Source organism: Schistocerca serialis, chromosome 4, assembly GCF_023864345.2.
Source record: "Schistocerca serialis cubense isolate TAMUIC-IGC-003099 chromosome 4, iqSchSeri2.2, whole genome shotgun sequence".
Taxonomy (NCBI): domain Eukaryota; kingdom Metazoa; phylum Arthropoda; class Insecta; order Orthoptera; family Acrididae; genus Schistocerca; species Schistocerca serialis.
The window spans coordinates 108,606,761-108,750,939 of record NC_064641.1 but is presented as its reverse complement, the minus strand read 5'-3'; positions in this window follow the sequence as shown (position 1 = coordinate 108,750,939).

Below are 144,179 nucleotides of genomic sequence, written 5' to 3'. Positions count from 1 at the left end.
CAAATGATGGACCATTACTTCAGTCTCTGTGGCAACTAGCCTTCCTCAGGAGATGAATTACACTTATTTTAATTCTAATGTTGCCAGTTTCCAAAAGATTCATGCAATATCAAAAGACTTTATCTTCTACTTGACTGAAGATATGAACTTGGGATTAATTTTAATTTATGCAGGAGACTGGTTCAAATGGCTCTGAGCACGATGGGACTTAACATCTATGATCATCAGTCCCCTAGAACTTAAAACTACTTAAACCTAACTAACCTAAGGACATCACACAACACCCAGTCATCACGAGGCAGAGAAAATCCCTGACCCCGCCGGAAATCGAACCCAGGAACCCGTGCGTGGGAAGCGAGAACGCTACCGCACGACGACGAGCTGCGGACTGCAGGAGACTACGACGTTTCTATTTTCAGATGACCATCCCATTTTCCGAGATGATATCTTGTACATACGAAGAGCGGAACTAAGAAACGTTCTAAGTGTCATTTCTCAATAAAAAGCGTTTGCAGTGTTATTGTGTTCACAGTACTCTGTAGCATGTTCCTAGACTTGATCCATGCATGTGCCAAACGATGAAGAAAGTCTTTCAAACACGCGTCAGTAGCTGTCGCATGGTCTTCGTGACAAGCTGTGCCTCCCTCTAGTGTCCCAAAGTTTAAAACATATTTCGCAATATAACAAGTGGTTCTGTTGACTACAGCTGCAGCAGTTAAAACCTAACGCCGTGTTTCTGTATTTGTATCATCACAATAATACGTAGTGCCTCAGTATTAACTGCGTGCAGGCCTGAGTGGCCGAGCGATTCTAGGCGCTACAGTCTGGAACCGCGCGACCGCTACGGTCGCAGGTTCGAATCCTGCCTCGGGCATGGATGCGTGTGATGTCCTTAGGTTAGTTAGGTTTAAGTAGTTCTAAGTTCTAGGGGACTGATGACCTCAGAAGTTAAGTCCCATAGTGCTCAGAGCCATTTGAACCATTTGAACCATTAACTGCGCTTGGAACAAAATATTTCTTCCTGCTATTTTGTCGAAATCTAACATTTTCGATATTGAGGCTGTCTATAGAATACCAGCTAATTCTTGCAAAGAAGAAAGCTGCAACTAGCCACTGTCAATAATGCTATTTGTTTACTCAAACAGCGCCGTTACTTGTTTCGAACGGACAGGTTCATCTTCAGGAGAGTGTTCACTTTCATATTACATTTTTTGTTGCTTACGTTAGCCGTTCGGAAAAATCCAACAATTAAAGTAAAGAATAAGAAATGTAATATTAAAGGGAACAGTAGTCTGAAGATGAATCCGACCGTTCGAAATTATTAACGGCGCTATTTGGGTAAATAAATAGCATTATTGAGGAAAATATGATTTTTTTTTTTTATTTTGCCCGTCTCAGTTGCAGGAATATACAATTTATTGCTGCAGTGATTAGCGGTGTTGGGTTGATACGCCCATTCTCAAACAACAAATCATGTTCTTAACTGAAAGGCTTATTTCAATAGTGATACAAGTCCATTACCTTCACTTTTCTATCTCTAATGCTTCTGACATGAGGGGTCCAAACAAACAGAAAGAAAGGTTCGTCTCTAGTAAGAAGCCATATGCTTGAATACTTTTGGTATCTCAGCTGCAGATTTTTCAGCGCTCATTTAACTTTAGGACCCTGTATCTCAGAATGAACAAAAATGCACATGTACCACTATTGAAATAAGCTCTTCAACTGTAACTACTTGTACAACATGGTCGTTCAGGTGTAACAGTAGACTGTCTTATCAGTGAGAGGATGTGTTGCTTATAGCTTGACTTTCTTGTAGAAAGTCCACAGCTCGTGGTCGTGCGGTAGCGTTCTCGCTTCCCACGCCCGGGTTCCCGGGTTCGATTCCCGGCGGGGTCGGGCATTTTCTCTGCCTCGTGATGACTGGGTGTTGTGTGATGTCCTTAGGTTAGTTAGGTTTAAGTAGTTCTAAGTTCTAAGGGACTGATGAACATAGATGTTAAGTCCCATAGTGCTCAGAGCCATTTGAACCATTTTTCTTGTAGAAAACTATTCGTACCTTTTGGCACAACGCTGTATACCTAGTTTCGATAATTAATAATGTGCGTAGTTTGAGAACGGACGAGTCAGTCAGAAACCGATAACCATTACAGCAATAAATTGTATGAACTGAGAGGGACAAAACATGTTTTTTTTTTCAACTTTTCCTGAACACTATACGATTGTGGGCCTACCAACCCGAAGCAGCGCGCCTCGAACCAGCGAACAGCATTATTAACAGTGCTTGGTCCCTATTCTTATTTGCAAGGATCACTTTCTAAAAACTTTCTTATTGATACTTGCAATTAGTCAGTTTCCTGATGTGGGGTTAAGAACGTTCTCAAGAAGAATTTATTTTCTAATTCGTGTCACAGTTCTGTAGTATCAGAATACCTTCTCAATTTCTTTCGATATACATGTCTTCCTTCAGTTCGACATGGTGGGCTTCCCAAACACTCGAGCTACCAATAAATTGAAGTTCATTTTTCACCTTCGTTTGTAAAGCCCTCGTCGCAACTGTTGTAGAGGCTGAGAGGCCACTGTTGCTACGGTAGGCCGAGTTAGTGAGATCGTGAAAAGGCTTCTAGCACAGCACACCGCTAAGACAATTTCTCCCTCCCACCCCTGCCACTATTACACAACTATACCCCAGGGTCAGGTAACAGGATAGGAGAACGAAGGTTTTACAACACTCCAACAAATTAGTAACAAAGTCACACAAATGAGTTACAAAGGTCTACTTATCTTTGTGACTTGTCGAATAATGAAGTCTGCAACACTGCATATAATATAACTCACAAAGGCCCTCAATGGCTAAGTGCAAAAAATCACAGGTAAACTTCACAGTACATAGCAAATGCAATAACAACAACTGTCTGTTCCCAGAATGAAATTTTGACTCTGCAGCGGAGTGTGCGCTGATTTGAAACTTGCTGACAGATTAAAACAGTGTGCCGGACCGAGACTCGAACTCGGGACCTTCGCCTTTCGTCGGCAAGTGCTCCTTTCTTCGAGGAATGCTAGTTGTGCAAGGTCTACAGGGGAGTTTCTGTTTGGAAGTCAGGATACGAGATACTGGCGGAATTAAAGCTGTGAGGACGGGTCGTGAGTCGTGCTTGGGTACCTCACATGGTAGACTAATTGCCCGCGAAAGGCAAAGGTCTCGAATTCGAGTCTCGGTCCTGCACATTTTTAATCTGCTAGGAAATTTCAACTGCCTGTTCACTTCTAAGACTTCAGTAAACGACGTTTCCTGTCTAAGTCAGCCCTGGACGATGATCTACAGGGTGATAAAAAAGTCAGTATAAATTTGAAAACTTAATAAACCACGGGATAATGTAAATAGAGAGGTAAAAATTGACACACATGCTTGGAATGACATGGAGTTTTATTAGAACCACCCCATATTGCTGGACGCGTGAAAGAGCTCTTGCGCGCGTCGTTTGGTTATGATCGTGTGCTCAGCCGCCACTTTCGTCATGCTTGGCCTCCCAGGTGCTCAGACCTCAAAAAAATGGTTCAAATGGCTCTGAGCACTAGGGACTTAACATCTGTGGTCATCAGTCCCCTAGAACTTAGAACTACTTAAACCTAACTAACCTAAGGACATCACACACATCCATGCCCGAGGCAGGATTCGAACCTGCGACCGTAGCAGTCGCGCGGTTCCGGACTGAGCGCCTAGAACCGCTAGACCACCGCGGCCGGCTCCCAGACCTCAGTCCGTGCGATTATTTGCTTTGTGGTTACCTGAAGTCGCAAGTGAATCGTGATCGACCAACATCTCTAGAGATGCTGAAAGACAACATACGACGCCAATGCCTCCGGACATGCTTTACAGTGCTATTCACAACATTATTCCTCGACTACAGCTACTGTTGAGGAATGATGGTGGATATATTGAACATTTCCTGTAAAGAACATCATCTTTGCTTTGTCTTACTTTGTTATGCTAATTATTGCTATTCTGATCAGATGAAGCGCCATCTGTCGGAAATTTTTTGAACTTTTGTATTTTTTTGGTTCTAATAAAACCCCATGTCATTCCATGCATGTGTGTCAATTTGTACCTCTCTACCTACATTATACCGTGATTTATTCAGTTTTCAAATTTTCACTGACTTTTTGATCACCCGGTATAACCAAGTGGGCGAGAGCTGCTCCTCTGCCTCCCGAGTAGGCTTCTGTCCGTTGTCGTCCGGTCGTTGGTGTATTGTATTCGGCCGGAAACTGGCCGAGGCGAAGTCGATATCTTCATCCTCAGCGCCTCCCGTGGCGCTGGTAGAACTCGGACAAGTGGCGAGTCCCTGTGGCACTGGCACCAGCTCGCATCTTTGCGCCTGTGGAGTTTTTTCCCTGCCTGTGTCTTGTTCCGACGACACGGCATCTTTCCTAAAACTGCACTTACCACCTCGTTACATTTCAGTTCGCTCAACAACGTTACTCCTAGATATTTAAACGACGTGACTGAGATTATTGCATTCACTGTTGTTGCTATGCGGCGCGCAAAATTATTTGAAGGGTAGGCGCATACACGGAGTCTTTTACTAACGGCCACCGAAAAAATAAGTCACACGTTGTTAGATGGCCGGGGACGCCAATAGAGCAATACGAGATCGGATCGGTACGCCCTTTGTGCCCGATGCATCGTTAAGGCCGTACTCTGGCTCAAATTCACGTAGCACAGTTGTAGCAGACGTAATATTTTGCAACGGAGAACTCAAAACGACTTTTCTGCTGCGTTGTTTTCATGCAACTCGACGCACACTGACTAAGGGCAACACACAATAGGCGCCAAGGTAAAATTTTGCTTCCGATGCGTTAGCTGAAACTCACCGCTAATTTCTACCGTATTTCGTGTGGAAGGTACAGTGAAACCAAATCAATCTCTTCCGTACACCATGCACGCCGTCTTACATTCCGGGCTCCATTAATTACTTAAAAAGACTGTAACGAAAATTAATCGCATGATCTGACGCCGTGGGTGGAGAGGAATGAACTTGATGTTCTTTATTGATTGTAATTTATGACTGACGGAGCTGACTTTGTAACGTTGCGCTGTTCCCGCAGTATACACGAGATTAACTCGCCAACACATAATCTGGTGAAACATGTAAGAAAGCAGCGGTGACAGCTGGTGTGGAGTATTTCGTCATAAGTAGAGAATTCAGCCCATTTCATTGCACTTTTAGAGCGTAAATTCGTCTCGCTAGCAGATCTCACCGTTAGTGCCACGACTTCATTTATCAGAAATGAAGAGGAAGACTGCACTGTAGTTCCTTCTCTAGGTTGTCGCACAGATGGCAAAATGGTAGATATCGAAATAGATGACAGAGGGATAGAAAAACAATTAAAATCGCTCATAAGAGGAAAGGCCGCTGGACCTGATGGGATACCAGTTCGATTTTACAGAGTACGCGAAGGAACTTGCCCCACTTCTTGCAGCGGTGTACCGTAGGTCTCTAGAAGAGCGTAGCGTTCCAAAGGATTGGAAAAGGGCACAGGTCATCCCCGTTTTCAAGAAGGGACGTCGAACAGATGTGCAGAACTATAGACCTATATCTCTAACGTCGATCAGTTGTAGAATTTTGGAACACGTATTATGTTCGAGTATAATGACTTTTCTGGAGTCGAGAAATCTACTCTGTAGGAATCAGCATGGGTTTCGAAAAAGACGATCGTGTGAAATCCAGCTCACGCTATTCGTCCACGAGACTTAGAGGGTCATAGACACGGATTCCCAGGTAGATGCCGTGTTTCTTGACTTCCATAAGGCGTTCGATACAGTTCCCCACAGTCGTTCAATGAACAAAGTAAGAACATATGGACTATCAGATCAATTGTGTGATTGGATTGAAGAGTTCCTAGATAACAGAACGCAGCATGTCATTCTCAATGGAGAGAAGTCTTACGAAGTAAGAGTGATTTCAGGTGTGCCGCAGGGGAGTGTCGTAGGACCGCTGCTATTCACAATATACATAACATCGTAAGTTCAGTGATGCTTTTTGCGGTTGATGCTGTAGTATATCGAGAGGTTGTAACAATGGAAAATTGTACTGAAATGAAGTAGGATCTGCAACGAATTGACGCATGGTGCAGGGAATCGCAATTGAATCTCAATGTAGACAAGTGTAATGTGCTGCGAATACATAGAATGAAAGATCCCTTATCATTTAGCTACAATATAGCAGGTCAGCAACTGGAAGCAGTTAATTCCATAAATTATCTGGGAGTATGCATTAGGAGTGATTTAAAATGGAATGATCATATAAAGTAGATCGTCGGTAAATCAGATGCCAGACTGAGATTCATTAGATGAATCCTAAGGAAATGCAATCCGAAAACAAAGGAAGTAGGTTACAGTACACTCGTTCGCCCACTGCTTGAATATTGCTCACCAGTGTGGGATCCGTACCAGATATGGTTGATAGAAGAGTTGGAGGAGATCCAACGGAGAGCAGCGCGCTTCGTTACAGGATCATTTAGTAATCGTGAAAACGTTACGGAGATGATAGATAAACTCCAGTGAAAGACTCTGCAAGAGAGACGCTCAGTAACTCGGTACGGGCTTTTGTTGAAGTTTCGAGAACATACCATCACCGAGGAGTCAAGCAGTATATTGCTCCCTCCCATATATATCTCGCGAAGAGACCATGAGGATAAAATCAGAGAGATTAGAGCCCACGCGGAGGCATACCGACAATCTTTCTTTCCACTAACAATACGAGACTGGAAAAGAAGGGAGAACCGATAGAGGTACTCAAAGTACCCTCCGCCATACACCGTTAGGTGGCTTGCGGAGTGTGGATGTAGATGTAGAATGTGCCGGTAGAAGAGACAGTGAACTTCTATCAAGATTGAGTTGCCCTTGATATATGCGATTTTGAGGCACCCTGCTTGACTATGTCTTTTTCCAAAGTGAAAAAGGAAATTTTACGTGCAGACGGATAGCGTATCAGGCCGTTAAGATACAAATGGTTCAAATGGCTCTGAGCACTATGGGACTTAACATCGGAGGTCATCTGTCCCCTAGAACTTAGCACTACTTAAACCTAACTAACCTAAGGACATCACACACATCCATGCCCGAGGCAGGATTCGAACCTGCGACCGTAGCGGCCGTTAAGAGAGACCTCTTCAAGAAGGTGTTTGGAAATTCGGCATCCAAAATAATAGTTATGCTATATCGACGGCCGAATAACACTACCTTCAGACATAAGCATACAGCGTGTCAACTAACACAGATACAGATACATAATACACTTAGGAATAATATGAGGTGCATTCAGTAAGTAATGAAACACTTCTTTATAGGTCAACTTCGGCTGAAAAAATGTGGGATTTGTTGTTGGAAATCGTGGAATATCCCCACTTCAGCCTGTTTAGGTTCAAATGGCTCTGAGCACTATGGGACTCAACTGCTGTGGTCATCAGTCCCCTAGAACTTAGAACTACTTAAACCTAACTAACCTAAGGACATCACACACATCCATGCCCGAGGCAGGATTCGAACCTGCGACCGTAGCGGTCGCGCGGTTCCAGACTGGCGCGCCTAGAACCGCTCGGCCACACTGGCCGGCCAGCCTGTTTAGCTTCGTGAAGTTCCGATAGGGGGCGCCTCTCCACGTAGCCTTCAAGGTGGCGTCTGTAACGGAGGCGCGTTTCAAGGAGAGAGCTATTACTGAGCTTCTTTTAAAGGAGATATTCATCGGCGTTTGCAGAATGTCTACGGAGACCTGGCAGTGAACAAAATCACGGTGAGTCGTTGGGCGAGGCGCAATGAGGTCGCACAAACCTGTCCGATCCCCCGACTGCCGGCCGGCGGCACACAGCTGTGACTCCTGCGATGTTAGAACATGCTGCGAGGTTACGAGCAAGACGTGGCGCCCTGAAAATATTCTAAGATCCGAGTTGGCGTGGCTGAGCTGGGGCCTCTTGGTGGGTTGCGGGCCGGCAGCAGCCACGGGGTGCCGAACGTTAGCTTAGCAACCGCGTGATGCCGCACAATGGCTGTCTCAGCCGCGTGGCTGGAAATTCCATTGTGACGCTGTGTCAATGAAGGAGACGCGCTGGGAGTGCCAAAGATGGCGGACTTTGTGAAACCCTAATGGCAGACATTTCACAGTTCGTATAGAAATTAATAGTAGCCAGATGAATCATGATACCTCAAAAAGAAACATGTACAGTGTGTAAACTTTTAGATGGCAGACCTCTCCCTAGTCCTGAATCGGTAGAAGTCGGTAAACGTCGGGAGGCTTCGGTAGGCACGCAGTTTCGACTGCTGCCAATATTACGTAGCTGACTGTGTTTTACAAGGTAGCCATTGTCGTCTGCTTCGTTATTGTTTAGCGCTGTACTGTTCTGCGTGTTTTTATTGTGCAGTTGTGCTAAACATTATCAAAATGAGTGAAGGGGCAGCTGCTGGCCCATCTCGGGAGTCGCCAACAACCCCTACCGGTAGGCCTATGGTTAGAAGGAAACCAGTATTACGTAGCGATGCTCGCAATATTATCGGATGAATGGTTTGTGAGCGCATAGTACACAAACATACATACATTCATTTATAGATTTTAATGTACATGATGATTTCAGTTTCGTTTACGAACAACATTTAAAGCGAGTTTTACTTCCAAGCCTTTCGTCTGCTTTCGTGTAAGCATGACGCGCAATTTGTAGTGCCAGCACTGCAACTGGTAGGCGTGCCTTGTCCCCCCCCCCCCCCCCCCCTCCCACCAACGGCTCCTCACGCCTCGCCAGCCAATGCTTGCTTCCTCCTCTCCTCGCACTCCCCTCACAACTCTGCCGCCTTACAGTTAACACACGGTACATTGCCATTATTTGCCCGATGATTCTGATGGTGTAATCAGATTTTCAATACAGTTATTAGTTTAAAGTTTAGTATCTGACGATAAATTATACAAGTAACGCCCAGCAACGAATTTCCAAAATCTAAACGGTGCACCCGGTTTCGTTGATCTATGTGTCTTTAGAAAGCTATTAGTGTTAACCTAAACTGGTATGAATTACAGGCATGTAACTTAAATAGTACATGAGTTATTGAAGGTCAAAGTCGCCGAGTACTATCGATCGCGTCAGGCCATAAGTACTCCACAGTTACACGAATAAATGGTAGCAGCATGCTTATAAATATATTGATTCATCTATGTCTTTGTTTATATCGATATATACTATTCATGAACAGATTGGTTAAATATTTACTGTGTTTTAGAAAGCACAGATACATTAGGCTACTGGCCTCCCTTCTGTTACTATTCCTTTAATATATGTTTATTTAATTTGTTTATGTATTTAATAATGTGTGTTAGAGCGTGTTTATGGTCCAACCGTAGGAATATTTATTTAATTTCAAGTTATTTAAATGTAAATCGAGTATTTGGTATGTGGTTTCAATATGTTTGTGAGTGCACATTGGCTTGGAGACATGGAGGGAGCGCTCTAGCCAATCACACATCTCATTACTAAGAGAGACGTACGGAGGTTGGGGAGGAGCATAGTTTCCGGAGAGGACACGGGAGAGTTCTGCTGGGTACGGCACAGGACACGGGAAGTGCTGGAAGCGACGGAGCGACGGACGCGCAGCCGGCGGAATGACTTGGACAGTGGATCAGTTTGCGCGTGGTCGCGGAGGATGGAAATATTTCGGAGTGCCGACCTGTGCTCTTGTGTGACTTCAGTGGCTTCTGCAGTGAAGACGTAGTATGCGTTCAGAAGTGAATATCTCGCGAGGTATGTCCTTGTTCATAACTAACTGCGTGAAATAGAAATCTGTTGTTTCCCTGTTATTCGACTTATATTTTATTTAATTGCTGGACCATCGACACCAATAAGTGTTTGCAGAAATATGCCGCATTCTCAAAAGCACTTCTACTATTGTACTCATCATTTAAAGTCGTTAAGATAGAACCTGCAGATTTTAATTAATTTCGATCTTTCATTTAAAAATGCCTATATTACGTTCAAAATTCGCAATTGCCGAGTGATAGGAACCTTCGACCATTCGATTCATGTGTCTTTTCATATTGTATACTGTAGACTCAGCAGTATTTGGCTTGTAATGCGGCATCTACGTATCCCAGCCCCTAGACAACGAAACCAGCCAAAAGGTTTAATATTTCAACAAGTCTGAGGGTACATAGATGAGGGCCACCACACCACTTCATCACACCACACACCATCATTTAATGTGAAAGCCCACAGTGCGGAGATTCTCTTTCGAGGTGATCGACAGATCACTATCGAGTACCTAGCTACACGATTGGACGTCTGTTGGTATTGCTGACACACTCGTCCACCAGTTCCTCGCCGCCTAGCAGAAGAGCATAAAGACCAACGAAGGACCATCTATGCGGAACTGCAATCGCGTTACGCTGCTGATCGTCACAAGTTTTCATAGAATATCGTCACAGGCGATGAAATGTGCTCATCACTTAGAACCTGGAGCAAAACGAATATCCATGGAGTGGCGCTACACCACCCCTTCTCCGAAGAAAAACTTCACAGCCGCATCCTTTGCCGGTAAAGTCATGGCGCCGACCTTCTGGGACTCTGAAGGGGTTATTCTGTTTGAGTTTCTCTCTCATGGTGCAACCATAAATTCGGAAATGTATTGTGCTATCCTCAGGTGACTGAAGAAACGACTTCAGCGTATTAGTCGCCCCAAATTCCAAACGAACTCATCCATCTATATGGCAACACTAGGACTCACACAAGTGTGCACACCCGTGAGCAGGTCACAAAACTTCATTGGACTGTTCTTCCTCGTCCACCCTACAGTCCGGATATCATTCCCAACATCCATGTTATTGGCCCAGTGATGAGTGCACTCCGATGGAAGCAGTATGTGTATGATGAGGAGATTTTTCACGCAGCAAGACCCTGACTCCGACGTCGACCAGTACAGGGGTACTATATGGGAATACAGGCCCTACCACAAGGTAGCATAAGGACATCGCACTGAACCGAGATTGTGTTGAAAAATAGGGTTTTGCAGCCAAAACAATAAGTAATAATAAGGTGTGTTGGAACCCTGAATAACACCAACCTTCCCTTCAGGAAAAGAATGTTGCATCATTTATTGAACGCTCCTCGAATACATATTTCATTATTTTACCAATACTTATTATTATTATTATTGCTATTACTGTTATCATGACTATGCAGAAACACAAATCTGGACTCAATCTAAACATGTAAGAACTTCAAAAATGTTAAAACACGACGTGTTACATAGAGCAAGGATAAGAAATGATAAAGTAAATAAATACTCTAGAAACTAGATATCCTTGTATCGATGCGTCATTACAAACGACACATTGAGTTCTGCTGTTAGCTACAACAGTTCTTTTAGTAAGTTCCCAATGCAAATGTTGTTCTTCCGCATGAAATGTCGTGCCAAAAGCTTTCTGGTAGTCAAAAATGACAGCATCAACCCGACTCCGCTTTTGATCGCATTCTAGATATCATGAAGAGACAGGCGAATCTGGATTTCACACAATCAGAAACTACGATTGCTACATAGGAATTGCTCTGCCCCAGGAAGATGACCCCACGCAGTCATAACATATCTTCCATAATTGTACAAGAAGTCATCAGTGAAATAGGTTCGTAGCTCTGAGTATCTTTAGTGCCTTTCTCCAGTCACGTGGTCGCTCCGCCGGTCCAGCGAACTCTGGTAGACTGGAGCTGGAAGAGGGGCCAGTTGCTCTGCGTACTCATTAAAGAATATAGCGGAAGCCCAACAAACCTAATGTGGCTGTTTTCCTTACAGCAAAAGTAAGCGTTGACACCAAGAAAACGTTTCAGGTTGCCACAAAGGTCACTCATAGACACAAGACACAATTATGTACGCGGCTAAATGTTGTATTTCTGTGTGACTGATGCCCGTCTTTTATCTTCCAGAGTCACCTGGAGAAAATCCTGGAGCGGCCAAACAGGGCGATGCCGGAGAGGAAGCCACTCTGCAGGAGGGAGGTAAGTAAGTCTCCAGCGGCTGGAGAAAGCTCCCATACGGGGTAAAACAAGGGGCCTGTTAGTCTCAAAACGACACTAACGAAGCAAAAATATCTGTTATTCTGCACCAGAACAGGAGACAATGCACCTAGCACAATTAATGTAATGGAACTAAAACCGAGCTATCCTGAAAAGATCTGTATTCAGGTTGTTCCAACAATTCCTATTATACACTTCTGTAAATTGTTGGTGCGACGTAGTAAGCGAACTTTCATACAAGAATAACGACCAGACAGATTAATTTCGACGTTACAAGTAAAACAAACTTGAGTTACGTTTTATCTGTCATAATGAAATCGATTTCCTCCCTCAGTTACTTACGCTACATGAAAACACGTATGCAGTGTACAAGAACCAAAAGGGAACATTATAGCAGAAAATGAAAAGTTTTTGGATAAAAACTCTGTAGGGCAGGGATGCACTCATCGACCTATATTGTTCAATCTGTATATCGAAGGAGTAAGGAAGAAAATAGAAGCCTGAAAATCATAGCGAAAGAGCATTAATGACAAGATTTCCTTGTAGCATTGTTGTCTTCTGTGAAAGGGCGCACGAATTGTAGGACATTTTCAGTTGAAAGGACAGTTCATTGAGCTCAGGATTTGGGTTGAGACTTCAGCAGGGAAAGACGAAGGAATTGAACAACAGTAAAATGTGTCTAGGGGTCACGTGGATGTGAAGTAATTCTGCTTGGGGCGAAGAAAGGAAGATACAGGAACCAAACCAACAGAGACAAAGAGGGAATTCCTTGTGGAAACGAGTCTGATACTCTCAAAGCCAGCGATTAATTTGAGGAAGGAAGTTACGGCAATGTACACCTGGAGCACAGCGTTGTAAGGAAATGAATAATTGACTGGACAAAACGTAAAAAAAGAGACTCGAAGCATTTGAGATGTTGTGCTACAGAAGATTATCGAAAATTAAATGGAACTGATAAGAAATGAGATGGCTCACCACAGAAACGGCGACGAGAGGAATAGATGGAAAACACGGACAAGAAGAAGGGACGGTTTGATAGGAGGCGTGTAGGGCATCAGGAAATTCCTCCCATGATTTTTTCACACTTGCCAAGATGTTCACATAGAAGAGCACTGACCAAATTAATTTTGACTGCCGGAGATAACAGTGAATGCTTACTTATAATGTATATTGGCTACACTTGTTTCGAAACTTATGTCACAGTCGAATATAGCAATATGTAAATATAGAAATATGTAAAACCACGCTTTACTACGACATAGATATTAAAAGCGATACCGTAATGCAGATTAGCCGATGACAGCGCCATTAACTATTCAGGTCTCCAACTGGGGTACTGGTTGTGAGCTGTCCAGCGAAAGTGATTGTGCAATCCGTACAACATAATACGCTCGGATTCGTATGCATGACTAAATTTAAGATAATTTACAAGAATGGTTGAAACTTCCTGACAGATTAAAACTGTGTGCCGGACCGAGACTCGAACTCGGGACCTTTGCCTTTCACGGCCAAGTGCTCTACCACTTCTACTAGAGTGATTGCCTATCGGAGTTGGAGGGCTCCAAACGATACATATCGAACGTGCGATGGTAAATCGATTATGGAAGTGTCGTGGCGCGCGTTACGAGTATGTTTCAAGTTATCACTACAGCAACGACAAAAGAAAAGCGTTGGAGAAGCACTTCTAAATTCAAAGGAGACGACTTACCTTAGTCGTCGTCGGTGTTATCGTCTTGTGACAGTCTGCGTGATGTGTAACTTACAGAGGCAAATCCTTCTTTCCCGTACCCAGGGTAAACTCTGCCAATATCGGGCAGGAATATCGGCAGCGTGTCGCATGCGTCGACTTTCCCCTGAAAACGCAAGTTGTGAAAGTATAGGTATTGTAATAAGTACAGTTCGTCCCTCTGTCCTGGACGCCCTTTTCTTTTTATGGTAGACTTGACAGACTTCCACAGCCGTTCTATATTCTGGGTATGGACAATGGCGTCATCTGAAGAAACGAATTCCACAGAGTGGGACTGAATTCGTGGTCGAATTTGAGAGTCTGGTACGACTGAAACCCGTCTGTGATGACTTTTGTTCCAGGCAGTATGAAATGTTTTATGAGACCCACTAAAGTTACCTCGTTTCACAACGAAACACTTGCGCGACTCCCTTTCTATCCCACCGAGAACCCAAGTATGACCCACTTCACTTTTAGAAGGTCGTCCTCTCTGATTCTTTCGTCTGGCAATATGAGATTCGTCTACTACTGTTTTATTCGGTCCACCAATTGGCACACTGTCATTTCTCACTATCACGTAGCACACTTATTGGCAAAACCCGAAGTAGTCACACCCGGTATTTGCCGATAACTCAGTTTCTGATGCTGTGGCTTGCAACGTGTAATCTCGAATCCAGCACGACACAAGAATTACGCTCGTGTGAATCGATAATTCGGAGGACTCGAACCACGTGTTTCTCCAGATGCTGGTTCGCTTTCCGCGAAGTCAGCAGTGAAATTGCTACGGAATCTCAGCGTCCACACTCCTCTTACGAAGTTTCACAGACTTCGCAACACACAGTCCCTCCTTTCCTCGTCCGGCATAAGTCCATAATTACGGCAAAAATTCGAACATTTGTCTATGCTGGATATGCATGGAATTAGAGTGTTCCATGTGAGGCATTCAGCAGAAGAAACGTGAGAAACAGCAGACATTACACTCGCTATCAAGAGAAACCGTGTCGATTTCCCAATGGAATCACAAACAATTACTGCGGGAATGTAATGTACACGAAGTGAAGAAACAACGCAAAACTGATAAAAATGACGATTACAAATAATTGATCATAACGCTCCCCACGACACTTGCGTAATCGATTTACTATCGCAAGTTCGATATGTATCGTTTGGAGCCCTCCAACTTCGATAGGCAATCAAAATTACCAAAATTAAGGTGACGTAAAATAATACGTAAGACTGCTTTACAATATTAAAGAACTGACAAGAATTATTAAAAATTAAAATTATTAAATAATGAAAACTTGTCACCATATGTATGGTAGTCGGCAGCCAATGACACGTAATCAGATGACATGATTTCGGGCACTTATGCAGTTTAGCAGGCACGGAAAAAATTTTTCATTCCAAATGTATCTGGCTTGGAGAGCTTTGTGGGTGAATATGTAAAGTTTGTTGGTGATTGTACTTTGTATTTTCATAAATAAAGTGATCTGTAGCGTAGCCCACTTGAGGTTAGGTTGGGAGTCTTTTTTTTGGAATGCGGCCGCGGCAGCGGCCGCCTATGATTTGAAAATACTGATTAGTTAGTGTATTACGCAATGTTGCGTCATCGGCAGCGCCGCGCTTATCGGGCAGAAGATATCGCCGACGGTCAAGGGAAAATGAAAATGGATGTTATATTCGAAATCAGCGCATCAGAATTCACTATATCGACAAAATATTGAAAAATAAAAAAATTTTAAAAAAATTTAAAACAATTTTTTTGATGTAAATAATTGACTGGGGCGAAAATAAATATCGTATTCGTAATCAGCGTATCAAATTTGACTATAATCGATCAAATTTTGAAAAAAATTGATAAATTTTTTCCGTACCTGCTAAACTGCATAAGTGCCTGATTTCGAAGACGGTAAGGCTGCTGGAGAAGTCAGCGATGTCTCCGGCGCACGCATCTGACCGCGGCAGACGCCCCATCTCATCCGTGCTGGCCGCGAGGGGGAGGGAGGGGGGGGGGGGGTAGAGCGTTACTAAGCGACGGCACCGCCTGCCATGTGTCTTGTTACTGTAGACAGGCCAGCCGAGTCCTCGCGGACGACAATAGCGTCGGTTGCTAGGTGACGGACACTGCGTGTGGCTGCATGGCAATGCTGGCCAGTGGCGGAATGTGCCGTGTCGAGGTGGAGGGAAGATAATATGCATTAATGCTGGAAAACGTACCATCTCTACGAGAATTGTGCAATATACACTGAAGAGCCGAAGAAACTGGTACACCTGCTTGATATCGCCCCCACAAGAATGCAGAAGTGTAACAACACGATGTGGCATGGACTCGACTAATGTCTGAAGCAGTGCTGCAGGAAACTGACATCATGAATCATTCAGGGGTGTCCGTAAATCCGTAAGAGTACGATGGGGTGCAGATCTCTTCTGAACAGTAGGCTGCAGTTTGGTGGCCAGCGGAAATGTTTAAACACAGAAGAGTGTTCCTGGAGCCACTCTTTAGCAGTTCTGGACGTGTGGGGTGTCACATTTTCCTGCTGGAATTGCCGAAGTCCGTAGTAATGCACAACGGACAGGAATGGATGCAGTTGATCAGACAGAATGCTTACGTGTGTTTCACCTGTCAGAGTCGTATCTAGACGTATCAGGGGTCCCACATCACGCCAGCTGCACATGCCCCACACCATTACAGAGCCTCCACCAGCTTGAACAGTCCCCTGCTGACATGCAGGGTCCATGGATACATGAGGTTGTCTCCACACCCGTATACGTCCACCCACTCCATGCAAATTGACACGAGACTCATCCGACCAGACAACATGTTTCCAGTCATCAACAGTCCAGTGTCGCTGTTGACGGACACAGGCGATGCGTAAAGCTTTGTGTTGTGCAGACATCAAGGGTACACGAGTAGGCCTTCGGCTGCCACAGCCCACATCGATGTTGTTTCGCTGAATGGTTAGCACGCTGACACTTGTTGATGGTCATGCATTGAAATCTGCAGAAATTTGCGGAAGGTTTGCATTTCTGTCATGCTGAATGATTCTCTACAGACGTCATTGGTCTCGTTCTTGCAGGGTCTTTTTCCGGCCGCAGCGATGTCGAAGATCTGATGCCTTACCGGACTCCGGATATTCACGGTACACTCGTGAAATGGCCGTACGGGAAAACCCCCACTTCATCCTTACCTCTGTGATCCTGTGTCCCATCAGTCGTGCGCCGAATACAACACGACGTTCAGAGTCACTTAAATCTTGATAAACTGCGATAGTAGCAGCAGTAACAGATCTTACAACTGCGCCAGATACTTGTCTTATACAAGGGTTGCCGACCGCAGCGCCGTATTCTGCCTGTTTAAGTATCTCTGTATTTGAATACGCACGCGTATACCAGTTTCTGAAGTGATAAGAGAAGGTAAGGAGTCAACGGAAGGTCTTACCAGAAGGTGGAGCAAGTTAGTCGGACATTTACTGCGGCTTCCGGTAATAACAGTTGACTGGCACTGAGAAGTGCAGTAGAGGGGAATACCTATAAGTGGAGACAGAGACTGTCGTACGCAAGACAGATTACGGACGCTGTTGGACGTAGATGGAAAGACTGGCACAAGGGAGAAGAAGATAACGAACAACATCCACCGCAGGGAAGCGGCTAAAAAGATTGCTCATTGTTTTAACGAAGGTCAGTCAGTGTAACAAAGTGACAACATGGTCGCTTATAAATGAAGCACCCACTAGTTTCCGCTGCCAACGGCTGAAAGCAGAATACGTTATCTAAGTCGTCTAATGCCGTACCACGTTTTACTTCGTTGATGACACAGATTTTGCGAGGATCCTTCTCGTGTACCGTCGGAGCTTCCGTCGTGTTGCGGCCGGGGTTGAAACCGACGTACCAGCGCACGAGGCGAATTGTGCGACCGAGCGAGGAAGCGCAGTGGTCAGCACACTGAATCCGCATTCGGGAGGACGAAGGTTCAAACCCACGTCTAGCCATCCTGATTCAGGTTTTCCGCGATTTTGCCAAATCGCTTCAGGCAAATGTCGGAATGGTTCCTCTGAAAGGGCACGGCCGACTTCCTTCCCCATCCTTTCCTAATGCGAGCTTGCGCTCCGTCTCTAATGACCTCGTTATCGATGGTACGTTAAGCAATAACCTCTTCCTGCTCCTCCTCCTCCTCTGAATTACGCGAAGTATTGCTCCGCATACTTGACTTTCTCGGACCCGCGTACTGGCGGATCCCTATTACTTCACAGCCCTGTCACACGCATCTATACTATCGGTCTAAGTAAGGGTCGTGAGTCTCGCTTTGGTCCGCTAGACGAGGCGAAAATTGTCACCACTCGTATGCAGACAATCAGGGCCCTGTAGCAATCCAGCTAATTTCAAGGAACTCTCAGAACCGATCACTGTATTGGAAAACTAGCACTACAAACAATCGCAACACCGTAACGAAGCGGTTTCTACTATCTGTCTGCTCTAAAAACAACACAGAATAACATTCTAAAGGCAGAAAAAGAAGAACACACACAAGATCACCACACTTCAAGTGGAATTTGTTTTCTCGTAAGATACGTCGCCAAGTCCACCTCGTTGTCATCAACATTACCTCCAGCAAACTGGTATCTCCACTTTGTGACACAAGACCCCTGATCTAGCAAGTGCTCCTTCACACAGTCACTGTCTTTCTTAGAACAAAAAAAAAAAAGAGAGAGAGAGAAGAACAGGAAACCGCTGAGCTCTTCCACGCATCGATGAGAGACGTACTTACCAACTCTTTCAATGCCCCGTAGCAGGAGGACAGGTTTATTGATCATTGGAAAACCCTCAGTCCCGTCTTCATACGCGCTGCACTTTTGTAACCTACTCTCGTCCCAACGACGTGAACGCTGCCGCCTGACTCCTCATTTCGCGAACTGCAGAACTGCTGCACGAAATTCCTTTAGCATGTTAAGACTCCTCGGCCAACGAGCCTTCAGAGCAGAATACAGGCACATCAGTTGGCCATTTCCTGCCAACGCTCGCACTACTTTCTGCACAGTGCTGCTTCGTCTCAAGACTTTACCAAAGCGTGTTAGGAAACGCCAGGAATAATTTTATGCCTCGTGACCTCATCCTACTGTGGAAGACGTTGTGAGATGCTTTTAAAACAAGTATTTCACTTCTCTGAAGTCGACGTTTTCATGAAGTCAGTTTTTGGCAACACAGTCTTACACTGCAGTAAACTTCATCGGAATGGTTACCTTGTACTTAAATATCTGTATATATTCGATATAAACTAAGCAGTTCTAGATGAAGGTCCTCAGATTTAAATAATATTTTAGAAAATTGTCCGTCTGCGACTATCCAGGACAAGCCATCCAGGGAACGATAGTTTAACGGAAGAGAATGAAACAAACAGGCTAATTTTCTGCTGGGTCACGATTTACCGTCAAGTGTCTTATTGGATACGTTTAGAAAATTTCCATGTTCCAAGTGGCTTCTTAAATTACTTTATGTTGCTAAACACAAATAACTAATCACTACCAGATAACATGAAATTCAGTTATTAATAAGGCTTTTTCTTTTCCTTTTTCAGAGCAATAACGTGAACATAGAAGATATCTTCCACCATAAGGTAAGGACACTCACTGAGTCTTCACAAGATACAACACAATTATTTTTTGCTAGCGTTGTTGGAACAGGGAAAATTTTTCACTTAGAGGACAAGAATTTCCTTTGATTCAACGCTTCTGGAAAGATTATGAACCATTTTCAATATGCCCTGTATAAGCTGATCAGAGCTAATAGTAGGATCGTAAAGTTTGAGAAACCTTACACTGTTCTTGTAGAAGTAAATTCAGTGACTGTCTTTGGCGGAGGTAAATTAGTGCCGAGATAGAGAAATTGGACTTACAGTGAAGATGTAAGAACTTTTGTCTGGTATGGTATTACTGTAGGAGATCTCGTCGTATCGTTTTCTTCGTAATCCATTTAAACACAGGTAGGACTGGAGAGGAAGTGATAAGAGATGGGGCTATCGTTGGAAAAGATCTAGAGAAGGGATGTAGTTCGTAGGAGATGGGTAGGAAAATGAGTTCATACCTTCGTTTGGAATACAAGAGCAGGGGTAGTTTACAATTGATACGACGGGTACATGCCCAAAACGTTTTCTTGCTCCAGGAGGAGAACGTCATTGAAATTATACTGGGTAACGACAAGGAATCTGTAGAGATGTAAGGAAGGCGAGACGAGGTGCCAGGGGCCTAGCGACGGGCCGGTGTTTCTCAGGATGTAGGGTGTTGTGGTTGGACTCTGTGGCAAATTTGCGCCCGCAAAAGGTGTTGCAGGCGCTTGAGGAGATAAGTCAGCTGCTGTAGGGTAGGGTTCGGGGAAAGAAGTGAGGGAAGTGGTGGACGCGGTAGGAATCTTGCAGTCGTTGCCTAGGTGAGTAGGAACAGCCGAGGTTCTCAGAGCCAGACAGGAAGTCGTAATATTGGTACCAAGACCTTCCGCCAAGAACTTTATTGTGATTAGCGGTGTGTATATCGAGTGTTTCAGGAACAATAGTAAATATCACAGAAGGTGTTCAGATAGACTAACTCGGAATAAAGCATTCCATATAACATGTATCCAGTTTTTATAGGTTGCAGAGATAGAGCTATTAGTGTGTAACCAAACAGGATACTCACAGAAGGTGGTAAGCAAATGCAAACTATTATGTTAAAAGTTTAATTTCATAAATTCAGCCTTCGACTTCAGACAATTTTCGAATTCACTTGACGGCACCAGGTGTAGATCTCGTGAAATCATCTTGCTGTTCTTTTATGTAGACAGCACTGATCATCGTCCAACCATTCAACTCGCCTCATATGTTTACTTTTTCTTATGGGACTTCATCTTCCAGCCGTCCCTTAAAACAAAAATCAAAAGGGCTAAGGTCGTGGAGCTTCGGTGGCCTAGAAGAATGATCATTTCTGCGAATCCCTATTCTGGAGGATGTCAGAATTAGATGATGTCTCTGTTACTTGATGACCAGAATATGCAGGGGCCCCTTCGTGCTTTAAAGAGCATAGACATCCTAGTAGCCAAAGGAATATATCTGATTAAAGCTGGAAGCTTGTTCTCAGGAACATCTAGATAAGGAACACCTGTAAACGTTGTGGTAATAGAAAAGGCCTGTTTGTCTATCAGCCACATCGCACATTTACAGAGAAGCGTTTTTGAAAATCTGTCTCTACAAAGGCATGTGGATTTTCGCTGGAACGACCATGTGAGTTGCGAGTGTCGCTGACACCGTCAGAAGTGAAAGTGGGTTCATCATTAAACAGTATTAATGGGATTACTAGGCAATTTGCAGTTAACCTAAAACAAAAATTTATTCATTTACTTCCATCTCCTTCTGGAAAGTGTTTAATCCACTGTAAATACGAGGGTAGGGGCTCTATGTACTTAATATCCGCCTTATTCTTGTATGTGGATCACTGATACTTGTAGAAATGCTTGTAGAATATGCCTGTAGATGGGCTACGATCTACTAACTAAACAATGGCTTCTACTTCATCTATAAATCTGCACAGTCAGCTGAAGTGTGAGTGCTGGCCACTGGTCCAGTTTCATGCAGTTTAACGAAAAGACGAGTAACACATTCTGGAATGTGGAATCAGTAAGGAGATATTTTTCCATTTTCTCTACAAGCAGCATCAGCTTTTCCATTTGAAAACCAGTACGCAAGCAACATCAGAGTGTTCAGCATTTTTGTGGCATGCTTAAATAACATGGAAGAAATGGGCAACAAATAAGTATCATAGTTGAAAAATTCAGTTATGTTAGCTCAAGCACAACAATACAAGTTCAACTTGAAAAGAGAAATGACAGTCGATAATAACACCATAGCAATTCGAGTACCAACAAACCCGCCAGGTTAGGCTAGAGGGCTAATGCCCTGCATACTGGACTCGGGTAGGCGCACTGGCCCCGGTTCGAATCCGCCCGGCGGATTACCGACGTCGGTCGGTGTGCCGGCCAGCCTGAATGTGGTTTTTGGGTGGTTTTCCACATCCCGCTAGGTGAATACCGGGCTGGTCCCCACGTTCCGCCTCAGTTGCACGACTTGCAGACATCTGAACACGTTCGCACTATTCCACGAATTAGACTAGTCGCAAACAGCAGTGGTACACTAATTCCGTCCTGGGGGGGGGGGGGGGGGGGGGAGGGGTTACGGGGTGGCGGCAGGAAGGGCATCTGGCCACCCCTTTCCACTCACCTTGCCAAATCCGTTCCTAACAATGCCGACCCTGCGTCAGTGCGGGACATGGCACCAGTGAAAGAAATGAAAAGAAAATTCGAGTACCAACAAGTGAAATGAAAATTATCTCAGTAAGCAGATGCAGCTGTGTAACCAGTAACATTTGGACACGTGTAGTATGGAATGTTTTATTTGAGTTATTCAATACTATCACGTCCTAAAGTATTTAGTATTCCTCGTGAAACATCCCTTACATAGATGTACCTTACTCAGTTGGGCCGCTAACGGGTCGCACATTGTGGTGTGTTGTTGTATTCTGGCAGCAGCAGAGTGCCACCTTCACGACGGTGTTCGAGCTGAGGCTGGCGGACGAGGAGGCGAGAGTGCTACGGCCTGACCAGAGCCAGCTGGACCGCTGGCCGCTGGCGCAGATCGCCAGATACGTCGCCGGCACCGGCCAGGTGAGTGGAGCTGTGCTATGCGTAGCGTTTCTGTCTGGCTGAAACTCAGTACCGTCAGCACAGGGCAGGTGAGTGGAAACGAGGCGCACTCTGTCTGACTGGCATGTAGCAAGTGATTCATCATTTCTCTCTGGGTGCACTTCAGTGTGGCTGGCAAGGGGGAGGTGAACGGAGCTGCACCAACCCTTTGTGTCTGACTGTACCACAGAGTTGCAAGCACTGGTCAGGTATGTGGAGCCATGACTAGCCTTTCTGTCTGACTGTACCTCAATGTCACTGGCACGGGGTATGTGATCAGAGCCGTGTCCACCGTTTCTGTCTGACTGCCTCTAAGTGTATGAGGCATGGGGCAGGTGAGTAAAGCTGTGCCGTGCCTAGCAATTTTGTTTAGCTGCACCTGAGTGTGCTACTTTTTTATTCACGGGAGTGTCACGCAGCAGTTTGCCACAGCAGTTACATATCTCATATCCAAAGAAGAATTCTCACGCCTCCTGAGACATCTGATTCACATTCATAAGTCCTGCTGTGAGAAAGTGAAACTGTATTCCCAGCCATGTGGCTTAGAAATGAGCACCGTCGACCTTAAGCCCTGTCCTTACCATGGCTGTGGCATCGAATGCATCTCCTACTACCGTGGCAACTCGACCCTGTCTTCATATTCAGCATTGAGAATACCTGTCATCAAGATAGATTATGAATGGAAGGTTGTACCACAACGCAATTTACATAACAGTAGACTACAGACTCCGTACGGATATACATATCTGTCTAAGACCAACAAATACTCATATGGTAATAATGCTAACACGATTGAAAAATGATTAAAAGGCACTGAAATTTATGGCAGAAGTTCCTGGATATGAGATAGTTATTACTGTACCAAGAGACAATGCTCAGTAAATCACTTGATACCACTGATATGAGTAGAGTAAAGGCACAAAATGGAGAAGTAAAACATATAATTGAGGGAAGCGACAGAGATGCTGCCAATGACGCCACATGGCATTAGATCGTCGCAGAGTACCTCAGCAGCGGCATGGAAGTATTGGTGACACATATGGAATTGTGACTATGAGCTACCATCGTAGCTGTGGGTAATCTGATTGTCACAACTATCTAGCAACAAGATCGTTAACTCTTTCTCCGACTGACAGGCAATCTGTTATCAACCCTTCTGGTGCCTGTAGCACTCAGTTGAACTGTCTCAGCATTACCACCAAAACAGCAGGACGACTGAGTGTTGAGACTGTCTCTACTGACCACAGAAACATGTGTTGATGACAGAAGAAGTTGGGTTCCAGAGAGAGACAGACGTCTTACTGTGAGAGCTATTAAACACACTGGGTGTCGAAGAAACTGCTCTACTTTCAGCAGCCCACCTAACTGTACTCATTCACACAGTTTCGGGCAGATTGCTAGGTTACGTTAAGTTGACAGACATGGGCTTCTTCTAGGGCTCAGAACAGCTGGCGCCTCAGGGGGGTTCTTAAGCGAAGGACCATTCAAACACAGCACAAAAGCTCCCTGACGACGGAAAATGCCCTCTTGACCAAAACTGCCACCTTCTGAATTAATTGTGAATACGACCAACAAAAATTATAGACAATACCTTTATGCCCTGTCTATTTGGTATCTTTCATTCGCCCTCCAAACACACATACAATCACGAATCAAATTAAAGTCAAAATTAATTATTTCACTTAGGACTGCCACTGTTAGTCTCAAAGACTTGTTATTTTGTTTTTAACCTAATTATGATGTGGCCATAATAGTTTTTCACCCACTCTGTTTCCCCCATGAAGTCAAGTCCTGACAATCCATGGTATGCCTCCCCCCCCCCTCCACCCTGTCACTGATATCACAGCCTTGCTCCTGCAACTATGTCACCACATCCCGCTTTCTTTGCATCTCCACACACTCCATATTCTCTCACAGTGTAACTTCAACTTCCTTCTCCTCTCAGACTATGAGATCATTCCTGAGATCTATTCCCCATACTGTCTGTAACCTACCCTACCTCTTCCGTTGGAAATGAAGAGCCATGTGTAATAATATTCGTATCGGCCTGCTATGACAAGCATTCCCTCCCTTGACCCTACCCAAGATTCAAACCACATCCCTTCTCATATCGTGTACTCTCCAATTCCATCTGCTTCCAAATTCCGTAACTATAAAATGCTACCAACAGACCACTGCACTAGAATCAAAACAAGATTCAACATTACATGCATTCATTAATCTTTATATCATGGTTCATATTTTTATCTATGTCTTCTTAATTGCGCCATTCGAAGGTAGAAGAGGAACAATATGGCTACAGTTAGCCTACCCCTTCTGATGGAATATATATACCAGATAGTTAAAAATTAGTCCATCAGTAGTTATGTCTCCATAAACATGCCAACAGCTCCATACGGTGCTCCAGAATCTACCGCTGAAATCCACTCTTCCAAAAGTAACTCCATTAATCATCAGACATTTCTGATAAAACTACCTGCCCACGGGAAGCCAACTCTCCATCTCTCTGTCTCTGTCTCTCTCTCTCTCTCTCTCTCTCTCTCTCTCTCTCTCTCTCTCTCTCATGAGCCAAAGCATAATGACCATCTACTTAATAGCTTGTTGGTCCACCTCTGGAGAGCTATACAGCAACAGCTCTGCGTGGCATAGATTCGATAGGTTTGCGAAGGTATGTGGCACAAGATGTCTACACTTTCAATTCTCGCAAATTAACAGCTGGTAGTTCGAGGATGTGGAAGTGCTAGCCCATGTGTTCCATTAGGTTCAAATCAGGTGAATTTTTTGGCCAAGACATCAACATGAGGGCACTATCGTCCAACAACCATTGTAGCATGATTTTGACCTTGTGACATGAACAGTTATCATGCTGAAAGATGCCATTACCATGGGGAAAGACATCAAGCATGAAGGGATGCAGGTCGTCTATTGTGCAAGTGGTCCACAGCTGTCATGGTGCCTTCAGTTACTGCCACACGTCCTGTGGGAGTGCAGGTGGATGGTCCCCTATTGTATAGTGCTGCTCCAACCAGCATGCATCCCTGACATAATGTTTGTTTCGAGGAGCCAGTCACCTGAATGACGGCATAACCAGATACGAATATAGAGCTGGTGTAGTAAGAAATGTGAATCATATGTTCAGGCGACGTATTTCCATACATATCAGTTCAGTACCGATGATAAAACGCCTACTACATTCGTAACTGACGTTGTCTTCAGGTTAGCATGGGAAAACTTATTTTACACCCAAGTGGTACTTTTCCAGATACGGGTTCCATCTCCTTATCCAAACATTGTCTACTACACCCCATCCACAGCCCCTAGTAGCCTGTAACAGTGATTGGGAAACATCTCGTATATATAGTTGCATAATTATATGCTAATCCACTGTGGGAAATACACTCATGCTCATGAATTAAGGATAACTGCAGAATATGGTGCCACACTACGTGGCACTACACAGAACTGGCGCTAATAGCATAGGCACATAGGGAACACACACGACACAGATCGGTAAGTCCACGGTATTGGTGATAAGTTGAGAAAACTGTCCCGAAACACATGTGCTACAAAACGCCACTGTTTCCAGCGACACCAATATGGGATATGATCACCATGCACACGTGCACAGGCCGCAGAACGGGTTGGCATACTTTGGATCAGGTGGTCGAGCAGGTGCTGGGGTATAGCCTCCTCCCATTCTTGCTCCAGTGCCTGTCGGAGCTCCTGAAGTGTCCTAGGGGTTTGAAGACGTGCAGCGATACGTCGACAGAGAGTATCCCAGACGTGCTCGATGAGGTTTAAGTCTGGAGAACAGGCAGGCCACTCCATTCGCCAGATATCTTCTGTTTAAAGGTACACCTCCACGATGGCAGCTCGATGGGGCCGTGCCTTATCTGCCATCATGAGGAAGGTGGGACCCACTGCACCGCTGAAAAGGCAGACATACTGGTGCAAAATGATGTCCCGATACACCTGACCTGTTACAGTTCCTCTGTCAGAGACATGCAGGGGTGTACGTGCACCAATCATAATCCCGCCCCACACCACCAAACCAACCTCCATACAGGTCCCTTTCAAGGACATCAAGGGACTGGTATCTGGTTCCTAGTTCACGCCAGATGAAAACCCGGCGAGAATCACTGTTCAGATTATACCTGGACTCGTCCGTGAACATAACATGGGACCACTGTTTCAATGCCCTTGTACTGTGTTCTTGACACCAGGCTTTACGGCCGGCCGCGGTGGTCTAGCGGTTCTAGGCGCTCAGTCCGGAACCGCGCGACTGCTACGGTCGCAGGTTCCAATCCTGCCTCGGGCATGGATGTGTGTGATGTCCTTAGGTTGGTTAGGTTTAAGTAGTTCTAAGTTCTAGGGGACTGATGACCACAGATGTTAAGTCCCATAGTGCTCAGAACCATTTGAACCATTTTTTGAACCAGGCTTTACGGGCTCTCCTGTGACCAGGGGTCAGTGGAACGCACCTTGCAGGTCTCCAGGCGAATAAACCATGTCTGTTCAGTCGTCTGTAGACTGTGGAGACAACCGTTCCAGTGGCTGCGGTAAGGTCCCGAGCAAGGGTACCTGCAGTACTCCCTGGCAATCTGCGGGCACTGATGGTGAGATAGCGGTCTTCTGTGGACGTCCCGTACTGTAGCGCCTGGATACGTTTCATCTGCTCGAATCGTTGCCATAATCTTGAGATCACACTTTGTGCCACACGGGGGGCCCGTGCTACGACCTGCTGTGTTTGACCAGCCTCCAGTCGCCCTAGTATTCTACCCCTCATAACGTCATCAATGTGTGTTCTTTGAGCCATTTTCAATACACAGTCTGAAAAGGTCTGCACACTTACTTGCTGCACCGTACTTTGACATGCACCAACACACCTCTTCGTATGTGGACTGCTGCCAGCGCCACAGTGCGACGACCGCAGGCCAGATGCACCGCAGGGTCACACTCCGAGGTGATTTAAACCCGCAAACCGCCCACCAGAGCGTTGTATCACCATGTATCAGCATTATCCTTAATGTAAGAGCATGAGTGTAAATAACGTAAGTTCCAAAGTGACTTTTGAGGAAGCTAGGTACCCATGAAAGATCTAACTTGCATTGTGTTAGTTAAAATGAGAATCAGCTTTCCGCAAAGCAAGTGTGTCCTTAAACGATGTCACTCATCTGTCACAGTTTGAAAAGTCGTGTCCGTAGAGTAGCGGCTCTGGCAGCGTCGCTACATGAGGGCGCCGTAACTCCTGTGCTGTCACGATTTGGCGCGCAGGGCCAGCTGAACACATCGGCCAGAACTGGGAGTACGACCGAGCGAGTCACGGGAGAGGGAACCCGGCAGCTGGACAGGATGTCAGGATAGCCGTTGTCTGGTCGCTGGCAGACGAGGAGAGGGTGCTGTCCAAACAGGGGAACATTACGTCACGCTCGGCGCTGTCTGCTGGAGAGCAGTCTGTTCCTCGTGGTCCCTGGAAAGCATGAATTGGGACAGCGTATTGTGAGTGTGTTGTCACATAGGGCTTCCATCAGTTATGATGCAACATGTTAGCTCTCTCCCTTATACGACTGGTTACGTGCTTATACGAAAGAGCAGACAATGTTGCTGGTGTGCACAAAGGTTTTTAGTCTGTGCAAGGGTGACTATTTATCATTGATCATTTTGGTAACAGAGTACCTCTAATTCTGAGCAGCTGTGTTCATTACGGCCAGTGGTGCAGCAGTACGAGGAGTGAACTACCAGGTTACGTTACTGTACCTTTTGCCATGTAACTTAAGCGCGTCTAAGTAAAGTAAACCCATGGCCTATTTTGGTGCCTTCGATACATTGGGGCTGAATTACCACTCTGGTTCCTTTCGCAATGAGTGAATTGTGAACCTTGCATATTTTTCTTTATGTGGTTGCTCATAACGCCAGTTTTGAGTACACGGCCTAAAACTATTTTGGAAAATTATTTGGAGCCATTTACTCTTTTTTTTTTTTTGTAATTCTGAATTGTATGAAATTTCAACACCTTGTTGTATTTATGGTTTGTTTTCACTGTGTTATTTGGCAGAAAATGTAGGAACTACGAGTTATTCAGAACAAACTTCCATACATGCACAAGGTGAAAATTATTGAACTGTACGAAAAAAAACGTAAATTAGTTACAAACTACGGTGTGCACACACTTTATTCAACATCTAAACGTCACTACAAATATTCGGATTATGTGATGACATACTCGATATGCCTGCCATCATTGGCGATGACGTGGTGCAGACGAATAGCGAAATTCTGCACGACCCGCTGAAGTGTCGGAACATCGATGCTGTCGATGACCTCCTGAATGGCTGTTTTCAGCTCAGCAATGGTTTTAGGGTTATTGCTGTACATCTTGTCTTTAATATGGCCCCACAAAAGGAGTTGCACGCGTTCAGATCCAGAGAATATGGCGAACAATCGAGGCCCAAGCCAGTGGCGTTTGTGTACCCCAGAGCCAGAATGCGGTCCCCAATGTGCCCCTCCAGGACATCAAACACTTTCCTGCTTCGTTGGGTCAAGATCCGTCTTGCATGAACGACATCTCGCCAAAATCAGGGTCACTTTGGGTAAGAGGGATGAAATCCTCTTCCAAAACATTCACGTACCATTCGGTAGTCACCGTGCCATCAACGAATATCGCATAAATTATTCCGTGACTAAAAATTGCACACCACTGAATCCCCACTGATGTTGAAGAGACTTCTCGATCACGAATTACGTATTCTGAGTCCCCCAAATGCACCAATTTTGCTGATTGACGAACCCCTCCAAATGAAAGAGGACTTCGTGGCTAAGCCAAACCATGTATGAGCATACTAATTCCCATCATGCCATGCGGCCAATCGGGCAGTTTGAACGTTCTGACGCAAGCCGTTAAGAAGTTTTAACGATTTTATTTCATATAGTTCAATAACTGCCACCCTGCGTGTTCTCACTGTTATAGTAGGACTGTATTTGGTTCTCTAACCCATGTGGAGTCAATTTATCTATGAATTTGGTATGTGTTTTTAAACTGCTGTCATTCCATGGATTGCCCCAGTGTGATTTTATTGTGTTATTTTCTTCTGATACTATCTTTGAGGCCTGTTACCTGGGTTTAGATTTTCTTCTCGCGTATAAATGATCTGCTACCATGTATCCAAGAAGTAAAAAGTCCCTTCTCTTCAACGACAAATCAAGTATGATAATCCTGCCTTATGTAGAAGATGCAACGCCTGAAAAGCTGAATAAAATGTTCTTGAAAATCAAAAGTGGTTCTCTGTAAATGGAGTGTCCCTCAGTTTTGATAAAACGCATTGTCTGCAATTCTGTTCTGCATAATTCCCGACCCCAGAAAGGATACGTGACGATTAGATCAATAAATGCAACAGAGTATTCTAAATTCTTACACCCTTATATTGACAACAACCTGAACTGAAAATCACATGTTACACATCTTCTCAAACGTCGATGTTCTGCAACTTTCGCGTTGCCGATAATATCAGATATCCTAGATTAAAATATCGAAGATAAGTAACGTCTCTCATTTTGGTTCATTGATATCTGACAACATCGTATTCTGGAGTAATTCGTCTTTGAGTAATATATTCGTTGTAGCACTGGAAGGAGTGACGTACTTTGGTCATAAAAGACTTCCTCTATCTGCCCAGTGGTGGAAAGAATTTAACAGGCTTTGTTAGTTAGTTTTATGTTCCTTGGATCATTCGTGCGGTTTATTGTAATGATGTGCAACGAGTCATTTTACATTCATATAAACCATTCATATATAAATATGGATTCATGCTGACATTTACTTTTTATTTAACTGATAATTTTATCATCTTCAAACGTGAATGGAATTGTACCCAGAATGAATTTTCACTCTAACAGGAAGCTTCAAATCAGCACATAAACGCTGCAGGGCAAAAATTCATTCTGTATTTCTTCCTGTAGGCTGCAGCTAACAAACCAGTTCTCTGCAGTATCCTCGCTTCCAAGAGTAAGCAGGAGAACTTTCGCGAAGTTGGAAGTTGGGAGGGAAGGATCTGCCGGAAGTGAAGCTGTGAGGACTGGTTGTGAGTCGTGCTCAGGTAGTTCAGTTGGAAGGGCACTGGCTTGCGAAAGGCGAAGGACCCTGGTACGAGTCCCAGTATGGGACACAGTATTAATCTGCGAGGAAGTTTGAGATTATATATACCTGACAATTCCTCCTACTGCACAAAAGATTTTCTGGACGTGCAATAATATGATAATTTGTGCATGTGTGTGAGGGCGTGCGCGCGCTTGAGATAGAGATAGAGAAAGAGAGAGAGAGAGAGAGAGAGAGAGAGAGAGACTGATGATAATTAAGTGTAATTCATTGTAGATCAGTAAGGAATGAAAAAGTAAGAGCTGTGTTTCTCCCAGCGTATACAATGTTCAAATAATTTACAGAAACGCAACCGGGTGGCGTCTTCGACAACCACCGATATTTCGATAGGAGCACACCCAGCCTGACAGCATCACCCGGCTGCGTTCCCGAAGTTATGTGAACAAAGAAAAAGCAGTCTGAGACAATCGTGTAAATAAGCAGGGTGATTTTTTTTTCTCAGAAAGCATATTACACAACTGTTAACTGGGTGATCCCACACCATAGCGGGGATTCGCAATTACGATGCACGAGACGTGCAGGTAAGTAAACCAGTCTAAACTACCTCAGGGTCTCCGGTATGAGGAGACAAGTGCAGACAGAGACGTACAAGGCAGAACATCACGTGTAGAAGCAGTAGCAGTTCATTACACGCCCCGTTCAGCTTTCCTTCTGACAGCCGACCTCAGAGATTCCGCCTCATCTAGAGAGAGGGTCGTCCCCTGGTATTTTCCGGCGGGAGTGGAAAAGCGCTTTCCTCGGCGCCGGAGGTCGATACATCGATGTCGGAGAGGCGTGTTTGCTTTCCTCCCCGGGGAGTTTGCACAGGCATCCGGCAGTGGGGTGCGGGGTGTCTTCTTGGCTTTGTCCGTTAAGCGGCACACACAGGGCCCGGGGCACAGTCCTTCCTGAAGCCGAGGGGTGGTTAGCGCCCCACTGACAGCACCAAGCGACGCCCTCACGCGTTTCTCTTTGTCTTGCACGTTCGGTTCACAAAGCAGTCAACAGCGAGGTGACGCAAAAGTAACAGCCGTTAATCTCCCTCTGAAATCTTTCGGCACTCCCCTTGAAATGTTCCAGTCCGCAACTGTTGTTAATGTGCCTCGATCTACATCTACATATATACTCCGCTAGCCACCAAGCGATGTGTGGCGGAGGGTACAATTAGCGCCAAAGTTATATTCCCCCACCCCCCACCCCCCTCTTTTCCACTCGCGGATCGTACGAGGGAGAAATGACTGTCTGAACGCCTCAGTGCGATCTCTAATTGCCCTTATCTTTGAATGGTGACTATTGTGCGATATGAAAGTTGGTGGTAATAATATATACTCTACATCGAAGATCGGATTTCGGAATTTAGTGAGCAGCCCCTTCCGTTTAGCACGTCGTCTATCTGCAAGTGTATCCCACTTCAAACTTTCTATGAGATTTGTAACGCTCTCGCGATGGCTAAATGTACCAGTTACGAATCTTGCTGCTCTTCTTTGGACCTTCTAAATCTCTTGAATGAGACTTAACTGGTAAGGGTCCCATACAGACGAACAATACTCTAAGACTGGACGAACTAACGTATTGTAAGCAACTTCCTTTGTGGAAGGACTGCATCGCTTCAGTATTCTACCAATAAACCTCAATTTAGAGTTCGCCTTGCCCGTTACTTGTGTAATCGGATCACTTCATTTGAGATCATTTCGAATAGTCACACCCAGATACTTAACGGATGTTACTGCTTCCAAAGACTGGGCATTTGTTTTGTACTCGTACATTAATGGGGATTTTCGCCTTGTTAAACGCATTAGGTTACACTTACTAATATTGAGAGATAACTGCCAGTCATTACAACGCGCGTTTATTTTCTGCAAATCCTCATTGATTTGTTCGCAACGTTCGTGTGGTACTAGTTTCCTATAGACTACAGCATCATCGGTAAACAATCTAATGTCGCTGTCAGTACAATCAACCAGATCGTTTATATAAATCGTAAAAAGCAGCGGACCTATTACGCTGCCCTGGGGCACACCTGAAGTTACGCTTGTTTTTGTTGAAGTCACCCCATTCAAGACGACATACTGCTCTCTGTCTGTTAGAAAACTTTCTATCCAACAGCATATGTCATCGGACAGACCGTAAGCGCGTACTTTTTGGAGCAAGTGACAGTGAGCATATAAGTCGAACGCCTTTCGAAAGTCGAGAAATTTGGCATCAACCTGGGAGCCGGTATCTAGAGCCTGTTGTATATCATGCACAAAAAGGGCCAGCTGTATCTCGCATGATCGCTGTTTCCTAAAACCGTGCTGGTTTCTGCAGATGAGCTTCTCAGAGTCCAGAAAGGTAATTATGTCTGAACACAAAATATGTTCCATGATTATACAACAAACCGATGTCAGTGAAATTGGCGGGTAATTATGTGCATCCGATTTTCTACCGTTTTTATACATTGCTATGACCTGGGCCTTCTTCCAGTCTCGTGGAACTTACCGCTGCTCCAATGATCTTTGATAGATGATGGATAAGAATGGTGCTATATTTGTAGCATATACATATAATCTTACAGGGATACCATCTTGGCCAGATGCCTTCCTAGTGTCTAAAGATCTTACCTGTTTTACAATCCCAGATACACTAGACACTATGTCGTCGTAAAGGGTTTACAGATAAAGAAGTTGAAGTTCAATAAACTTTGCATTTTACTTGCATTTATCCATGACGATAAGGACGTCTACTGCCGGCTGCTTAGAAAGAATACACGGAAGAGAAATAAGGCTGAGATCGTGACGTAACCACCAGCAGAACAGTATTAGCCGTTCTAAAACTATCGTTAACGTAATTGTGTCAACATTATGTGAGTCACCTATTTACGTACACGTGACGCAAATATATTAAGTCTTAATACCATTTCAGCTCACTGATAGTTTCGGAATAATAACAGCAAGTTCATCATTTGTATGGCCACTGTACTGGTAACTGCTACTCGTCTGGGTTTGGGTTGCCGGTCGATTCCTTCAGTCGCTGTCACTCCAGTTTCATGGTCGAGCCAGATCAGAAACTGAAGGGTCATTGCCGGCATCACTATCGTCATCGTCATCTTTAGAATCCATCTCAGCAAAGTTTATGACAGTTTCGTCAATGGTGTCATCTACTGACTCGTCCTTTTCCGCATATGTATTCTTTGTTTAGATATCGTGTTCATCGCAATCCGCCCAGCCAGCTGTAGATAGACAAGCTGTCGCGTTCTTTGTTGCCTCTTGAACTTTCTCTGGTGAAATGTTCACTTTTGTGTTCTGTTTCCGCACAGTTCTTATAATTTTCGCCCAGGTCATCCCTGTGGCATTCACTTCACGGATATAAGGTAGGAACTGGAGAACTCTATGCCCTCGACTTCTCACTAATTCATCAAAGCGTTACCTCTGTTCGAGGCTTTTAAACTTTTGAATCAGCTCAGACAATTCGAACTTCGTGGTTTCGTTGTGAGGGGAATTATTATATCGCAGCCAGTTAATCATTTTGATTTTAACAGCGTGTTATAAGACTAGTTTATTTTCTGCACACCACGATAAGGAGCAGTATAAACTTTTTTTACTATCTTTGGGTACATTGGAGACCAATTTTTCCTCCATTCACCTTTCGAAATTTGTCTGTGATAATCTCCGTTGGCTTTATGGATGTGGTTTTTAGGTGGTTTCGCACATCCGAGTAGGTGAATACGGGATGGTACCCCCGTCCCACCTGAGTTCCACGATTCTCAAACATTTCAAAAACGTTGTCACCCTTTCCTCATGTGTAACGCTAAGAGCAAACAGAAATGCTACATAAATTCCGTCGGGTGGGGGGGGGGGGGGTAGAATAGGGATGGAGAGCGGGGAGGTAGAAAGAGGCGAAGAGTAGGGATCGGGCATCCGACCACCCTTTACCTCTAACACTGCCGTATCCAGATAAGTATGCCGACCCCGTGAAGATAACAGATAACGTTAGGAGGAGAAACAAGAATCTCCCCTGGCTCTTCCACCTCTAAAAATCTGTTCTGCTTAACTGAAAAATCCGCTTTGGACCTGCATGAGCAAATACGTCTATTTGTTTAGCTCGCATCTGTAATGAGACTCGTAATATTTTCACTCTACCATCAATTACTAAACATAAGATTAATGTCTACACAACATCGATCTAAACCATTTTTCTGTCCTGATATCGGAAAGTACTGAGATTGCTCAAGTACTTCCCTCGTCAAAGCGCACCATTCGAAAGCACAGTCAAAGTTTTCCTGTTGTCAGTACATGTTTTTCATTAGAGTCTCATTTCATGCAGCAGTTTCCTTAATGTGCAATGCAGGCCGACTATGGAAATTCTACTCTTTCTTTGATTCACACAGTAGGGTAGTGTCCGTGTAGCTCGATGCAATGATACTTCGCACATGCGTGTATGTCTGAAGGAACAGACACTGCAGACGATAGACAGCCGTATTAAATTATGAGATGCATTCACAAATTGCGAATACGAGTGTACGACAGCCATACGTAGTAACTTATGAAAATTTGTGCCGGACCAGGACTCGAACCCGGATTTCCCCCTTTACGCGAGCAGTCACCTTAGCCGCTTTGGCTGCCCGTTCACGTCTCACGGCCAGACCCAAACTTTCATATTTCCTAGCGTCTACATCTACATCTACATCCATACTCCGCAAGCCACCTGCCGGTGTGTGGCGGAGGGTACCCTGAGTACCTCTATCGGTTCTCCCTTCTATTCCAGTCTCATATTGTTCGTGGAAAGGAGGATTGTCGGTATGCTTCTGTGTGGGCTCTAATCTCTCTGATTTTATCCTCACGGTCTCTTCGCGAGATATACGTAGGAGGGAGCTATATACTGCTTGACTCTTCGGTGAAGGTATGCTCCCGAAACTTTAACAAAAGCCCGTACCGAGCTACTGAGCGTCTCTCCTGCAGAGTCTTCCACTGGAGTTTATCTATCATCTCCGTAACGCTTTCGCGATTACTAAATGATCCTGTAACGAAGCGCGCTGCTCTCCGTTGGATCTTCTCTATCTCTTCTATAAACCCTATCTGATGCGGATCCCACAGTGCTGAGCAGTATTCACGCAGTGGTCGAACAAGCGTACTGTAACCTACTTCCTTTGTTTTCGGATTGCATTTCCTTAGGATTCTTCCAATGAATCTCAGTTTGGCATCTGCTTTACCGACGATCAACTTTATGTGATCATTGCATTTTAAATCACTCCTAATGCGTACTGCCAGATAATTTATGGAATTAACTGCTTCCAGTAGCTGACCTGCTATTTTGTAGCTAAATGATAAGGGATCTATCTTTCTATGTATTCGCAGCACATTACACTTGTCTACATTGAGACTGAATTGCCATTCTCTGCACCATGCGTCAATTCGCTGCAGATCCTCCTGCATTTCAGTACAGTTTTCCATTGTTACAACCTCTCGTTACACCACAGCATCATCTGCAAACAGCCTCAGTGAATATCCGATGTCATCCACAAGGTCATTTATATACACTCCTGGAAATGGAAAAAAGAACACATTGACACCGGTGTGTCAGACCCACCATATTTGCTCCGGACACTGCGAGAGGGCTGTACAAGCAATGATCACACGCACGGCACAGCGGACACACCAGGAACCGCGGTGTTGGCCGTCGAATGGCGCTAGCTGCGCAGCATTTGTGCACCGCCGCCGTCAGTGTCAGCCAGTTTGCCGTGGCATACGGAGCTCCATCGCAGTCTTTAACACTGGTAGCATGCCGCGACAGCGTGGACGTGAACCGTATGTGCAGTTGACGGACTTTGAGCGAGGGCGTATAGTGGGCATGCGGGAGGCCGGGTGGACGTACCGCCGAATTGCTCAACACGTGGGGCGTGAGGTCTCCACAGTACATCGATGTTGTCGCCAGTGGTCGGCGGAAGGTGCACGTGCCCGTCGACCTGGGACCGGACCGCAGCGACGCACGGATGCACGCCAAGACCGTAGGATCCTACGCAGTGCCGTAGGGGACCGCACCGCCACTTCCCAGCAAATTAGGGACATTGTTGCTCCTGGGGTATCGGCGAGGACCATTCGCAACCGTCTCCATGAAGCTGGGCTACGGTCCCGCACACCGTTAGGCCGTCTTCCGCTCACGCCCCAACATCGTGCAGCCCGCCTCCAGTGGTGTTGCGACAGGCGTGAATGGAGGGACGAATGGAGACGTGTCGTCTACAGCGATGAGAGTCGCTTGTGCCTTGGTGCCAATGATGGTCGTATGGGTGTTTGGCGCCGTGCAGGTGAGCGCCACAATCAGGACTGCATACGACCGAGGCACACAGGGCCAACACCCGGCATCATGGTGTGGGGAGCGATCTCCTACACTGGCCGTACACCACTGGTGATCGTCGAGGGGACACTGAATAGTGCACGGTACATCCAAATCGTCATCGAACCCATCGTTCTACCATTCCTAGACCGGCAAGGGAACTTGCTGTTCCAACAGGACAATGCACGTCCGCATGTATCCCGTGCCACCCAACGCGCTCTAGAAGGTGTAAGTCAACTACCCTGGCCAGCAAGATCTCCGGATCTGTCCCCCATTGAGCATGTTTGGGACTGGATGAAGCGTCGTCTCACGCGGTCTGCACGTCCAGCACGAACGCTGGTCCAACTGAGGCGCCAGGTGGAAGTGGCATGGCAAGCCGTTCCACAGGACTACATCCAGCATCTCTACGATCGTCTCCATGGGAGAATAGCAGCCTGCATTGCTGCGAAAGGTGGATATACACTGTACTAGTGCCGACATTGTGCATGCTCTGTTGCCTGTGTCTATGTGGCTGTGGTTCTGTCAGTGTGATCATGTGATGTATCTGACCCCAGGAATGTGTCAATAAAGTTTCCCCTTCCTGGGACAATGAATTCACGGTGTTCTTATTTCAATTTCCAGGAGTGTATATTGTGAATAGCAACGGCCCTATGACACTACCCTGCGGCACACCTGAAATCACTCTTACTTCGGAAGACTTCTCTCCATTGAGAATGACATGCTGCGTTCTGTTATCTGGGAACTCTTCAATCCAATCACACAATTGGTCTGATAGTCCATATGCTCTTACTTTGTTCACTAAACGACTGTGGGGAACTGTATCGAACGCCTTGCAGATGTCGAGAAACACGGCATCTACCTGTGAACCCGTGTCTACGGCCCTCTGAGTCTCGTGGACGAATAGCGCTAGCTGGGTTTCACACGACCGTCTTTTTCGAAACCCATGCTGATTCCTACAGAGTAGATTTCTAGTCTTCAGAAAAGTCATTATACTCGAACATAATACGTGTTCCAAAATTCTACAACTGATCGACGTTAGAGATATAGGTCTATAGTTCTGCACATCTGTTCGACGTCCCTTCTTGAAAACGGGGATGACCTATGCCCTTTTCCAATCCTTTGGAAGGCTACGCTCTTCTAGAGACCTACGGTACAACGCTGCAAGAAGGGGGGCAAGTTCCTTCGCGTACTCTGTGTAAAATCGAACTGGTATCCCATCAGGTCCAGCGGCCTTTCCTCTTTTGAGCGATTTTAATTGTTTCTCTATCCCTCTGTAGTCTATTTCGATATCTACCATTTTGTCATCTGTGCGACAATCTGAAGAAGGAACTACAGTGCAGTCTTCCTCTGTGAAACAGCTTTGGAAAAAGACATTTAGTATTTCGGCCTTTAGTCTGTCATCCTCTGTTTCAGTACCATTTTGGTCACAGAGTGTCTGGACATTTTGTTTTGGTCCACCTACCGCTTTGACATAAGACCAAAATTTCTTAGGATTTTCTGCCAAGTCAGTACATAGAACTTTACTTTCGAATTCACTGAACGCCTCTCGGATAGCCCTCCTCACACTACATTTCGCTTCGCGCTATTTTTGTTTGTCTGCAAGGCTTTGGCTATGTTTATGTTTGCTGTGAAGTTCCCTTTGCTTCCGCAGCAGTTTTCTAACTCGGTTGTTGTACCACGGTGGCTCTTTTCCATCTCTTACGATCTTGCTTGGCACATACTCATCTAACGCATATTGTACGATGGTTTCGAACTTTGTCCACTGATCCTCAACACTATCTGTACTTCAGACAAAACTTTTGTGTTGAGCCAACAGGTACTCTGTAATCTGCTGTTTGTCACTTTTGCTAAACAGAAAAATCTTCCTACCTTTTTTAATATTTCTATTTACGGCTGAAATCATCGATGCAATGACTGCTTTATGATCGCTGATTCCCTGTTCTGCGTTAACTTTTCAAATAGTTCGGGTCTGTTTGTCACCAGAAGGTCTAATATGTTATCGCCACGAGTCGGTTCTCTGTTTAATTGTTCAAGGTAGTACCGACTTGACAGAAAATCCTAGGAAGTTCTGGTCTTACGTTAAAACAGTAAGTGGCTCGAAACAGCACATCCAGAAACTCCGGGATGATGATGGCATTGAAACAGAGGATGACACGCGTAAAGCTGAAATATTAAACACCTTTTTCCAAAGCTGTTTCACAGAGGAAGACCGCACTGCAGTTCCTTCTCTAAATCCTCGCACAAACGAAAAAATGGCTGACATCGAAATAAGTGTCCAAGGAATAGAAAAGCAACTGGAATCACTCAACAGAGGAAAGTCCACTGGACCTGACGGGATACCAATTCGATTCTACACAGAGTACGCGAAAGAACTTGCCCCCCTTCTAACAGCCGTGTACCGCAAGTCTATAGAGGAACAGAAGGTTCCAAATGATTGGAAAAGAGCACAGGTAGTCCCAGTCTTCAAGAAGGGTCGTCGAGCAGATGCGCAAAACTATAGACCTATATCTCTGACGTCGATCTGTTGTAGAATTTTAGAACATGTTTTTTGCTCGAGTATCATGTCGTTTTTGGAAACCCAGAATCTACTATGTAGGAATCAACATGGATTCCGGAAACAGCGATCGTGTGAGACCCAACTCGCTTTATTTGTTCATGAGACCCAGAAAATATTAGATACAGGCTCCCAGGTAGATGCTATTTTTCTTGACTTCCGGAAGGCGTTCGATACAGTTCCGCACTGTCGCCTGATAAACAAAGTAAGAGCCTACGGAATATCAGACCAGCTGTGTGGCTGGATTGAAGAGATTTTAGCAAACAGAACACAGCATGTTGTTATCAATGGAGAGACGTCTACAGACGTTAAAGTAACCTCTGGCGTGCCACAGGGGAGTGTTATGGGACCATTGCTTTTCACAATATATATAAATGACCTAGTAGATAGTGTCGGAAGTTCCATACGGCTTTTCGCGGATGATGCTGTAGTATACAGAGAAGTTGCAGCATTAGAAAATTGTAGCGAAATGCAGGAAGATCTGCAGCGGATAGGCACTTGGTGCAGGGAGTGGCAACTGACCCTTACCGTAGACAAATGTAATGTATTGCGAATACATAGAAAGAAGGATCCTTTATTGTATGATTATATGATAGCGGAACAAACACTGGTAGCAGTTACTTCTGTAAAATATCTGGGAGTATGCGTGCGGAACGATTTTGGAGAGGAATGATCATATAAAATTAATTGTTGGTAAGGCGGGTACCTGGTTCAGATTCATTGGGAGAGTCGTTAGAAAATGTAGTCCATCAACAAAGGAGGTGGCTTACAAAACACTCGTTCGACCTATACTTGAGTATTGCTCATCAGTGTGGGATCCGTACCAGATCGGGTTGGCGGAGGAGATAGAGAAGATCCAAAGAAGAGCGGCGCGTTTCGTCACAGGGTTATTTGGTAACCCTGATAGCGTTACGGAGATGTTTAACGAACTCAAGTGGCAGACTGCAAGAGAGGCGCTCTGCATCGCGGTGTAGCTTGCTCGCCAGGTTTCGAGAGGGTGCGTTTCTGGATGAGGTATCGAATATATTGCTTCCCCCTATTTATACCTCCCGAGGAGATCACGAATGTAAAATTAGAGAGATTAGAGCGCGCACGGAGGCTTTCAGACAGTCGTTCTTCCCGCGAATCATACGCGACTGGAACAGGAGAGGGAGGTAATGACAGTGGTACGTAACGTGCCCTCTGCCACACACCGTTGGGTCGCTTGCGGAGTATAAATGTAGATGTAGATGTAGATGTAGTTTTCAGATAAAGCACTTAAAAAATTTTCCCTGGATTCTTTGTCCCTGCCACCCGTTATGAACGTTTGAGTCTCCCAGTCTATATCCGGCAAATTAAAATCTCCACCCAAAACTATAACATGGTGGGGAAATCTACTCGAAATATTTTCCAAATTATCCTTCAGGTGCTCAGCCACAACAGCTGCTGAGCCAGGGAGCCTATAGAGACATCCAATTACCACGTCTGAGCCTGCTTTAACCGTGACCTTCACCCAAATTATTTCACATTTCGGATCTCCGTCAACTTCCTTCGATGCTATTGCACTGCTTATCGCTGTAAACACGCCTCCCCCTTCACTGTCCAGCCTGTCTCTGCGGTATACATTCCAATCTGAGTTTAGGATTTCATTACTGTTTACGTCTGGTTTCAGCCAACTTTCTGTCCCTAGTACTATATGGGCGTTGTGACTGTTTATTAATGAGAGCAGTTCTGGGACCTTTCTATAGACGCTCCTGCAGTTTACTATTAGCACATTAATATTGTTATTCCCTGTTGCATTTTGCCTACTCCTGCCTTGCCGCGTCTCAGGAGGCGTCTTGTCGGGCCTAGGGAGGGAATTCTCTAACCTAAAAAACCCTGATGTGCACTCCACAAGTACTCCGCTACCCTTGTAGCCGCTTCCGGTGTGTAGTGCACGCCTGACCTATTCAGGGGGACCCTACATTTCTCCACCCGATAGCGGAGGTCGAGAAATTTGCACCCCAGATCTCCGCAGAATCGCCTGAGCCTCTGATTTAAGCCGTCCACTTGGCTCCAAACCAGAGGACCGCGATCGGTTCTGGGAACGATACTACAAATAGTTAGCTCTGATTCCACCCCGCGAGCGAGGCTTTCAGCCTTCACCAATTCCGCCAACCGCCTGTACGGACTGAGGATGACCTCTAAACCCAGACGGCAGGAGTCATTCGTGCCGACATGAGCAACAATTTGCAGTCGGGTGCACCCAGTGCTCTCTATCGCCGCCGGCAGGGCCTCCTCCACATCTCGGATGAGACCCCCCCGGCAAGCAGACAGAGTGAACACTGGCGTTCTTCCCCGACCTTTCCGCTATTTCCCTAAGGGGCCCCATCACCCGCCTAACGTTGGAGCTCCCAATAACTAATAAACCCCTCCCCCCGTGTGCCTGCTCGGACCTTGCTGAAGGAGCGGCCACATGTCCACTCACAGGCAGAGCGGGCGATGCCACACGGCCAGCCTCCACATTTACCCTCCGCCTCGTGCGCCGCGAACGTCGCTGAACCCGTCACTCCCCTTGGGGAGAGGGTGGCCCAACCGCGCCCAGTACCCGCAAAGATGTCTCGACAGCAGGGACAGTGGGTGAAGCATATAACACCTGGGGTGTACCATGCAACTCACCAGACTCTCCACTGCCACTACACTCCGAGGCAGCAGCCTGAAGACGGCTGACCGCGGCCATCAACACGTTCAGCTGTTCGCGAACAGTGGCCAGCTCCTCCTGCGTCCGTACACAACAGTCACACAACCTATCCATCCTAACAAATCAGTTTACTGTAGAGAGTTAATCAACTTTTAACTAGACTGCTAATTCACTAAAGGCGGCTGATTGTTGACTAAACTGTGGTTGCTAGCCACTTCTTGTAGAAAACAATGAAAATAGCACTACGTGTCTCTGGACTGTATTAAAAACAAACACTACTGGCACTATGGTTGACTAAAGGGACTCTCTCTGACTGTATTCAAAACAAACACGAAATCTATGGAACACTATTACTAGCACTCGACAATTAAAGCTTCCTAAAAGCAAAAACACACGGAAGAAGAAGTGACAAGTAAGAAAAATAGAGTTAATACTTAAATTAAGGTAGCTCGCTGCACAGCAGACGTGAAGCAGACGGCAGTTACGATGACACTGACACTACTGGCACTATGGCTGACTAAACGGACTCCGACTGTATTCAAAACAAACACGAAATCTATGGAACACTATAACTAGCACTCGATAATTAAAGCTTCCTAAAAGCAAAAACACACGGAAGAAGAAGTGACAAGTAAGAAAAATACAGTTAATCCTTAAATTAAGGTAGCTCGCTGCACAGCAGAAGCAGAAGGCAGTTACTACGCCCAACAGCGCTCGCATACAAATTGTATAATTCCCGCACAGGCAGAGACATTGTCTTGCTCGTCAGGTTGTGCTTTCGCACGAAATACAGTAGGAATGTGTATTGTTTGCATATGGCATCGACTATACAGCACTGTAAAATACAGACACTACCCTACTGTATTTCATGCCTGTGTGGGAACCATACATTTTGTATGCGAGCGCTGCTGGGCATAGACACTTGGAAACGTGAAAGTCTGGACCTGGCCGCGAGTCGTGTGCGGTTAGCCAAAGCGGTTAAGACTCGCGTAAAGCGGAAAATCCGGGTTCGAGTCCCGATGAGGCACAAATTTTCATGAGTTACTGGTAAACCGTATAGCCGTCGTACAATCGTACTGCATCCTAACATCAAATTCACCATGGAGGTGGAAGAGAATGGTGAACTCCCGTTTCTGGACGTCCTAGTCAAGCGCAAAGCGGATGGCACCTTGGCACACAGTGTATACAGGAAGGAAACCCACACTGTTCTGTATCTCGACGCTACCAGCTGCCATCATCAAAAATGGCTCTGAGCACTATGGGACTTAACATCTGTGGTCATCAGTTCCCTAGAACTTAGAACTACTTAAACCTAACTAACCTAAGGACATCACACACATCCATGCCCGAGGCAGGATTCGAACCTGCGACCGTAGCGGTCACGCGGTTCCAGACTGAAGCGCCTAGAACCGCACGGCCACACCGGCCGGCAGCTGCCATCATCCTTCACAGCGTGAGGGTGTACTGCGAGCTCTGGTACACAGGGCTCGCGCAATATCGGATGAGGAAAGCCTACAAGGAGAACTTAACCACCTTAAGGACGTTTTCAAGAAGAACGGATATAACGAGAGTCAAATTCGACGTGCTTTCAGGCAAAATGCACAAGCCCAGCAGATAGAGAACGAAGAGGACGAAAAGACAATGGCGTACCTGCCTTACGCCGGCAAAGTATCCAACAAAATCGGCAGAATTCTGGCTCGGTGTACCATTAAATGTGTCTTCCGCACACCTCCGAAAACGCGTGCCCTGCTAGGTACAGTAAAAGATGACCTGGGGCTCCGCAAATCGTGTGTCTACCGTAATCCGTGTAAATCCGATAAGGCATACATCGGGCAAACTGTACAGACAATCGAAGAAAAATGCCAGGAACACAGAAGGCACACTGGTCTTAAGCAGCCTACAAAATCTGCGGTTGCAGAACATTACATGGATACTGGAGATACTATGGAGTACGCGAAAACGGAAGTTTTACGGCAGTCCTCGTCTTTTTGGGACCGTGTTCTGAAGGAGGCGATAGAAATACGTGTAGCTGATGGGCTGATCAACAGAGACGCAGGGTTCAGCCTCAGCAAAGCCTGGAACCCGGTACTCAGCCAACTAAAAGCACAGCGCCGATCCAAAGCGAATTACGCGCTCGACGAACGCCACAGGACATCTGATGGTCCACAGTTCGCATCCAGCAGCTAGCAGCCCGCCCCTCCCCACCACCGATCCACGCAGCGCCGCGTGCGGCATGACGCGGGGGAAGGAGTGGGGAGCGATCAGAGTATAAAGGGGAGGAGATCCAGTGGAGACGCTCAGTCTGCAGGTATCACCTGAAGATGACGGTAAGGAACGCTGTCGAAATATCGTGGTTTGAAAACGACTGCACCCGGCTGGAGACTCGCAATTTGTGAAACCAGTTCATAACTTTTGGTGATTGTTATGAGGAGCTTAGGGACAGTAGGGAGTCTCTTCTCCACTTATTAGAAATGTCTTGCAGTGTCTCATATGACAACTTTACGAAAATTGTCACAGTGAAAATTGTGTTCACGAGGTCTTAGACTTTTTTCCCAGGGATACAAATACAAGATTCACCAACAGAGATTCTTTCTTTTCGAATTTTTGTAGTAGTTCTTATAGACGGACGAGCATAGTTGTCAACTACCAGCCTACTTTGTTTCGACATATATTTAAATTTTCCAACCCTAGATTCCTGCTAACCCGATGGTATAATATTCGTGATTATTTCCCTACACTCAGTAAATATCGTCTGTTCCTTCTCGCGCTCTGAAGACATTGGAGAGGCAGAAGAAATCATCTCGCTTACTGGTTCATCAGACATTCGACCCAGCAGTTTTCCACCGTAGTCGGCCGAGGCTGCAAGAGGTCGTGGGGAAGAGACGTTACCCCGCACCCTCGCTCGCCCCTCGCAGGCAATCTTCTGAGTTGCATTTTCATGTTTTCGCAGTGCAGTAACCGGTCGATTAAATTTCAGGAACGCAGTCACATAAACTCTGTTTTCTCTTCTTCTAATATTTCGGCCATGTACCTTTTGGCCATCTTCGGAGTCAACCGATACACTGAAGCTATAGTACGCGTTCCGTCGTTTTAAACCACTACCACCGGAGACGTTGACTGGCGACAAAAACTGTGCCCATATAGAATCTGTGGCTATACGGTCGATCCATACTAGTTTATCGATGTGTCATTATCAGCTGCATCGTAGTGAGTTTATTAAGGAAAGGGCCGGATTTCATGATTTCCCAAGTTTGAACCGCTATCTCTATTTATGAAATTCTTCCTTATTTAATGCGCTTGTTTCACCATGGGTTTCAAAAAATATGAAGTCAGTCCAAGAATTTCGACGTTTTCATATAGTGAAATTAGAATTATATATTAATACCTTCAGCTGCTGACGGGTATTGATATCTATCAACGGGGACAGGAGAAAATGTGTGCCCCGACCGGGACTCAAACCTGGGATCTCCTACTTACATGGCAGACACTATCCAGCTCCATGCTCGAAAAAACAGACACCATATACATATAAGTTTTCGTATAGTGTAGACTGGCTGGTGCCGATGCAGTGCAGCTAGTAACGAAACACCTGCGGTATCGGTGGCTGGCGCCTTTCGTTCCGGCCACCCGCCACGCAGCAGTGCGCAGCAGTCGCCGCCCCTCACAGGCGCTAGCGAGCTCCACTCCAGCGCACCAGGTCTGCGGCAGCCGTCGCTCTCCCCTCCGCGAGCCACGATAGCAACGGCACCACCTGCTGGTAGTCCACAGACCTGCCGCACTCCAGTTCGTCGACATAGAGAGTTCGCAGCTTTGGTTCTATGGGTCGAGAGCCAACTGCTCAGGCAGTCCCTCAATCAGAGCTCCATTCGCCAGAGTACAGCATATGTCAGTCGCAGCCTACGTCTTCGCTTGTTGCGTCTAGTCATTCGAGGCACTGTCAGTGCCATCATCCACAAACTGTACGGACTTTGGCCTACCTCAGTGATACCCTACTAGCACAGTGTACTCAGCTTTAAAATGTAGGAACTGTTATGACGTTGCTGTTAAACTTTTCCCCACATCAGTGCGATCTTTAGTGGTGTTCATTGAGAAGTTGCTTCTGTTGTACTTTCTTAACATATCCATACAAATTAAAAAAATGAGTGTACGTATTTATGTTTATATGTTCCCCATCTCCTCCTATACCACAGGACCCATTTCAACCAAACATGGTTCAAATACCATTTACTGTCTGGAAACAATCGATCTGGAGGTAAGAACTACACAGTTATCAAAGGGTTAGGAGGTGAAAAGGCAGTATAGCCCACTACACGAGAATACCAATACTCGAGTTATCTGAACACTGAAATGTGAAGACATCGAAAAAGAAATGAATGTCGGAAGGACAGACTCGGAATACAGGAAAGTCAAATCAACCTTCGGTGACATTAAAAGCAAGAGTGATAATATTAAGATCGCAACAGGAATTCCACTCTTAAATGCAGATAAGAGAGTGGATAGGTGGAAAGATTTATTGAAAGCCTCTGTGAGGGGGAAGATTTGCCTGATGTGATAGAAGAAGAAACAGGAGTCGATTTAGAAGAGATAGGGGATCCAGTACTAGAATCAGAATTTAAAAGATCTTTGGAGGACTTAAGATCAAATAAGGCAGAAGGGAGAGATAACATTCCATCAGAATTTCTAAAATCATTGGGGGAAGTGGCAATAAAACGACTATTCACGTTGGTGTGTAGAATGTGTGAGTCTGGTGACATAGCAACTGACTTTCGGAAAAGCATCATCCACACAATTTGGAAGACGGCAAGAGCTGCCAAGTGTGAGAATTATGGCACAATCGGCTTAGCAGCTGATGCTTCTAAGTTAATAATATACAGAAGCATGAAAAAGAAAATTGAGGATGCGCTAGATGCCGATTAGCTTGGCTTTAGGAAAGGTAAAGGCACGAGAGAGGCAATTCTGACGTAGCAGTTAATAATGGACGCAAAACTAAAGTAAAATCAAGACACTTTCATAGGATTTGTCGCCTTGGAACAAGCGTTCGACAATGTAAAATAGTGCAAGATGTTCGAAATTCTGAAAAAATAGGGGTAAGCTATAGGGAGAGATAGGTAATATACAATATTTACAACAGCCAAGAGGGAATAATAAGAGTGGACGACCAAGAACGAAGTGCTCGTATTAAAAAGGGTCTAAAACAAGAATGTAGCCTTCAGCCCAGCTGTTCAATTTGTACATCGAAGAAGCAAAGATGGAAATAAAAGAAAGGCTCAGGAGTGGAATTAAAATTCAAGTGAAAGGATATCAGTGATACGATTCGCTGATGACATTGCTTTCCTGAGTGAAAGTGAAGAAGAATTACATGATCTGCTGAACGGAACGAACAGTCTAATGAGTACAGAGTATGGATTGAGAGTAAATCGCAGAAAGACGATGGTAATGAGAAATAGTAGAAATGAGAACAGCGAGAAACTAAACATCATGATTTCAAAATCTTGTCGGGTTTCCAGCCGGAGCAACTGTCATCTGAACACAATATTTCAGCGGTCTACCTGGCCGCCATCATCAGGTGAGAGAAGCTACGCTGCTGTCGCCGATAACTGATTCCAATCGCAAATGGCTGTACTTTTATATGCATCGGAAGTACTAGAGCGCATGCGCTAAATACAGTTAGCACGCGCTCAATCATTCCTGCTGCCCCCTGGGGCAAAAAGAGTTGCAGCGCCTCCGGCGGTGAATACGATGTATCGTTACAAATGATTATTCATAGCCGACCGATTCAGATGCCGTTGTTTCTTCATTTCAGATAAAACAGGATTCCACGTTTTACTTAGCGGGTATCCATTATCACGATTAATGATATTATCTGCTAGTCTTATTTCAACAGATTCTTTTAAAACACAATCCCAGTACCGCGAAGCATTTGCAATTACTTGCGTCTCATTATATAGCATCCTGTGTAAGGCAATGCTCAGCCACCGCAGATTTATCTGGTTGTAATAATCGCGTATGGCGATGATGTTCAATATATTTGTCGTTGGCGGTGCGAATAGTTTGGCCAATGTAAACTTTCCCGCACTCACACGGTATTTTGTAAACGCCAGACTTCCTCAAACCTAAATCATCTTTAACAGGACCAAGAATTGCTCGGATCTTAGCTGGCAGGCGAAAAACACATCTGATGTCATATTTCTTCACAAGTCTACCTATCTTGGCGGACACATTCCCAGTATACGGAAGAAAAGCCACAGACCGAAAGGTGTCGTCTGAGGATTCAGTTAGAGGTCCAAACTCAAAAGCACGTCGAATTTGTCGGTCCATATAGCCGTTATTATTGAACACGTCCTTAAGATGTTGCAGCTCCTGTGGTAAATTCTCAGCATCGGAGACAGCATATGCTCGTTTAACCAAGGTCCGAAGGACTCCTGTACGTTGAAAAGGTGGATGGCAACTGGTAGCGTGTAAATACCTGTCGGTATGAGTCTGCTTCCTGTAAACACTGTGTCCAAGAGTTCAGTCTTCTTTTCTATAAACTAGTACATCCAAAAAAGGTAACTTTCCCTCCTTTTCAATTTCCATCGTACATTTGATGTTCGGATGAAGACAATTGAAATGGTCCAATAACCGGTGCAATGAGTCTATTCCCTGTGGCCAAAGAAGAAACATATCGTCGAGTGGAATCAGTTATCGGTGAGAGCAGCGTAGCTTTTCTCATCTGATGATGGCGGCCAGGTGGACCGCTGAAATATTGAGTTCAGATGACAGTTTGATCCGGCTGGAAACCTGACAAGAATTTGACATAATAATACGCCGGGAAAACCTTCATAGTTACAATACACATAATTTTAAACCTTTAAAAACTTTTTCCTGCTGACGTTCCCCACTAAATGGCGAAAGGAAAAATTTTGTCGCATACTACATTTTCTGTGTTTATGCAGTAAAACTGCCACCTGAAGCATGATGTTTTAGTTCATTACTACTTTACTAAAAACTGTATTCGTCGCACATTTTCCAGACAGTACTCAAACTACGGGATGCACCTTAAAAATTACATGACTGTACTACATTTAGTTCAGCAGATACCACGCCACAAACACAGAATGTGTAAGAAATTACAGCATCATACATGTCGTCGTAATTTATTACTTCTTTGTTACAAACTGTATTTGCAACACTTTTCGCAGACAGTATCCACAGTTGCTGCTGAATGTACCTACAAAAATATCATTTTACGACACATTCTTCAGGAGATATGATGTCATAAATACTGAGATGCATGACAGACTGCTACATCATGCATAACGTTTTAATTTATCACTTCTTTATTATTATCTCTATTCAGAATACATTTCACAAGCAGGAGGCCCATATACAACTGTATGTACCTGCAAAATTATATCATTGTGCAGCACATTGTCCAGCAGATACGGCGTCATAAACAATAAGCTGCGTGAAAATGAAACTGCCGCCCAAAATACGCTAGACATGCAAGTAAAACATGTGAACAAATACGCGTGAAATATTTAAAATATGTGTAAAATATATTTTACATATGCGTATGCGAGCCAAGCCTCGGATAAAAAGCTCAATCTAAACCCCAGGGACGATCTCAACCAAACTTCGTACACACACTAACTGTGGGGCTATGAACGAGTAAGGCGGGACGAGGAGATGGACAGACAACGAGGGGGAAGTAGGAGATAGGTAAGAAAGAAGTAAGAAGAGGGGGAGGAGATGAACAGAGGTAGGGGGAGGAAGAGACAAGCAGATAGATGGGGAGGAAGAAATGAACAGAGAGAGGGGGAGGAGGAAATGGACAGAGAAAGAGAAGAGAAAGAGCCGGACAGTGAGAGGGGAGAGGAGGAGACGGACACAGAAAGGAAAGGGGAGGAAATGAACAGGGGAGGAGAGAAGGAAATGGACAGAGAGAGGGGAGGACGAGATGGACAGACAGAGGTGGAGGAGGAGAATGGAAGGAGAAGTTGGAATTAGAGCGGGAGGATAAGATGAACAGGGGGAAGGAGCAGGTGGACACAAGGAGTAGGAGCAGATTGACACAGAGAGAGACAGGACGTGGTGGACAGAGAGAAGGGGTTGGAGGAATTGGACTAATAGAAAACTGGAATAAATAACTGCACTAAGAACGCCGAGTTTCTCAGCTAGTTCTGTAATAAAGGGGTATTGTTGTTTGGCTACCTGGGCACACCTCTTCATTATAGCGTTCACAACACAAAACAGGATTTAACAATGTCGATATTACAGAGTGAATCGACAGTGTAGCCATAGATTCAGTTTATGTACGTTCTTTGCTGCTGATCAACGACTCTGGCACTTGAGTATCTTTGGTTTAAAACGATGGGACGAATACGTAGATTCAGACTCACTCAGAAGATGGCTGAAAGATATACAGTAGAAATATAAGAATAAGAAGAAACAGAATTCATGCGGCTGCGCTCCCGAAATTTAACACGTGGTTCTTCTGGGCCGCCTGCTTATATCCATACTCTGCAAACAACTGTGAAGAGCACAGCAAACGGTAATGCCCATTGTACCAGCTATTAGCATATCATCTGTTCGAATTGCAGGTAGATCGACGAACAGTAACTGTTTAATTACCTCTGTGCGAGCTGTAATTGATGTGATCTTGTGTCCGTGGTCACTGCGCGAGGGATACGTAGACGTTTGTGTTGCATTTCTGGATTCCTCACTTAGCACTGGTCCTTGTAACTTCGTACGTAGGCTTTTGCGCAATTATTGGCGGGTGGATCATTCTCCGAAACCTAACACATTGCAACAATAACAGTTAATTATTTCGCCAATAAAGGCGAGCAGTATGAGCACAACGGGAGATATTGAAGTGCAAATAAAACAGTTATTTACTATACCATTTCGCGAGTTGATAGTCCACACAATCATATTCAGGCGGGAAAATGCGCAGATCCTTTCGCGGAATTAGTGAGGAGCACAGACACTCTTTCAAAGCAGCGCACTGTTTACTATTAGCCGTGGTCCTCACTGTGACGTGGCACACAATTTTTTTCACTTCTTACAAACATGTTACACATATCAGCGCTGTGGATATCTTTACATTAAGTGCTTAGAGAAGGGAGCGAGCATTCAGATGCTCAGAATAGAATTTTTGTCATCAACGTACATTGTCTCTAAAGTCACGTGACTTTGTGGTCCTTACCTGTGGTATGTCACTCTTTTCCTTTCCTGTATTTCTATTTGCATCCGTAGCAACAAAAGTTATAGTTAATGCAAAAAAATCATGTCAGATATGTGCGATATTGAAGTGACGGTGTTAGCGCAGTTTAAATGCAGAAAATTTCTAGGAACTGTCTAAAACTGAACGCAAAGTGTTTAGTACTACCTTATTTTTCAAGGGAAAGAGAAGAAGATCAAAAGACACTGGTGCCAAGGATTTGTTTGCTTGGGGGTGGATTGCAACCGGGGGTACATTTCGATTCTCGGAGGAAACCGAGGAGCTGCTGGGAGAAGAAGCAGCGACTCAGCTGTGGAAATCCGATATCAGCAGCGGAGAGTGGGCGGCTCACTCACCACACTCTCGCGCCCTATGACGTCATAGGCAGAGGATGGCACAGTACTAGGTTGACGTCGCGTGAATACCTGTGTCATCAGTTGCTATAAATGCCGGAGCATGCATCGATGGGAAAATATTGACAATAGTAAAAAGAACAATATTGAACTCATGTGCATGTGTGGGTCACCGGTTCTGTTCAAGGCAACAACATACTGGAGTTGCTGACAGACATGTAACTGTATATACAATACCCTTAATATACACTCATGAAAGACAGCTGTATCAAGAATGCCCACCGGGATACTGACTGTCGCCTGGTGGCGCTGAAAACACTTTACGCGCTAAGCAAGGTATACAGGGTGGTCCATTGATAGTGACCGGGCCAAATATCTCACGAAATAAGCGTCAAACGAAAAAACTACAAAGAACGAAACTCGTCTAGCTTGAAGGGGGAAACCAAATGCCGCTATGGTTGGCCCGCTAGATGGCGCTGCCGTAGGTCAAACGGATATCAACGGCGTTTTTTTAAATAGGAACCCCCATTTTTTATTACATGTTTGTGTAGTACGTAAAGAAATATGAATGTTTTAGTTGGACCACTTTTTTCGCTTTGTGATAGATGGCGCTGTAATAGTCTCAAACGTATAAGTACGTGGTATCACGTAACATTCCGCTAGTGCGGACGGTATTTGCATCGTGATACATTACCCGTATTAAAATGGACCGTTTACCAATTGCGGAAAAGGTCGATATCGTGTTGACATATGGCTATTGTGATCAAAATGCCCAACGGGCGTGTGCTAGGTATGCTGCTCGGTATCCTGGACGACATCATCCAAGTGTCCGGACCGTTCGCCGGATAGTTACGTTATTTAAGGAAACAGGAAGTGTTCAGCCACATGTGAAACGTCAACCACGACCTGTAACAAATGATGATGCCAAAGTAGGTGTTTTAGCTGCTGTCGCGACTAATCCGCACATCAATAGCTGACAAATTGCGCGAGAATCGGGAATCTTAAAAACGTCGGTGTTGAGAATGCTACATCAACATCGGTTGCACCCGTACCATATTTCTATGCACCACTAATTGCATGGCGACGACTTTGAACGTCGTGTACAGTTCTGCCACTGGGCACAAGAGATTATTACGTGACTGGGTCCTCTGTTCAAACTGAATCGATCAGTGACTGGACACGGTTTGGTTCCCAAACAAAAATTGAATTTTTATGGATGACAATGCGCCTTGTCACCGAGCAACAATTATTCACTGGATTGAAGAACGTTCTGAACAAATCGAGCGAATGATTTGGCCACCCAAATGACAATGCGCCTTGTCACCGAGCAACAATTATTCACTGGTTTGAAGAATGTGCTGAACAAATCGAGCGAATGATTTGGCTACCCAAATGACAATGCGCCTTGTCACCGAGCAACAATTATTCACTGGTTTGAAGAACGTTCTGAACAAATCGAGCGAATGATTTGGCTACCCAGATCGCCCGACATGAATCCTATCATACATACACTACTGGCCATTAAAATTGCAACACCAAGAAGAAATGCAGATGATAAACGGGTATTCATTGGACAAATATATTATCCTAGCACTGACATGTGATTACATTTTCACGCAATTTGGGTGCATAGATCCTGACAAATCAGTACCCAGAACAACCACCTCTGGTCATAATAACGGCCTCGATACGCCTGGGCATTGAGTCAAACAGAGCTAGGATGGCGTGTACAGGTACAGGTGCCCATGCAGCTTCAACACGATACCACAGTTCATCAAGAGTAGTGACTGGCGTATTGTGACTAGCCAGTGGCTCGGCCACCATTACCCAGACGTTTCCAATTGGTGACAGACCTGGAGAATGTGCTGGCCAGGGCAGCAGTCGAACATTTTATGTATCCAGAAAGGCCCGTACAGGACCTGCAACGTGCGGTCATGCATTATCCTGCTGAAATGTAGGGTTTCGCAGGGATCGAATGAAGGGTAGAGCCACGGCTCGTAACACATCTGAAATGTAACATCCACTGTTCAAAAAGCCGTCAATGTGAACAAGAGGTAACCGAGACGTGTAACCAATGGCACCCCATACCATCACACCAGGTGAGACGCTAGTATGGCGATGACGAATACACACTTCCAATGTGCTTTCACCGCGATGTAGCCAAACACGGCTGCGACCATCATGATGCTGTAAACAGAGCATGGATTCATCCGAAAAAATGACGTTTTAGCATTCGTGCACCCAGGTTCGTCGCTGAGTACACCATCGCAGGCACTCCTGTCTGTGATGCAGCGTCAAGGGTAACCGCAGCCATGGTCTCCGAGCTAATAGTCCATGCTGCTGCAAACGTCGTCGAACTTTACGTGCAGATGGTTGTTGTCTTGCAAACGTTCCCATCTGTTGACTCTGAGATCAAGACGTGGCTGCACGATCCGTTACAGCCATGCGGATAAGATGCCGGTCATCTCAACTGCTAGTGATACGAGGCCGTTGGGATCCAGCACGGCGTTCCGTATTAACCTCCTGAACCCACCGATTCCACATTCTGCTAACAGTCACTGGATCTCGACCAACGCGAGCAGCAATGTCGCGATACGATAAACCGCAATCGCGATAGGCTACAATCCGACCTTTATCAAAGTCGGAAACGTGATGGTACGCATTTCTCATCCTTACACGAGGCATCACAACAACGTTTCACCAGGCAACGCCGGTCAACTGCTGTTTGTGTATGAGAAATCGGTTGGATACTTCCGTCATGTCAGCACGTTGTAGGTGCCGCCACCGGTGCCAACCTCGTGTGAATGCTCTGAAAAGCTAATCATTTGCATATCACAGCATCTTCTTCCTGTCGTTTAAATTTCGCGTCTGTAGCACGTCATTTTCGTGGTGTAGCAATTTTAATGGCCATTAGTGTACGTGGGACATAATGGAGAGGTCAGTTTGTACACAAAATCCTGCTGCCGCAACACTTTCGCAATTATGGACGGCTATAGAGGCAGCATGGTTCAGTATTTCTGCAGGGGACTTCCAACGACTTGGTGAGTCCACCCCGCCACGTGAAGATGTCGCACTACGCCGGGCAAAAGGAGGTCCGATAGTGACGTTGAATTGGTTGGCAGATTTTCTGTCTAGTTGCAGTACGAAAGTGTAAAACATAAACAGACCATGAGTTGTCATAAGGTGCACACTGAATATATCCCAACAGCGGAAACCAAACAGTCGAGAACGAAAGTGTAACAGTATGACGATGCACTGTTAAAGGTGCTGAGGAAGCTAGAGAGAGGCAGCTGGTACCCCACCTTGCAGTCAAGATCTTTAAAATAAACAGGAACATATTCGCCTTTTTCGTGCTCAGATAGCAGCATTTTTCTGCTGGTTCCTTTCTTGTCCCTGCCACAGTAGTGCGTGTCACTCTTATGAAATTAACTATATGCCTTAGTGAAATTACATAGCTTACTTGTGTCAAATACAACCAACGCATTACTAATTTTATACCTTGGACTGGATTTTCTTACACATAAATTTTGTATGTACTTCAGTACTACAACCTGGGGTTCCCAGAACCCTCCTGATGATAATGGAGACACTTTACGTCACATTTCCCCGTGCTACGTCACTTTATAAACTGACAATGAACGCATTTCATATGCCGCGATCGCAGTGCAGACACATTTATTGCTCCACGATGACCGGTGTCAGCGGTCTTACGCTGCCGTCATCTGATCTTCTGGAACTTGGCTATAAAACTGCCGTGTTACATTACGTGAAGTCAAAGTATACAAATCACTCCCTGAATGAGCTCAATGGTAGTAAGTTCGATTTATCTTTTGGACACTTCATATCTGATGAGGTGTTGAATGCAAATTGGTAAAAGAAAACGTTATTGCTGAGTGAAGACAATACTAGTTAAAAGGTTGTCAATGGAAGGTTGCCAGCTTCTTCGCGAGTACTTGGCCAGCAGCCTCCAGAAGTTCTTTGATTATTGCCAGATTCCTCCAGAGACGTTTCACTACATTTCGTCTCGAGTTGAGGCAAAGGGGGTCAACGTTTCACCATTGCTTTGGTGACTCTTAATGAGGCTCAGCTATTATGCGGCATATGCCTGTCCCTTATAATGAGGACTACAAGGTCCATCCAGTTTATTTTACATAACTGTAGAATGTCCTCTTTTAACAGAAGTTTGTATATTTTCAATTTTTTATCCTATGACTACGGCGCGTTATTGTGAGTCATCATGTGTGTCCTCACTTAATTAAAAATTTCCTGTCATTCATAATGTAAAATTTGTCTCAAGACATAGTATGTAAGCCTCGTTGAGTCGCCCTCTTATAGTTAGCAGGTTTTAAATTGATCCCACTTTCAATGTATCGCTTTAGGGCTGTTGCTGCTAACTATTAATTGGTATACTAGTTTCTGACAGTGTCGACTATAATGTTTTGCTACCTTCCATTTTGTTCATTAGCCAGACGCTATTGAACAGGCCCGGCATACGTGTATGTTCTTTTAACTCACGACTGCGGCACGTTATTCAACGTCGCCATACGTATCCCCACTAAATTAAAAAGTTGCATGTCACTCGCGGAAAGGGAAAAATGGTCATTATGTTTGACAGTTATACGTCAACTTTATGTTTCTGGCTTCCAGTTAGTTTTACTACAGTCCTGCACTGCCCTTTTCAATATGTTCCTTTACCACTAATAATGCACTCTTAACGCTTTTCATGTTGCTTTCTATGTAATGTGTTTTTTTTTCCTCTTGAAAGTAAATCGCTAATTAAAATTATGAACGGCGGGGCTAGTTGGTCCCGCGTTGTTCCTCCCACTAACAGATGGAAGTACTTCTGCCACTCTGGTTTATCAGTTTGCTTCCCCCTTCATGTACGCTAGTGCGTGCTCTGCGCTCGCTGGTGGTACACCGCGTCCTGTACCCGTCCATCGCGGCTCTCGCGGTTACAGGACGGAGTATGAGTTTCCCGGCGTTCACTGCATATTTCTTTATCCAGGCAGTCGTTCGTAGTATCGTCTGGTGTCACTTTGCCATTGACTTAGATTTTACCGCTATTTTCTAAAATGCTATATGGAACTTCTTTTTTTGCTTTTTGATATGTACTACTGCTTGTAAAAATTATTATTAGCTCCGTTATCTTGTTTATTTTCAGTGTGACGCCTGATGATAGGCATTTAAGGGCCCGAAATTTGTCGTGTTTATCTACTGAAAAATAAAAATAATCTTACAACTGAAGCGGTATTTGCAGCCCTACTTTCACCGTAGGTTTCGTTGAATATCACGAGAAAGATACCGACTGGCTATCGTGATCTACAAAGTTGGTTTTTCGCAAAATACACCTGTCAGTTTTTCACAGTCTACAGCCATGACGATTGTGGTTGTGGCAGCGTGTGTACTAGCTACGAGCGACTAATCCCTTTCCAGGTAGATCGGTTGCAAGACTGAAATTGTCGCTAGTTGTCGTGTCGAACTGTCGCTTGTAATGGACGCTGTTGCACATATCGGTACCTCGTTCTCATGGTCGAGTGTAGACGCGGCCACTGGATAGCGATTTTTTTTAACGTGAATGTACCGCCATCCAGGCCATCTCTTCAGTTCGCTTTGGTTGCTAACACGCAGACAGAACACCGTTTTGGTCATAAGCACAAAGTCTTCGACAAAGAGCATCAATCTGAATAAAATCCTTTTCGGTGTCGGTATGAGTCGTTTTGTAATAGTAAACCTGCCACAAAACAAATTGCCGTTTCGGCTATCTTTACTGCAGTCTTCTTCGGGCCTTAAGGAGAACTGCAGCAAGAAGGGTCGAAACGTTTTGTTTTTTGTTTTTTTTCACAAAATGATAACTACCACACAAAAGTACTTGATTTATGTTGTGTACATAGTTCCGCGTAGTCAGTGCGTACACAACTTTCCCACTAGAGTGCGCCCTGCTAAGCACAACAGCGCAGCGCTCGTTCGTCTCTGTACTACGAGATGGCGCTGCCATAGAGACGGACCAAATTCTGCTTCCGCCGATCCGCGTATTAATATGTAACGCAGCCAATGTGATTGCTGCTAATGTAGAACCTTTTCTCCTCGTGGATCACACTCGGGCAGTGATACATGAACGTGCGAGGTATTATAACAAGTGTACAGATCTCCGATTAGTCAGTCTGCATTTGTCTGCATCAGTCTGCACCAGTCTGCATTTGTCTGCACCAGTCTGTACCGGTCTATATTTGTCTGTACCAGTCTATAGTCAAGTTTCAGTCTGCGCCTAATAAGATTACCATATTCCTGTACATAGCCATGAAGATAAATGTATAGACACTTTTGTCAAGTATCAGAGATATATGCGAGAATAAGATTAACGTACCAATACCAAAGGAACTTCAGATTGTCAATTGTAAATAGCATCCAGAACCAAGTTAAGTATTTTTATGCTTGTTATTATTTTTAAAATGTGCATGAAAATTAATCAAGTTCTGTTTAAAGTTGGTTACCGTCAATCTGCTACTCTAAGCGTGCAAGTGGCATTTCTATCGCCTGACCTAACGGCAGAAGATAAACACGCCACGATAAGACCACGAGACATTTTGCTGACACTCGCCTACTTCGTTAGAGCGACAAGTCAAATAATCTGATGGTGTGTGTACCGAAGGTCTTACAGTACACACACCACAATTTATAACTCGCTGTTTAGCTGAGCATTTTGCACATGAAGCGTGTATTTGCTTAATGAGTGGAAATACGTCATTTTCTTAGTTACTTATCGGTGCTTTTAAGCGACTAATAAGAGAGCCCATTACGGAGGCGACGACGTCGCCTAACAATGTCGGAACGTCTCGCGTTTTTAATTGCTCTCGTCTTCAGGACCGAAGGAGATGGGCGCGCGACAGCTGTAAGCCGTACTCGGCCTAAATCGACGTCGCCGGATGGAACGCAATTTCCAGAGCTCCTACTGGAGAAGGTGCGGGCAGCTTCGGATGCTGGCAGCGTTTATTAAGGAACCAACAGGAGGATGCTGCTCCGTAATGAGGTATAAAGGGGGAGGGGTAAAGGGGGCGGAGGGGAGAGGAACAATATAGTTCGTCCAGGGAAATGAAAGCGCGGACGCAGAGGTCGCCACGTGCGCACGCTTCTGCACCCCTGGCCACCGTGCATAGCGGACAAACAGCCCGGATTATTAGAAGCGGATCTGAAGAAAGGCAGGGAGGAAAATTCTGCGTGCGGCGCGCTAGAATACGCGGAGCAAGAGCACTGCTTTTTGTTCCGCAGCCACGTCGTAGAGCAAAAGAAACCCGGAGTCTCAGGAGTAAATAAATGCGTCTGCAAACGAGGAGAAATGTAAGATAGCGCCTGCAACAAAGAGAAGCAGCCACTAGTACTCCATTACAAGACTGGTGGTGAAGATATCACAACGTGTAAGGATTTGGGGCTAATACTAACAAGAAAGACGCGTTGTGAAACTGGCTAATCACTTAAAGTCAGTGTTATTGAAGACGAATGAAAGACCTAGGCTTATTCCAACGGGTCTGGGGAAGCGCAAAGGAAATCAGCTCGAAGACGCTAATGCGACCAATCCTACAATGCTGTTTCACCTTTTGACGTTTTAATCAAATTCGACGATTTCCCGTGCGACTGATCCGCTAAATTTTTAAGGAACAGATCGCGTGGCATCGAACCTATACATTTTTTGTAACTGCGATTATACCTTTTAAATACGAGAATAATAAAAAAATGGCTCTGAGCACTATGGGACTTAACTTCTGAGGTCATCAGTCCCCTAGATCTTAGAACAACTTAAACCTAACTAACCTAAGGACATCACACACATCCATGCCCGAGGCAGGATTCGAATCTGAGACCGCAGTGGTCGCGCGGTTCCAGACTGCAGCGCCTAGAACCGCTCGGCCACTCCGGCCGGCACGAGAATAATAGGTGTTAGCTAATTTTTATTAACTACTTTTACCTGCAGTGGTATTTAACCACTATACTGAAATTAATTACTTAAAAAACAATGAAGTTATTTTCAAGTAAAGTTAATCACCAGCAAGTTATCAAGGTGACCATACCATTTAATTGAAATAATAATAGCTCTTTAAGCCGTAACTCAGTTTTAATTGAATTTAGCTACAATTTATGGTAAACATTCTTCGTCGTAAAACGAATTCTAATACGACATAGAAAATCGCGTAAATTGATACAGAAACATTTACGACATGTGTAAGCAAGGAAAGCGATTAAGTATGTGACACTAGAAGAAGGAAGAAGGAATTTCAGAAACTTTTCAAATGTCTGCCTACTTTCAAAAGTTGCATATTGTTAAGCGACTGTAATAGTCAGAGCGCATTTAAACTTAGGAAAACGTTCTTGCCTTAAATGTTGATGTTGTAGTGACATTACATATTTTTGGTGGCTTATAACTGGTAAACCTCTTCACGGCTCAGAGCTGATGGAATAACTTGTGGCGAATCACGTTGCCTGCAAGAGCCATTGTTCTTGAAGTTGCCATGGCTCAAAATTCCATTATAGATTATGACCAGAAACTCTTGCACTCCACGACCTATAATTTTGAAAGGTATCTTTGCAACATAAATGCAACAAGCGCACCAAATCTCATTTCAGTGCACACAGTACTGGTACTAATATAATTTCACGTCTCCGGACATGACACAGATGCACTTCTGCACGCACTGCTAACCTGTCGTCGATTCCCGATCTTTCTGCGCTCGCTCACCACACGATACTTCAAGGTCATCTGGATCTGCGCCTTGTATATGTTGCGTTCCAAAACGTTAATACCTGATTATTGACCCTATGAATATTACAATGACAGGGATTCTTCATGGTAATGAAATAATACTTACTAACAAATAATTATTTACACAGCTTTACTTAGGTGGTATCGGAGAATTGAAAGTTGTCCGTTCAGCTGGATAATTCCGTATCGGCTTTTGTGGTTACAGATAAATTTTAAAATTTCTGCAATTTTTGGGCTCAATTTAAGCTGTTACGGAATAAAATTTCTTATGAAATAGGCCTGACGGCAGATATCGGACACATTCGCAGACGTGTTGCCAAGACGTAACGAGCACAAGGTGCAGCCCATGCGAATGTGTAAGAAAAACTTAAACGGGAATCCTTGGCTGAAAGACAACTTAATTCTGGCCAAAGTCTGTTGAATAAATTTAGGGAATCTGTATTCGAAGAAGGCTGTGCTTCTGTTATCCTGCTGGCATAATGTACGAGGTCTGTTCAATAAAGAATGATCATACTTTTGTATGGTCATAACTTCTCGCACTAGAATTTAACCTTATGGTATTCTGTTAGGTTAACGTGTGAGAAAGTCGCCTTACTAGATCATTGTTGGCGTAATGGTTCCCGCGCTTTAGAAGCGGGTAAACTGAGACATATTCAGTACCGCGTACCGCAACAATGTGTGTGTTTGTGGGGTGAGGGGGGGGGGGGGGGACCGAAATTGTGCTTTCCTCTCAACAAATCATCCGCTGAGGCCTATGCAGTCTTACAGGAGGCCTACGGAGAGTCTGTTCTTCGGTATTTCACGGCTCGAAGATGGTTTAAATTGTGTAAAGTGGGGAGAAAATTAATTTCAAATAAAGGTGATTGCGGCGCTCGAGTTGTTGGGTCTTGCGGAAGAAAACATCAAGACCGCTACTACTGTTGTCATCGTGAGAGAGGATCCACGAATGGCCTTAAGAACACTTCTACAATACTGAAAATTTTGTTGGGTGCACCGACAAGTTGGTGACAAAAAATTTACACCTAAGTCGTACTTGAGTGATTCCCGAACAAAAAGACATTCGCGTGCAGGTCTGCAGTGGAAGCTGATGTTAGAGAAAGATCCGGAGTTTCTTTCAAACTTGGTTACATCATTTTTATCCTGAGAGCAAACATCAAATGTGGAGAATTCCTCCGTCACCAACCCCCAAAAAAGTAAAAGTGGTTGCTTATGCTGGGAAAGTTATGGTAATTTCATTTTTTGATATTCATGGAATGCTGTACCCGCAGGTACGTCAGCAACTGGACAATACGGCAGGGATGGCCTTTGTAAATCCATATCAGGCACAAAGGACCACACACCTGTGAAAGAGACTGGATGCTGCAAAATGATAATGCATGGCCGCTATTGCAAATGTTTCTGCTGAATATCTTGCAGAAATCAATGTGTAGTGCATCCGCAACCACATTGATAGGATGGATTTCATCCCGTGTGACTTTTTTCTGTTCTCTAAACAGGAGAAACATTTTCCATCATTAGAAGCAGTAGTGAAGGCTGTAGTTAAAGTGATTGTGAAGGACCCTTCAGAAACAGGTTTCCTACGTATCTATGCAGACGTGCACAAACCCTGGAACAAGTGAATCCCATTTAACGGAGGCTGTTCTAAGAAGAACCACGAAAATTATGAACATGATTAAAGGTATGTTGTCAAAAAAAATTATGGCCATTCTTTATTGAACAGCCCTCGTATCACATGAGAATAAGATTACAGAGATTCTGGGCATACAGAAGCAAATAGAAAGCCTTGTTGCACCTTCTCAATACGCGAATGGAATAGCAATAAATAGGATAATATTGGTGTGATGTACCATCCATCATGCTCAGTACAGTGGCTTCTTGAGTATATCTGTAGCTACAAAGGGTAGCCAGAAACAGTCGGCGAAACTTGCGAGGGTACTTCATAGTAGACTGTGCTGAGAAATAATTTTTAAGGAAACAATTCGATGCGTTGCACCGTTTCCGAGTTAATTAGCATTGAAATTAGCCAGACAGCCCTTTTCCCACACAAAATCAAGCGTCCCACAAGAGAAAGTGTCTTCATTTGGTTTCTTTAAACTGAAGAAGAGAACGATACACAATACGGACATGCGCCGGTAGTGAGGATCGAACGCGAACCAAAAGCTGAGCAGTTTATAGGATGTGAGAGTAACTGGCACTAACCGTATCTGGCGGGCCGTTAGAATCTGCGCGCGCAACGAAAAATGGCTCTGAGCACTATGGGACTTAACTGCTGTGGTCATCAGTCCCCTAGAACTTAAAACCACTTAAACCTATCTAACCTCCCGAGGCAGGATTCGAACCTCCGACCGTAGCAGTCGCGCGGTTCCAGACTGTAGCGCGTACAACCGCTCGGCCACTTCGGCCGGCGCGCGCAACGGCCTGATTGGCTAACTTCAGCGCTAATTAACTGGCAACGGCCCAACGTATCGAATTTGTTTCTTGACAATTATTTCTCAGCAGAAGCCACCCTGCAACACCCTTACAAGGCTTTCAGACTGTTTTTGACCACTCTTCAGACACAGACCGCACACTCCCCCATCTATGCCGCGCTGAGCTTTGAAATCCTCACCACTGCCACGTGACGGATGTATTACGGCTGACAAGGGGACCGTGTGTAATCGTCGTTACCGATTTCGCACAGATTTATAGTAAGTGCAGAATCTGGCCAGAAATGAAAGTGCCAGACGTGGGAGCTCCAGATGGAGAAGCGTTTTTAAAAAATAGCATTTTTGGCGCATGTCGGGGGAACAATTAGCCATTTATGTTAGGACTGTTTCCAGCCTGCGGTTGGCGCAGTAGGAGTACGGACCTGTAATCCGAGGGTCAGGGAACCAGTCTCTATACGGAAACTTTCTTTTTATTTTCAGTTTTTACGTTACTTGCACTGCAAATAAACCGAGATAATGCTCAATATATTGCACTTATGAATATTTTCATAAAAAGACAAAGGAAAATTTAGGATCAGAAATAAATTTCCAGGCAGGAATTGTAAGATAAACACGATACTTTTGCATATAAAATTAGATACTTCCATTGTCTTACAGTTTATGATTTACATGTGCTGGAGTAATATTCATCGTATAAACATTACAAGCAGTAATATTCTTGGCATCATGCACATGTTGAATTCGCAATATTCTAGGCGCTTCAGTCCGGGACTGCGCGACTGCTACGGTCGCAGGTTCGAATCCTGCCTCGGGCATAGATGTGTGTGATGTCCTTAGGTTAGTTAGGTTTAAGTAGTTCTAAGCTCTAGGGTACTGATGACCTCAGAAGTTAAGTCCCATAGTGCTCAAAGCCATTTTTTGTTAAGTCCCGTAGTGCTCAGAGCCATTTGAACCAACACGCAATAATTCAGCAATTGCATGGTTGTCTTAACGTTTCTAATCGAAAACAAATTTCTGTGCGGCTGATCCCGGCGGAGGTTCGACTCCTCCCTCGGGCATGGGTGTGTGTGTTTGTCCTTATGATAATTTAGGTTAAGTAGTGTGTAAGCTTAGGGACTGATGACCTTAGCAGTTAAGTCCGATGAGATTTCATACACATTTGAACATTTGGTTTACATTCACAAGAGGTACTCTTTCGTAGCACAATTCGGCGGTAAACCACGCGTAACACATTTTTTGGCCAAATATTGGTGAGGCAAGCTTGCGATTTACGTCGGAATGTATTTTCATGCAGTCTTCTGGGGATGTGGTTTCTTTTTCTCTTTCGACGAGATAAGAGCATTTTTGAAGCTTTCTGATCAACTTATTGAGCTGATGATAAAAACGGGGTTTGGCTAGCGGTTTGCATTTGGGAAGACTCACTTTAACACTGCACGATGGCAATCCTTCTTCATACTGAAAAACCTCGTCATATAATTGTGCATCTTTTTGTCCACCCTACGAGTCAGTTTACAAAAGAACCTGTCTCTCCGGCACAATGAGTTTAATCCCATCACCTGCAAAACCTGAACATTATCTCGGTTTGTTTGCAGTGTAAGTAACCTAAAAACTGAAAATTAAAAAAAAAAAAAAAAAAGGTTCTGCAGACGGACTCGAACGCAGAACCCGCGCAGTACTGCGCCAACCGCTATCTGAAATGTTTTTTTTTTTTTTTTTTTCCTAACGCATGGCCATATGGAGCTCCCGCTTCTTTCATTGTAATAACTGGCCAAGAGCCAGACATCTTATAAGCCGGCCGGAGTGGCAGAGCAGTTCTAGGTGCTACAGTCTGGAACCGCGCGACCGCTACGGTCGCAGGTTCGAATCCTGCCTCGGGAATGGATGTGTGTGATGTCCTTAGGTTAGTTAGGTTTAAGTAGTTCTAAGTTCTAGGGGACTGATGACCTTAGAAGTTAAGTCCCATAGTGATCCGAGCCATTTGATCCATTTGAACATCTTATAAATTATGACTAAATCGTCGAGTGAGCGCGGTCTCCTTGTGAGTCGATATTATTAAGCCCTTTGCAGATTGGAGCTGCAACTCACAGACGTTTTTGTCATTTACAGTTTAAATCGAACAGATTTTAGCAATTGAGCGACTTTTGTATATCAGGTACGTAGCGCTTTCAACGTAATTTCTGCCAAATCCCCCATATTAATGCGACTGCTATCGTGTTAAGGTGCGGCCAGGATAAAATGTAACAAACAAAGATTGAAACATTTGCTTGCATTTCTTCCTGTCCAACGCCGCAGCCGTGGTAGCAGCCGAGGACTCGCCGATGCGCTAGACTCGACTCGCAGGCAGCCAGTTCGAACACTGCTGATGCACAAAACATTCCCGGCCTATATTCGGCATCAGGCAACAGGAGCAGAGCTGGTGGCTTAAAGCGCATGGTCACCAGACTGAGCGCCAGTGTCATAGATTAAACTGCAAAACGCTCCCTCCTGTCCCGTGTAGTTGGGGAGTGTGACTGCTGATCTGTCGGTCTGACGGAGACGTTAAGCCGCGTGGCGCCATTGGTGCGATTTGAGAGCAGTAGGCTGTGTGCTGGTGCCAGCTTCCATTCTCTCGCTTCTTTTGTCGTCGTGACCAGCATGACACCATACTACACACACTTGCATTACAATGACCTACAGTCAAGAGTCACAATTGAAACTCTTCTCTGTCACACCGCCAGAAAAGGCGCCATTGCATGCAGAGGTGATGAACCTGCCTCTCGGGCTCTCGCAACCAACAATACCGCAAGATTCTCTTTTGTCAATTTTTTTTCCTTGTAGACACTCTTTTACAAACGTCACATTTTAATGCCCTGGCCATCATTCAGTTCACCATTTCTACACACTGGAAGACAACTTATAGGTTTTGTATGAAGCTCCTCAAGAACACATGTAACGTGTTTCAAAAGAAAAGAGGAATGGCCTCCAGCTTCATCCGTAATAGTCTTCCTTCACACTAAATAGGCGTTTACTCTTTACGACTTTTTTCGTATTCCATTAAATATGAGAAATCAATCGAATGGCATTTTTGGCCAGGAGAACACCACATCTTCCACATACAGTCAGCAAAGGGAAAAGACTTTCGAAACTGCTGTCGTACGTATAAGCCAGTATGTGCACTGCTTTGAGTATTTAATGGAGTGGAGCGTCAGGTAGCAAGCTAAAGAGTATTGGTAGATACTGTCGTATGGAATTGGTAGGGAAAAATTAGAGGTCACTTGACTAGATCAGGTTGGAGTCGTTTCACAAAGATCCACGTGACCGTCATTTCTACCTCTTCCCTCCCCACCCCTCCCCACCCCCTAAAAAAACCCGTCGTTTAAAAATGATGACATTCCAATTAAACACAGTTTTTAAGGGTCACTGGTTTTGGTTTTATATTTTCTGCTCTCACTATTATACACTACTGGCCATTAAAATTGCTACACCACGAAGATGACGTGCTACAGACGCGAAATTTAACCGACAGGAAGACGATGCTGTGACATGCAAATAATTAGCTTTTCAGAGCATTCACACGAGATTGGCACCGGTGACGGCACCTACAACGTGCTGACATGACGGAAGTATCCAACCGATTTCACATACACAAACAGCAGTTGATCGGCGTTGCCTGGTGAAACGTTGTTGTGATGCCTCGTGTAAGGAGGAGAAATGCGTACCATCACGTTTCCGACTTTGATAAAGGTCGGATTGTAGCCTGTCGCGATTGGGGCTTATCGTATCGCGACATTGCTGCTCGTGTTGGTCGAGATCCATTAACTGTTAGCAGAATATATAATCGATGGGTTCAGGAGGGTAATACGGAACGCCGTGCTGGATCCCAACGGCCTCGTATCACTAGCAGTCGAGATGACAGGCATCTTATCCGCATGGCTGTAACGGCTCGTGCAGCCACGTTTCGATCCCTGAGTCAACAGATGGGAACGTTAGGAAGACAACAGTCATCTGCACGAACAGTTCGACGTCGTTAGCAGCAGCATTGACTATCGTCTCGGAGACCATGGCTGCGGTTAGCCTCGACGCTGCATCACAGACAGGAGCGCCTGCGATGGTGTACTCAAAGACGAACCTGGGTGCACGAATGGCAAAACGTCATTTTTTCGGATGAATCATGATGGTCGCATCCGTGTTTGGCGAGATCGCGGTGAAAGCACATTGGAAGCGTGTATCCGTCATCGCCATACTAGCATATCACCTGGCGTGATGGTATGGAGTGCAATTGGTTACACGTCTCGGTCACCTCTTGTTCGCATTGACGGCACTTTGAACAGTGGACGTTACATTTCAGATGTGTTACGACCCGTGGCTCCACCCTTCATTCGATCCCTGCGAAACCATGCATTCCAGCAGGATAAAGCATGACCGCATGTTGCAGGTCCTGTACGAGCCTTTCTGGATACAGAAAATGTTCGACTGCTGCCCCGGCCAGCACATTCTCCAGATCTCTCACGAATTGAAACCGTCTGGTCAATGGTGGCCGAGCTACTGGCTCGTCACAATACGCCAGTCACTACTCTTGATGAACTGTGGTATCGTGTTGAAGCTGCATGGGCAGCTGTACCTGTGCACGCCATCAAATGGCTCTGAGCACTATGGGACTTAACAGCTGTGGTCATCAGTCCCCTAGAACTTAGAACTACTTAAACCTAACCAACCTAAGGACATCACACACATCCATGCCCGAGGCAGGATTCGAACCTGCGACCGTAGCAGTCGCGCGGTTCCGGACTGCGCGCCTAGAACCGCGAGACCACCGCGGCCTGAACGCCATCCATGCTCTGTTTGACTCAATGCCCAGGCGTATCAAGGCCGTTATTAGGGCCAGAGGTGGTTGTGATCTAGGTAGTGATTTCTCAGGATCTATGCACCCAAACTGCGTGAAAATGTAATCACATGTCAGTTATAGTATAATATATTTGTCCAATGAATACCCGTTTATCATCTGCATTTCTTGTTGGTGTAGCAATTTTAACGGCCTGTAGTGTATTACAAATATTGACATTCTCGATAAAGTCTGGTTTTACTGTTCTGCATCTGCATACACACTCCGCAAGCCACCACATGGTGCGTGGCGGACGGTGCGCTGCTACTTTTGCAAACAGAGCGAGGGAAAAACGACTATCTATATGCCTCCGTATGATTCCTAGTTTCCCGTATCACATTCCACTATACAAAAGTTCAGATTATTTAACCTGTAATCGAGCCACAGACTTGGCTTCGCATGTCCGTCCTCTCCGACCCCCAGCGCTGTGCTGACGTTTGTTTTGCTGGAGGCCGCAGCTACACTGCGAGCCAAACGGGAGGTCGCCCGTCAGTTCGCGGAGCAGTAGCTTACAAAGTTGTGACCTTTCAACCTTGGTCGCTGGATCGATAATCTCCAGACTTTAGAGTTAGCAGTCAGAGCTAACTCACCTGCAAACTCCAGTTAACTCCGCGAGCAAACTCGAAATCCGGAGATTAACTTATATTTGACTTGTAACGGTGGCTAGCTAACCTTCAGTCGTTCCCAAAGTTGCAAACACTCTCCTCGGTATAGTCACAGTGGGACGGGAAGAACCTCCAACTCTGGTACAATGCAAACCTCCCGCTCTGATCAGCAAAGTGCCGATGTAGGTGCAGAGATGACTTCATTGCGTTTCTGTCGTACGTATCTTTTGTTTCAGGTACATGGGCGCTTCTTAATGATCTGACGTGGCCCGCCACGGCTTCCACTCCAATACTAACCTCTTCATCTCAGAATAGCGCCTACACACAACATTCTCAGTTGCTTACTGCATACAGAGGGGTCCAAAAAAATGTATCCACTGTTTCAAAGTCCATAACTGGCAAACTAATTGACGGAGTTGCCTCATCTTTGGTAGTGTAATAGTTTGTAGTTCCGGCAATCGGCACACAAGCACTGTATTGCGTTCTTTTGTTTTCTTAGATGACAGTCGCCAGATAGTCAGTGTTTTGTTCTTAGTTGCACCTAGTTACTCGAATAAACATGGCTGGCGCAAGGCTTACATTCGAAGAAAGGAAGTCAGTCTTGAAGTCTTATTTCCAGAACGAAGACATTAATGAGGTTCAACGGCAATTGCGAAATGAGTATCAACGATCTGGACGATCTGTAACAGTAACATGTCCAGCTAACTCCCGTCGTGTGTTACAACAATTCACTCGCTCACCACAGAAGTCTGTGAGACAGTGTGCCCGTGAGTCGCTCAAGTGTTCGGCTAATTTTGAAGACAGAAAAGTGGAAGTGCTACATCCCACAATTGCTACACGCAGTGAACGAGGAGAATGGAGTACTGCGAGTGGTTTACTAACATGTTGCGCAACGATGAAAAGTTTGGAGAGATTGTGTGGTCTGATAAGGCACAGTTCAAACTCAGTGCTACAGTAAATCGCCACAATTGCATCTACTGGGCCGCCGAAAATCCGAATGTCCATGTAGACAAAGCCGTGAATTTGCCAGGAGTAAATGTGTGGTGTGCATTGTCTTACCTGGGCTTGATTGGGCCATTCTTTGAGGGCACAGTTAATGGTGAGGTGTACCTCCAGAAGTTTCAGACATCCATTTTACCTGCCATCCAAGACTTGTATGGACACGAAAGAGTTTACTTTCAACAAGATGGTGCCCCAACCCACTACCAAAATCGTGTTAGGGCGTATACCGACGAAAATCTACCAGGAAGATGGATAGGCCGTAGAGGTGCTGTTGAGTATCCACCTCGTTTCCCAGACCTAACTCCTCTGGACTTTTACCTGTGGGGAACACTAAAGGACGTCGTTTATCGCCAAAAGCCACGCACATTGGATGAACTTCGAGAATCTATCGTACATTCATGTGCAAATATCCAACTGAACACGTTGCAGTCAGTAGTTCGTGCTGCAGTTCTCGACATCCTTTGTGTGTGGATGTTAATGGTGACCATTTCGAACACCTACAGTGATATCTTTAAGTTGGACTTTAAGCTACACTTTCACCGAAAATGAGACAACGCCGTCAGTTATTTTCAAGTTTTGGACTTTCAAACCGTGGATACATTTTTTTGGAACCCTCTGTATATTCCAATTTCTGTCTTCCCCTCCAGTATCCATCTCATTCTGTCCATTACTCCAGCCAGAGGTTTCCGCATATTCCTTTTTTTGCATATCATCTGCATCTACGTCTACATGACAACCCTGCAATTCACATCTAAGTGCCTGGCAGAGAGTTCTTCGAACCGCCTTCAGACTATTTCTCTCCAGCAGCGCGTGGGAAAAAACACTTAAATCTTTCTGTACGATCTCCGTTTTCTCGTATTTTATTATGACGACCATGTCTCCCTATGTAGGCTGGCAACAATAAAATATATTCACTTTCAGAGGAGAAAGCTGAAGATTGAAATTTCGGGAAAAGACCTCGTCGCAGCGAAAAATGCCATTGATTTGACTATTGCCTTTCTAGCTCGCTTATCATATCCGTGTCACACTCTCCCCTATTTCGCGATAATACAAAACGAGCTGCCCGTCTTGGAATTTTGTCGATGTCCTCCGTCAACCCTGTCTGAGTGGATTAGAGGACGAACAAATCCAGTGTAGGCAGTTTCTTTAGCAGACCTGTTGCATCTTCTAAGTGTTCTGCCAGTAAATCGCAGTCTTTGATTCAGTTTTCCCACAACATTGAGTGATCGTTCCAATTTAAGATGTTCGTAATTGCAACTTCTAAGTATTTAATCGTATTAACAGACTTCAAATTTGTGTGATTTTTCGTGTAATCGTAAGTTAACGGATTTCTTTTTTGTTCTCTTGAGGATGACCTCATACTTTTCCACCTTTCCTTATTTGAGAGACAATTCGACTTCTCACACAATTATATATCGTGTCTGAGTCATTTTGCAATTCGTTCTGATCTTCTGATGACTTTACTGGACGGTAAATGGTAGCACCATCTGCAAATGATGTTAGAGGGCTCCTCAGATTATCTCCTAAATCCTTTTTTGTAGATCAGGAACAGCAGAGCGACTATAACACTTCCCTGTGGAACTCCAGATATTACTTCTGTTTTACTCGACGATTTTCCGTCGATTATTATGTACTGTGACCCTTCTACTATCTGAGTGGTATTCGCGGATGCAATCGCACAACTGAAGCGACACTCCATAGATACGAAATTTGATTAGATGTCTCTTTTGAGGAACGATGTCATAAGCCTTCTAAAAATCTACAAATATGGAATCGATGTGAGATCCCTTGTCGATAGCCCTCATTACTTCATGTAAATAAAGACATAGTTTTGTTTCCATGCTGACTGCGTGTCAATAGAGGGTTACCCTGAAGGTAATTCATAATGTTCGAACACAGTCTCGTACAGTGGGGAGTCTCATAGCTTATCAGTCCACTTTCTTTTCAACATCCTTCAGCTGCACGGGATTTGAAACTTATCCACTATCTTCTTTTCCGGTCTTCTCACAACCTATCATTCATTTTCACACTTATCCACTATCTTCTTTTCCGAACTTCTCACAACCTATCATTCACTTTCACACTTATCCATCATCGTCTTTTCCGGTCTTCCGACAATCTACCATTCACTTCTATACACTGCTGTGGCTCAGACGTACAGATGTGGACATAATTTGCGACACCCCTCGCCTTTTCTTTATGCTTATCTCCAAAGCTTTAGTGCCCATTACACGGCACAACATGCAAGGAGACACAGAGCTACCACAGTACTGACAACTTGTAACACCGAAAATGCAGATAAAATACCTTCTGCACCATCCAAAATTTTTCGCAGTTTAATATCTGGTGACAAATTGTAATATACTGCTAAGTCTGAATCTGTAATCTTTATTACTGAAACTATATTAAACATGTAATGTATGTAATAGTGTATTTATTTGTGAATGTGTAAAATGTATCGATAGTAGCGGCGACATGGTGGTGGCTGTGCCGTTGTTTATCTTTGCGTATGTAGACACTCTGTCACGTTGCGAGCAGGGGAAGGCAGACCAGCTTGAGCCATGAAAGAGTGCGGAAGGGTTTGTTGGGCGTTCCTTCAGACGCGGTGTGCAGTTATGCTCGCTCCAGTGTAGACGCGCCTGATTCGTTGACCTGCGAGTCTTGAGAGCACAGTAGGGGCGAACATGCGGAGGAAGCTGCAATTCCAGCTGTTGCCTGTCCCATAATTATCCGTGTCTCTGGAGACGACTCCGGGTTCTCGTCCAGCAGTAGCAGCTCAGCATTGTCGTCGGGTAGATTCTTCAATGTCCTCACAACTACAACATCGTAAGACCGTAAAGTGACAAAATATAAGTAACCTTGTAGGCATTACCCAGCGACATTTCTTTCACAAAGCATGACTAACTTCAATATTAATCTGTTTAAAACTTGTTGGGCATCTGTGTTGTCATTGTCCTCAGAGATTATTACCAAGCAGGGTCCATTTTCCTTTCTATGCAATCAACGAGTGTCGTAAGAATATGAAAATCGATTGAAAATTTACTGACAGTTTTGTTTCTTTGGTAATGACCAGTTTCAGTCTAAATTTTCTGCCTCAGTTACTGTTCTTTCTTTTGCTGCATAACAGAGTCTTAATTAATTTGCAATTTTGAGTATTAGCTCATCACTTTAAGTAACGTAAAATTTCACTGGCGAAAGTAATAACTAAAGATACAGCACAAATTTAGAGTGTTCAATTTCATTTATTCTGTATTTAGCTTAGCAAGTGATTTTGCTGGCCTGGTACGTATTTTATTGTTCTTATGTTAAAGGTAAATCAGTTTCTCATTTGCTTAAAGTAAATTCCGTTCAATCTTTCAATAATTAAAAGCAAATTGCTTGCCTTTCTCCATATTTTGCGTTACTTTACGCTGAGGTTACTGAATACTCAAAGTTATTTTCCTCTTTTTTTCTTCTTTTTACTTATCAAAGTTTCAGCTACAGTCAGTCCTTTATTTAACCAGAAACTTCATTTAAATTTCATTTCAAAATTTAATGTTTCAGAACAAGTAACTGCAAACTCAGTGCTTTCTGATTCACTTATCTTCTCGTGAACTGTTCAACTGTGGAAAAACATGATAACTTCTCGTCGCCACGCCAGTTATTATTTCCTTCGTTTTCTTAGCCATTAGATTTCTTAGAATTTTGGATATTCATTGTCCTAGTAAGCTGGCGACCGTTAAATTATCATTTTTTTTTTTTTGCTAATCAGTATTTTTTGTATTAAATATTACATGTTACCCTTCACCCCCCCCCCCTCCCCCCCTTGTTGTTCGTGAGGGGTTGCATTATTTTCACCATCTCAAATTTATCAGCATTTAGATTAGGTTTACAATAGATTCTTCCTTCAGAAGGCTCTATTGTACACTTTCCTCCCACTAACTGGTATTATTTTCCTTCTTAACGATAGCCTTACTCACTGTAAAATTTCATTAGGCATACGCGATCACCGTCATTTATATCGCAATCCAATAGGCCGATTAGGAAGGGGGAGGTTACAAACTCACATGTGTCCCTAGCGTATCTTGTAGAAAGTTTAAAAAAAAGGGATACCAACTGAACTGAAGTTGGGAGTTATCAAAACAGTTGATTTTCAGCAAAAACGGTTTAACATAAACGTCAGTTTTCTTCAGACGTCAGACCTGAAAGGAAAATAGTCATCTTCAAGCATCACGGCCAGTAATATCAACTTTCTTCATTTGTATGGCAAGATGAGAATCTCATAAAATTTATTCACTAACTAATCATCAATATCACTTTTTACTCATCGTTTAAGCTCTTCGCGACTGAAACAAGTTTTTCTACATCCTTTTTATCAATGTGTTGGTAAGTGAAGACAGCAGTATGACCTGAGATACTCCACTTGAGACAAATTACCGCAATGAAATGGTGCATACATCATATGGAATTCCACCTCTGCTGGATTAAGCCGGGGCTCGTAGCAAATGCTAAGACGGGAGCCTCGGCTTGCTTTAGGCCTTAAAGTTGAGGATATAAAATGAAACAGCACTTTACAAAAAATTCTCGATTTAGTGTGGGTAAATTTAGAGATAACTGGTCAAATCAGTGTCTCTACGCAAATCATATTCTGTGTTCTTTAAGATGAGGATCTTTAGATGTTCTTATCCTATGGTGTTCCTTAACTCATTTTTAATGCGCTATAAGTATGAAAAAGAACGTTCTCCACTGTGTAGTTTATCATCAAAGGCAAGTAAACGCGCAAGACTATTTATAATTAAGGAAATGCGACTCTAATGAAGTAATATCTTCTACTGTTGTTACACAGTAGTATTGTATATTAACAGCCCACAGCAACCGACAAAGAAACAACTATGCAGAAGAAACGCAGGAAGCATGTCGTCTTCATCAGAGACAAGGGTATTGTTAGGAGTGCCACAGGGAAGTGGGATAGGACTGCTATTGTTCTCCATACGTATAAACGATCGGGTGGGCAGCAATCTGCAGCTTTTTGCTGATAACGCTGCGGTGTACAGGAAGGTGTCGGTTACCAGTGACTGTAAGAGGATACAAGACAACTTAGGCAAAATTTTTAGTTGCTGTGATGAATGGCAGCGAGCTCTACATGTAGAAAAACGTAACTAAATAACAATTCCGTAATGTCCGGATGCAACATAAGTAGTGTAGTGCTTGATACAGTCACATCGTTTGAATATCTGCGTGTAACGCTGAAAAGCTATGAAATAGAATGAGCATGTGAAGATTGTGGTAGGGAAGGCGAATGGTCGACTTCGGTTTATTGGGAGAAAGTGTTGTTCATCTGTAAGGGAGACCATATATTGGACGCTATTCCGACCTATTCCTGAGTGCTGCTCGAGTGTTTGGGATCCGTACCAGGTCGGATTGAAAGAAGACATCGAAGCAATTCAGAGGCGAGCTGCTAGATTCGTTACCATTGGGTTCGAATAATACGTAAGTGTTACGGAAATGGTTTGGGAACTCAGATGGGTATCCCTGGAAGGATGGCGACGCTCTTTTCGAGGAACACTATCAAGAAAATCTCGAGAATCATAATTTGAAACTGACTCCAGAGCGATACAAACGCCTTCAACGTTTCGTGTAAGGGACACGGAGGTAAGATAAGAGAAATTAGGGCTGATTGTGGGGGTATCTAGACAGTCGTTTTTCCCTCGTTGTATTTGCGAGTGGAACAGGAAAGGAAATGACCAGTAGTGTCACAGGATACATGCACCACACTCCAAACGGCCGCTTGCGGAGTATGTATGTAGATTTAGATATTATAGAACAGTAGTCCTCCAACAAGAAAGCAGCCTCCACTCTTAGAGGCCGGCCGCTGTGACCGACCGGTTCTAGACCCTTAAATTCCTTGCCATCAGTGCTACGTCATCCGCATATTCCATCACTTGAACTTGCCGATTAAGTATTGTTCCTCCTGGGTGTATCGGTATTTGCCGCATCACCTTTTCTAAAACTAAATTAAATAGCATTGTAGAGATCACGTCTCCCTGTCGCAGCCCCCTCCGCACTTGGAATTCACCAGACAGTTCTTGCTCTATTCTTACTTTACACACTGTTGCTTTCATTGTCATTTTTGTTAAATTGACCAGTTTTAGTGGGATTCTAAATTCTTTCATGATCTGTATAATTTTCTTCCTGTGTAGGCTGTCGTACGCTTGCTTAAAATCAATTTACAACTGATGTAGTTGCTTGTCATACTCATAAAACTTCTCTAGCACTTGTCTTAACAGAAATATCTGATCAATCGTTGATCTGTTCCTCCTAAATCCAGCCTGATAGTCCCCCAATATCCCTTCTATCATCCCTTCAAGTCTGAAGGCTAAATTTTACTAAATATCTTACATGTTACGTTCAAGAGAGTCATTCCACGATAATTGCTACATTCTGACTTGTCGCCTTTTTTGTAGCGGGCAGATAATTCCCATGTTCCAATCCTTAGGCATTACCTCCTTTATCCATATTTCCTTTATCAGTTAATGGACAGCTTCCTCCATTTTCTTTCCCCCATATTTTAATAATTCGGCCTCTACGCCATCTTTTCCTGCTGCTTTATTATTTTTTAGACTCTTGATAGCATTCTTCACTTCTTCGCCGGCCGCTGTGCCCGAGCGGTTATAGGCGCTTCAGTTTGGAACCGCGTGACTGCTATGGTCGCAGGTTCGAATCCTGCCTCGGGCATGGATGTGTGTGACGTCCTTAGGTTGGTTAGGTTTAAGTAGTTCTAAGTTCTAGGGGACTGATGACCTCAGATGTTAAGTCCCACAGTGCTCAGAGCCATTTGAACCTGCTTGATGTCTTCCCCCATGGCGATGGCAGAATCGTGTGACACTACTGATTTGACGAGTATAACGGTGAGCTCACTTTGATGTCTTGGCCACAAATTCGCCTGATCTGAACAGCATGGAACAAATTTGGGACGCTGTCGAGCGCCAGTTCAACGGCTACTGATCACCGGCCTATAAGTTATGGGGATCACCTGACCTGTTCGTAAACATATGGTGCCACAGACCTCCGGAAACTTACCAAGCAGTTGTCCGATTCCATGCCAAACAGAATCGGCGTCGTTTTGCTTCCCGAAGGTGTTCCAGCGCGGTATTAAGCAGGTGATCGTCGCGTTTCTAATCAAGTTGCTCGTGAATAGTTTTATTGTACGTTGACGTATTTTTCAATTAAAGTATGATTTCAGTTACCCACGTCCCATGCCGAAATCGAGCGTTATTCAGTGTCAGAGACGTACCAAGAAGCATTTCCGCCGACAGAGAAGAAGCATTTCCGCCGACAGAGATAAACATCTGACTGATGACTCTAAACAAATTACGGCTAGTGTTAAATGTCCAACGATGTGCTGTCGTTAATTCTGCGAAGAAGACGCTTGAATTCCCTCCAGTTTCGCGTTGCCCAGCAGTCTGCGAGACCGGTCTTTTTAAAAGTCGGCTAATAGTTGGTGCTATAACTATGTTACATTACTTTGTTTCAAAATTTTGTCATTTATTATAGTTATAAGTAAAGCTCGGATTTCTTAGTAAACGGCACAATTTTTTCCACACTTTTGGGGACAAGTAGAAAGGTTATACTTCGTAAGACACACCTACGTAAGCAGTTTTAACTATGTTTCTTTGTGCTTATTTATGCTCATTTTCCAAGAAAACGTTTTTACTCACACATTTTATCATTTCAACTAAAACTGCATATTTTACAGAGAACTCCGATTTCAAAAGTGCATATTTCACGCCTAGCCATCATTTACCAATCAGTGATTCTCTTTTTTATCAGCTTATAAAAATTACATTCGATGGAATGCATATGAAAGCAATGCTAAGGTACAGCCAGCATGTTGGGAAACAATACTGCAAGGAGAAAAACTTGCTACTACTGTGCAGACGAGTTACAACTTCATCACTCAGTTACCGCATCGGAATGACGTCACTGGCACGGACGGTGAATCCCCGAGTCGTGCAGCGCTCGTTAGTTTAGTTTAGTGCAAGTGATTGCTCGCTATTGTAACTAGGGAGTCCCTCCAACAAAAAGCTTTCATCAGCATTCTTACGCAAATGCCTAAACATGTTTGGAAGAAATATTTTCAGTCAAGACAACAGTATCTTATTTTGTTTGGTGTGTGAAAAGAGTGTCTCTGAGTATAAAAAATATTAAAAAGTGCAGCACATTAATACCACACAGCATGAGAAGTTAAGGGAATAACTCTAATTTAAACCGTCAATTGACTAAAAGTAATGCTGGCGAACAATCGAGTTGTAGTGATACATTTTTCAAAGACTTGTGCTTAGCATTAGTGGATTCCGACGTTCCGGTCTGGAAATTAAATAATGTGCAAAATTTGCGTATTTTTGGAAAAATACACAAAGAAAAAGGTAGTGGATGAAACTACATTTAGTTATAAAAATGGCAGCCCGAAAACTGGTAGAGTAGTTTGCTTACAGAGGTCCTTTATTAAAATGGTGTTGTGATGAAATGGAAATTTCAATGTAAGGTTTTCGTTGGATGACTTGTTACAGTTTTCGTGAAGTACCAACTCCACAACAATAGAGGAATACGTTAGTTCGTCCAGTCTTGGAGTATTGTGTATGGGACCCTTACCAGTTGGGTCAGATTCAACAGATTGAGAAGGTCCAAAGAAGAGCGGCAAGATTCGTGACTGGTACATTTAGCCATCGCGAGAGCGTTACAAATCTTATAGAGAGTATGAAGTGGGACACACTTGCAGATAGACGGCGCGCTGAACAGAAGGGGCTGCTCACTAAATTCCGAAGTCCGATCTTCGCCGAGGATGTAGAGCATATATTATTACCACCAACTTCCAAATCGCGCAATGATCACCATTCAAAGATAAGAGAAATTAGAGCTCGTACTGAGGCGTTCAGACAGTCGATTTCCACTCGCGCGATCCGCGAGTGGAACAGAGGGGGGAAATACGACTTTGGCGCGAATTGTGCCCTACGCCACACACCGCTTGGTGGCTAGCGGAGTATATATGTAGATGTAGAACAATGCTGTCGGTTGCTTCGTACGTCTTTCAGTAGTAGTCATCTCTACAAAAGACGACGTACAATTGCTCTTCTGAATTTCGCCGTTGTCGTGCTTTCGTCAACGGTGAGCTTCGCGAACGTTGACTAAAATTGGGTGTTGTTCCTAGAAACACGAGCGTTTTGCGCAGCGTGGCTTGAAAGAATCAGCACATAGCTTACTATGGGACACAGGCGTTCTCAGACACACAGATGATTGCATTGCACACGATTTTGTATCAACATTTTACTCTGATAAACGTGTCTTCCCTAAGAATTCCACTCAATTTCACACTTGCTCCAAAGTAGGTACGTCCCAACAGATACTTAAAAATTCCTTCGAAGAAATGAGAAACCTATATACAACGTCGTTAACAGGAGACGAAACTTGAGCGTATTCATCATTTTTTCAGTTTTCCGTCGTTCCTTAGTTACTTCAAAATTCCTGGAGATATCTGCCTCCATATAACTAAATGAAGGGCAGTTCGTTCTTTGCCGTAACGCTTCTTTTATTAATGAGGTAATGAGAGCACAAGTGGACCAACCCCGGAGAAGTCAATATGGAGGAAACAGGACTGATAATAATAAGGGCTCGGAAGGAATGTTTTTCCGTGATGCATTGCAGCCTTTTAACATGCATACGATTTAACTGTGGTTTCGTTGAACAATATTGTAACATAGATACATTACAAACGTTAATTATACACATAAAAATTGTTTTGCATTACCCCGGTTCCCAGAACTCCAGAAAACAGACGTTGACTGTAGATATTGTATCACAGACACCGTCCCTTTGACTGTTCAGAAATGTCACTAGCCCCAACCAAAGAAGTAAACAACCATGCATGAGAAGCGCCTATTAGACGGAGGGGGTCCGACAGCAGATCAGTTCCAGTCATTCCACCACGAAGGAGGTACACGGCGAATGTTGTCTGTAGTTCAGCCATTCCTAGACGGTCAATACCGCAGTTCGATCGCGTCCGCATTGCTACTTTCTGCCAGGAAGGGCTCTAAACAAGGGATGTGTCCTGGCGTCTCGGAGTGAACCAAAGCGATGTTGTTCGGGCATGGAGGAGATACAGAGAGACAAGAACTGTCTATTACATGTCTCGCTCAGGCCGGCCAAGGGCTACTGCTGCAGTGGATGACCGCTACCTACGGATTAAGGCTCAGAGGAACCCTAACACCAACGCCCCCACGTTGAACAACGCTTTTTGTGCAGCCACAGGACGTCGTGTTGCGACTCAAACTGTGCGCAATAGGCTGCATGATGCGCAACCTCACTTCCGACGTCCATGGCGAGGACCAACTTTGCAACCACGACAACATGCAGCGCGGTACAGATGGGCCCAACAACATCCCAAATGGAACGCTCAGGATTGGTTCAAATGGCTCTGAGCACTATGGGACTTAACATCTGTGGTCATCAGTCCCCTAGAACTTAGAACTACTTAAACCTAACTAACCTAAGGACATCACACACATCCGTGCCCGAGGCAGGACTCGAACCTGCGACCGTAGTGGTCACGCGGTTCCAGACTGTAGCGCCTAGAACCGCTCGGCCACCTCGGCCGGCTCAGGATTGGTATTACGTTCTCTTCACCGATGAGTGTCGCATATGCCTTCACCCAGACAAACGTCGGAGACGTGTTTGGAGGCAACCCCGTCAGGCTGAACGCCTTACACACACTGTCCAGAGAGTGCAGCAAGATGGAGGTTCCCTGCTGTTTTGGGGTGACATTGTGTGGGGCCAACGTACGCCGCTGGTGGTAATGGGAGGCGCCGTAATTGCTATACGATACGTGAATGCCATCCTCCGACCGATAGCGAAGCCGTATCGGCAGCATATTAGCGAGGCATTCGTCTTCATGGACGACAATTCGCACCCCCATCGTGCACATCTTGTGAATTGCTTCCTTCAGGATAACGACATTGCTCGACTAGAGTGGCCAGCATGTTCTCCAGAGATGAACCCTATCGAACTAGCCTGGGATAGATTGAAAAGGGCTGTTTATGGACGACGTGACCCACCAACCATAGTAAGGGATCTACGCCGAATCGCCGTTGAGGAGTGGGACAGTCTGGAGCAACAGTGCCTTGACGAACTTGTGGTTAGTATTCCACGTCGAATACAAGCACGCATCAATGCAAGAGGACGTGCTACTGCGTATTAGAGGTACCGGTGTGTACAGCAATCTGGACCCATCACCTCTGAAGGTCTCGCTGTATGGTGGTACAACATGCAATGTGTTTTTTTTTTTCTTTCATGAGCAATAAAAAGGGCGGAAATGATCTTTACGTTGATCTCTGTTCCAATTTTCTGTACAGGTTCCGGAACTCTCTGAACCGAGGTGATGCAGAACTTTTTTGATGTGTGTATATAGTAGAATATTATGAATTTTGTTGTGGCTTTGTCCATTTTCGCTCCGAGTAGTTGAACATTCCCAATTACAAGTCCGTCAGTACGCTGATCATTCATGCTGATCGTTGCACAAAGTCCATCATAGATTGCATGTGACAATATGGGTCAAATGGTTTAAATGGCTCTGAGCACTATGGGACTTAATATCTGAGGTCATCAGTCCCATAGAACTTAAAACTACTTAAACCTAACTAACCTAAGGACATCACACACATGCATGCCCGAGGCAGGATTCGAACCTGCGACCGTAGCTGTCGCGAGGTTCCAGACTGATCAAGTGACAATAGTATATATTATTATTATACTTTTTACGGATTACATGTAACATTTTACATTGGTTTCTATGATTTTAAGCACTATGTTGCATTTCAAAATCATCCATAGGCAATGTTTCTACAGCATTTGAAGACACTTAAAAATTTTTGTAGAATTCATGATGAAGTGGGGGGTGCACACGGAAGCAAATTAGGCAGATCCTTCTTTTTTGCCTCTGTAATTACACGTCCAATAGGATAAAGCAGTTGGAGATTGCTGATGCATGTGGATGTTCGTTTGGCCACATCAAATTCCTGAAATTGCTCTTGGCTTTGGTTCGGGCATTTATACCGTATTTTTAATCCGCAGCCACACTGTATGTTCAACCATTGTATTTTACAATTGCCAGAAGACATATTTCGATTCGTGATGTTTTTTTCGAGTTGTTTTGTTGAAAAGAAACATTCCGCATTCGTATTGATTTTCTTGAATGTATTCCTTTTTATGGCACTCACTACGACATCAGTCCAATGTTCAGGAGAGGTAAATATTAGGAAAATACATTTTCCTTTCTGAACCAAGCCAAAATCCTGATCACAGGGGAGGTACGAGTTTCCGCTAACTAAAAATTTATGGTCTATTTCCTTCACAGAGAACTCTGAGTTGCTTACAGTGTATTAGCACAGTACAGCAACTTTTATGTTTCTATTCTGGCCTACACACTGCTGAGAGTACATAACTAGTTTTTCAGTCCTGACAAAATTCCGTATGAAATACAGAAAACAAGTAGCAATTTCTTGTGGCCCTCTCGACGCAATAGACTCATTCCACAGAAATATGTATGCATCATCATTATGCATTCGTGGATGCCAAAGCAATATTCCTACCACTTATGTTTGTAATAGCAATCTCCAGTTGAGATGACCGGTGCAGGCAAAGTTTTCATCAGATCAAATGTTATCACTGTAACGTTACCAACTGATTTGCTAAGCAAAGTATCACTCTGTAAACCTGCCCGTGCATATTCAGTTTTAGGCTGGTGGAATTCACGTTCAGCAATTAACTCCGTTCTCTCCTTATCATTATCAGCAGCTGTTATTTTTACCTGCAAAGCATCGCATGTTGAACAAGAGTCGGACACTGGTGGATGAAATGACAAATTGCAGCTTTCGTAAAAAAAAATTCGCAAAATAAAATTAGAAACGGGCATTTGCTCCTCTGCACAATACAGTGAATACAGGATTGATAAATTTAAATCTGGTCCTAAATACTTTCTACCGTTATTTTCATGATACGCATAATGGCTTTCATAAGCCGGAAATTTTTCTATGAAACATTTTACTACATCAACTTTGTGGGGAGGTGTTTCATTACCGGGATGACCTTTACCTCTACCATCACGGGGTGGTTCAAATGGCTCTGAGCACTATGGGACTTAACATCTATGGTCATCAGTCCCCTAGAACTTAGAACTACTTAAACCTAACTAACCTAAGGACATCACACAACACCCAGTCTTCACGAGGCAGAGAAAATCCCTGACCCCGCCGGGAATCGAACCCGGGAACCAGGGCGTGGGAAGCGAGATCGCTACCGCACGACCACGAGCTGCGGACTATCACGGGGAGGGGTTGCTTTGTCCCTTTATTTTTGAGTGTTGTTCTTGTTGTGGTCTTCAGTCCTGAGACTGGTTTGATGCAGCTCTCCATGCTACTCTATCCTGTGCAAGCTCCTTCATCTCCCAGTACCTACTGCAACCTACATCCTTCTGAATCTGCTTACTGTATTCATCTCTTGGTCTCCCTCTACGATTTTTACCCTCCACGCTGCCCTCCAATGCTAAATTCGTGATACCTTGAGGCCTCAGAACGTGTCCTACCAACCGATCCCTTCTTCTAGTCAAGTTGTGCCATGAACTTCTCTTCTCCCCAATTTTACTCAACACCTCCTCATTAGTTATGTGGTCTACCCATATAATCATCAGCATTATTCTGTAGCACATTTCGAAAGCTTCAATTCTCTTCTTGTCTAAAATATTTATCGTCCATGTTTCAGTTCCATACATGTCTACATTCTACACAAACACTTTCGGAAACGACTTCCTGACATTTAAATCTATACTCGAAGTTAACAAATTTCTCTTCTTCAGAAATGCTTTCCTTGCCATCGCCAGTATGCATTTTATATCCTCTCTACTTCGACCACAGTCAGTTATTTTGCTCCCCAAATAGCAAAGTTCATCTACTATTTTATGTGTCTCGTTTCGTAATCTAATTCCCTCAGCATCACCTGATTTAATTCGACTACATTCCATTATCCTCGTTTCGCTTTTGTTGATGTTCTTCTTATATCCTCCTTTCAAGACTCTCACCATTACTTTCAACTGCTCTTCCAGGTTCTGTGCTGCCTCTGACAGAATTACAATGTCATCGGCGAACGTCAAAGTTTTCATTTCTTCTCCATGGATTTTATACCTACTCCGAATTTTTCTTTTGTTTCCTTTACTGCTTGCTCAATATACAGATTGAATAACATCGGGGATAGGTTACAACACTGTCTCACTTCCTTCCCAACCACTGCATCCCTTTCATGCCCCACGACTCTTATAACTGCCATCTGGTTTTTGTACAAATTGACAATAGCCTTTCGGTCCCTGTATTGTACCCCTGGCACCTTCAGAATTTGAAAGGGAGTATTCCAGTCAACTTAAACCTAAGTAACCTAAGGACATCACACACACCCATGCCCGAGGCAGGATTCGTAACTGCGACCGTAGCAGCAGCGCGGCTCCGGACTGGAGCGCCTAGAACCGCACGGCCACCGCGGCTGTCCTTAGCTTAGTTATGTTTAAGTAGTTCTAAGTCTAGGGGACTGATGACCACAGATGTTAAGTCCCATAGTGGTTAGAGCCATTTGAACCATTTTTGTGGCATTCATACCTGCAGGAACACTCACTGATTGTCCGGAGTTCCTTTCGAGGTACAAGGTTACCCTTACGGTTGGCATACTCTTGACCTAGAGCTTTCCGTTCTTTCCTAATGTTAAGAAGCCATTTACCTTCGTTTCTAAGGCGCTTATTTCCTTAGTTCCTTATCACGGCATCGTCGTTTGTCTCTGGCACGTCCTCTGGAAAAGTTGCTGCAGCCGTGCTCGCTCTCGCTTCTACCGGCGCTTCCTCATCGGACGCTACCATCTCTGTAATAAAAATATCCAGCCCTGAACGTAATATTAACTACACGACGGTAATGGTCAAAGTGGCCATTGGTATCCACGGGAGAAGCAATTGCACAAGACGACTCGGCGCGTGGTGAAACAATGTTGTTCACATGACATTAAAAGTGATCTTTACTCGATTACACAGTACTGTAATAAATAAAGTGTTGTTTGTATTTCATTGCGTTTTCGTATGGAATACAACTAGCATTTTGTGAACAAAGTCACCGTTCGAGGTACCTCTGGACGTCTTTGAATATGAACACGTTAGTGTACATTCGACAATGTTATCCACAACAAAAAAGGAACACAACAACAATTAACGTTGCAATTGCTCCTCCACGCTTTTCGCAGGGGCTTCCGCGCTGAACAACTGACATACACTTCCATGTGGTCAGTGGTCCAATACGTTGTTCCACACTGGATACACAAGTCCTTCGTTCGCCGGCATCACGCGCAGTGACAGCGGACGGAGAGCACAGAGCACAAACGGACTATGACGCATAGTGCGCTCTAGAGAGCCTGTATAGGGAGAGAGTTGCCAACCGGACAATACGGCGGCCATTTTTCTGCCAAACTGCGGGCGGGACTTTTAAATGGCCAGTAGTGGAGCAAAACGCTCACCGAATCAAAAGCACAAGACAATATGGCGAAATCATTCGTTAAATGCCTTTCTTTATAAGAATAATGTGTTATAATAATTTTCACACAGCCAATTCACAGGTCTGTTTTCAAATTTAACTATGTGTATTGCAAGTTGTTTTATATGTAGTAAAAAGCAAAAACGACTTACTTCGCATAGTTAAGAGTAATTGGTTGGTTTCCACAAGGCTCCTGTTGGATTTATGTCAGCCCTGTTGACTACGACTGCCCACTGCTTTCGTCTTTCTTCATTGCGTGGAAATGCTAACATGCGAAATCCACCTTCGCCTCTATTAGAACAACCAAATGCAGCACAACCTAGCATCATTTACGAACGTCTGCAGAACGAATTACAGATGTCAAAAACAACACTGTAAAATTACTAACGTGATACTTCAATCATGTAGGCCTACCGACTTCATCACAAAACGCTTCATTATTTCAACTCGTATTTAAGATCGCAAACGTTAATTACGTACTAAAAACGATATACAGGGAAATCGAACATGCATGCACAACGCATAACAAGTCTCTCAATAATTCAAATACCTTTTAATCGTTTCCAAAAGTCCTCCGAACTTCAATTCAACCCAAAAGCACGGCGAACATAGGAAGCGCGAGAGACGTTTGGCGCCATTTTTCTGCCAAAGCTAATCAACCAATCACGGGCAACTTCACCTATGGCCACTCTCTCTGTATACAGGTTCTCTAGTTCGCTCCTGCCCTCAACGGCATCTATCGGCAGTTGAGGGAAACAGCAATGTGTACGTTGCTAAGTGAGATAAACGAACAGATCAACAGGCATTGCATAATAAACGTATAGGCCCCTACTATTATCATATCATCTCAGTACCTCAAATGCACAAAAAGTGTGGGTTAGTCCGCTTGTGCTCTCAGAGCCTCATTTATGAAGCATCTACAGTGGCTACTTCCAATGTTGCTGGTCCTTGTGTGTGGTCCTGGAGATGTGTACATTCGCTCCCCATACTCCAGCTGGCCGATTTCCGGCGTTTTTTCGCCCACATTTACCACTGGCAGACGTTTCGTAGAAGCATATTCAGACTACACTGTCTGACAAAAAAAGTGAAGCATACAGAAGGCATGATAGATATCAGTGTAACTTCCTACACGTACACATCATCGGCGGACGTGTGAATATTTAGAGGTGCAATTCTCATTAACGGATAGATCCGCCACCAGAGTGCCTTAGTGCTGTTAGTGTTCAGTGTTGTTACCAGGCCTGGTAGAGTATACAAGTGGTGTGAGAACAGCGTCTGGTGTTGCTGACTGATCGCTGCGAAACACATAGAAATGTCGCGTACTTCTATGAGACAGCGTTATCAGATCTCACAGACTTTGAAAAGAGTCTCATTGTGCGTCACCATTTGGCCAGTTGGTCGAATCATCCTGTAATAATAACGGATCAGAGGGTATCACAACATGTAATTGCATCACGCGAAACAGCACCTCTCTAACAACGACTTAGAACCGATCGTGTTCCACTACCCGGACTGAAAATACTCCCGTCCATCTCCCCTAAATTTACAGCGCCCGGAAATTTTAAGTGAAGTGGAACTAAGAAAACTCTACATTTCGTCAGTTCGGCTGAATATTACATTCACTCGTGCAAGTAAGTACCCAAAAGGTATAACATTACGAATGATCTTCCATTGTCGCAAATCAAACAGATTACTAATGATAAAATATTCTCCTAGGCAAACTGAACAACTATCGGCGCGTTTCTACATACAACGCTACGGCTGTTAATGCACAGCGCGTAAAATTCATCAGCACAGCACAATAATTCGTGAGAACTTAAATGTAGAACAACGAAACATGCAAATCTAGGTAAACAGTTACGGACTCGGAAGGACGACGGCTCAAACCCACGTTCGCCCATCCTGATTCAGGTTTCTCATGATATCCCTAAATCGCTTCATGCAAGTGCCGGGATGGTTCCTTTGAAAGGGCACAGCCGACTTCCTTCCCCATCCTTCCTTAACCCGATGGGACTGATGACCTCACTGTTTGGTTCCCTGTCCCAAATCAACCAACCAACCAGCATATAGATTACATGAATAAAGAAACATTTAAAATTAAAAGCACACGAAAAGAAGCCAAAACTGTTTAACTCTTATGTCATTAGCACTGGTAACAATTGTTTGGAAAAATGACTGTGTCGGAAATTAATAAGTCTGCAAAATTATGGTTATGAAAAGAAGTAATTACATGAATGAAACAAAGATTTAACCACTGTTCTAAACGTTACTGAAAAATCTGAATAGTATTACAAATGGTTCAAATGGCTCTGAGCACTATGGGACTCAACTGCTGAGGTCATTAGTCCCCTAGAACTTAGAACTAGCTAAACCTAACTAACCTAAGGACATCACAAACATCCATGCCCGAGACAGGATTCGAACCTGCGACCGTAGCGGTCTTGCGGTTCCAGACTGCAGCGCCTTTAACCGCACGGCCACTTCGGCCGGCCGAATAGTATTACAATATGGCAATATACAATTACGTAAAACGAATGCCTAAATTACTGTTGTTCCTATATAAAGAGTTTTTTGATCACTGATTAGAACGATGTATCCAGAATGAGATTTTCACTCTGCAGCGGAGTGTGCGCTGATATGAAACTTCCTGGCAGATTAAAACTGTGTGCCGGACTGAGACTCGAACTCGGGACCTTTGCCTTTCGCGGACAAGTGCTCTACCAACTGAGCTACCCAAGCACGACTCACGCCCAGTCCTTACAGCTCTCATTCTGGAAACATCCCCTAGGCTGTGGCTAAGCCATGTCCCCGCAATATCCTTTCCTTCAGGTGTGCTAGTTCTGCATGGTTCGCAGGAGAGCTTCTGTAAAGTTTGGAAGGTAGGAGACGAGGTACTGGCAGAAGTAAAGGTGTGAGGACTGGGCGTGAGTCGTGCTTGGGTAGCTCAGTTGGTAGAGCACTTGTCCGCGAAAGGCAAAGGTCCCGAGTTCGAGTCTCAGTCCGGCACACAGTTTTAATCTGCCAGGAAGTTTCATATCAGTGCACACTCCGCTGCAGAGTGAAAATCTCATTCTGGAAAATCCCCCAGGCTGTGGCTAAGCCATGTCTCCGTAATATCCTTTCTTTCAGGAGTGCTAGTTCTGCATGGTTCGCAGGAGAGCTTCTGTAAAGTTTGGAAGGTAGGAAACGAGGTACTGGCAGAAGTGAAGCTGTGAGGACGGGGCGTGAGTCGTGCTTGGGTAGCTCAGTTGGTGGAGCACTTGCCCGCGAATGGCAAAGGTCCCGAGTTCGAGTCTCAGTCCGGCACACAGTTAGAACGATGTAGTTCGTGGTGCCCCTTAGCCACTGTTCCTCCAGATCAGTTTCCACTTAGATGATGCCGCGGGCGAGTCGTCGACATCCGCGTCATTAGTCCATCATCCTTGAGCGTGTAATCCAATAATTGGCATTGTCTTGCTCAGCTCCTTGATCGGGGGCGCCTGTTACAAATCTGTAACAGGAACGCTACATACTTGCAGGATTAATTGCAATTTGCGTGGTTGCATGCAACAACAAACGTAAGACACGCTTCGTTCCATCAACGTGAGACGTAACCTGACGTTATAATGTTTGTTACACACATCAGCTACGCTTTTCAGATTTATGATTGATGATCGCAGAGCGGCACTTTTCACAGTATATCCGTCCGCAATGCGAAAGTAAATCGAGTCAATTGTACTGCAAGCCATTAGGCCGTTGTTTGAACAGAACAATAAGTACTGTGCGCAACTGTCCACGCAAGCACTTCATTTCCGCGGCAATCAGCACACAATGCGTTCACAATTAGTGTTTTTCGTGTCAACATACAACACGCCAATGTGTTAACAACATTTTATGTTTCAGTCTAGAGTTCGTCGTATGCGCTAAACAATTTTCTGCTGTCTACAATCGAGAACAAACTTTACAGAGCACACATAGCTTACCGGTTTGCGTATCGAGTGTTAATGCTCAGTGAGTCAAAACAGTTCCGGAAAATGGGCAACACGACACGTAAAATCAGTAGGCCTTTCATCACTGTACACACCGAGATCATAAGCGCAGCAGACTGTCAAATTAAACACCTGTCAGCCGTCTAGTTTCCAACCTTATTTCACATGACAACCAGTTTCAGCGTTTTTACTACACCATCTTCAAGCTCCTGACCGACGTGTAGGAAGAATCTACTTATGTTTTGATCAAAATAGCGGCCTCTACTTATGTTTTGATCAAAACAGCGGCCTCTACTTATGTTTTGATGAAAACAGCGGCCGGCAATACTGGTATTGGTAAATTTTTGCTATAGTGATCATCTCAACCATCGCCATCATCCTACACGTCAGCAAGGAGCCTGAATATGGCGCAGTAAAACGCTGAAACTAGTTGCCAAATAAAATAATGTTTGAGACAAGATGGCTGAAAGATATTTAATTTGACATCCTCTGTCGAATAGTCGAACCCCGCAACTATCTCTAAAAAGATGGACATACACGAACACTGATACTTTTCACCGGCCACAAAGGCAATGAGTCGCGCTACACGACAATCACTTCCACTCTCTTCTTCTCACTCCCGATTCTTTGTTTGTTGATGCCTCCTATTTCGAACTCTCGATATGATTCTCCATCGTTCAAATACCTCGCTTCACATAACACTTTCCAAGATTCTGGTTACATCGATTTACAGTTTTATACAAAAATCACAATTTCATATCACCCTCTCCACAGAAAATAAGTTCAGATATGTTAACAGATAAGAAAGTATACATCGCAATAATTGAAACCAGCAATCACATTCATAACTGCTACATTATCTAAACAGAAACCTAATTGTAGCAAAAATTAAATTTACGAAAGTCATTCTGAAATAACCTATTCATTGTATGACAAAAGTACAGCAAGAAAGAAGAAAAGAAAATATAGTAAGAAGGAAAAAATGTATATAGCCTGTAGTGTTATCTTCAGATTGCAACAGCCACAGTTGCAGGCATTCTGATGTGACAGTGTGAGCAGGCTTAACTGTCGTCAAAGTTCAGACCAACCACATCTCATCACCACAATGGACGATCGCTGTATCGTGCACCAATCACGTCGTAACCTCTTCATAGCTGCGCCTGCCATCTCAGATCGAGTAATGGACACCCTCCAACATTCTGTAACATCCTGCACCAATGGTCGGACACCATCAGCAAGATCTGGGACTTCCTCAGATGACCATCGCCAGAGAGTATGATGGGCGACCTGTGGAGAGGTCTGAATTCTTCTGTAAAAGCAACACCAAATGTAGCGGGAAGAGGTAGAAGGCACCATATTAAGACTCGTCCGAGCTTTCCAAGTGATTTATTGTTTCCAACTACATTGCCGCATTCCCCTCGGTCTGCGTCACCAGGTCCCGCAATGCTGAGGACGGCACCTCAGTGACCCATCAAGCGCTCTGCTAATGTGTCGGCCTTGTACGGCTGTGGTGATATGATGTCATCAGGGCTGCACAGGCAGCCGACTCACTAGCCTTCATTCTGTGCTGCCTCAGCGCCGCCCTCTGGCAACTGCAAGGTGGCCACCGCCATGCCTCCTCACCAGTGTCGCTTGGGTTGTGGTGACAACAAGTGCCTGCGATCCGGCAGCTGAATCTGCGGCCCTCGCTCTGGATGTCTCTGGTGCATGTTGGGAGCCAAGACGACTGCCCGCAGTAGTGAGCCATGGAATGGCCCGCCGCTGTCTGGCTTCAGACCATGTGTCAGCCTCAGAGGGTCGAACCAGCGACCTCCCATAGACTGGAATGCTGGCGCCCCATCTGCTGCTGCGTGTAGCCAGTGGTGAGACACGCTGTGGCATCCAGGAGAGCTGTCACACTTAAAATCTTTGTTAGTGAACCAGCACCTATTTATATGCGGATGTGCGCCTCCGTTTTGCTAAACGCGCCGCTCCATGTCACATACTCATAACACTTAGGTTGGCCAGTGGGTCCCTTCTGCCTGGGACTTGCACCAAGCAAACTGCTACTTGTACTTTTTCCGGTAGTTCTACGCCCCTGTGGCCTCTATTTTACTTCTCAACTGCTGGTGAGCATAACTCACTGTAAACAGGCCCGCACCTGGCTGTAACTTTAGCACTCAGAAATATTGCACTAAAACTGACTTTTCCTATCCCAAATGGTAGTGCCGCTATACTTCCAATCTTTTGGAGGGACACAGCAGTGTTCCTAACGGCCTCATGGCGTAGGGAGCCATCCTGTACGTTATCAGGTCACGCCTAATAGTGATTGAGTCAACTCATAGCGGTACCTCACGCACATTCTGTATCCTTGTGATTATTCCTCAAGCTTCAGTATCGTAGTGTCATTTTCCAACACGACAATGCTCCGCCCCACGCGTCACGGCTTTCTGTGTACTGTCTGCGCGATGTTAAGGCCCTGCCTTGGCCGACATGACGCCCAGAGTTGCCTCCAATAGGAGGAGTGCCAGTACCCATCATATCAAGCACCAGTCACAAGAGGTGGGTGCCATCTTGACTCAGGATGCGATACAGCGGCGGCTGCATGTCATCCCTCCCAACGGAATCAGTGCATGCATACAGGACAGAGGGGGTGCCACGTCATGCTAAAAAGTGGGCTCACAGTTCCAAGCTCTTTCCAAATTTGACTCGATTTTGTAATCACTGCAACAGCATCACGAGAAGTTTCCTCCTCAAACTTCAGGATGCTTCATTTTTTTTGTAAAGTAGTCTACATCTCTACCTTTCCACTCCGGCATGGTTCGTGGCAAAAGTAACCACCTAAATTTCTTGTGAGGTCTGATTACTCTTCTTTTATTATGACGGTTGGTGGCACTCACCAATTTTTTTACTTCCGAAGGAGAAACCTCGTGACTTGATCTCTCCGCAACGAAAAACGCCTTTGTTCTAATGATTGGCTCTCCATCCCACTTATCATAGTCCCCACAACCTCTCCCCTATTTCACAATAATAAAAAACGAGCCGCCTTTCTTTCAGATTTCTCCATGTCATCCGTCAATCCCGTCTGGTAAGAGTCCTTTAAATCCTAACAGTACTCCGGAATAGAACGAACAAGCATAGTGTCGGCAGTCTCCTTAGAAGATCTGTTGCATCTGCTAAGTGTTCTGCCAATGAAACTCAATCTTCGGTTCGCCTTCCCCACAACATTTCCTCTGACGGTTCCAGTTTATTGTCCGTAATTGCAACCCCTAGGTATTGCGTTGAATCGACAACATTTAAATCTTTCTGATTTACCGTGTAACCGAAATTTAATGGTACTTTTTAGTGCTCATGTGGATGACCTCACATCTTTTATTGTTCAAGATTAACTGCTAAATTTTTCTCCATCCAGATAGGGTCAACTGCTAATTTTTGCACCATCCAAATATCTCTTGCAATTCGTGTTGATCTATGGACGACTTTACTAGGCTTTAAACAACAGCATCATCTGCAAACAATTTAAGAAGGCTATTCAGACAGTCTCCTAAACTGCTTATACAATGAAGACCCAAAAGAACTGGTATACCTGCCTAATATCGTATAAGGCGCCTGCGAGCACTCAGGACTGCCGCAATATGACGTGGCATGGACTCGACTAATGTCTGAGGTAGTGCTATAGAGAACTGACACCATGAATCCTGCAGGGTTGTCCATAAATCTGTAAGAGTACAAGGGGGTGGAGATCTCTTCTGAACAGCGCGTTGACAGGCATCCCATATATTCTAATAGTATTCATGTGTCGATGGGCAGCGGAAGTGTTTAAACTCAGAAGAGTGTTTCTGGAGCCACACTGTAGCAATTCTGGAAATGTAGGTGTTGCTCTCTCCTCCTGGAATTGGCCAAGTCCGTCGGAATGCACAATGGACATGAATGGATGCAGGTCATCAGACAGGATTCTTACGTGCGTGTCATCTGTCAGAGTCGTATCTAGATGTATCAGGGGTGCCATACCACTCCAACTGCACACGACCCACAACATTACAGAGCCTCCACCAGCTGGAACAGTCCACTGCTGACATGCATGGTCCATGGATTCATGAGGCGATCTCCATACCCGTACACATCCATCAGCTCGACACAATTTGAAACGAGACTCGTCCGATCAGGCAACATATTTCCAATCATCAACAGTCCAATGTCGGTGTTTACGGGCCCAGGCGAGGCGTAAGGCTTTGTGTCGTGCAGTCATCAAGGGTGCACGAGTGGTCCTTCGGCTCTAGAAGGCCATCTCGACGATGTTTCGTTGAATGGGTCACACGTTGACACTTGTTGATGGCCCAGTATTGAAAGCTGCAGACATTTGCGGAACGGTTGCACTTCTGTCACATTGAACGATCCTCTGCAGTCGACGTTGGTCCTGTTCTTGTAGCATCTTTTTCCGGCCGCAGCGATGTCGGAGATGCATACCATTGTAGCAGCACTAACCGATCTAACAACTGCGCCAGACACTTGTTGTCTTATATAGGCGTTTCCGACCGCAGCGCCGTGTTCTACCTGCTTACATATATCTGTATCTGAATATGCAGCTCTATACCATATTCTTTGGCGCTTCAGTGTACATGGTGAAGCAGTACCCCACCAAAAAACTTTCAGAGATGGTAGTATCGAACAAAACAAGAAAGAAATGTCTAGTAAACATGTGCTCTAAAGTGCATACATCAAGAGCTGTGAGCATTTCTCCATCTTCGATTCTGTGAAAAAGATCTCTTCTACAGTAAGCCCTTTGCTTTACAAATTTTGAGAGACGATAGAACGTACCAAAACGAGAAAAAATTTTCAGTAAAAAGGTTTGTGACATGTATACTTAAGAGCCACGGGCATTTGTTCACTGGAAGAGATGTATTTCAAATGGTTCAAATGGCTCTAAGCACTATGGGACTTAACATCTGAGGTCGTCAGTCCCCTAGACGTAGAACTACTTAAATCTAACTAACCTAATGACATCACACACATTCATGCCCGAGGCAGGATTCGAACCTGCGACCGTAGCGGTCGCTCGGTTCCAGACTGCAGCGCCTAGAACCACTCGGCCACACCGGCCGGCAGATGTATTCACAGTATGCACTTTAGAGCACATGTTTACTGGACAATTTTTTCTTGTTTTAATGCATGCTACCACCTCTGCAAGTTTGTCGGTGAAGTTGTGGTCCCTTCTATATAGATTAGGAACAGCAGAGGGCGTATAACACTTCCTTGGGAAATGCCAGTTTTCACTTGTGTTTTAGTCGATGATTTTCCGTTGGTTATTACGAGATGTGACCTTTATGAGAGGGAATCGTGAATCCAGTCACACGCAATTAGATTAGAGGCCGCTTTTAAGTAACGGTGTCAAAAGCCTTCCGGAAATCTAGGTACACGGAATCAATTTGATATCCCCTGTCGATAGCACGCATTTGAATAAAAATCAATTTGTTTTTCACAAGAATGATATAGTCTGAGTCCGTGCTATGTGTTAATAGATTGTTTTCTTCCAGGTAACTGATAATTTTTGGACATCGTATATGTTCCAAAATCCTACAGCAAATCAAGGTTAATGGGACTGGTCTACAATTCTGAGAATCACTTAAATTTCCTTTACTGTATATCTGTGTGACCTTGCAATGCTGCAGTCAGTAAGTACTGATCTTTTATCGAGCGAGTTGTTGCAAGTGATTGTTGATAATAGAACTCCTTCCTTTGCATAACGCAAAAATAATCTAATTGTTATTCAATATGGACTGAAAGATTTGCCTATATTAAGTTATTGAAGTTATTTTGCTAACCGAGGATATTTGCTATCCGACGATATTTACTTCCAAATTAGTCATGTTGTCAGCTGTTCGTCATTTGAATTCTCGAATATTTACTCCATCTTCTTTTGTGAAGTAAATTCAGAAAAATATGTACACTATTTCTGCTTTAATGGCGTTGCCGTCTGTAACTGCCATTGTTATCGCGCAGTGAAGGCATCGATGGTGTCTTACCGCTGGTATAATTTAGATACGTCAAGAATCTCTTTTGAATTTTCTGCCAGATTTCGAGACACACTTTCGTCGCAGAAACTGTTAAAAGCATTTTGCACTGAATTCTGCGCTAAGTTTTGAGCACCTGTAGACGATCGTCAGTGTTGAATATTTTCAGTTTGTTTTCCTTTTTTCACTCTGGTGTGTCTCTCGTTCGTTACTTCTGCAAAAATGGCTCTGAGCACTATGGGACTTAACATCTATGGTCATCAGTCCCCTAGAACTTAGAACTACTTAAACCTAACTAACCTAAGGACATCACACAACACCCAGTCATCACGAGGCAGAGAAAATCCCTGACCCCGCCGGGAATCGAACCCGGGAACCCGGGCGTGGGAAGCGCGAACGCTACCGCACGACCACGAGCTTACTTCTGCAAAAATATATGGAAAAACTATATCACTATGTGTATATTTGTACCATAGTCTTTTTTCCGTCATTGTTTTTGCAGCAACGTAAAATGAGCCCCTCGTACGGTGGACATCAATAACTTGAAATAGATACACACAATGTAGCGAAGCCACTTAAATGACTAGCAAAGTCAAATGTTCCAGTCCAGATTGTATACTAAGCATATTCCTCTCAGAGTACGGTGATACAATGACTTGATACTTAGCAGTCACATATAACCGCTCGCTTGGGGAAAGATCACTAGCTAGGCGGAGTGGCCGGCCGGGGTGGCCGAGCGGTTCTAGGCGCTACAGTCTGGAACCGCGCGACCGCTACGGTCGCAGGTTCGAATCCTGCCTCGGGCATGGATGTGTGTGATATCCTTAGGTTAGTTAGGTTTAAGTAGTTCTAAGTTCTAGGGGACTGATGACCTCAGATGTTGAGTCCCATAGTGCTCAGAGCCATTTTTTTTTTTTTTTTTTGGCGGAGTGGCCGCGTGGTTTGAGGCGCCACGTCACGGATTGCGCGGCCCCTCCCACCGGAGGTGCGAGTCCTTCCTCAGGCATGGGTGTGTGTGCTGTTCTTAGTATAAGTTAGTTTAAGTAGTGTGTAAGTCTAGGGACCGATGACCTCAGCAGTTTGGTCCATAGGAATTCCCACACATTTGAACATTTGAAAGATCCCTAGCTAAGGACTGGACATTTGCACAGCTTACACCGTCACAAAAAGGAAATAGGAATAATTCTCTGTTTACAGACCGCTACCCTTGACGTCGATTTGTAGTAGGTTTTTGGAACATATGCTGTGTTCAAACATCTTCGATTACGTCGAACAAAACTATGCATCGACACACATTTAGCACGGATTCAGAAACTATCGTTCATGTGAAACACAACTAGCTCCTTATTCGCAGGAATTAATTAGTGCTTTCGACACGTGTGTCAAAATAATTCCATATTTTTAGATTTTCAGAAGGCTTTTGACAGCGTTCCTCATAACCGGCACCGCGCGGGGTAGCTACGCGGTCTGGGGCGTCTTGTCACGGTCCGTGCGGCTCCCCCCGTCGGAGGTTCGGGTCCTCCGTCGGGCATATGTGTTTGTGTTGTCCATAGTGTAAGTTAGTTTAAGTTAGATTAAGTACTGTGTAGGCTAAGGGACCGACGACCTCTGCAGTTTGGTCCCGTAAGACCTTACTACAAATTTCCGTTTTCCATAGCGGTTGTAATCAAATTGCGTGCCTATGAAGTATCGTCTCAGTTGTGTGACTAGATTAGTCAGAAAGATCAAAGTTCGTGGGAGTTGATTGAAAATCATCGAGTAAAGCAGAAGTGATATCCGTCGTTCCCCAAGGAAGTGTTGTGTGGAAGGCGAACGAAAGACTGCATTTTATTGGCAGAACACTTAGAAAATGCAACAGTTGTACCGAAGAGACTGCCTACCCTAAGCTTGTCCGTCCTCTTTTAGAACGCTGCTGCGCGGTGTGGGATCCTTACCAGGTAGAATAAACGGAGAACATCGAGGAAGTTCAAAGAAGGGTAGCACGATATGTATTATTGATAAATAGGGGAGAGAGTGTCACGGACATGATATAGGACTTAGGGCGTACATCATTAAAACAAAGGCGTTTTTCCTTACGGCGGGGTCTTCAGACCAAATTTCAGCCACCATCCTTCTGTCACCTAGATAGGGAGAAATACTTATCTAAATAAAATTAGAGATGTTAGACCTCGCATGGAAAGATTTAAGAGTTCACTTTCCTACGCTCTGTTCGAGAGTGGAACTTAAAAGAAATAGTCTGAAGGTGTTTCCAGAATGAGATTTTCACTCTGCAGCGGAGTGTGCGCTGATATGAAACTTCCTGGCAGATTAAAAAACTGTGTGCCAGACCGAGACTCGAGCTCGGGACCTTTGCCTTTCGCGGGCAAGTGCTCTACCATCTGAGCTACCCAAACACGACTCACGTCCCGTCCTCACAGCTTCAATTCTGTCAGTAACTCGTCTCTTACCTTCCAAACTTCACATCCCCCAGGCTGTGGCTAAGCCAGGTCTCCACAATATCCTTTCATCCAGGAGTGCTAGTTCTGCAAGTTTCGCAGAAGAGCTTATGTGAAGTTTGGAGGTAGGAGACGAGGTACTGGCAGAATTGAAGCTGGGAGGACAGGTTGTGAGTCGTGCTTAGATAGCTCAAATGGAGGAGCACTTGTCCACCAAAGGCAAAGGTCCCGAGTTCGAGTCTCGGTCCGGCACGCAGTTTTAATCTGCCAGGAAGTTTCAGTTTGAAGGTGATTCGATGAACCGTCTTAAGGCCGTGTTCTACGTCAGCGACAGAAGCGAGCGACAGCGCGCGACAGCTTCAGGCGACAAAACAACCGCAGATGTAGTTACGGAAGTGCCCTACGTGAGCGACATGTATGTCACTGCCTGTTTCCCGCTGAAACTGGCGTGTTTCAATCTTGTCGCTGCAGCACGCACGACAGAGAGCGACAGCCAAGTGTCTTCTTGGCAAAGCAGTGGAGCGGACTCGACGGCAGCTATGAATTACTTAGCATCCGATTTTAAGAAGACTATTCGGTGAAAAATTTTGATTCTTCCGTAACCTGTAGTTGATATCTTTAAATGATAAAGGTCTGAATTTATTGTCGTTATTCGTCATAGTTACTGTGCTGCATGAAATTGAGTACACGGCTGTACGAAATTTTTAAGAATTTGCAGGGCTGACATCACATTGTGTAGACTTTCCGTATGGTTCATTTAAGGCAATACATTATTGCGTATTAAATGTAACCAATATACCTAAATTGTATTTAAAGTTGAGACCGGAATAACATCTCTTTTCATTCCTGAGATATTGGTTGTTAGACCCGCGAACGGGTCGCAAGCGGCGCGTCCGAACCTTTCCTGCGCTTCGGGAATCAAGTGGTTGTAAGATTCGTCCTATGTCATAAAAGGTTCAAGATAGCGAAACTACGAGTTTTGGAAATGACAGCACGCAGAAAGAACTATTTTATCATATGATTAACACTAGATATGCTTTTGTAAACGCGTGAGCAGAGCGAAAACAAGACTCCCTATAAATTACACCATGAGGTTTTGTCCGAATTTTCGTAGTCAAACGGAGAGAAGCGGATAAACGGGGTATCAAAGTGACCAGCATGAGGTCTAGTTTGGCATGAAAATATTTAACTGCTTGAAAGTAATCAGGGTAATTAACGGAAACTTAATTCATAAGCTGAGGGAAAATTGATATATTTCACGAAAAGCTGCTGCCAAGTTATGTAAATTAAGTGTCAAAAATTTCATCTGTTCAAGACCTAGATATTTTGCACATAAAAACATTGGTGTGGTATTTAAATGTCAAAAAGGCTTTCTTCGAATCAAGTATGTTAGAAAGGCAAATGAGGAGTCAGTATGATCATGCTTTCTGAATAAAACCTGAAATTTAAAAAATGAAAGAAATCAGTAAGATATTTTATGAAATGATTTGTGTAAAAGAAATAAGTTGATTAGATAAACGCTGTATGTGCCTTTGAATGATGCTCGAAATCATGAACAGAAAATGAGGTGCACCAAACGTTTCCCTAATACTTTTTATTTCATACTTTCAGACAATTCATTACACAAAACCTTTGACTTTCTTTTCAAAAATTTTGTAAGCTTTACTTTTACAGACTATTTAGAGTAATTGAAACGTTTGGCCTTAACAATGACTGCTGATGAATTGCGTTCGCAACATCAAATATCTGTAAACTGTCATGGTTCATCGTAGTTTATTAGGAATTAGATGTGTGTGATATACTGGGATAGGTGTGAAGGCCAAGTTCTTTGGCAAAACCTGAAAAATATACTTAGCGATGCAGTGTAAACATAAAAGAACGGCCTGGAATCGAACCCACGACCTTTTCCTTATACGTAAGCACGAACTGTATACGCTACCCTTTTTTTTTATCTGCTCTGGGCGGCCGTCGCAAGACACCCTTTCAGTTCGTCGTTGATCCATTAACTCAGTTTTTTTATTAGAGAGGGCAGCTAACCCTCTGACCGAACACGCTGAGTTACTGTGCCGGCTACCCCTACACCACAGCTAGCTATTGTACACTGGTATCGATCGGTGTACTTATGTTTCTATTTATCGCAGTTAGTCATGTAGTAGTCATTCCTCTGCATTTCTTGGCTGTTTAAGGATCCTGATCATGTAAAAAAACATTCGTATTTAATTTATTGATGAGATAGTCGAATGCTCCTCTGCTCATTCACGTGTATTCGAAGAATTTGTCTGATAATCCGCGTAGTTGATGATATTTATGAAATTCTCCATGGCGATTCCTCCATTTATAAATTTCATGTACCGCATTCCTTTTCGCTTTATTTTCTTAAGTAAACCTAATTCTGTAGCCTTACTCTCCCGCTACAGTACTCTACAGTTTACGTTTTATAGAACCAGCTGGTTGGTTCTAACCAGCCATCTTGTAGCCCAACATGGTCTCTCGCACGCAGGACACTCGAGCTTTCCGCCCAGTGCTGCTGCTTGTCGCTGGAGTGTCGCTTATCCAGAAGTCGCTCGCTGTCGGTCGCTTCTGTCGCTCACAAAGGACACGACCTTAAGGCCAGTATTACACTATCAAATTTCTTTGTCCAATATCGTTGTCAAATATCTTTGTCAAAGAAATTTGATGGTGTAATAGGGAACTTCGTCAAATGTCGTCAAATATTTGATCAAATCTAGGGCCTTGCTGTAGATTTGATCAAAGAAGTCACTTGTCTTCTTTTCACTGCAATATGTCATGTTACCACATGGAGCGCTAGCATCGCTGCACCGTTCCGTCATCCGTAGTGTTTTTATAAACATTGCTGGTAAATACAATTAGTGTTACTGACAACTACAAAATTAATAGAGATGTATAAAGCTGATGAGGCGCTTTACAACGTGAGCAACCCTGAATACAAAAATCTTCTTAAAAGATTGGAGACCTGACATAACTCCCTCCTGTAGCAAGGAATTGCAGTGTTACAGTGAGCCTGTCTTCTGCAGATGTAGCAGTTCTTAAGTGAATATTGTGCTTTGTGATATGAGGATACATTTCACAGCACATACAGAAATGTATGCCCAGCCATTCTTAAGTAATTGATGTACGACTTGACGTCCTCCACTATAAGCTCACGTAACAAGTTTTGTTGAATGCTTTTATCGTGTCGTCGTAAAACCCACGCCTTCACCCAGGTACGTTTCCTTTTTTCCCCCGCTTCTCTCCCGCATGTGCACACAGTGCCATTGTGATACATGCAACTGCTGCAGTTAATAGCATGTTGTTGTTGTCAGCAATTGTGAACTTTGAAGAAAAATATGATGACAGTGTAATACCGCTTGTAGCGCTACGTCAAAGATCTTTGTCAAATATATTTGACGGAATATTTGATCACATCTTTGATCAAATCTTTGACAAAGAAATTTGATAGTGTAATATCGGCCTAAGGCACTTGAGTGTGAGTTGCAGAGTACAAATGTGGACGTAAGTGGCTGGCACCAGACATGCAGGACTGGCAGCGGAGTGCATGGCGGAGGGAGCCTTCCCCGTTATGGTGGAGGCCCAGCCGCAGGCCAGGCAGTAGTGAGTAGGCAGGAGGAACTCTGCAGAACTCGATGCGACGCCGCAGACAATTGCAGGCGGCGGCTGTGGGGGCGGAGGATGGGTGGGGTGAGGGACGCGGCGCGGGCCAAGTAATTTGCGGCCCGATTAGGCGGCCCCAGTGGCGGGGAGGAGAGGGGGGGGGGGGGTTACGGGGTAGCGCCGGTCCCGTGGGTGGCACCCGCCGCCCCCACCACCGCCCTTCTGGATTCTGTGCCCACCTAGAGCGCCCGGCGGGATTCCGAGCGCAACAGTGGCGATTTGAGCACAGTAGTCGCGCAGAGAATACAGCCTAGCAATGGAGACACTGTCACACACAAGTCTAGTAGGCACGCCAAAGAAATAAACTATCTGTGCCTGTACTCCGCGGAAGAGTCAAACGCGATAAAACCGTTCACCAGTTGGGGGTAGTCGCCTTACACTTCGGAGGGGAGACTGTATTCCAAATTATATGAAATTTGACACTTTCTGTTTTCTGTTCCCTAACATACTTTATACTCCGCTGAACTTTTTCATAAACCATACACTAAAATCTCACAATTTTAAGACCATCGAATAATACTGTTAAATCTGACATGTGACAGACGATTTACAGCACCTCGAATACACTGTCAGAGTTGAACAGTCATACATTGGGCACCAAGCAGTCCAGAAGACTGTGAATTGCCTTGTTTTGGGGCCACTGGCATTACAAATAAACGAATCAGTCCTTTTTTTCTGGCACGTGTTTCAATGAAAATAGTGTGCTAGCCAGCGATGTCTGCGGCGTAAGTGTACAAAATGACTAAGCGTAAAAGTATATTTAAGAACAGCAAATTTGCAGTTATCACATCTGTCATAACCCAATTTTCATCTGAAGTTGTACAAAACACCCGTGCAGACAAATGGTTCAAATGGCTCTGAGCACTATAGGACTTAACATCTATGGTCATCAGTCCCCTAGAACTTAGAACTACTTAAACCTAACTAAGCTAAGGACATCACACAACACCCAGTCATCACGAGGTAGAGAAAATCCCTGACCCCGCCGGGAATCGAACCCGGGAACCCGGGCGCGAGAAGCGAGAACGCTACCGCACGACCACGAGCTGCGGACCCATGCAGACAGTGAAGGAAGTTAAACAACCAGTGCAATTAGTCAAGTGACCACGGCCCGTAGTGCTTGGTTGTAAGCACGGTAAAGCGGAATTTTCTGGTAACCTTTGGCAGTAATGAGGGCAATCAAACGTACATCCCAAGAACTGATAAGTCCAGAGCTACTAATGAAATTTTTGCATGGGAAGAATGTGAAAGAATCCTTCAGTGTCGAGGGCCTAAAAATATTTTTGTTGGTCTCATAATTGTAAAGTTAGCGGTGTCTGATACAGTAACTTTTAACGGTGGGGACTGTAAAGGACTGAAAGTTCTGGAGAAGTTAGGGGTGAGATTATGGCAGAACATAGCTCGAGGTCTGCGAGAACTGGATGTTCTTCGCATAGGCCAATCAGAGTTTGCTGCTCAGCAAATGACGAAACAAGCGAAAAAGAAGAGGAGGCAAGAATTCGGCAACTGTGGCACTGAAGAGGACAGAATTAATGGGCCAGGACAATTCTATAGCATGGCAGACTCAGAACTGTAAGTCTGTACAAAATTTTGTAATTAAACTTTGAACCTCATTTTCTCAATACTACTTTCATTGCTATAAATGACCTGTTATCTCAAATAGTACTGAAGGTAAGATACCAGGAATGAGATTTAATACATATGGAACTAGAACAATAAAAAATCCTGTGTTGTTTAGTTTCTACGTTCATTTATTTGCAGAATTCTTCCAAAAAATTAAGAGACTGAGCAAAATATCGTAAGACACCTTGTAAATCAATTCTTACAATTATTTTATTTCATTATATCTACAAAGGTACATTAATTAATCATGGAAAATTGAAAATTGGTGTCTTGCAAACATTCCAAGGTAATGGGCCACGGAGTTCGGTAATTTAACACTTGCAGTACAGGGCTTACAATCTTCCCCTAAAGAAGAGTGTAATAATCCCAACATTAAAGAAGGAATTTAGCTGACTGGTGATTATGGAACCAAGAGCTTAATAAGCCTTGGTTGCCATAAAAGAATGTACTGGCTAGTAGAAAGCGACCTGTAGAAGGATAGGCGTGCCTTCAAGAGAAATGTAGGAACATGCGAGACATGCTCAGACCAAGACGTACCTTAGAAGACAGGCCGAAGAAAGACTTAGCTTAGAACATACACTGAAGAAAGACAAAGTTGCATTGACAGATTCAGAGAAAGCTTTCTACAATATTGACTGGAACACACTATATGAAATTCTGAACTAGTCGTGGATAAAATAGCGAGTGCGAAAAGTAAGCTACAGCTTCTGTAGAAACCATACTACAAATCTGAGCCGAAGAACACGAATGAAAAGCACTAGTTCACAAAGGAGTGAGTCATGTCTCACGTTACTCAGTCTCTACAATGACCAAGCAATAAAGTAAACCGAAAATAATTTTGAATATTTTTTAAGTCAGCAGTCTTATTGGGGAGAGTAAGTAGCACCTGTAGACTACGTCCTCAATTTTTTATTGGACGTCTTCCAATCTCTGGTTTCCCGTACAGTTTTTACTCTGTACAGCTCTCTCTAAAAAAAAAAGGCTCTGAGCACTATGGGACTTAACTTCTGAGGTCATCAGACCCCTAGAACCTAGAAGTACTTAAACCTAACTAACTTAAGGACATCACAGACATCCCTGCCCGAGGCAGGATTCGAACCTGCGACCGTAGCGGTCGCGCGGTTCCAGACTGCAGCGCCTAGAACCGTTCGGCCACCCTGGCCGACCAGCTCTCTCTAGCACCATAGAGGTTACTCCCTGATATCTTAAAGATGTTCTACCATCCTTTTCCTTCTTCTTGTCAGTGTCTTACTTATCTTCCTTTCTGTGCAGAACCTCCTCATTTCTAACCTTGTCAGACCACCGAACTTCCAACATCCTTCTGTAGTACCTCATCTCAGACGTCTCGATTCTCTTCTGTTCCGGTTTCCCCACTGTCTGTAGAATGCTGTGCTCCAGAAGTACATTCTCGGAAAACTCTTTCATAAATTTATGCCCATGTTTGATGCCAATAAACTTCTCTTGGCCAGAAATGCCGCCTTTGCCTGCACTATACTGCTTTTTTTATATTCTCGTTGCATCGTCTGTCATCGGTTATTTTGCTTCCAACGTAGCAGAATTCTTAATTTCGTCCACTTTGTGACCACCAATTTTTATGCTAAATTTCTCGCTATTCTCATTTCTACTACTACTCTTTACTTCTGTTCTTTTCCGCTGAACTCTCAAATCATGCTTTGTACTCATCAGAATCTTCCCATTGAACATATCCTATCATTCTTTACTTTCACAGAGGATAGCAACATCATTAACGAATCTTATCACTGATACTCTTTCACAATGTATTGTAGTCCTACTCTTGAAAATCTCCTTTATTTCCATCATAGACTCTTCATGTGTAGATTGAACAGCGGAGGCGAAAGACTGCACTCCTGTCGTACGCCGTTTTTAACCCGAGCACTTCGTTCTCGGTCTTGCAGCCGTATTATTCTGTAACTTCCTGGCAGATTAAAACTGTGTGCCCGACCGAGACTCGAAATCGGGACCTTTGCCTTTCGCGGGACCGAGTTCGAGTCTCGGTCGGGCACACAGTTTTAATCTGCCAGGAAGTTTCATATCAGCACACACTCCGCTGCAGAGTGAAAATCTCATTCTGGAAACATCCCCCAGGCTGTGGCTAAGCCATGTCTCCGCAGTATCCTTTCTTTCAGGAGTGCTAGTTCTGCATGGTTCGCAGGAGAGCTTCTGTAAAGTTTGGAAGGTAGGAGACGAGATACTAGCAGAAGTAAAGCTGTGAGGACCGGCCGTGAGTCGTGCTCGGTAGCTCAGATGGTAGAGCGCTTGCCCGCGAAATGCAAAGGTCGCGAGTTCCGGTCTCGGTCGGGCACACAGTTTTAATCTGCCAGGAAGTTTCATATCAGCGCACACTCCGCTGCAGAGTGAAAATCTCATTCTCGTATTATTCTGTCTTGGTTCTTGTGCATTCCCCCTTAGCTTACTCTTGTTTTTCTCAGAATTTCTAGGTGGTCAAATCATATGAAGGTCTCTTGGTTTTTCTTCAGCCTTGCTTCCATTGCCTCTCTGGTGCTTCAACTTTCCTGAAGTCAGACTGATCCTAATATAACAGATCCTCTGCTTTATTTTCCATTCTTCTGTAAATTATTCCTGCAGCAGCTTGGATGAATGAGCTCTTAAGCTAATTGAGTGGTAGTTCTCGCTCTTATCTGTCCTTGGTGGTTATTCTTCAGAAAGTCTGATGATACGTAGCCGGTCTCATAGACCCTATATGAAAACTTGAAAAGACGTTTGGTTGCCACTTCCTTCAACAATTTTAGAAATTCTGATAGAAATCTATCTGTCCCTTCTACCTTATTTGATCTCAAGTCAACCAGAGTTCTTTTAAATTCTCACTCTAGAATCCCCAATGTCTTCCATATCGACTCCTATTTCTTCTTCTTTCACGCCCTCAGACAAGTACGCCCCCAAATAGAGGTTTTCAGTGTATTCTTTCCACCTATCCCCTCTCTCCTCCGCGTATAACAATGGAATTCCCATTGCACTCTTAGTACTACCACCTTGCTTTTAGTTTTAACGAAGGTTGTTTTGATTTTTGTAGATTCTGTCCATCCGACGATCATTTCTATTTTCTTCAGAGTTTTCAGGAGGTACTCCGTCGAATTGGAAAGAAAAGAAATCTATTGCAGAACCTCACTGATAGAAGAAATCGGTTGATATGACACATCCTGATGCGTCTATTTGGTAATGGGAGGAAATACACTCATGTTCAATATCTTGAACGTATAGAGATAGGACGTTCACATTCACAGAACATGTACATTAATATGTTCTGCAGAAATGATTAGCATTTGAAACACGTCGGCCCGCGGGTTCTTGGCCAGCATCGATATCGCGGAGCAACATCACGAACAGGTAAAATGTGCCTGCGGATCTCGTTTTCGCTATAAACGGAAGGTAATTGATCAGCGTGACTTGAGCAGATGTGCAGGTTGCCTCGAAGACGAATCCTCGAGGACCCGACGGAGGTTCGAGTCCTCTCTCGGGCATGGGTGTGTGTGTTCGTCCTTAGGATAATTTAGGTTAAGTAGTGTGTAAGTTTAGGGACTGATGACCTTAACATTTAAATCCCATAAGATTTCACACACATTTGAACATTTTGAACGAATGCTCGAACCCTAGCGTCAAATCAATGAGTTTATAATAGGGCGCATTATTAGCATGAGAGAATGAGATGCATGCATACGAGAAATTGCTGCTCTTGTGGGATGAAGTGTTTCGGCGGTGCAACGGGTGTGAGTAGAATGGTTCACTGAAGGTCATAGAACACAGCGAGATGGGTCAGGTCCTACCACCCAGACCATCCTCCGAGAAGATCGAGATCTCATCCGAATGGCATTGCAAGACAGATCTGCGTCCTTCTCTACTCCGGCGCAAAGTAGAGGAGCGTAACACATCGTATACTATCAGGGGTGACAGTCTGTCACCGTTGATTACAACTACATTTCACGAATGTGCAGAAACGTGGCAGATGGCAATGGTGTTTGGAAAGACGTCTCTGTGCACAGGAACGCCATCAAATCGTGTTTTCGGAGGAACCAAAGCTCTGTTTGTTTGAAAACTATGGTCGCATGTTGGTTCGCAGCAGACAGGGGCAGCGGCTTCACAGTGACTGCAATCGCACAAGACATACAGTGCCAATTCAAGGTCTTATGGTGTGGGGTGCTATTGGTACAACCATAAATCACATTTTGGGCGTGTCCAGGGCACTGTGACCAGTGTGACCTACGTGAATAATACTCTACAACCCGCAGCCATACCCTTTCTGCACAACGCCCCAGACGCCACTGTTCAGCAAGACAATGCACGACCAGATGTTGCTGCACGAACACGTGCTTTCCTAGTGTCACGTTATGTCAGCCTTTTGCCCTGGGCCACCAGATCATAAGACTTGTCGCCAATCTAAATGTGTGGGATATGGTGAAACGAAGGGTGCAGCGCTTTGACCCAATACCAACCACCATAGATGAATTTTGGAATCAGGTGAATGGAGCACGTATGGCTATACCACAGGGCGCCAGTCGCGCCTTATATGCGTCGACGCCATCACGTATGGAACGAGTTATCAGGGCCATGGCTGACCCTGTGCCTACTAGCAACAGTACACAACTGAACCGAGGTGACTGAAAGGCTAATCATTTCTGGAGAACATACTAATGTATATGTTCCGTCAATATGAAAATCCTGTCTCTAGTCGTTCGAGGCGTTCTGTTTTTAGCTGAACCTGAGTGTACTTTTAGTAGACACGTGAGTTTTATGGCGATGCTCAACAAATTCCAGAAGCGGCCACTACAAGAGATGCGCTCAGCATCAATCAGAGGTTTACTGTTGATGTTTCGAGACCGTCCATTCCAACAACAGAAGGGCAACAAAAATGGTTCAAATGGCTCTAAGCACAATGGGACTTAACATCTGAGGTCATCAGTCCCCTAGACTTAGAACTACTTAAAGCTAATTAACCTAAGGACATCACACACATCCATACCCGAGGCAAGATTCGAACCTGCGACCGTAGCAGCAGCGCGATTTCTGACTGAAGCGCCTAGGAACGCTCGGTCACAGCGGCCGGCAGAACGGCAACATATCACTTCCTCCCACTTACGTGTCACGAAATGATCAGAATGGGGAAAACATGAAAGACTAGAGCTAAATAAATAACTAAATGTCGTGTGACTAGGGCCTCCCATCGGGTAGACCGCTCGCCTGGTGCAAGTCTTTCGATTTGACGCCACTTCGGCGACTTGCGCGTCGATGGGGATGAAATGATGATGATTTGGACATCAGCAACACCCAGTCCCTGAGCGAAGAAAATCTCCGACATAGCCAGGAATCGAACCTGGGCCCTTAGGATTTACAGTTTGTCGTGCTGACCATTTTTTTGTTACTTTTTTAAATAAAAAAATTAAATAAAAATAAAAACACGGTTCCTCCGCTTTATGGTCCAACAATGCGACCACTAAGGTTTTTTTTTTTTGTGGAACAGGAAGGCAAGGTAAACAAACAATCTTTATTCGTACAATTGTACTGTCCTAGGGATAAGAAAGGTATTGGGGCAGCAAAAACAATTTGGAAACCATAAAATCAACGTAAAGGCCGCCCTCTTACTTTTTCCCTTTTTTTTCGCGTTAACATAATCCAGTAATAACTGGCGCCAACAGGTAGGGGCCAGTTGTCTTCTCAGTGTGTAATATGCCAATGTGTTTGAACCGTGCAGTACTGTCTCTAGTCGTTCTGCTGCAGGAGTCTTCTCATTTCTGGGACACCCCAGCTGTCGGGCGGATTGTGAAAAACACTTCTTAAAAAATTGGAAAAGTAAGTTTTGTATTTCGTATAACTCCGTATGAGCTGGTGTTGTTCTTGTAAATACATCCAATATTCCATCACGGACTTAACATCGTACGAATACAAATATTTCGTCGCATGTCCAGCGATCCAATTGACTGCATACGTCTTTTGTTTCGGAAAAAAAGTCTTGTCCGGCAGAAAAAGTACATCCGATGTGATTTCTGTGTAGTTAGTGCGCCGAAGGAAGGCCAGTATTCGACGCGTCAGCATCCAGACGTCCCTCGCTGCGCCACACACTAAACCATGTTCTTCCATTGTTAACAGTCCACAGTTTGTGCAGAGAGGACAATCGACCATATGAATTGTATGTAATCGTCTCCTGGTCACAAGTTTACGGTTTATAAGAATGTACCACATCGATCTCGCTGCTGTTGACAGTAATGGAGTATGTACTGCTCACACACCAAATCTGGTTCCAAGTTCTCGATGAGTATTTGAATTCCATTATGTTGCGGCCATGGTGATCCATCAAGCACCTATAGATCTCCCGAGTCGTGGGTATTCCCGTCGAAGGTACTTTCAGACGAACATAACTATAATCAACAAGAAATGAGGCGATGTGTGCAAAAGAAGGCGAAATGTTGCCCACCGCTATCGGGGGTTCGTACGAAGGCGGAACAAGTACTTCTATCAGAGCTGACGTTATGATATGCTTTCGTTGTTGCCAATTTCGTATCATCGCTCGCATGTAAAGCGCCAAAGCTTTGGTTCGCACGTTTGTGAGGTTGATGCCACCGTTCCGGAACTGTAGGGTTAACGTGTCATATTTAATCTTAAATAACATCCCAGTACTAACATAATAACCAAAGGCAGCCATGAGGCGGTCTGCAATACCCTTCGGTATTGGTAGGATCTGCGCTAAATGGGGCAGTCGTGACGCTATGTGAACGTTGGTGTATGTCACACGTTGGATCATGTCAAAGGCTCTAAGTGGGTTGTTGCGTATCGTCAGACGAACATTCTGCAGAAGCCGCCCAGCACTCGCCGCCGCTGACCGCCATAGTGAACGGGCAAATGTGATCCTCAGACATCTCAGCGATTCCACCGTCTGAATCGGTCCCGGTACGTCTTCCAGACCCCGCCCAATGTGCATAATTTTTGGATTTCGTCATGTCAACGACACTGCCTGCCACCGTCCCGAAAGAGTCTAGATGTTCAACAGCCTGACGCACTTCCTGTGCTGATCTGACAAGAAGGATCAGGTCGTCCGCATATGCGTGACAAACGAAAGAGTTCTCATTAAGCGCTATCCCAGTAAGTGAGCGCCTCATAACACACATCAGCGGCTCAAGCGCTATCGCAAACAGCATCATGGAGAGTGGGCACCCTTGTCGGACTGAGCTGTTAATAGGAATCGAGCCCGCTTTCCGACCGTTTACAATCACCTTCGATGTAGCCCCTCGTATTAGCCTCATAATGATGGAGATGAAAACAGGTGGAATCGCCATTCGGCTCATGACTGACGCCAAGAAGTCATGGTTTATCCTGTCGAACGCACGATCGAAGTCCACAGATATCATCGCTGCTCGCATTTTACACGTTTCCGCAAGGGCGATAACGTCACGGTATTCACTTAACGCCGAGGTGATGTTGCTTCGCACCCCTAGGCAAGCCTGATCAGTGGATATTGTCCTGGATATTGCCAGTTTGAGACGAGACGCTAGTAGTCGTGCAAAGATTTTATAGTCGGTGTTTAGCATAGTGAGAGGCCGATTTTGATTAACACTGCGACTCCCCGCCATCTTCGGGACGGGAAGAAGAAAGCCCGTCACAAAATCCGACGGTAGGCGCATGTCAGGACGCATCGCCTCATTGTACATCGGTACCCACTGTGGCATCATCAGGTCCACTAATTCTCGATAAAACTCTAATGTAATCCCATCTGGTCCTGGTGATTTATGGGCCGCTCCTTTTTTGAGTGCCACCTTTATATCGTCTTCTGTGAATGGCTCCATAAGTGCTGCCTACTCCGTCTCTGTCAATGTCGTTTGCAGATGTTGCAGTATGTCTTCCTCCACTAGACGGTCCGTCGGTGTACCGGCGTAGAGGTGGCGGAAATGCTCTAAAAATTCATTTGCAATGTCATATTGTGTTGTCAGCTGACGGCCATCTAAACCGTGGAGCACTGTTACCAATGCCGGTCGGTAACGTTTTTTGTTTCCGCGACAGATGGTGCATCGAGGTAAGTTCCCCAGTGACGGTGTCGGGACATCTTGCACGTATTGGGATGCCACCCAGTCGTCGTCGCGTGATCGATAGGACTTGTGCCTTGACACGATGAACTTCTGCACGATGTTCTACAGACGGCACCTGGAATGACAGCTCACGAAGCATGGTGTAATAATAATCAAGAGTGTCTCTTTGCTATCTCGTCTTATCCCGACCATACTGTATTAGAGCTCTTCTTATTGCCGGCTTAGTACACTCGAGCCACCATTGAAGCACGGAGGTATGTGTTGGTAGCCGGCGTTGATATGTGGCCCATACCTCCACGACTCTCTGACGACATTCGGGGTGCGCCAAAAGGGACGAATTGAGCTTCCATGTCCCGCGACTTCTCCACACACTTTGCCTAGGTAGTGATATGGTACAAATGTAAGCCAGATGATCAGTTAATGCCGCAGGCCATCGTTCCGCGACGACCACCTTATCCTGTAGGCCAACCGAAACATATATTCGATCAAGTCTGCTCGCCGAGTGACTGATAAAAAAGGTATATCCCTCACGGTTCCTATGAATCCTGTCCCAGGTGTCACTTAACTCCAGGTCCCGGCATAGCACATGCAATTCACGACAGGTATTGTAATGTGGAGTCTGGTCTTTTTGGGCTAAAACACAATTGAAGTCACCACCTATAATGAAATGATCGAATCTGCCCATAAATAAGGGCAAAATCTCTTCCGAATAATATCTCGCACGCGCCCGTCTGTTGTCTGTGCCGAATGGGGCATAAACATTGTGAATACGATTTCCGCTGTTATTGCCAGTCCTTGTGCCGAAGGCAGAGAAGCCAGGTCGCGAACCGGAATCCCGTCCCGGACCAATATCGCCGTTCCGCTGTCGATGTTCGAGTGAGGTGAGGCGTAGGAGACGTATCCGTGTACTTCCTGGAACTCAGGAATGTAACTTTCCTGCACCATCATTATATCCACATCCGACGCGTATATCATGTCCCTAAATAATTGCTGTTTCACGGGCGATCTAATGGTATTTACGTTCATTGTCCCTATTCTGTATGCCTGGATTCGAGGAGCTGTCATCTCCACATGATGTTAAAATGACGAAATTTCACCGTATGGATAGTCCCTTTGCACATCCGCAGAGGTTCGCCCGACGGACGTGTCCCTGCGGCATTAGGTTTCTCGAGATGCGAACGGATGCTAGTCCCCACCAATAGAATGGTCCGCATCGGTGATTTCGTCGTCCTGTTCATCCCAGCTGATATTATTGGGGTGCACCAAATTGTCCTGTGCGGCATTGATGTGCGGCACCTGTGGGTCTTTCGCAGCTGTAGACTCCGCCGCAGAAGGGGTGTCGGGCCCCTGAGCGGATGCATCGTCTGAACGACATGACATCTTTTCACTGTCGGAATTCATATGGTCAGCGACATCCGAAGCTTGTGGTTCCAAGTCAGACAGGTCCATAGAGTTAGACTCATCTGGGCTCCCAAGAAGAGAAGGGAGCGTCTCCGCAGAGTTTAGTCGGCGCTTCTTGCGGCGCTTTGGCGAGCGTTGTTTGCGGGCCCTAACCTCGGCCTCTGGTGTTGGCGAATCTTGTATCTCCTGCTGTCTCGCCGCCGCCGCAACGTCCTGTGGCCGTTCCACTTCAGCTTCCATGCCTTGCGTGATGCTGTTATCCTCTTTCTGCACCACCTGTAGAGTCTGGGATTGGAGGTTGGTCGGAGCCATTCGTTCTTCAGTGGGGTCTGAAGCCGCCTCAATCAACTGCGGCGTTGGTTCGATAATTCGCTCAGCGTCACCTTCCCGCGAAGCGCCGTCACGTAAGTCATCGGCAGTGACGTTGGTGTAGCCGGATTCTGGAAGTCTCCGCTGGGGAGTTGCACGAGTCTCCTCTGCATACACGCAGATCGAAGATGTCCTTCACCACCACACCCGGAGCATGTCCGGGGCTGTCCATCATAGATGACAATAGCTCTACAGCTGCCGATGTTTATATACTATGGCACATGTTTCGTAAGGGCTATTCGCACCTGTCGGACACCGTTGAGCACTGGATACGTGCTAAACTTGCCCAATGTTCGGCCATATGACTAATAACTCTTTCGTATGGCTGGAGTGCTTCAGTGACCAATAATTCGGGTACCTCGAAAGGCAGCTCGAAGATTCGAATCGTACGCACGCCCAGGCCCGAATGAGCTACTAAAACTTCGCCAATATGACCATCGGAGTGTCTGAATTGGAATCCTCGTTTGGCGGCTTCAATGATTCTATCGCATTCTGCGTCGTCAGTCATCTTTACGTATAGAGTGCTGCTCACGATTAATAAATAAATGAATTCCAATAATCTCCGTGTAATTAAGATGCACTCCCCGCGAGAGGTCTCCCGGCCACCAATGCCATACGCTCATTATCATTACTTCGTCCCTCAAGAAACGTACGATTTCGAAAACCTTCGGTATGCATACTCGTTACAGATCGTGGACTGTATCGTGGTTTTTCGGAAATTGTGTGCCACTGCGTTCGAATCAAACTGTAACACACGCGAGTAACGACGGTGTAAACACCGCTTCTTCCGCGAACGTTCGCAGCCGGGACGTAAACAAGTCCGAGCTGATCCGCGGCCAAAGTCGGACTGCCCAGTAAGCTACCAGGGGCGGACAGACTAGAGCTTAAACCACCGGTAGTCGTCCTTGCCATGCGGTATGCGTCCAGCTTCTACAGAACGGCACGAGATACGCTGGTGGGCAAAACTTAACGACGAAAGAAGCTTTCGCATGAAGTGTCACTGCCGAGTAACGTAGCTCGATGGAACTTGGTCCGTACATACAATGAACTGCTACAGTATAGTACAGAAGGGGACAGAAGGAAATACGTAAGGAGATGAACGTAAACTACACTTTTTATTCAAGGACAATAAAGATACTGTAATCGTCGCGATTTATGACTCTCCCCTGGACATTACAAAAGGCGTTCAAAAATGGTTCAAATGGCTCTGAGCACTATGGGACTCAACATCTGAGGTCATCAGTCCCCTAAAACTTAGAACTACTTAAACCTGACTAACCTAAGGACACCACACACATCCATGCCCGAGGCAGGATTCGAACCTGCGACCGTAGCGGCCACGCGGTTCCAAACTGTAGCGCCTAGAACCGCACGGCCACTCCGGCCGGCTACAAAAGGCGTGACATGGCTCTTAATCGGATGCTTGATCCCCACCGAACAGCAATGCAAGGGGCTCCTATGGTAGCCACAATGTTGGTAAAGAGTTCTTGTGTAGAGCGATTCACTCTTCCACCAGTGCGATTGACAACTGCTGGATGAGATATGAGATTTGTCAGTGGGCTGCTTCTGTGTTGGCAGCGCTGTGTAGCGTTTTGCATTGGATCTCTGACTGCGCTTTCTTTCTAAGAGACTCTGTGGCTGGTTGGACTCGTTGTTTGAACTTAATCGCCAGTACTGTTGGGCAGCTGGAAGTGTACAGCAGTGATGGATATTAGATGTGAGAAGTTAGCATTGATGGAGGGTAGAGGTCTGAAGTGTTAGCGTAGGCTAACGATATGTACATGTGCGACATGGAGATTGAATACTATTCATGATTATATACCTTTGTACTAGATTCAATAACGATTTATATTCGTGTTAGAACTGAATGTCACATTATTAAGTTAAAAAAAATACGTTATTTGGTTTGCAACAAAATCTTTCCTATGCTAACCATATGCCTATTAGTAGTTAGTGGCTTTAGTAATTACAATCTTTTAGTTAGCTGGCAGTATTGACGCTCGCTGTATTGCTGTAGTAACGTAGCTCGATGGAACTTGGTCCATACACACAAAGAACTGCTACAGTATAGTACAGAAGGTGACTGAAGGAAATACGTAAGGAGACGAACGGAAACTACACTTTTTATTCAAGGACAATAAAGATACTGTAGACGTCGCGATTTATGACGCTCCTCTGGACATAACAAAAGGCGTGACATGGCTCTTAATCGGATGCTTGATCCCCACCGAACAGCAATGCAAGGGGCTCCTATGGTAGCCACAATGTTGGTAAAGAGTTCTTGTGTAGAGCGATTCACTCTTCCACCAGTGCGATTGACAACTGCTGGATGAGATATGAGATTTGCCAGTGGGCTGCTTCTGTGTTGGCAGCGCTGTGTAGCGTTTTGCATTGGATCTCTGACTGCGCTTTCTTTCTAAGAGACTCTGTGGCTGGTTGGACTCGTTGTTTGAACTTAATCGCCAGTACTGTTGGGCAGTTGGAAGTGTACAGCAGTGATGGATATTAGATGTGAGAAGTTAGCATTGATGGAGGGTAGAGGTCTGAAGTGTTAGCGTAGGCTAACGATATGTACATGTGCGACATGGAGATTGAATACTATTCATGATTATATACCTTTGTACTAGATGTCAATAACGATTTATATTCGTGTTTGAACTGGATGTCACATTATTAAGGTAAAAAAATACGTTATTTGGTTTGCAACAAAATCTTTCCTATGCTAACCACATGCCTATTAGTAGTTAGTGGCTTTAGTAATTATAATCTTTTAGTTAGCTGGCAGTATTGACGCTCGCTGTATTGCTGTAGTTCGCTTAGTGAAGATTTTTGTGAGGTAAGTGCTTACATTTCTGTTTAGTCAGGGCCATTCTTTTGAATTAATTATTTGAGGTCAGGTTGTAATTTTTTTAGCACTCAGATTGCGTTGCGCTAAATATTGTGGGTCAGTGTTGACATGATAAGAAAAAGTAAAGAGAAAGTAGACTTAGTACGTCCAGTTTTACTCAAATAACGTAGAAGTTTCATCCTCTCGAGCAATTATTAAGTACAATTTAAGTACAGACACACTCATTTAAATAAAGAAGTTTCGGATTCAAGTCGGATGGGGGGGGGGGGGGGGGGAGGGGTCAGAGACAGTCCAGTATCCTCTCGTTCCGGGAATTCCTCCACCTAGTCTGTTCGATGCGGTCACGTAAAGATTTGGAGGTCGGGATGCCCACGCGACATTATATCTCCCGACACCATAAAACGTGGACCGCCATAACGAGCATAACTGACAGTGTTCGTGGGTGCCTTTCGTGTCCCCACCTCTCGCCACCTGAGTGTACTCCCGGAATCATTAGTCGGACTGAATGTGTTCCCTCATCCCAGGACAGCACGCGACTAGACTCCTCGTTGGTCCACTTCCTATGCTCTTGGTAGCATCGCAAACGCACTCCGATGTGCGGGTGTCAACGGAACACAACGTACTGGTTGTCGGGCAGAGAGACCGCTCCCCCCTCCAAAGAAGTCGCCGTGTCACTACAGAGCCTGAGGTACCGCGTCTTGCAGTCCTGCTGCTGAATGTGGTATGTGGTTGCAGCTGCACTCGCTGTTTTGAATTGCGTCCCTTCTTGCCTTGAAACTTCTTTGTTTAATATTTGCTTAAACTGCTGACTGAAACTAAATGCAAGTGTCACTTTGCTAGTCTTTATCCTTACAACACTGACCTACTGAAGTTGCCCTGGCAAACAGAACTGAAACTTTTCGTATTCATTAATTTCTCTCATAACGTGATCTGTAGCCTACCAAATTAACTCAAAAGAATGGTCTTGACTAATAAGAAATCTTAACAATAACCTATACACATCATTAATCAATTACCACAAAAATCTTCATTACGCGGGCTACTTCAGTACAGCGAGCGTCAATACTGCCAGCTAAATAAAAGATTGTAACTACTAAAGCCACTAACTACTAACAGGCATATGGTTAGCAAAGGAAGGATTTTATTGCAAACCAAATAATGATTTATTTTACCCTAATAATGTGACATCCAGTTCACACACGAATACAAATCGTCATTGACATCCAGTACAAAGATATATAATCATGAATAATTTTCAATCTCCAAGTCGGATACTTCCAGGTCGTTAGCCTACGCCAACACTTCAGACATCTACCCTCCATCAGTGCTAACTTCTCACATTTAACATCCATCAGTGATTGCTGTTCACCTCCAAATGCCCAACAATACTTCCATCACTGCTGTCGACTAACTTCCAACTGCCCAACAGTACTGGCGATTAACTTCCGACAACGAATCCAACCAGCCACAGAGTCTCTTATAAAGAAAGCGGAGACCCAATGCAAAGCGCTGCACAGCGCTGCCATCACAGAAGCAGTCCACTTACAGCCTTTTGCGCAATGCAGCGGCCATGTGCTGATGCAGTTCATCTTATTCGTTTACGTTCTATCCTTCAGCCAGCAGCGCGCGTGAGACAGTGGTGAGAGCGGTACCAAACTCCTGCGCTACACTCGTCACACGTTGTCCCTCTTCCAGTTCCCCGATGATTCTTCTCCGTGTCAAGTCGTCTAAATGTTGTCTGCGGGCCATTTTGTAATGAAGGGCAATCCACAGTGCGCCGTAGCTGCTCTGTGATTGACACACACAGTTTTCCGTTTCTTCAACTGCCTCGTGATTTCCTTACAATCGCTTCAGGCAAATGCTGGAATGGTTCCTTTGAAATGTCACTTCCTGGTCTAATCCGAGGGACCGATGATCTCGCACTTTGGTTGTTGTATCCGGATCCCGCTCCAGCTACTGCCGGGTCTGGGTGCTGACGAGTCCTCTCCATTTGGCTCGGTCCTCCCACCCCTTTTCTTCCTCCACTTGCTACCAGGTCACACCTCTCCTTTCCAAAGATATTCTCACACCCGTTTTCCACCGTGTTCTTGAGCGCCCTCTAGGTCTTTTTCCTTCCATCTTTAGTTATTCCACAATTTTGGGAAGTCTCTGCCCACGCATCCTCTTAACATACCCGTACCACCTTAAACTCTTTTTTTATATATCTTCTCTCATACTTTCTTGTTTAAGGTCCTTTCAAATATCTACATTCCTTACTCTGTCCATTCTTGTTTTTCCCTTAACTGGAGTGAGAAATTTCATTTCCCCTGTTTGCAATCTGCTCCAGTCCCTTTCTGTCATTGTCCATGTTTCTCCTCCATAGGTGACAATAGGGAAGTAATAACCCTTATACATAAGGAGTTTTGCTTTTTCTGAAACTTCCTTATTCCAAATCAGATGTTTTATTGTTTGGTAGAAATTGTTAACATGTTATGCTACTTTGTCTCGCTCGTCCTTAAGTTTTACAGAGTGTGGGACGGCGGGTTAAATAATAATAATAATAATAATAATAATAATAATAATAATGAAAATCGGGCATGCGTAATCGGAGAAAATATTTGAAATATTAGAATATTTTTGAATTGCTGTAAATATTGTTCACCGTCTTTTACGAGAGCCTGGCAACTATTTCTCTGGTCAGCCATAAAGCGATGGAGAACATACTGACCACAGTTCCCAGTCTGTAAGTCCACATTCTTGTCCAGCCCACTGAAAGAAATGTTTCTATTCTCTATTTACTCAGCGGGATTAGGATTATGATTATAAATGAAGATTTTTAGTTGTAATTGATACATATATTTGGTAAAGTTTCACACGCACAACATTGTAATATTCATTATGTTCATACTGACTGTAAATCTCTATATCCTAAATAGCACTATGAGCAGTTCAGAGGCAACCTCTACAGTAAGTTCCGACTGAATTGTCTTTCGCCTGACTACTGATAATGAAAACAAATGATCGCCACAAAACTGGAAAATAATTGCCACCACTTCCCACACGGATTTGTTAATATTACAAGCGGCACTCTAACAGTTACTTTTGCGGAATCTGAGCGAGTCAGGCCGGTGTACAGTCCTTGCGAGTTCACTTTCTATTATTACTGAAAATAAGCGTTTTGTAACTGCCTGCCTCTGACGTCATCCGAGGCAGCGCGCACTCCGGCGTTTGACTGACGCGGATCTTGCGGTGGCTGGCCTAGGGAACACTTGCTGTCATCCGCCCTATGCACCAGGTAGCAGTCTCTAAACGGCCGCTTGTTACTCTTTACATCCAGGTATTGAAACTTGTTATAGCTCTGATATTTAATAAGGTTCATTACGTGCAGTAACCAACACTTTGTGTCGTTAATATAACAAAATGTTCAAATGTGTTTGAGTTCCTAAGGGACCAAACTGCTTAGGTCATCAGTCCCTAGACTTACAAAAAACTTTGTGTTCTGTCTTACAGTAGGTCATGTCATGGGGAAACCTCTTCAGAGAGGTCCAAAGCATGAGCGTCTAGGGAAGTGATTCCAGTGGTGGTTTCCCGTTGCCTTCCACTGGTGATGATGAAATGATAATGAGGACAACACAACACCCAGTCCCTGAGCGGAGAAAAATCTCCGACCCAGCCGGGAATCGAACCCGGGCCCCTTGGGGTGAGAGACCGCCACGCTGACTACTTTTTTTTTCTTCGTTTTGTTCGGTATTCAAATGGTTCAAATGGCTCTGACCACTATGGGACTTAACATATGAGGTCATTAGTCCCCTAGAACTACTTAAACCTTACTAATCTAAGGACATCACACACATCCATGCCCGAGGCAGGATTCGAACCTGCGACCGTAGCGGTCGCGCTGTTCCAGACTGAAGCGCCTAGAACCGCTCGCGTACTGCAGCCGGCTTGTTCGATATTGTTCGTTGCGTTTGGTCTGGGCGAACGTCCCAAGATATCCGTTCCTTTACTCAGTTTTTTATTACAGAGGGCGAGTAGTCCTCTGACCGAACACGCTGAGCTACCGTGCCGGCGACCACAGCTATCGGGGCGGACTTAGTCTTACACACTACTTAAACTAACTTATGCTAAGAACAACACACACACCGATGCCCGAGGGAGGACTCGAACCTCCGGTGGGAGGGGCCGCGCAATCCGTTACATGACACTTCATACCTCGCGTACATTCCGCGCGGCGTTAATACACTCCTGGAAATGGAAAAAAGAACACATTGACGCCGGTGTGTCAGACCCACCATACTTGCTCCGGACACTGCGAGAGGGCTGTACAAGCAATGCTCACACGCACGGCACAGTGGACACACCAGGAACCGCGGTGTTGGCCGCCGAATGGCGCTAGCTGCGCAGCATTTGTGCTCCGCCGCCGTCAGTGTCAGCCAGTTTGCCGTGGCATACGGAGCTCCATCGCAGTCTTTATCACTGGTAGCATGCCGCGACAGCGTGGACGTGAACCGTATGTGCAGTTGACGGACTTTGAGCGAGGGCGTATAGTGGGCATGCGGGAGGCCGGGTGGACGTACCGCCGAATTGCTCAACACGTGGGGCGTGAGGTCTCCACAGTACATCGATGTTGTCGCCAGTGGTCGGCGGAAGGTGCACGTGCCCGTCGACCTGGGACCGGACCGCAGCGACGCACGGATGCACGCCAAGACCGTAGGATCCTACGCAGTGCCGTAGGGGACCGCACCGCCACTTCCCAGCAAATTAGGGACACTGTTGCTCCTGGGGTATCGGCGAGGACCATTCGCAACCGTCTCCATGAAGCTGGGCTACGGTCCCGCACACCGTTAGGCCGTCTTCCGCTCACGCCCCAACATCGTGCAGCCCGCCTCCAGTGGTGTCGCGACAGGCGTGAATGGAGGGACGAATGGAGACGTGTCGTCTTCAGCGATGAGAGTCGCTTCTGCCTTGGTGCCAATGATGGTCGTATGCGTGTTTGGCGCCGTGCAGGTGAGCGCCACAATCAGGACTGCATACGACCGAGGCACACAGGGCCAACACCCGGCATCATGGTGTGGGGAGCGATCTCCTACACTGGCCGTACACCACTGGTGATCGTCGAGGGGACACTGAATAGTGCACGGTACATCCAAACCGTCATCGAACCCATCGTTCTACCATTCCTAGACCGGCAAGGGAACTTGCTGTTCCAACAGGACAATGCACGTCCGCATGTATCCCGTGCCACCCAACGTGCTCTAGAAGGTGTAAGTCAACTACCCTGGCCAGCAAGATCTCCGGATCTGTCCCCCATTGAGCATGTTTCGGACTGGATGAAGCGTCGTCTCACGCGGTCTGCACGTCCAGCACGAACGCTGGTCCAACTGAGGCGCCAGGTGGAAATGGCATGGCAAGCCGTTCCACAGGACTACATCCAGCATCTCTACGATCGTCTCCATGGGAGAATATCAGCCTGCATTGCTGCGAAAGGTGGATATACACTGTACTAGTGCCGACATTGTGCATGCTCTGTTGCCTGTGTCTATGTGCCTGTGGTTCTGTCAGTGTGATCATGTGATGTATCTGACCCCAGGAATGTGTCAATAAAGTTTCCCCTTCCTGGGACAATGAATTCACGGTGTTCTTATTTCAATTTCCAGGAGTGTATAACAGATACTTAATGTACTGCCTAAGGACGTTTTTGTTCTAAACTTAGTTTTCAGTAAATTACTCGAAAACTATTAAAAGTAACTTAATGGGTCACGTAGTTATTATTTTTATGTTGAACTGAAGCGTCATACTAATTTTCACATTTCTAAGTCTAATATTTAGCGCCTTCAATTTTTCTTAAAACCGTGGATTCTGACCAAAATATTGCTTTAATCATGTTTAGACTTGTACCCGTTAATTTTGACATACATCTGCACATTATGACCAATTTCTGGCTTCCTAGCTTTATTATTTAGCTCCACTTACTTTTTCCTGAAAACGGTGTATGTATGTAAAAATCGGCCTAATCAGTCTGATACTTGACACTTTAAACACTATTACACTAAAGCGTATGTCGGCAAAGTTTGAAAAAGTAACTTTATCTTTTGATTTCATTCGTAATTATGGTGCAATACTCAGGTACTTGCAGACGCTTATGGTGACTAGCAGCAAACTGGGGTAAGTTCCGGCACGCTTGCTCGCCTCTGTATCTCCCAAATGATGCAGCGCTAGTTTCGCCACATCAGCACTGTAAGTTTCCTCTAATCTAAGCTATACCCCATTTGCAGAAACAAATCGATAATTTTAATCATTCGCTCTTTCAGTGCACTTATTATGCATTTCACTGCATCACTTGCGTCTTGAACAAAGAGAATTATTTTCCTTTTCACGAAAATTTAGGAGGTGTTGTCTACACGATAAATTATTGCATGTACAGAGCAATAAAAAATTGTCAAATATGTCAGTTAGTGGAGCCGCCATATATAGAACAAGAATTTCTGCACTTTCTGTCAGCATCAAAATCTTTGTCCTTGTAGAGTATCTCAAGAGTAGAATATCAGCAAATATTCGAATCAAAAGTTTTGCTGTATTGGTTATCGAATGAGCGCCGAGAATCGATCACCAACTGATCAAATCCTATAAAAGTTCCGAGGAAGCCACGTCAGTCGGCGGCTATCGTTCAATAGCATCGAACGGTATCGGTAACCAGCGTAGACTTACACAATACAGTTACAATCCTCTCTTACACCGAATCAAGCGGTCTACATAATTTCTGTGACAATCACTACAACAACCGTGTTATAGGTGGTCTTACAGCTCATATAGAATCCAACATTCACAAATAACTATGACATAAAAAGTGGAAACATCAGTGGCAATAGCAAAGAAGAAAACACAGTTAATAGTCTTTCTTGAAAGCAGAACAACAAATAACAATGACACGTAACTGGGTTTACAATATGAACGCAATGAAAATAAATCAGAGGAGAAGTGCGACGTCTAACCAGTATAATGGGTGGTAGACTGATGAAGGACTTTTTCTGCCGGATTCCACGTGATTAGAAAAGACCACCACGGCGAACCAGTGGGAGGTGAGCAGGTAACGCGCAGCACCAACATCGATGAGCGCCTAACAGAAGGCTGTGGTACGCGCAAAAATCTATAGGGGTCTGTCAGCCAGCAGTGGATAGCAAATGGATAATGCTGATAATAATGCATTCTGTTTTTCATATCCTCATTAATTACATCAGAGTGATGTACACGATAACTCCAATTTCAAATATCACCTTTCCGCCTACCTGTTATTTCGCCCTCCACTCAAACATTCACATCGATTATTGAGCCGAGTGCACGAATGAATACAGTTCTTGCCTAGCACACACGATCTGTTATTTTCCTAACGAGGGCGCACTCGCACAAAGCCGTTTAATTAGAGTGGAATCGATGCGTCAATTAAGAGAACAGATAGGAGCCATTGTACGAAGCAGAAAAGCAAGGTGCGAAATGAGCCGCGTACTACGGAACATTGTCGGGCCCTCTGCGTTTAATCGGCGTCCCGTTGTTCGAGCGACTGTTTTCCGAATAATAACGGCCATCACTTGTTAGACAGCTGTCAACAGCGCGCGATTTTCTCTTTTTTTCGCCAGTGTTGTAAGCAGATGTCGCTGACACACTTGATGCCCGCCCGAAATCAACTGTTCCACACTCGTTCGATACGCCACTGGGCAAAGCGTCCGTTCCACTCCCCTTTTCGCTTCGCTCCGTTCCGTTGGTTCCATTCGTCGAAATGTGAAGTTTACGACTACGTTTCCATTTCCATCGCGTGGCGTCGGGAGCACAGTGCGCCAGTGCCGTATTTCCCGCAACCTATTCCGTTCACTTCACTGATGAGTACGCGGAACCCTTCTGGCGGGATTCATCGGATCTTCCCACTGCAATTCTTTCAGCGTTTCTGCGACTCTTTCACCGTGACTGTTAAATCCTGCCCTGCCCCATCTCTTCCGCTAATCTTGATTGATAGTGGTCTCAGAGTGGCCAACACAGCTGAACAGCTTTTTTTCCCCTTTATTGTTATTTTGCACCTCATACAAGGTGGGCTGGCAGCGGAAAATTTTACTCCGCTCTTCAGCCACAAGCATTACAATAAAATAGAAAATGAAGACAGAAAAGTAACAGACTGGTGGTTAAAAACCAGTAGGTACAATGATTAAAAACATGAAGCCGTTCATACTCGACGAAAAAACAAGAAAAACTGTCGGCACTACGCACAAACACTGATGATGTAGATGGTACATGTGAACGAAGGAGCGTGGCGCCGAAAAACACTAAATCACAAACATGAAGGCACACACAAGAACAAGTGATGGCGATGATCTCCGGCGCGCAAATGTCTACTTAGCGTGTGCGAGTCCGAGGACCTGCCAGGAGAGGAGGAAGGTGGTGGGGGTGGGAGAGGGGAGAGTAGGGGTGCCAATGGCAGGGGGGATGGGGGGAGGAATGAAGGTAAGGGGGGGTAGGGGAAGCCCGGCGGAGGAGGGTGGAAAAAGGGAGGAGGGAGGGAAGGGGGAGAGAAGGGAGAGAGGGTGCCCATTGGAACAAACACAGGAAGTAGGAGGGGAGTATCAAAGTTTGTAGGAGGGGTAGATGGAGGGGAGGAGGGCATCATCAGGGATGGGGAGCTGGCGGAAGCCACCTTGGGAGAGGGTATGGAGAGTGGAGAGATGGAGAGCAGGTGGCACGTGGAAATACAGGCACAGCAGCGGGCGGGGGCGGGAGAGGATGGGAGAGACAAGCAGGTCAGGAGGATCGAGTTTACAGGAGGTGTAGAGGATCCATATCCATTCGAGGAAAAGGAGGAGGTGGGGGAACGGAATAAGGTTCAAATGGTTCAAATGGCTCTGAGCACTATGGGACTTAACTTCTAAGGTCATCAGTCCCCTAGAACTACTTAAACCTAACTAACCTAAGGACATCGCACACATCCATGCCCAAGGCAGGATTCGAACCTGCGACCATAGCGGCCGCGTGGTTCCAATGGAATAAGGTCGAACAGGATCCGCGTGGGGGAGGGGAGACGGATGTGACAGGCGAGGCGAAGAGCATGGCATTCGAGGATCTGAAGGGATTTGTAAAAGGTAGGAGGAGCGGAGATCCAGGCAGGGTGGGCGTAGCAGAGGATAGGGCAGATGAGAGATTTATGGGTGTGGAGGATGGTGGAGGGGTCCAGACCCCATGTGCGCCCAGAAAGGAGCTTGAGGAGATGGAGTCGAGAGCGTGCCTTGGCTTGGATTGTCCAGAGGTGGGGGGTCCAGGAGAGGCGACGGTCGAGGATGACGCCAAGGTACTTAAGGGTGGGGGTGAGGGTGATAGGATGGCCGTAGACCGTGACATAGAAGTCGAGGAGGTGGAAGGAAGGGGTGGTTTTGTCTTCAATGGACGCCTGGGTTTTGGAAGGATTGACCTTAAGCAACCACTGGTTGCACCAAGAGGTGAATCGGTCAAGATGGGACTGGGGAAGGTGTTGGGAGCGCTGCAGGGTGGAGGCGAGGGCAAGGAATCCGGTGTCATCGGCGTACTGGAGAAGGTGGATGGGGGCTGAAGGCGGCGGCATGTCCGCCGTATACAAAAGGTACAGAAGAGGGGAGAGGACGGAACCCCGGGGCGCACCGGCGGAGGAGAAGAAGGTGTAGGAATCCGTGTTATGGATGGTGACGTAGGAAGGACGTTGGGAAAGAAACGACCTGATCAGAAGGACGTAGTTAATAGGAAGGGCGAAGGTTTGCAGCTTGAAGAGGAGACCGGAATGCCACATACAGTCATAGGCTCGTTCGAGGTCAAGGGAGGGGAAGATAGTGGAGCGACGGGAATTAAGCTGTTCAGAGAGGAGATGAGTGAGTTGAAGGAGAAGGTCATCGGCGGAGAAGGACGGCCGAAAGCTACACTGGGTAACGGGAAGGAGGCGGTGCTGGCAGAGATGCTGGTGGATGCATCGGGTAAGGATGAATTCCAGGCTGAACAGCTGGACAATGGGAGTTTTGTGAGCGACGTGTCTCATACCTCGTATGACATCGGCTTCTCCTTCCAAGTCAGCTGACCACGTTCATGTCAAGCACTGTGGTTAGGGTTGCCATCCATCCCGATATATCGGGACCGTCAATGTTATGGACCTTCCTGTCCCTACATCCCGACAGAACCCAATTTTGTCCCGATTTAGCAAAATACAGTTACGAGCTTGGAGTAACGCCATCTGTTACAGAAACATGTAAATGCAGCCTCAGTTAGTTTCACTTATGTCAACAAGTTTATGAAGGCAAGGTCGTCTTACAGATGGCGTTGGGCGTTGCGTAGCCTGTATCGACGATGCAAGCACCTTCTGTATCTAGTGCCATCATTCGATAAAATACCAGACTTCTCCAGAAGCACGGTGCTGGAGCTATTTAAACAGCTCCATGCGGAAGAATCGGGCAGTTCCCATTGTGATCCTTGCAAAACGTAATACGAACGAGGGCAAGTTGGTAACGTTTGAAGTATTTACTGCGGGTATTCAGGACGTGAAGTGTATAGTAACGTGTATTTCATTGACATTAGTCTTATTGTCGACTGTATATCGTCTAATAAACTTAACTTATCATAGCTTACGAAAATGCCTGAGAATGGAAAGAGAAAGTGTCTCTTTTCGGATGCTTACACAAAAGAGTGACCTTCTGTCAGGAAAGGACGTACGGATGAGGAGGCATTGTGTGAGATTTACAGTTAAAAAGAAAAAGTTCAGATGTGTGTGAAATCTTATGGGACGTAACTGCTAAGGTCATCAGTCTCTAAGCTTACACACTACTTAACCTAAATTATCCCAAGGACAAACACACAAACCCATGCCCGAGGGAGGACTCGAACCTCCGTCGGGACCAGCCCCACAGTCCATGACTGCAGCGACTTAGACCGCTCGGCTAATCCCGCGCGGCAAGAGAGATTTGTAGTTGTTTCGTCTTAGTAACTCACGGAGGTGAGGCATCGCATGTCTCCGAAGAATCATACAAATAGATTCGCAGTAGCTCGACATCACAGCCTATTTCTGCGTCCATGCTTAAAGAAGACACCCAGGAAGAACTGCTCGTTGCTGCTGCAGAACTATCAATAGCTTGTAAAGTAGCCAAGCATCATCAGTACTTCCGTTCTCTTCACTCTACCGTAAAACTTAATGCCGCAGTGTATCCTGATTCCAAAGTCGCCGCAAAGCAGTCTAAAGCCAGGACCAAAGTTACAGCAGTTGTTAAAAATACTCTCGCACCACATCCCGTGCCCGAACGCATAAAAAAATTGCAAGGAGTTTCGTTTTGAAGATTGAAAAGATATTTCTTTCAGTTGTTCAATGTAACAGAACCTGTTGAAGCTTTATTCGATGATTAACGAAACATCGGAAACAGCTGTAAAGGTTTGCCTAGACGCTTTAAGACAACTGCAAATTCCATTAAATAAATTAATTGCTTTCTGTGGAGAAAACACCAAAACAAACGCCGGCAGGGGTGGCCGAGCGGTTCTAGGCGCTACAGTCTGGAACCGCGCGACCGCTACGGTCGCAGGTTCGAATCCTACCTCGGGCATGGATGTGTGTGATGTCCTTAGGTTAGTTAGGTTTAAATAGTTCTAAGTTCTAGGTTCTAGGGGACTGATGACCTCAGAAGTTAAGTCCCATAGTGCTCAGAGCCATTTGAACCAACCAAAACCCCAAAACCAACTTCGGAGGACTTCATCGACGCGATCAGCGGAATGTGTTTCACCAAATTCAAGAATAACTGGGAAAAAACGTATAAGAAATTGGATGCCTTGTCCATATTGTCCACAATACTACTTTAAGGGCGCCTTAAGAATGCTGGAGTCTTAACTGTCGACATTGAAATAATCGTCATGAAAATACAGGGTGCTACAAAAAGGTACGGCCAAACTTTCAGGAAACATTCCTCACACACAAATAAATAAAAGATGTTATGTGGACATGTGTCCGGAAACGCTTAATTTCCATGTTAGAGCTCATTTTAGTTTCGTCAGTATGTACTGTACTTCTACTGTACTTCCTCGATTCACCGCCAGTTGGCCCAATTGAAGGAAGGTAATGTTGACTTCGGTGCTTGTGTTGACATGCGACTCATTGCTCTACAGTACTAGCATCAAGTACATCAGTACGTAGCATCAACAGGTTAGTGTTCATCACGAAGGTGGTTTTGCAGTCAGTGCAATGTTTTCAAATTCGGAGTTGGCAGATGCCCATTTGATGTGTGGATTAGGACGGGGCAATAGCCGTGGCGCGGTACGTTTGTATCGAGACAGATTCCCAGAACGTAGGTGTCCCGACAGGAAGACGTTCGAACCAATTGATCGGTGTCTTAGGAAGCACGGAACATTCCAGCCTATGACTCGCGACTGGGGAAGACCTAGAACGACGAGGACACCTGCAATGGACGAGGCAATTTTTCGTGCAGTTAACGATAACCCTAATGTCAGCGCCAGAGAAGTAGCTGCTGTACAAGGTAACGTTGACCACGTCACTGTATGGAGAGTGCAACGGGAGAACCAGTTGTTTCCGTACCATGTACAGCGTGTGCAGGCACTATCAGCAGCTGATTGGCCTCCACGGGTACACTTCTGCGAATGGTTCATGCAACAATGTGTCAATCCTCATTTCAGTGCAAATGTTCTCTTTACGGAAGAGGCTTCATTCTAACGTGATCAAATTGTAAATTTTCACAATCAACATGTGTGTCCTGACGAGAATCCGCACGCAATTGTGCAATCACGTCATCAACACAGATTTTCTGTGAACGTTTGGGCAGGCATTGTTGGTGATGTCTTGATTGGGTCCCATGTTCTTCCACCTACGCTCAATGGAGCACGTTATCATGATTTCATACGGGATACTCTACCTGTGCTGCTAGAACATGTGCCTTTACAAGTACGACACAACATGTGGTTCATGCACGATGGAGCTCCTGCACATTTCAGTAGAAGTGTTCGTACGCTTCTCAACAACAGATTCGGTGACGGATGGATTGGTAGCGGCGGACCAATTCCATGGCCTCCACGCTCTCCTGACCTCAACCCTCTTGACTTTCATTTATGGGGGTATTTGAAAGCTCTTGTCTACGCAAGCCCGGTACCAAATGTAGAGACTCTTCGTGCTCGTATTGTGGACGGCTGTGATACAATACGCCATTCTCCAGGGCTGCATCAGCGCATCAGGGATTCCATGCGACGGAGGGTGGATGCATGTATCCTCGCTAACGGAGGACATTTTGAACATTTCCTGTAACAAAGTGTTTGAGTCACGCTGGTACGTTCTGTTGCTGTGTGTTTCCATTCCATGATCAATGTCATTTGAAGAGAAGTAATAAAATGAGCTCATACATGGAAAGTAAGCGTTTCCGGACACATGTCCACATAACATATTTTCTTTCTTTGTGTGTGAGGAATGTTTCCTGAAAGTTTGGCCGTACCTTTTTGTAACACCCTGAATATAATCATTTTGCAATATAGACGGTAAAGACAGAGAAGCTGATAGAGTTCTGCTTACACGTTGATGTCAATCATCAGACTCTTCTATCTCACTCTAAAACAAGATGGCTGACGTTAATGTCCGCAGCTGAGAATATTCTTAAGCTTTGGATTCCATTAAAACAATTTTTGACACCGATGGCAGGCCACCTAAAATAAATTCAGATTTATTCAGTAGTCCGGTCAGTGAAATTTGCTTCATGTCTCTGCAGCGAAACTTGGCTCTGTTGGAAAAAATATATAAAAAACGTGGAGGAGAATAAAGTTTCGGTAATTGAAATACGAAATACGTCTGAATAAAAGAAAGACTGCCAGTTATATTGGCATGCGAACCAAGATGAATTTGAACAAATTAAAGAATGAGAACCCTAAACAACAAATAATTAATTTGACTTCGAAATTTGAGGAAGAAACAATGGTTTTCTCTCTCATTGCATTCTATTATTTAGAGAAATTGGCTATTTCTTTTAATAAATACTTGGATGACGCTGTCTGAAACCCCAAATTGAGTGATTATTGAAAACCCAATTATATACCTGACTAAAAATAGTGCAAAAATTTCAGGAGACAATTATTTTCAGGAATATATGTATCTGAAGAGCTTTTTACAAACTAAACGTGACTCGGAAGAATGGAAGTCTAAACACTCCGTGGAAGAAAGGTGGATTTACTTTCTTCAGAAAACCGAAACTCCTGAACGCAAATGCCAACTGCTAAAATTGTACGAGTATTTGTTTTCTGTTCCCACACATACCACCACTGTGGAAAGAGGATTTTTCGCTGATGTCGGCCCAGTGGCTTTATGAAAGAAATAGACTGCTGCCAAGGGCTGTGGAATCAGTCTTACAGTGCCAGTTTAACTACAGGCTGACTTGCATGGAGTTTTGTTGAGTTTTATAAATACATAGTAGGGAAAAAAGACTTGCTGCAAAGGTGAAACCTTCCCGAAAATATTGTGTACCAACTACTTCTGTCGCGACAAGTTCAATGTAATTGTGTCCTGAATAAAAAGTAATTATATTAAATAAATTTTTACTTCAATTCTACACCCCCATCTCAGACCGTCCCGACGAGGTCCACCTAGATATGGAAGCGCTTTTAATTCAAACTTTTTCCTCCTGTACTTTCATACCATGTCACTAAACACCATTTAAAGAGCAATGCAATTTTCCATCGAGTGCTTAACAATGGGCATGCTAAAGAGAGTGATCCTAACATTAGCTGGCCGCCTTGGCCGAGCGGTTCTAGGCGCTTCAGTTCGGAACCACGCTGCTGCTACGGTCGCAGGTTCGAATCCTGCCTCGGGCATGGATGTGTGTGATGTCCTTAGGTTAGTTAGGGTTAAGTAGCTCTAAGTCTAGGGGACTGATGACCTCAGATATCAAGTCCCATAGTGCTTTGAGCCATTTGAACCATTTGATCCTAACATTAAACTAAGAGCGTACCGGGCCAAGACAATAGTGTCGGTGAAAGTACACACGAGGGAAATCAGAGGCGACTCTAACGCGCAGAGCTGGTTGCCACACGTGTGCTCCTGTATTGTTTACACAAGTTATTTTGTACAGTGTTGATACAAATGAATATGCTCTTCTGTGCCGTAATACGACTATGGAGATTAAGCTACAGATATTACAGTCAGTTACACAGCTTTAGGATTCTCGCAAAAGCTCTGTTTCTGCCATCTACCTTCGTCGCACCAACGTGTATGTGACGGTTCCACCTTACATCACTCTGGACGCAGGCTCTCGTATACATGAAGCTTGTGGCAAATTGCAGTCACGGATCCCCGATTGCGTAGTCAAACAGATCGGATTAGTTGTGTATTGACGCAGATTATACATTCAAGCCCAAAAGAAACTGGTACACCTGCCTAATATCGTGTAGGCCCCCCGCGAGCACGCAGAAGTTCCGCAACGCGACGTGGCATGGGCTCGAATAATGTCTGAAGTAGTGCTGGAGGGAATAGAGACCATGAATCCTGCAGGGCTGTCCATAAATCCGAGAGAATACGACGGGGTAGAGATCTCTTCTGAAGAGCAGGTTGTAAGGCGTCCCAGATAACATCAATAATGTTCACGTCTGGGGAGTTTGGTGGGCAGCGGAAGTGTGTAAACTCACAAGAGTGTTCCTGGAGCCATTCGGATAAGGTATCGCATTGTCCTGTTGGAATTTCCCAAGTCCGTCGGAATGCACAATGGACATGAATGGATGCAGGTCATCAGACAGAATGGTTACGTACGTGTCACCTGTGAGAGTCATAACTAGACGTATCAGGAGTCCCACATCACTCCAACTGCACACGCCCCACACCATTACAGAGCCTCCACGAGCTTAAACAGTCCCCTACCGACATGCAGGGTCCATGGATTGATGAGGTTGTCTCCATACCAGTGCACGTCCATCCGCTCGATACAATTTGAAACAAGACTCGTCCGACCAGGCAACATGTTTCCAGTCATCAACAATCCAGTGTCGATGTCGACGGGCCCAGGCGAGGCGTAAAGCTTTCTGTCATGCAGTCATCAAGGGTACAGGAGTGAGCCTTTGGCTCCGAAATCCAGTATCGGTGTTGTTTCATTGAGTAGTCCGCATGCTGAAATTTGTTGATGGCCCAGCATTGAAATTTCCGACAATTTTCGGAAGGGTTGCACTTCTGTCACGTTGAACGGTTCTCTTAAGTCCTTGTTGGTGCCGTTCTTGCACTATCTTTTTTTCCGGCCGCAGCGATGAAGGAGATTTGATGTTTACGCCGGATTCCTGATATTCACGGTACATTCGTGAAATGGTCGTACTGGGAAATCCCCTCTTCATCGTTACCTCGGAGCTGCTGTGACCCATCGCCCGTGCGCCGAGTATAACACCACGTTCAAACTCACTTAAATCTTGATACCCTGCCATTGTAGCAGCAGTAACGGATCTAACAAGTGCGTCGGACGTTTGTCTTATGTAGGCACTGCCGACCGCATATCTCTGTATTTGAATACGCAAGCGCATACCAGTTTGTTTAGCGCTTCATTGTATCAGAAGTGCTTAATTTTCGAATCAACTGCTGGTCTTATCACTACGTAGCTCTCAGCTGTAAATCTCTGCATTTCGTGACACGTATCTAACGACATCATCTACAAGTACATTTCTACTTAGGGCTATATTAACGTCAAGCGCACAGTCATTTATAGGCATACAATGTGGTCAGAAACAGTCCGAATAGTTTGTAAGGATGTTGTAGGTGAGGTTATGCTGGAAAATAATTCGTAAGGAAAAAATCGATACTTAGTGGCGTTTCTGAGTTAATTAGCGTTCAAGTTGACCAGTCAGGCTAATTCAATGGCCCGTCGGAGACGATGTCGCCAAACGTGTTCTTCGTTTGGTTTCCTAAAACCGAACAAGAGAGCGAGAACAAAATCGGACATGGGACGGCAGTAACTGTCGAACCCGATCGAGAGGCTGTGCAGTCTCGTGCGCTATCATCTACGGAATGAGAACAACTAACACTAATCAAATCTGGCAGGCCGCTTGAATTTTCACGTTCAACGATCTGATTGGCTAACTTCAGCGCTAATTAACTTGGAAACGGCGCAACGCGTCTTCGCTGTAACACACTTACAAGCTTTCCGGACTGTTTCTGACCACCCTTTACACACGCTGATGAACCAACACGTTATGAACGAGCCGCGTAATAGCATGTTGATGCACCTATGGAACGGAATGCAGCAGCAACTCTGTGTGACATGGATTCGACATGTCCTTAATAGGGTTCCGCAAGTATGTGGCACCAGATGTCTGGGCACAGAATCACACGAAGTACGTAATTGTGGGACGTGAAACTGGCGCCAGATATCGTCCGGGATGTGTTCCATCAGCTTGAGATTAGGTGAATATGGTACACGACACATCAATATGATACTACTGAGTAGTAGATCTACTCTAACACAGCTGATGTCAAGGAATTTGCAGACAGAGAATTTACTTCGCCATCTGTATGAGTTCACTACCATTCTCTGAAAACTACTGTAGCACGATTTTGGCCTTGTGGCACGTAGTGTTATCCTGCTGAAAGATGCCACTGGGGTCGAGGAAGACATCAGCCTTAAACGGACGCATTTGATCCGCAATAATCTTCATCTAGTCCACAGCTGTCGTCTACGTGTTTATCTTGCAGTTCTCAGTCAAGTGCCTGGTACAAGATGCCTAACGATTACTACCACAGGTCCCACAGAAGCCGATGTGAATGTCCCCCATAGTACCGTATTTAGGCGAATCCAATGTGCCATCGAATGTACTGCGCATCCAAATTTTAAAAATTAATATCACAAAAGGAGTTTGTTAGCGCATCACTTGTAGGGTAAATTTATTTTACACAACAATGGATGCACACAAATCCATCGAAAACAACAATTTTTAAGAAATTCATTGCTAAGTGACGGTCGTAATAAAAAAGAAACGCCTAACTTTCTACACTCCTGGAAATTGAAATAAGAACACCGTGAATTCATTGTCCCAGGAAGGGGAAACTTTATTGACACATTCCTGGGGTCAGATACATCACATGATCACACTGACAGAACCACAGGCACATAGACACAGGCAACAGAGCATGCACAATGTCGGCACTAGTACAGTGTATATCCACCTTTCGCAGCAATGCAGGCTGCTATTCTCCCATGGAGAAGATCGTAGAGATGCTGGATGTAGTCCTGTGGAATGGCTTGCCATGCCATTTCCACCTGGCGCCTCAGTTGGACCAACGTTCGTGCTGGACGTGCAGACCGCGTGAGACGACGCTTCATCCAGTCCCAAACATGCTCAATGGGGGACAGATCCGGAGATCTTGCTGGCCAGGGTAGTAGACTTACACCTTCTAGAGCACGTTGGGTGGCACGGGATACATGCGGACGTGCATTGTCCTGTTGGAACAGCAAGTTCCCTTGCCGGTCTAGGAATGGTAGAACGATGGGTTCGATGACGGTTTGGATGTACCGTGCACTATTCAGTGTCCCCTCGACGATCACCAGTGGTGTACGGCCAGTGTAGGAGATCGCTCCCCACACCATGATGCCGGGTGTTGGCCCTGTGTGCCTCGGTCGTATGCAGTCCTGATTGTGGCGCTCACCTGCACGGCGCCAAACACGCATACGACCATCATTGGCACCAAGGCACAAGCGACTCTCATCGCTGAAGACAACACGTCTCCATTCGTCCCTCCATTCACGCCTGTCGCGACACAACTGGAGGCGGGCTGCACGATGTTGGGGCGTGAGCGGAAGACGGCCTAACGGTGTGCGGGACCGTAGCCCAGCTTCATGGAGACGGTTGCGAATGGTCCTCGCCGATACCCCAGGAGCAACAGTGTCCCTAATTTGCTGGGAAGTGGCGGTGCGGTCCCCTACGGCACTGCGTAGGATCCTACGGTCTTGGCGTGCATCCGTGCGTCGCTGCGGTCCGGTCCCAGGTCGACGGGCACGTGCACCTTCCGCCGACCACTGGCGACAACATCGATGTACTGTGGAGACCTCACGCCCCACGTGTTGAGCAATTCGGCGGTACGTCCACCCGGCCTCCCGCATGCCCACTATACGCCCTCGCTCAAAGTCCGTCAACTGCGCATACGGTTCACGTCCACGCTGTCGCGGCATGCTACCAGTGTTAAAGACTGCGATGGAGCTCCGTATGCCACGGCAAACTGGCTGACACTGACGGCGGCGGTGCACAAATGCTGCGCAGCTAGCGCCATTCGACGGCCAACACCGCGGTTCCTGGTGTGTCCGCTGTGCCGTGCGTGTGATCATTGCTTGTACAGCCCTCTCGCAGTGTCCGGAGCAAGTATGGTGGGTCTGACACACCGGTGTCAATGTGTTCTTTTTTCCATTTCCAGGAGTGTATTACCTACATGGCATGCAAAGAAACATACTGTTAATTATAGGCGTTACTCACTATTCACTAATGTCATCATGACGAGGGGCGTTTGAAACGTACGTACAGAAATAAAAACTACTCACGTGTTTGGGCTAAAACCTTTTTTCATTTTTCGACATAGACTCCTTTTAGACTTATAAACTTCGTCCAACGCTGTTCTAATTTGTTGATCCCTTCCGAATATTAGGAATTGTCCAAGTCTGCAAAATAGCTATTAGTTGCTGCAATCATCTACTCGTTTGAATAAAATCTTTGTCCCGTCAACCATTTCTTCAAATTGGAGAACAAACAGTAGTCCAAGGGAGCAAGTCTGGAGAATAGGGGGGATGTGAAAAGAGTTGGAATCCTATTAATTTTGCGACCACAACTGCTGAGGTGTGTGCTGTTGCATTGCCGTGATGGGAAAGCACTTTTCTGTGATCCAATCGCCGGCGTTTTTCTTGCAGCTCGGTTTTCAAACGGTCCAACAACGATGAATAATATGCACCTGTAATAGTTTTACCCTTTTCCAGACAGTCGATGAGGATTATCCCTTGCGAATCCCAAAAGACAGTCGCCATAACCTTTCCGGCCGAAGGAATGGTCTTCGCCTTTTTTGGTGCAGATTCTCCCTTGGTAACCCATTGTTTAGATTGTTGTTTGATCTCGGGAGTATAGTAATGTATCCATGTTTCATCGACAGTGACGAAACGACGCTTAAAGTCCTGCGGATTCTTCCTGAACAGCTGCAAACCATCCGTGCAACACTTCACACAATTCCGTTTTTGGTCAAGCGTGAGCAATCGTGGAACCCATCTTGCGGATAGCTTTCTCATGTCCAAATGTTTATTCAAAATATTATGTACCCGTTCATTCGAGATGCCCACAGCACTAGCAATCTGACGCACCTTAACTCCTCTGTCATCCATCACCATATCATGGATTTTATCAATGATTTCTGGAGTAGTAACCTCCACAGGGCGTCCAGAAAGTTCAACACCACTTGTGTCCATATAGCCACTCAGAAAATTTTGAAACCACTTATAAACTGTTCTAATCGAAGGTGCAGAGTCACCATAATGTTTATCAAGCTTCTCTTTAGTCTCCTGAGGAGTTTTCCCTTTCATAAAGAAACGTTTAATCACCACACGAAATTCTTTTTCGTCCATTTTTTGACAATCACTCTACTTCCTTGATCCACACAAATGCCAAACACAAAGAAATAACCAATATGGCTGAAACTTGGTATGTGTTCTTTTCAGAGATGCTACTAACTAAACATGACCTCGATACGCGCCAGTGGTGCCATCTCTCGGACTTTTGTCCGGACTTTTCAAACGCCCCTCATGCTGGTATCCTCAGAGGAGTTTACATCAAGAACAGATTCATTTTCTCTTTCTCCACTATCCTCAGTGTCGTTCCAGACATTATCATCTTCGCTACAGTATTGAAATACAGCATTTCTTGAATCATTTTACGATCATTGGTGTTTAGATGCAAACCATTTTTCGTACTGTTCCTGAAACTAACCTCTTGAAGTTTATTTATAATAACATCCAGTGGTTGTAACACAGAAGTTCCTCGATCTCAACCCCTCCAAAACCCAGGCAATCATCATAGGCCACACCACCAGCTCCTTCCATCTCCATGATTTCTACCTTACCCTTTATGGTCGTCCCATCCAGCTGACCCCCACTCTGAGATACCTTGGCCTCACCCTCGAACATCACCTCACCTGGACCCCTCACCTCCAGACCATCTAGCAGAAAGCCCATTCCCGCTTCTGCCTCCTGAAACTCTTGTCTGGCTGGACATGGGGATTGCATCCATCCACCATCCTCCACACCTACAAATCCCTCATCCGTCCTATCCTCTGTTATGCCAACATTGCCTGGATCTCCGCACCCACCCACTTTTACAAGGCCCTCCAAATCCTCGAACGCTATGCGCTCTGCCTTGCCTTCCGTATCCACCTTCCTTCCCCCACACGGCTCCTGTATGAACTCATCCCCTTCCCCCACCTCCTCCTTTTCCTCCAACATCTCCGCATCCTTTACATTGTCTGTAGGCTCAATCCCCCCCACCCTCTGGTTTCCTCCTTCCTCTCCACCCTCCACTCGTTGCCACACCTCTATCGCTGTATCCGTCCCTCTCTCCACCTCCACAGCCTCCATCTCCTTCATCAGGGCAATTTACAGCATCTCCCCCTCCTGAATGTTGAGCTTCACCATGACGTATACCCTTCCTTCCAACTATAACCTAGCCTTGTTCTCCTCCTCCCCAGGGCCCCCTTTTTCCTCTCCCCTCCTTCTCCCAGAGCTGATTTTCCTCCTTCCCCCGCCCTGAGACCCTGTACCCCATCCTCCCCTCTCTCCCTCTCCCATCCCTCCCTCCCTGGCCCTCTTCGGCGCACCCCCCGCCCGTCTTCCCCCCTCTCTTCCCCTCCCTCCCTCCTTCCCTTCTCTCTCATCTCCTTGCGCCTGGCAGGTCCTCCGTTTTGATCATCATCAGTGTGCCACGTCAGTGTTGTATTTGGTGCTGTTCTCCTGTGCATCGAGAGGTGTGATTTTAATTGTGTATTGGCCTTGTACTTAGTGTTATTGTTAGTGATTGTTATTGCTACGCCATCTGTCAATACTTTATGCTCCAGTCATACTGCGTCTTGTGTTCTTTTAATTGTCTTAGTGTGTGGTTTTTTGTGTGCGCTACTTTTTTACGGTTTTTATCTCCATTTTACAGTCGCCCCTTATTGTCTATTGTCTTCCATAATGTTCCCCCTTTTTTATATCTATGTACACCATGTTTTCTCCTTTATGTTATTTTTAAATGTCTTCTATTGTTTGTTATATGTCTTTTGGCTGAAGAGCAGTGCATATGCTGCTCCCAGGCTGCCCCGATGGGGAATTGAAATACAATAAAGAAAAAAAGTAACATAGAAGTCATTCCTCCAGGAATAATAACAAGATCACTGTCTAGGTTGTGGATCATCATTTTCACGTCATCAGTGAGATTGCCCATTCTTTCTCCTTTCACAGACGAATTCCAAAACTTTTACTTCAACATCGGGATATCTTCCTTTGTGGGGGCTTCAGCTACTTTGAACACACGTCCTGCCTTCACATTACCATATTTTTCAACATAAAGAATTACTTTATGCTTGGAAGTTCTCCGCTTGCCTCTTCCATTTCTTGACTAGCTGATGGAAACAAACCATGCAGATGTATGCCAACAACAATGTAACGAAGTTGAGAATTACAACAATACCTAAATTCCAACAATGTTGGCTCTGGACGACGGATTCACGTTTGTACTACAGTGCAATGGATACTGCAATTGGTAAAAAATACTGCGCATTAGATTCGTGTGAGTACGGTATAATACCACCACCCTAAACTTGCGTTCGTGGTGTGGTGCATGTTTTGAGCAGCTGTTGGCCTAGATGACGGCGTGCGCGAATACAGCCATCGATCTGATGTAGTAAGAAACTCGATTCATTTGACCAGACGACGCGTTCCTATTGATCCCCATTCCAATCTCGATGACCCAGTGTTCCTTGCAATCATATTGGAGGACATCGTTGGGTCAGCATGGGAACATGTAAGAGTCGTCGGTTACAGAGCCTCGTGTTCAACAGTGCGCGCTGTACGGTGTGTTCCAAAACAGTTGTGCCTGCACCAGTATATTGTAGTCTGTTGCCAGATCTGCCACAGATCGCCGCCTATCCTGCTTCACAGAGCGGGCAAGATTCTGGTGAGAGCTGGGCCTCCACCAACTTGTCACCTGCCCATGGTCTCGCCGTCCTTCAACCACTTTCCGTAGATGCTCACGACTCTAGCACGTGAACAGCCGACCAGCTTCACCGTTTCCGAGGTCCTCGTTCGCAAGAATCGAGCCGTAACAATTTGGCCTTTGTCCTGTTGGCTTACGTCACTATATTTTCCCATTGGACGCCCGTATCATCGCTGGAATGATTTCGCATTCAACTCTGCTCCACTTATACGAGGCGTGTTTTTTAAGTAAGGTCCTTTTGAACATAAGTACACAACGAAATGTTATTTCAAAAAAGTAAATTTATTTTCAGAAAGTACATACTTCACGCTATTTTTCGACATAGTCGCTAAGTTTGTTGAAACACGTATCATACCGCTCAACCAATTTCAAAATACCATCTTCATAAAAACTTGCCGCCTGCTCCGATAACCAGGAGTTCACTGCCGTTTCCACGTCGTCGTCATCATTGTAACGGCTGCCACTGAGGTGTTGTTTGAGGTGGAGGAACAGATGGTAATCGCTCGGCGCAAGATCAGAATTGTAGGGTGGGTGGTCTAAAACTTCCCAGCCAAAACTGTCCAATAAATCGCGGGTCTGACCTGCAGTGTGAGGTCTTGCAATGTCATGCAGAAGGACAATTCCCTTTGGCAGCATGCTGCATCTTTTGTTTTGAATCGCTCTGCGTAGCTTCCTCAGGGTTTGGCAGTATGCTTCTTCATTGATAGTGGTCCCTCGTTGCATGAAGTCGAACAACAAAACACCATGCCTATCCCAAAACACCGACGTCAAGATTTTGCGCTGGGACAGAGACTGTTTGGCCTTTACCTTTAGAGGCGAGTGTGTGAGTCTCCATTCAATACTCTGTTGCTTCGATTCGGTCGTGATATGCGAAACCCATGTTCCGTCTCCAGTTACGATCTGTCTCAAGAAGCCGTCACCTTCTTCGTGATAACGAGTCAAGAACTTCATCGCACACTCAGATCTTTGGTTTTTGGGGTCCTCCGTTAGGAGTTTCGGGACCCAACGGGAGCACAGTTTCCTAAACTTTATGTGTTCAGAAATAAAGCTGTAAAACACTGATCTCGACACGTCAGGAAATTCGTTTGAGAGACCTGTTATTGTGAAGCGCCTGTTCTCACGAATCCTCGCTTCAACTTTAGCCACCAAATCGTCTGTAATCAAAGAAGGGCGACCGGAGCGGTCCTCATCATGGACTTTGTCACGGCCCTCTTTGAATTCTCGTACCCACTTACGCACTTTGCTTTCACTCATAACAGTATCACCGTACACTTCGCAAATCTGTGGATGAATTTCTGCAGCAAACAGGTTCCTTGCTGACAAAAACCGTATCACTGAGCGAATTTCACACGCGGCGGGCGAGTTGATAGTCTTAAACATTTTGAAAGCATAGAACAGAACCGTACAGGTTTGCTACAGAGCTGAAACTGAGCACAGTTGTTCCCGAGGCATGCCAGTACACGACGCACGCGCTCGTTGCGGTATGTGCGCGAACTACTCGTGTCTACAACAAAACGGACCTTACTTTAAAAACATGCCTCGTATAATGAACGCAATACAAATCATGTAGAATGCCCGGTTAGATGTAAGAGAGGGACTCTCCAAAGCTGTGACAGGAGTCTGTTAGTCCGCGGTGGTGACCAGTACCGATGGGTGCTTTTGAACGATAGTCATGCACTGAGGTGGCTTTCTCTGAACTCATATAGGATTTGATCAGTTGTCGGGGGTCCTTCGTCAATATCTGTCTTGAAGAAATAACATTATTTCTTTCCCTTGCCTTCTCTCTTTCCCTGCGAGATCCTTATATTCTCTCTCTGATTCAGCAATAGTGAAACAAATAAAACAATATTAAAAGACATCTTAAGGATACGAAAACAGAGAAATTAAATGACATTTATAGGAGAAGTCACACACGTCCTAAGAACAACAAGATATAATTGGTTCTACGAGGGAACACAGTAATACAGCCGGTCGGGGTGGCCGAGCGGTTCCAGGCGCTACAGTCTGGAACCGCGCGACCGCTACGGTTGCAGGTTCGAATCCTGCCTCGGGCATGGATGTGTGTGACGTCCTTAGGTTAGTTAGGTTTAAGTAGTTCTAAGTTCTAGGGGATTGATGACCTCAGCAGTTAAGTCCCATAGTGCTCAGAGCCATTTTGAACAGTAATACACTCCCGGCAGCCAGTTGCTGATAGTTGTATAAAATGTAGCCTCAGAGACCCAACATATCAAACACCTTACATGAAAGAACACACGATTTTGAGGAACAACTTTCTCTGCGTTGTTTCGGGTAGAACTGCAATCAGTGAACTGTTAACAAAATTTCAGCAATGCTTTAGAAGGAAATAAAGCTAACTAAACAATACTAATCTTTTCTTCATCAATCCATGCTCGACAGCGCTCAAGTGGTAATTGTTGTTCCCGACATCTGTTGGCAGCTCTATGAATGCCAGACAGTTGCAGACTGTACCAAACATAAACTGGATGTTCGGCAAAATGCTGTGCACTTTGCGAACGAACATAATTTGAATCGACGAATCGCACATGATATAACGGGTCGCCAGTCGGTGCAACACTTGCATTGTCTGTCCGCTAAGGAAGACGTGTAGAGGATTTCTTGGTAGGGAGAACATAGCACGTTATCTTGGTTGGAGGGTCATCGACAGAAGGAGAAATTTCAGGCGTGCCCCATGCAAGTCTGTCGGGATCCTTGCTGTTTATAACGTATATTAACGACCTTTCTTACAATATTACACTTTTCGCAGACGCAGTAAACTGTAATAAAGTACTGTCTGGAAAAAAAAGCTCTACAAATCAATTCCGGAAACATCCAACAAGCTGTGGCAAAGTAATGTCTCCGCAATATCCTTTCTTCTAGCAGTATTAGTTCTGCAAGTTTATCAGAAGAGCTTCTGTGAAGTTGGGATGGCAGGGAACGACTTACCGGCGGAAGTAAGTCTGTGAGGAAAGTTTGTGAGTGTCATCGTACGTCCGCCACGAACAAATTCAACGAAAAAAAAAGGTTGGAAGAGCACTTACCCGCAAAAGGCAAAGGTCTCGATTTCGAGTCTCTGTCCGGCACACAGTTTTAATCTGCCAGGAAGTTTCAACTCTACAGATATTCATTCAGATCTCAGTAAGAATTCAAAGTGATTCAGAGATTAGAAACTCGTTTTAAACGTTCAGAAATGTAAAATTGTGCATTTAACGAAACGATAAGCAACGTATTATCGTAAGATTAGAGTATCAATGACTGACAATTGGAATCAGTGAACACATACGAATAACTGCATGTAGAAAATACAAGTGGAAGTGAAACTGAACGATCTCATGGGTCTGTCGTAGGTAAAGCATGTTACAAACTTCCGTTCACTGTTAGGATACTTGGAAAATGCAGGCAGTCTACAAAGGTGATTGCTTACAAAACACTCGTCCGACTCTACCTAGAATATTGCTCGACTGTGTGGGATCCGTACCAAATATAGCTAACAGGGTATACTGGACACATACGGAGATGCAGTGTACGTGTCCGCGGCTCGTGGTCGTGCGGTAGCGTTCTCGCTTCCCACGCCCGGGTTCCCGGGTTCGACTCCTGGCGGGGTCGGGGATTTTCTCTGCCTCGTGATGACTGGGTGTTGTGTGCTGTCCTTAGGTTAGTTAGGTTTAAGTAGTTCTAAGTTCTAGGGGACTGATGACCATAGCTGTTAAGTCCCATAGTGCTCAGAGCCATTTGAACCATTTGCAGTGTACGTATGGTGTCAGCTTTGTATGACCAGTGGAAGAGCGTCACCGAGATGTTGAAGAAACCGAACTGGCAGACACTTCAAGACACACACAATCTATACGGAGAAAGCCTACTCACAATGTTACAAGAAGCGGCTTCAAATGACGACTCTAGGCATGTACTACAACCGCGTCCTCTCACACCCATAGGGATAGTGAGAACAAGATCAAATTAATTGGAGAACACACAAAGGCATCCAGATGTCTGGTAGCATTTGTAGATGACGTGCTGTTCGTTGTAAGTGGTGACTCCAGAAAAATTATAGAAGACAAACGTAATTCTTCACACGCTTCAAGTAAGAAGTCCTGACATGTCTCTGTATGCCCATCTTTTTAGAGTGGTTGCGGGACTCGGCTATTCAATAGGGGATGTCAAATGAAACACATTTCAGCCGTCTAGTTTCCAACCTTATTTCATTTGGCAACCAGTTTCAGCGTTTTACTACGCCATCTTCAGGCCCCTGACCGACGTGTAGGAAGAATATTCGTTGCCTGTTCAAATGGTTCAAATGGCTCTGAGCACTATGGGACTCAACATCTGTGGTCATAAGTCCCCTAGAACTTAGAACTACTTAAACCTAACTAACCTAAGGACATCACACACATCCATGCCCGAGGAAGGACTCGAACCTGCGACCGAAGCAGCCACGCGATTCGTTGCCTGTGATTAGTCGGTTGTGAACAGTGGGCAGATGATAGTTGAAGTGATCACTATAACAAAAATCTACTAACACCATTGCTGGCCCCTGTTTTGATTACAACCCCCTTACCCCCATCCCCCCCCCCCCCTCCCAGCTCTCAGGGAAAGGAAATTTGGAAATTTTTGATAGGTTGTTCCTATGGGACCAAACAACTGAGGTCATCGGTCCCTAGGCTCACACACTACTTAAACTAACTTACGCTAATCAACACCGGCACCCAGAGGCAGCCGCCGAGTAACTGCACCGCACAAAGTCAAAGGTATCGACCTGCATGATACCCACTACTAACAAAGCCTACCATTGCATGATCTGTCGCAGGCAGCAAGGAAACCGCTACTGCTCTCACAACCCGACCCAACTATCGCAGAGGGTTTTTTTTCCGCTTGGCTCTTGCCTTGGCTCTGTTTTCCCTCTCCCCCTCAAACTGCTATTCTTCATTCAACTTTCGACCCAATCTATCTCCAGATGAGCGCGTATTAAAGGCTAGCCTGTCATAGTCGTATCTAGACGTATCAGGGGCCCCATATAACTCCAACTACACGCGCCCCACACCATTACAGGGCCTCCACCAACTTGAACAGTCCCTACTGACGTGCAGGGTCCATGGAGTCATGAGGTTGTCTCCACATCCGTACACGTCCATCCACTCGATACAATTTGAAGCCAGATTCGTCCTACCAGGCAACATGTTTCCAGTCGTCAACAGTCCAATGTCGGTGTTGACGGGTCCAGACGAGGCCTAGAGCTTTGTACCGTGCAGTCATCAATGGTACGCGAGTGGACTTTCGGTTCCGAAAGCTCATTCCGATTATGTTTCTTTGAATGGTTTGCAAGCTGACACTTGTTGATGGCCCAGCACTGAAATCTGCAGCAATTTGCGGAAGAGTTCCACTTCTGTCAAGCTGAACGATTGTCTTCAGTCGTCGTTGGTCTCGTTCTTGCAGGATCTTTTTCCTACCGCAGCGATGCCGGAGATTTGATGTTTCGCCGAATTCCTGATATTGACGGAACACTCGTGAAATGATCGTACTGGAAAATCCCCACTTCATAGCTATCTCGGAGATGCAGTGTCCCATCGCTCGTGCGCCGACTGTAATACCACGTTGTAACTCTCTTAAACATTGATAACCTGCCATTTTAGCAGCAGTGACCGATCTAACAACTGCGCCAGACACTTGCTGTCTTACATAGGCGCTGCCGACCGCAGCACTGTATTCTGCCTGTTTATATATCT